At 34.7% G+C, this 144,179-nt stretch overlaps 6 protein-coding genes and 1 long non-coding RNA gene across 11 annotated transcripts; 6 read left to right on the top strand and 1 right to left on the bottom strand.

Annotated features, from left to right (window-relative positions):
* Positions 1-65,058: 65,058 nt before the first annotated feature.
* On the top strand, positions 65,059-87,776 carry LOC125053132 (polycomb group protein Pc). The gene is made up of 3 exons (XM_047654357.1): positions 65,059-65,202; positions 65,842-66,231; positions 85,527-87,776. Exons 2-3 carry the CDS (start codon positions 66,163-66,165, stop codon positions 86,295-86,297), a joined length of 840 nt encoding a protein of 279 aa, XP_047510313.1. The 5' UTR covers positions 65,059-65,202; positions 65,842-66,162; the 3' UTR covers positions 86,298-87,776.
* Positions 72,175-83,951, top strand: LOC125053134. The gene is made up of 3 exons (XR_007117534.1): positions 72,175-72,468; positions 72,717-72,718; positions 83,940-83,951. It is a non-coding gene; the product is annotated as an uncharacterized LOC125053134 (long non-coding RNA).
* A 574-nt stretch (positions 87,777-88,350) lies between the features above and the next one.
* On the top strand, positions 88,351-91,135 carry LOC125053133. The gene is made up of 2 exons (XM_047654358.1): positions 88,351-88,809; positions 88,972-91,135. The coding sequence occupies exons 1-2, from the start codon at positions 88,483-88,485 to the stop codon at positions 89,452-89,454; spliced, it is 810 nt and encodes a 269-aa protein (XP_047510314.1). The 5' UTR covers positions 88,351-88,482; the 3' UTR covers positions 89,455-91,135.
* A 258-nt stretch (positions 91,136-91,393) lies between these two features.
* Positions 91,394-94,910, top strand: LOC125053271 (tissue alpha-L-fucosidase). Of its 3 annotated transcripts, XM_047654561.1 has the most exons (8): positions 91,417-91,525; positions 91,773-91,900; positions 91,976-92,229; positions 92,355-92,493; positions 92,580-93,046; positions 93,135-93,275; positions 93,732-94,090; positions 94,793-94,910. In XM_047654561.1, coding segments are annotated over exons 2-8 (1,455 nt in total). In that variant the 5' UTR covers positions 91,417-91,525; positions 91,773-91,898; the 3' UTR covers positions 94,886-94,910. The 3 variants fall into 3 exon arrangements, with proteins under 3 accessions (XP_047510518.1, XP_047510517.1, XP_047510516.1); XM_047654562.1 differs by lacking the exon at positions 91,773-91,900 and having other exon boundaries at positions 91,394-91,525; XM_047654560.1 differs by lacking the exons at positions 91,417-91,525; positions 91,773-91,900 and having other exon boundaries at positions 91,907-92,229.
* A 2,548-nt stretch (positions 94,911-97,458) lies between these two features.
* Positions 97,459-116,450, bottom strand: LOC125052990 (TBC1 domain family member 9). 2 transcript variants are annotated; one of them, XM_047654127.1, is made up of 19 exons: positions 116,180-116,450; positions 115,930-116,096; positions 113,619-113,786; positions 112,523-112,619; positions 111,147-111,410; positions 110,660-110,924; positions 109,737-109,939; positions 108,328-108,463; positions 107,428-107,707; positions 106,180-106,373; positions 105,461-105,655; positions 104,766-104,915; positions 103,319-103,507; positions 102,126-102,305; positions 101,254-101,459; positions 100,587-100,681; positions 100,234-100,419; positions 99,787-99,896; positions 97,459-98,113 (listed from the first exon to the last, which is right to left on the bottom strand). In XM_047654127.1, the coding sequence occupies exons 1-19, from the start codon at positions 116,221-116,223 to the stop codon at positions 97,898-97,900; spliced, it is 3,345 nt and encodes a 1,114-aa protein (XP_047510083.1). In that variant the 5' UTR covers positions 116,224-116,450; the 3' UTR covers positions 97,459-97,897. The 2 variants fall into 2 exon arrangements, with proteins under 2 accessions (XP_047510083.1, XP_047510084.1); XM_047654128.1 differs by having other exon boundaries at positions 108,328-108,451.
* A 2,339-nt stretch (positions 116,451-118,789) lies between these two features.
* On the top strand, positions 118,790-125,227 carry LOC125053320 (protein rogdi). The gene is made up of 7 exons (XM_047654641.1): positions 118,790-119,099; positions 119,165-119,236; positions 119,480-119,611; positions 120,200-120,357; positions 120,631-120,751; positions 123,540-123,749; positions 124,563-125,227. The coding sequence occupies exons 1-7, from the start codon at positions 119,064-119,066 to the stop codon at positions 124,629-124,631; spliced, it is 798 nt and encodes a 265-aa protein (XP_047510597.1). The 5' UTR covers positions 118,790-119,063; the 3' UTR covers positions 124,632-125,227.
* A 1,964-nt stretch (positions 125,228-127,191) lies between these two features.
* Positions 127,192-143,836, top strand: LOC125053238 (sorting nexin-13-like). Of its 2 annotated transcripts, XM_047654488.1 has the most exons (23): positions 127,192-127,448; positions 127,531-127,642; positions 127,728-127,942; positions 128,084-128,307; positions 128,428-128,580; positions 129,184-129,356; positions 130,380-130,496; positions 130,694-130,808; positions 131,375-131,500; positions 132,088-132,305; positions 133,061-133,128; positions 133,768-133,808; positions 134,690-134,788; positions 135,775-135,888; positions 136,711-136,844; positions 138,211-138,423; positions 139,401-139,497; positions 139,941-140,020; positions 141,044-141,162; positions 141,866-141,934; positions 142,117-142,223; positions 142,509-142,622; positions 143,086-143,836. In XM_047654488.1, exons 1-23 carry the CDS (start codon positions 127,336-127,338, stop codon positions 143,199-143,201), a joined length of 2,937 nt encoding a protein of 978 aa, XP_047510444.1. In that variant the 5' UTR covers positions 127,192-127,335; the 3' UTR covers positions 143,202-143,836. The 2 variants fall into 2 exon arrangements, with proteins under 2 accessions (XP_047510444.1, XP_047510445.1); XM_047654489.1 differs by lacking the exon at positions 134,690-134,788.
* The last annotated feature ends 343 nt before the right edge of the window (positions 143,837-144,179 follow it).

The following is a 144,179-nucleotide window of genomic DNA, read 5'->3' as shown; positions in this document are numbered from 1 at the left end:
GTAAAGGTTAACAGGATCAAAATACATAATATATCTATTTATGATAATTTTATGATTATATTTATTTTTCGGGAGATCTGTGTTCGAGTGGGGAGTTTAATAATTTTGCACAGTACGCATATTTATTATTATTATAATTAAGCTGCAAGTATAATAAGCATGCTGTCCCTAATGCAACGCCGTAAAAACATTTTCTAATACAAGAAATCTTGTCGATTAAAACGTATATTAAGTGTTTATTGCCTCTGAAGTGTATATAATTGAATAATTGATATTCAATTCTAATAAATAATCGTAAATAAAGTACAGTAGGTAAGTAAACAGAAACCAGTTCATTAGCACAGAATGACGTCGGCACTATCAGTGATAGCGGCTCATTAGATAACGTGACTAATTGACGAGCGATTAATATTCAGCCTTGGAATTTCTACTTTAAATACGTTAGTCGTAATATTGTTGGTCGTTCCAGCTTTGCACAGATAACGATGTATTTTGTAACCGCCGTCTCTCTTTGCGGGTACAGTCGGGGACTGAACAGAAGAAAAGATCTTCGATGCCATTTTTTTAAGCCTACTAGGAACAACTGGGCGGATCTAGGAGGAGGTCATGATGTATCTGAATTTAAAAAAAAAGTGCGTGCGTACAAAGTACACATGTCAGATGTGAAACTTCTTTGGCAAACTAATTATTAAGTCTTGTTCATATTTATACAAATCCAAAACTTTCGATTTCCGAGACTTAGGTAGAGGGAGGGAAAAAGGAAGATATGTTAGGAATTTAATCGGAATTTAGTCGAAAATTAATACAAATTTGTTTGATAAAAAAAGCACGTGACATTTCAATTTAGGGCTGTTTCACACGTACCAAAACCACACCACGTCGCAACGACAAAATGCTGTGAAACTGTGGTTACGTGTGAATAGTGTCGCTGCAGCTTTTTGTAGTTGCGTTGTGGTACCGACAAAATGTCGATGTGGTTGCATTGTCGCCAGTAGTTGCGATGCGGTTACGTCGTGTGCAGACACAGTTGCGGAACGTGTTTCCGCTATGAAAGCCGGAGTTGACTGACCAAACTCATGGGATTCGAAGAGGAAACTTTGTCACCTCAGTCGATGGCAGAATGAATGAACCGGGGGAGGGCAAAAACGGCGGGCGCACGCTATCGTTGCGTCTACGCAACGTTTTGTTTGCGATATGGTCGGCGGTCGGCCACTAGTTCGCAGTGCCGCTGGTGGTCGCGTTGTGCTTGCGATGTGGTCGGTATCACAGATACGGTCGATAACGACTGCAAAATATGGTACGTGTGAATGAATAGTCCTATTCATTTTCAATACAAAATATACGCCCGGCCACGTGGTGTGGTTGAGGTGTGGTTGTGGTACGTGTGAAAAGGCTCTTAGAATTCGTCATGTGAGATTTCAATCTATTATTTTTCATAAAATATAAAATAATAAATAAATAAATTCTCTTTACGAAATTTTAATTTTAAAAAGAGAATTTCTTTAAGGTTATTGGCCCTTCTCACTCTGTCTCATGCGCCTACAGAAGTTTCACTTCAAAACGAATTGTCTCGACCACCTGGTAATGGTAGGTCAGAGTAATGGCAGCAGAAGTCGGGGACCGTCTACCTGTTGGTCTGGTCAAATTAAGACAATTATGGTTCTCAATACCCCTAATGCACTGAGACAAGCTGACGGTAGAGTGGTGTGGAGGCAGCAAGTCGACGTATCGGTTAGGGCTTTTCAAGATAAGCACAACCTTCAGTAATGAAGGCCTTAGGCCACGCAGAAGAAGGATTATTTACACAATGAATATTCTGTCAAACACTATCGAAATTCGTAAATTTACTTCGTTTATAAACGAACTTTGACTTTGTGACCTCGAACTCCAGATTCGCCCTGTAAAACATGATAACCACACAAATCATCATCATTTATATTTAAAATTGATAACAGTTTTACAACAAACTACTTATATTGATTCTTGAAGTGACGAATAATAAGGTTTGTTTTTTATAGAACAGGGAGCAAACGGGCAGGAGGCTCACCTGATGATATGTGATACCGTCGCCCATGAATACTCCATACTAGAGCGCTCGCAAGTGCGTTGCCGGCCTTTTAAAAATGTTACGCTCTTTATCCTAAAAAAAGGCTCAGTTGTGGAACGACGGACGTTGAGGTGATACGGGTGGGATTTTCTTATTCTGCCTCGATGTCCAATGATGAAACTGAGCTGTAGGTATTAATCCGAAAAAAATCTCTGAACACTCTCCGCGGTAAATGCGGTAGAAGATGCAGAGAGACCCCAAATCTACGCAACGCCAAGGGATCAAGCCGCTCGGAAAGGGATTGGTCGTCGACGCTCTTTTTTTCGGTTGGAACCGCTCTTCTCTATATGGTCAAGTGGAAGGAGCTGGTACTGGAGAGCTCCCGCCCAGAGGTAAGAACAGTCTCTCAAGTATATACTTTTAACAGATCTAAGGCACATAATGAGAAATAAATACCTAATTATAACTTATTTAAAACCGATTGATTTGTGTTATAGTATGTATTCAGCTCCCCAATCACGCAAAATCTGACCAAATAGCGAGACAATTTTTTCTTATTTACTAAAACATTTTCATACAATTACAGTGTTATTAATGCTGAATCTATACTTTAATCAGTATATCTGGACAATATTTCCTTGAAGCCTTGTTGTATGTACAAAAAAATATAAACGATTTCAAAACAAAAATGGTGACTTTCAAAAAAATTTAAAAGATTTCAGAACAAATCTAAGCGTACGACCAACCAGGCTTCAGAAGATAAACCACTCCTTATATGGAAATTGTATTCGTTTTTAAAACAAACTCCCAAGCGAAATTAGAGAAAATTATCACTAAATTAATTCAAAGCCCTCGTTAAACGTTAATTAACAATAAAGCTTTTTATAAATTTGACGATTATTCAAATGATCCTAATCCTTGGGATTGATTTGCTTCAAACAATTTGTTGGACTCAAAACTTAGCGATTAAAAAGAGTGGCGGAGAGTTTCGTGCCAGTTCTTCTTGCACGCTCTACGTCCTTAACTCGCGAACTGGTAGTAAATGTAAATTTGGAATCAATTTAACATCTTTTCTGTTTACGTTCATAAGTGTACTTGGTTACCTATATGAATAAAGTTATTTTGAGTTTAAGTTAATCCAATCTGAATAAATTCTGTAGAACTACTAGTTCAAATTGACCAAAATTATATTTGAACTAGTGGACCCCACAGACGTTGTCCTGCATGATATTTCAACCGATTAAGATATTAAACAAAGTATGAAAGTACCGACTGCAGCGCCATCTGTCGGGCTGATTTGTGAATCTAAACCATTCCCAGATCCCCTTGAAGACACACAAAAAATTTCATCAAAATTGGTCCAGTCGTTTAGGAGGAGTTCAGTCACATACACACGCACACAAGAAATATATATATTAAGATATGTCGAGAAATACGCGTAACCACACTTCGCAATATACTCGTAAATACATTTGTTTGTTAACTACTTTTTTTAACTTAGAACAATAAAATATATTCTGTATTTTCTTAAATTGTTTCAATCTAAATACAGGATAAATTGTTGCTTAAACTACATAATATAAGTTAAAAAATCGATAATATTACCGAGTGATACATTTAGGTAAATAGCGCGCTATCAAGTTTATAAATAAACGAATGGAAGTGAGTGTGATATGTATCGGCCGTGAGCCGTCAATGCCAGCCACACATACAGATAACCTCTCACATTTGATAGACGTCTCTCTTGGTTCATTGTTTTATTCATGTCCCTCACTTCGTCTGGGTTCAATGAGGATAAATTTGTATCTTCATATACTTTGACATATTTTTATGCTAAGCAATTTTATATTTATTTCCAAATACAAATATACAACATTTTTAACCTGCTTGCTTAGTAAGAATAATAAATAAAAATGGATAAATACATAAATTAGGTCTGTAAAAAAGTGCTGAGTGGGCAGTATTATCCAAAAGAAGAAAGAAGATATTTAAACTTTTGATATAATCGAGAGAAAGTATTCTTCAAAAGCTTCTTTAATGGTAGGGGAGCCCAAGAGGGGATTTCGGGATTTACTAAAGCGCGGCAGATTAATATATAGGGGGATACCTTGTACCCGGTTAAGTACCTCCACAAAATATGAGGCCCATATATAAGGCCGCCCGTGAAGGAGACAGGATCAGATTAGTAAAAAAAAATTGACCATCAGAAATTCCCGAGCGCGTCAGATTAAGGTAGGGTGAGTTAATTACATCCTAAAAAGTGTATATTCCACTAATCTGACAATTTGAGAGTGACGGAAAAAAAGTGGAGGGCAACAAAGTTGTAACAAAAAAACGTCATCTCGACATTCTCGAGCGTAGCTAATTTTTTTTTATTTTGAAGGAAATAATTCAAGAATAATGAAAAATATATAATCTGACGATTTCCGCAAGCCGAAATAACAAAAATTCGTCGATAAAGCTAAATGCGTGCAGCTGCGTGATGCCTACATTTCCTTAAACCGATCGGATCCTACTAAACGGCGTTCTAAATATTTCCCTCAAAATTACATTTCCTGTGAATTTGAACCGATTCGGACCGATAGATTTTGAGAAATTTCGAAAAATCTTAAAAAAATAAGAAATATTTTTATTTAAGTTGTTTCTTTATCGATCAACTTCAAAAACTAATCCACCTTTGAGCTTGAAAAACCACGTCGATCACCACCAAGCTGGTCAAAAGCGGTTGATTAGTTCGAGAGATATCGTGAACGAAAGAACCCGAAAAAGTGTTTTTTCGAGATTACTCCGAAATTTGTGGTTCGATCAATTCAAATTGCAAAATGACTTATGAGGATGATACAACTGCGTCGAATGCCGCCAACCGCATGAAAATTGCTTGATCCATTCAAAAGTTTTTGCGGTTTGAAAATTCCAAAAATAGTGTTCTATGAAACTTCTATCAGACTTTCGAGCTGGGAGAGCTCAAATGCATAGAAATATTATTTCTTTGAACTCAGCGAGCTCAAAATATCAATTTTAAGCGCCCAGGAATGGAATTAGCGGGAAGTTGCAGGGATGGCCCTTTAGGTGAACCGTTTTTCTAAATTTTTTTTGTCAGATCAGGCGAATCCCTCTAGATAATCGTCAGATTATGAGACAGTACGTTTAGAACATAAAGATGTACCACATATATCTTAATCTGACGCGCTTGAGTATTTCAAAATTGCGATTTTTTTTGCAAATTATGAAAATGGCCGTGGGTTTGCGTCCCATCGAAATCGTCAGATAAGTGAATGAGAGCTTTTTTTTGGTGCACTTAACACTCCCTTAGAAAATCTGACACGCTCGATAATTTTTATTTTTTTTTCATTTTCAACCCTTAAATACAACCACCCGCAAACGATCAGATTAACATACGTACATTATTAAAAATACGTAGGGCATTGGTGCTATCAATATCTGACGCGCTCGAGGATGTCCATGCAACAGTTTTTTTTTACATATTTAACAATCTATAGCCGCTTCCCCCACCGATGAAAAGGTATATATCATATAACATTTTTTTCTTCTTATTATCTAAGCTTTGCATCCCAATAGGTCTCTACGACGCTCGAGTAAATCCCCATTTAGCATCGTGGGCTCCCCTACCATAACAATCGGTGCCCCTAAGAGGTACAGCGATTTTTATTTTTATTTTTGGGGGCCAAATTTTCTTTCTTTGATAATTAATTTTGACTTTTGGAGGTTAAATTCTCAAATAAGACTAGTCTTATTCTTTTGTGGAGTACTCTTTGGTCTCTTTCTGTCAAATTGTTTCACGCTATGAGAAAAAGGGACAGACAAGTACTTTTGTTAAAAAAGTGCGCTGTACCGTACACTGATTTAGGTTTTATAAAAAAAAACAGTGGCGCTACAACCTCCTTAGGTCTGGGCCTCAGATTTCTGAATCTGTCTCATGATATTTTTTTTCAATTTTAAGCCTATCAGCAAGTAGGTGAGCCTGTGCCTGACACACGCCGTAGACTTTTTGAGTCTAAGACATGTCGGTTTCTTCACGATGTTTTCCTTCACCGCTTGAGCGAATGTTAAATGCGCACATAGAAAGAAAGTCCATTGGTTCACAGCCGGCGATCGAACCTCGGGGATGAGAGTCGCACGGTAAAGCCACTAGGCCAACACTGCTCTTAGCTTTTATTTATTTACAAATAAACTTTATGAATATGAGGGTAAGATTATCTGACAATATTATATGGCTATTTCGTCCAGAATTTTGTGTTTAAAATGAGTGACGGAGAGTTTCTTGCCAGTTCTTTTCATCTGTGAACTGGCAGTGAGTTTTACTGTTCATAAGTGTACCACGCCTACATAAGTATATTTTGACTTTGAATGAAGGTATAATGGATTTGACTCATTCCAGGATCTCTGTCAGTTCGAGAACTAGGTGCTCGTCGGCGGCATGCCCTGGCCATCCGCTGTATTTTCTCAAACTCTGTTCCAAATGGGAGGTAAAAGGTGGGCGGAGCTTTCGCCTAAATTAAGAAGACCTTACAGAAGCTTTTAAAGCGCGAAAGAGATATTTTTGAAAACAATTTTGGGGTTATCACATTAAAAAATATTTATTAATTCATAAAAGTACATACTCTATCATTACAGTACTAAATTAATGTCGAAAAGAAATAAAATATAAATATTATATAATTAAGATACACAGTATCGCTACTGTGAACTCTGCGAACATATAAAGATGTCATAATATATATATGGCACGATTCGGACAAAGAGTTAAAGAATATAGGGTAGGTGCCGAGTTACCGCTATGTTACGTTATCAGATATGTATTCAGCTATTCATTATCACAGCATATTACATTTTAAAAGATAAAATATATACGATTGCGCAATTTCCAGAAAAATATCTCCATTGTTTCTAAGATAAACAACAAAATAAGCAATAACAAAACAAATACATATCTTTGTCCTGTTCACACATTTTTGTATTTTTCTATCTTACTTTCATAATTATTATTATTTTACTAGATAATTATTGCGGCCAATTATTCAATGATCGAAGAATTTTGACACGCGACAGACTTCCCACGTGCCCTTCAACATCTCATTTCAGGCGTGTTCTGGTTATGTAGGCATGTTGGTATTCAGCATCCTGTGTCTAAAAAACCTGTGTCGACATCGATCAGTTTAAGATGGATCTACAGTCGACGTCATGGTAGAAGATGTACGGTTAATTGCTGAAAAATTACCATTTAAAAATGTGTAAGATAGATTGTTGTTTTTTAAGTGAAACTTCTTTATCGGGGTTGGAAAAAAATTTAATGTAACATTTTTTCGTTACGCGTCACATTATTCCGTTACGCGACATCTTTTGAAGTGAAACTTCTTTATCGACGTATGGGAGAAATGTTGTAGCAAATCATCACGTTTTTCGGTTACGCGCCATGTTGCTTTTTGAAGTCAAACTTCTTTATCGACGTATGGGAGAAATTTTGTAGCAAATCGTCACATTTTTCGGTTACGCGCCATCTTTTTCTTGTCCCTACCACGGTTGATCCGAAGAGATTCGAAGCCATTAATAACATAAATATATAATAACGATAACAATGATAGTAATAACTCTATTACAATTAATAAGTTTCTGTAATAATATTAGTAGTAATAAGGTAAAATGAAATAATTGTATTTGTATTCATGTCTATTATGATAATAAAAGCCTTTTGTTAAACTTTATCTAATCTAACTTTATTTTAACCAAGTTGCATATAGTAGGTAGATCATTTTTCGAAAAAAAAGGTCATAAAGAAGTTTCACTTCTTACGTGTGTACACCTAGTACACGCATACATTTTTTTTATAGAACAGGGGGCAATCGGGCAGGAGGCACCTAATGTTAAGTGATACCGTTGCACTCAATGTCCTCGCGAGCGCTTGCCTGCCTTTTAAGAATTGGTAGGTACGCTGTTTTCAAAGTTTAGTCCCAGAATACGAAGGGCAGCCTGTGCGTCCATCTCCGAATGCTAAATGTTCCGATCACCCAGAGGGGAATTCTGAACGGCGGAAGCGAGTTCCGAATAACATTTTTGAAATCTGTTATTAGGGTTTATCTCATAGTACAAGTAGGCAGTTAAAAACTTACACAGAGTTAACCAAAAAATTTCGACATATTTAAAACGGGTAATTACCACACGAATAATAATATTTCTTATCGGAATTTGCATAATCTGGCAAAAAGTAATGTTTATTTGCGATCTTATCGTCTGTTTTTACGCGTATTTAATTGCTGTTACAAGGACGTCTAATTTCGTATTGGAATATTTATAATTCTTTACACATATCTAGGCTGCAATTACAAATAAATTCCTGCGCCATTTTAAATATCAAATACAACGTTACACTCCGGGTTGGAATTCTGCTCCAGTACGCTGTAACTCTTAATAAAAATCCTGCTATATAATGATGAGTTTTCGCCCCGGATTACATGAGATTTGCGCTACAGCTAGAGTGAGACAAAATCGTCACGTATCTCGAAGTGGCAGAGTAGCGGTAGGTACGCTTGATTAACTTAGCCTAATAGAGCTGTGTTGGCCTAGTAAATTCAAATTATTCATATAGGTAACACAATGTACACTTATGAACGTACATTAATACAATACATTACAACGAAGTACGAATACATTTTAAATGCGTCTAATTTTACATCTTCTGCCAGTTCTCAAATAAAGGGCGTAGAATGGATGAGAAGAACTGGCAATAAACTCTCCGCCACTTGTAAGGAGCTGCAACCATTACACTATGTTCCACATGACATATTTAAGTAATTAATAATTAAAAAAACAAAGATGTCCTCTATCAGCAGGAGGCATGGTGAAATAGGAGCACGCACTGAACAACACGCAAGTATCTCGTGCATGCGGCTCCTGGGGTTCGAACCCCGCTCTTATAGGAAGACATCGTAAGGAAACTGAAACGCCATAGACTCAAACTCAGCTGATAGTGTGTGTTCGCAGAAGGCTCCACCCACATGCTTGTTAGCAAAAAAGTGATCCCGAAACACAGTAAAATGAGGCCAGAAACAAGAGTTGTATCATCACTGATTTTCATATTATAACTTATAAACCTCTAATAGCTATCAAATAAACAGTCAGTTAATGTCTTGCAAATAACGAACGAATACAAAATACCACCCGTATGCCGCGCAGCACTCCTATGTGGAACCAGCTGCCCACTGAAGTATTTCCAAACCGATTCCTTCCAAAAGCGTACCAATTCTTAAAAGGCCCTCGCGATGCCTCTGCCATTGACAGTGTCCATGGACGGCTGTATCACTTACGATGAGCCACCTGCCCGTTTATCTCCTGTTCTATAAAGAAATTACCACCACCTACAACAGTTTAATTAGACAGAAAGTTTCAAACATATGTCAAAAACCACAATTAAACTTTAATTTTAACTAATAATTTTCAGAACTATAGTTTTTCTGAGCCAGCCTCATAATAAACGATTTTTACGAGCCATTGTGAAGATTTTACGACCCTGACCACGATTGACTTCTGACCATAAAATGTATTCTCTATGTTGCTATTTATGCTTCGTCTAAATTATCGTTAACTCAGGTATATGCGATAATGTCCACGTTTTATTACTTTCGTACACCGTCTCATATAACTCGCTTAGAATATTACAAAGGAATTACTGGACAGTTCATTTATTGAGAAAGGCTACAGAGCAGTTTTAGCCTAGTGGCTTCTGCGTGCGACTCTCATCCTCTAAGGTTCGATACCTGGCTGTGCACCAATGGAATTTCTTTCTATAATGATGCATTTAACATTCGTTAGAGCGGTGAAGGAAAACAACGTGAGGAAGCCCACAGACAAAAAAGGCGTCGGCGTGTGTTAGGCACAGGAGGCTGATCACCTACTGGACTATTAGATTGACAAATGATCATCAAACATATACAGAAATCTGTAAGTTAGGCTTACTATAATATTTTTATTAAAGGAAAAAGCATGTACTTATAGGGCGAGGCAGTATTTCACTTCGGGCTACCGCTTGCATAAAGCGCAAATTTGGGCCCACATCTACCAGATTGAGTACACAGGGTTGACGTTTCCCAGTACCAGTTCCTTCTATTTGATAGCATCCAACGCAGGGCCGCTCAAATCGTCGACAACCCAATATTTTCCGAGCGCGAGCGGTTTGATCTTTTGGCGTTGCCTAGAATTTGCGCATATCTCTTGGGGTAAGATTAAGATAGAATCTTGACTCCTAAACCTTCGTCAAAAATGTATTGGATTGGACATAGAAAGACACAGTTTCTGAATCTTTTTTTGTTGCTTCTTGGTCTCTTTCTAAAACTTAAAATAATTAATTAAACGTTCACTAGCGCCGGTTTTGCAAGGGATACCGTGACTCGTAAACCTTGTAATAATATACCTAAACATAACTAATGAATCATTCTAGATATTGGTGAAAATCGCAATAAATTACGAACCATAGTTTTTGAGTTAATCGCGAACAAAAAAAAAACACGAACAGACGCGGCGGAGGACTTGTTTTTACTTTTAGACCAGATCCACAAATGTTTTATTTTATTATTTTCTATTTTTACAGTAGCTTCATATTAATACAAAAAAAACCTAAACCTTTTTTTTCATTCAGCCAGTGAAATATATCCGTCTCAGATGCAATAATGCGCTCGCGGCACTGCAAGCAATTGCGACCGCTTACCAATATATTTGACAATTAACAAATTTTATCTAAAACTGAATCTCTCTCATCGTTAAGGCAACATTCGTAAGAAACGTTTTTTCTCCGACTGACTTTGCAAATACGACTACCACTTAAAAGTGTTAAAATTTTTGGTTTAATACGTAGCATTAACAAATTACGTGGTTTTCTATTGGTACAATAAATTTGAAAATTGATTCAGTAGAGGCTACAAGCTTATAAAATATATAATATTAGTAATGTGATATCTAATTAACATCTTTGACATCCTAAGGAAGTCTTCTTCCGCTCACCACTATTCAGAACCATCCATGTTTTTCCGAATCTTTATCACTTAGGCGGAGACAAGTCTAAGTTAAAAAAGTCACTTTTACAAACGGATATGATTCGCTATTTAAATTGTCCAGACTTTAAAATCACGAGAATCTGATTTTCTTTATTTTCTGTCTATATCTATACAAAGACACACACACACTAGGGGTGTATGATAAAAAGTGATGAGTATGACGCAATTATATTTTATTAAACGTTATTTTATTATTGACGTCAATAATGGCTCCAAGATTATGGTATTCGATCATCAGCCCGTTGTCCCCCAGAAATAACAGCTCATGATCTTACCAGCGGAATCGTCTTAAATTTCTTCCGAGTTGGAGATGACGACTCTTTCAAGTTATGAACTGTTTTTTTATTGGTGAAGTCGTGTTCATAGCTATGAATCAAGCCAAAAATTCGTCAAGATTTTCTTCTAACAAACCCAAATGGTTTTGTGAAATTCTCGTTTGTTAATGCGCGTCAGAAAGCATTTTTATAGAAGAAGCAATGAAGAAGAAGTAATACGACGATTCGCCAATACAATTTTTTCCAGTTGTTAATCATTTGTCAGTCTATAGAGCGACCCGTGCGATAAAGGAAGTTCCTCTTGTACTCAGCTCTTTTCAAGGAAAGATATTACCGCGCAAACATAAATTTTACCCATTTTTAAGAACACGTTCCGACACGAAGCAAACAAATGAATGAAAAAACAAAAGAGAATTGATTCCTTTTTTAATATAATCTAATATCTGGGCTATGCCTGCCAGTATGTTTTTTCTTTCCAAGGAGATTGAATATCCCTCGGAACTAGCAAACAAACCAGGTTTGGAGCGAGCTTTAATTATACCATTACCTACGTCTCATCTTTAAACCTAGAATAACTTCAATGATTTGATAAACAATGTTTACGACTCAGCGGGAGACTTTATTTCATAAGTGTCGTCTTAACTCTTAATACGAACTTGTTATTAATTTTATTATGTCGGCGTTGTTGGATACGGTATTGGAATAATATTAAACTAAAATATCAGTAATTTATATAGAAATTATGAAGAAAACTGAAATGTGTTGGTGAAATATTTATTTTAAGAATAACATTTAGTTTGTTATTTTACTTGAAAACTATAATTTTTATTCTATTTCTATCTATTTAAAATTTAAATGATAAGCCAAAACCAGCGTCTTTTCACAGACTAACAATCTAAACCAAATCAAATTAAATGAATCATCAGTTAACACATACCTAATAGATAATCAATAATCTAAAGAATAATCTAATCTAAGAGCTATAATTATTTCTTTACGTAGATAAGTAATATTTATGCAAACTGCAAAGATTACCTACCCAATATGACTTAAATATACTAAAATTCATTAAATTAAATAATTTCTCTCCAAATATGGAATATGTTTTCTGTTTAATTCATTAAAGGTGTTATAGAATTATCCAAACTTAGCATGCATAATGACCATCACAAATAGACAAAAACAAATAGAAGGTCTAGTCTCCAAGGCCACATTTATGCAAATAGGAACTGATTGATTTTAAACGCAATCTTGCTCGTAAATTAGAGGATTTCGACTCGAGATCAAACAAGGCCAAAAAACGGTATTATAAAAAATCTGCCAACTGACATCGATTCTAACGTGCTTCGTAGAAAACGAACAATGCGTTGAGAATACGCGTCCCGCTACCCTCTGAATAAGACTTACTACGACAAGGTTCCATATCAATTGATTCTTCTATTTTCAAACTTAGTTGCATGTAATACAGTTAAATTCAGTTTTAGCAAATGTTTTGGAACTTTTCCAAAGTAATAAAAATAAAATGAAGTCAGCTAGGAATCCGCCGCGCGACGTTGCCGCACTTACGCGGCCCGAGCGTTGCTTTTCTATGTATATGTGTGTACTTCGGGCACAACTGGCGCCGAATATTTATTGTATACTAACACAATACTGGCGGACGCTTAGGGCGAGACGGTCCTAACTCAAGGGACACATTTGTTATGCACTCTAAGCCCTTGATATAGAGTTTTGTTTTTGAATAACTCGTGATTTATATCGTTGTAATAGTGAGATATTTGTCTATGTGACCGTCCAGGTGGCTATGTATAGGTCGCCCGTTCAATATTACTGAAGAGCGGCGGCGTTAAATTGGATCTTTAATAATGAATTATTTGTAATCATGCTATTTAAAGAGATCCAACTATCTTTTGCATAACGCATGGAGTTGAACGTGTGAGGTTCTTTAGCCAATATTAAGACTGTTGTAAAAATAGCGAGGCATTGGGCAGACAGACGAGTGTATAAGTTTAAACTAAACAATTTTTATTTCACCGGATATCGAACCCACCTAGCAGATTGTTTAAAGCTTCCTCTAAAAAATACTTTTCATTAAAATGTTTCGTACATTTTAATAAAACTACATTATCTTTCACATAACACCCACTTTAGTGTTTGTCAAAAGTTGGAGAACAGTTATCAATTAAATAAAACACTCTTATTTAATAATTACTAAATATAAAATTTGCTAGGCAAATCATTTGTTTATGAAGAGTCAAGAGATTTGATGTGTAAAGTCTTTTCTTATTAATTTTCCTCAACCACGCGCCGTTATAAAGATCTAGAATTCTATAATGTCCAACTGTCCAACTGTAATCTACACCACAAATCTTGTCTATGCGCCTTGTGTTACAAATAGACTATCTCTAGACCTAACCTCACGTAGAAATAAAACAGTCGCAAATGTATTTACCATTACAAGGTTTCAAAAAAGGCATTTACCAATTGGCATTGACAAGATAACCAATCTATGCAAAAGCCTTTGACATATCATTTTCTATGTTTTGAGAGAAAAACTGCAGATAGCTGTATGATGATCTGTTCTCTGAAAATTGGAGCTGTATTAAGGTGGAGCCGTAATTCCACAAATTTACCGTACCTATATCGCCGTAAAGAGTTGTAATTTTTAGCTTTCCTCACGATGTAAGTATATAGAAAGCAAGCAATTCACAGCAGCATATTATCTACTACCATTAAAATATTAATTTATATAAATTGACATTTTTAATAATGAAATATATATCGATATATTTTATTCGAAAGCCGAGTTAATGTTATTTCAGATTCAGTCATTTGTTTTTAGATACTTAGGGTCTGTTTCACAATGTACGGATAAGTTCTACATAAGTTCCATATTAGCTATTTATTACTTATTGGTAGGATAAACACTATTGTTGCGTATCACGACTGTCAGATAGCGCTATTCGTCACATAAAGTCCATCATAAGCTATGAGTCCGATGAATGTCAAATAGCACAATTTATCTTCTAAATAATTTGTGTTGAATAGCTATTTGGTACTTTATCCATACATTGTGAAACAGACCCTTAGTATTTTGTTTTTGTTAAATTGTGGTAGTTGGCGTCATGGATTAACAGAAAATTGAAAGTAAAATTAGTAAAATTTTCAAATATGAGTGCCGACGTGGAAATACCGCTGTGCAAACAAACGAAACATTAACGTGTACATTCGGCAAGTGTCCGTGTCCGTCGTTATGGGTTCAATCGTTTTCATCTGGATATTTTGAGTTGAAAAACCACCCTTGAAGGCGATAGTGGAAGCACTCAGTCTACGGCTGAGCTGGTTGTTTTGTGTCAAAACAACATTGAAGCACTTGCGTCAAATCGGAAAGATAAAACAACTAGATAAGTGGGTATCACACGAACCGACCCTCAGCTCGAAGCATGGATAGCACTTCTGAATCGGCTTAGATACGAGGAAATTCTAAATCATATTGTTACCTGAGATGAAAACTGGATTCGGTACGACAACTGTAGGCGTTTGTCTCAGTGGGTGGACCCCCCGGGAACAGCACCTAATCAATGCACTAAAGAGATTAATCAGGAAGATGGTGGTGACTGTCTAGTCGACCAGTGCCGGACTTGTACATTATAGCCACTTACCGATTAGCACAACAGTGCGGCATGTCTATTGGCAAGAATTATAATCAATTATGGTGAAGCTCGCAATTCAACAACCAAGACTGGTAAATCGCTCCTTTGCATTGCTTCTATACGACAAGGCGGCAGCTGACCATTGCAAAGTATTTATTGGACCTGGAAAGTTCAACACCCGAGAGGCAGTACAAACCCTTTCGCTGCCTTCATCGCCTCTCGTCCAGCAGACTTCTACAGTAATGGGATTAACATAATATAATTTGGGCAGGTAGGTAGGTACTTTGATTAGCTGAAATAAAAACACACTAAAAAAATTAATTAATTTATATTTTAAAATTAAGTAAGATTTCTCAATTTTTCAATCACATTAGATGACGGCAATATCGAATGTTCAAAATAAAATAAGTCGCTACATTCTTCTAGGCTTTGCTTGCCACAAATCGAAGCATACCTAAGAAGCGTAATTAAGCGTATCTACTCGGTTAGTAACTCGAGGAGAACTTTTAAAACTAAGGTATATATGGAATGGACCAAGGGGAAGAAGGAGAAGAGGGCGCCCCAAGAAGGATAGAAGAAAGCAGAAGCAGGAAGCGAATAGTGAAAGAAAGCCTTGGTAAGAGATGGTTGGGAAAAGCTGGAGGAGGCTTTTACCCGTGAAGGGGTTCTGATCAAGGTACTAAAGGGAGCTAGGATATTATTATAACAAGAAGAAAATGTAAAACAAATCTAAGCTGTATTCCACTTTTGCAATGATTGGAAAGTAACGGGGGTTTTTATACTGATTATTAAAACATTGTAAAATATGTATTAAATAAATTTTCCACTTTATTTCTTATTATAATGCAAATATGTCATTGTTGTCACACGCTCATGATCCCAGAACCACTTTGTCTCCACTGAAACGCACCCAAAATACCATGTTAATGTTTGTTTGTATTGTACCATTCCGAGAAGTATTTGCAATCTACGTATATTTTTATATAAATGCCCAAAATACCAATGTTAGTAATCTAAGAGGAAAAAGCTATCATATTTCAATTAAATTGCAAATGATTACTGGGTATTTCTGCGTTTATCTAGTGGCGATATCTTCCTCGAAAACAATCGTGTTTGACTATTTGAATAGTATTTATTTCAATTTACAAAAGACGTTTTTTAGAGACAGAGACGGTCGAATCCAACAGATTTTCCGTAATGGACATTGGTTAAAATTTAGGACAAGAGACGGACTGGTTGAAGGAAGAGTTCTTCACACGTATGTACCGGCCTCACATCTGGGGAACTGCTTGAACAAAAGTTATCTAACTATTCAAATTGTTTAGCTTAACTTTAGTTATGAAGAAGAATTTATGGTAAAAAAAACCTTTAGCGGTTCTGCCCATCGCTGTTGCGTATCATGCCTATGTTTTAATAATCTTTTAACTTACCTATTTAAGATGCACTCCATATTTTTAGTCATTTGCTTTGGAATGGGAAGTGCCGCACGCGTTTTTAAAAGCGCGTTTTACAAGAAAAATATTGTATATTATCTTACGGTGTCTGTTTAATTTAATTGTACTTATACTTCGTTATATTTCTGTGTTACACATTTTATATGTGACAAATAAACTTTGAAATCTAAACAGACGGAGAAATAATATATGTCGATAAATGAAAGTTTTGATACAAATAATGCTTTAATGATTGAACGAGTCCCAGTATCCACCTACTTACCGAAACTTGAGGAAGGATGACATCGCTACGAGAGTCACGAAACCCAGAACAACGTTGGCACGTCTCAGGCAAGTTTCACAATCACGCGAAGCTCAAAATCTTCCGAAGACCGTGTTGTTACATGGTTGCGAAACGTGGAAAGTTACAGAGCATCACGCAACAACTTCAAGCCTAGTGAACCGCTGCCCTCGTCAAATCCTCAGCATATTCTGGCCCGAGAGAATCTCCAATTATCATCTATGGGATGTTTGCAATAAGGTGTCAATTGATAGGAATAAATCACCGTAAGTGGAAATGTGTGGCTAACGCTCCGGGGGGATCCAAGTCACATTGTCCAGCACCTCTCAAGAACAAGCTCAAGAAAATACCTCTCAACGAAGCATCATTGCAGAGCTTTGTTAAGGAAGCTGGAAGATGTATATTACATGGAGTGAAGTTATAAGAGCTGCTCAAGACAGACCAGGCTGATGTTCTACGTTGGAAGCTCTCTGCCCCACCTAGGGGATACAGGACCATAAGTCAAGTAAGTTATTACTCCATTTAAGTATGTATTTAATACATATCTGTGTTCAAACCAAGATCTGACCATCCACAGACTACTTAGTTGATTCATTAGTCTGGTTTTAGACGAGAGAAAATGTAAATGTTAACGATTGTTCAATAACAAAGCATTTTACAATTTACAAGAGTTTATTACGTATTTAATTTTATAATACGTAAAGGATGACTGAAAAACCATTGGAGATAAATGTATTTTCCTAACAGACGCGAAGTGCGGCAACGTCGCACTGTACAGGTTAAGGCCGCCGCCGCTAGAAAGCGCATTTCTAATCTGAACCAAGTATGAGCCGCAGTCATTGACTCCTAACTGGTCGCCGTTGGGGTTTCATTACTTTCAATAGTCGCCGTTTTAAACATTTTTAAATATTTATTCATTATATGCGTTATTATATAAATCTTACATATTAAAAAATAACTATTATTACCACAAAATACTTAGATATTATCAAATAATCTACGGCTTTAGAGTTATTATTATAACTAATACCTATGAAAGAATTACGTTTTATGAAGTCTTTAAAATTATTTAATTTGCTATTTATTTGGTAACTTATTCTTAAATCGTTTATAAGAAATAAATACCTTATAGAAGTGTCTAGTAGTATCTTTAATGGCCAATTATATAAATTTACAAATATTTATAATCGTTTGTAATCGTTAATAACGGCGTTCACAGCACGTTTCAGACCACGCCCTGCCCTGAGCAGTCAAGCTTAAAACGCTTAATATTATAGCGTTTAACTTCGATATTTCATTGTTTAAAACCAAATACCACCACCAAAACGTTACAAAAACCTCATTAACAATCGATTAAGAAGAACAATAGTAATACAATATTCTCCTGAATAGAAACCAGAAGATAATATCGTCTTTGCTGTACGCGAATACTACACAATTAAATAATAGATAATATAAACGCGAATGAACTACACTTTTTACATAATCAGCCTGTCTTACCCTCACCACGGTGAAAAGCACTCAAACATCGAGTTATGTAAATCAAGTCGTTGATCCCTTGGAGTATGGGACGGCTATGGGATGCTACTTGTGTGGACACGTTTGCCCCGTCTCACCTCCCTCAGACAAACAAAAAAGCTGGCGCGGCCGAAAAGCCAGTGGAAAATAATAAACGTCTTTCCTCCAACTTCGATTTTGTTCCCTTTGGAGTAGACTCTTGGGCCGTGTTCAAGTGCACAGGCCTTAATTAAAGATTTAATTTGCCGCCTGGTGGTTAGTTCCGGTGACCCCAGAGCTGGTGGACTTCGCTCAACGAATAAGTATCGCAATACAGGAGCCAAGCGGATAGGGATGGGAAGTGAACTCCATAGCCTCACTGCTCAAGGATTCGTCAAGATAGAAATTATGTGACAGAAGTTCAAAGAACCTATCAATCAGTTATAACTTATAAATCAAGAAACACCAGTATTCATAATTGATTTTAATTAACATTTACCTTTTATAGATAGAATATCTTCAACACGCAATCATTAATTACAATGTGGCTAATATTTCATTGTTTTCAGGTTTCTATTACAAGTATTATTGCTCTTTCGTTTTAATTTTATTTTTGCTCTCAAACATCAGACATGTTACAAGGATGACAATCACTTATGAACATATGTTATAGAAAGAATGTACACGTGTGAAAATGACATGAGAAACTAAGAAGGCGCTAACCAGATCCATGCAACTTCCTCACAATCGAAGTATCCCGCGATATCGTAGCACTCCTCACGAGGTGACTCTTTGTATTGAAGAAGTCGGGTCCACCAAGCATCGATAAAATACAATGTAAATACATAATTATGTGAGAATAAATAACAATATCAAATAATTAACAGCAAGAGTGTCTAAAACGACTCGGCGAAAGGTCCATGAAGTTGCTGAAAATGTGCACTGAATAATTTTTCATCACAGTTTTATTGTAAATCCGACACAATCTGTTCTGTAAAAGGGATAGGTATTTGTTTCTAGTCAACTGTGTACTGCTTCACCGAGTTAAGGCACGAACGTTTCATCCAGAAGTATTGTTTCAGGGATCGAACTTATTATAGCGTCAAAAAAGCGTCCTTCTTCAGTTAATTATAATGGGAAACATTATTTGTATTAATATGTCTTTAAGAAAAGAGGCCGGCAACACACTTGCGAGCCCTCTCTGGTATTGAGAGTGTCTATGGCGGCAGTATCACTTAACTTCTATAAAAAATCAGACGTCTTCGAAATAGTTTCGGTCATAAGAATATTCTAACCCAATTTTTCATTTAAGATCTGGCATTGAGAAACATATAACCCATCTACAATTTTATCTACAATTATTACAGTAATATCCGCAACACGCTGGCCAGGTCAGCCAGTAGGTATTTTTTAAATGTCGTAAAATCTTATTAAGAATCTCGTGGATACAACATTCTTCGCACTAATTAGATTTGATGTAGGTATATTTATTATATATCCTAACTAGCCGTTTCGCGCCCGCTTTGCTGGACGAATTAAAATAAATTTTATGTTTCATTATTTTTTTTTTTCATATTTTTATTATTCTTCTTTTTAACTTCCCGCTAAGAAAATTGAAATATTTCGAAAATCGAGTTTTTAACAGATGTTGACGTTTTGCGGTTCTAGGAAGCCTCTTTTGTTTTTATTAGCGGGAAAAAATTTCATAAAAGTAAAACAGAAATAAAAAAATGAAGGAACGTTGGAATTAAATTAAATTAAATTAAAAAAAATTAAATAGCCATAAACCATCTAGGAAAAATTTCGCATCGAATGGTGGTAGTTTCATGTCGATACGATCAGTGGTTTAAGCGTGAAAGAGCCTCAAACGAACACCATTTTCTTTTTATATATATAGATGTATACATTATTATCGCTTGCATGTCCATACAAATCAATAGAGAGTTTTAATTATTTTCTATTACAGTAACTTTTATATTGAAACACTGGTAACACTGAAAATGTTTAGAACTGGCCAGTTAGAATCATTGCCAATAAAAACTTTTTTTTAATTTCAATTTTAACTCTTTGGTAACCTAATGAAGTACCTAGGTATTTTGCATTCATTTGTCATTTGTTTTTGTAAATTGGCGGCAAAACTAAAACAAACAAACTCGTGAAAATGAACCTAAAGCGAGAAAATTTTCGGTCAATGATTTATTATGACTATCGTTGTGGGCTTACTCAACAACAAAGTTATGATAGGCTGCGATTAGCATTTCTTAATGAAGCCCCATCTCGTGCCACTATTTACAATTGGTTAAACGAGTTTAAGCATGGACGTAGCAATCTCATTGATGATCCGCGTGAGGGACATCCTTTAACAGCGACTACTGAAGATAACATAACAGCAGATACGGGCAAGCCTAGGCATTGGTATGAGTCAAGTTCAAAAAATATTATACGAAGATTTAGGCGTCAGGAAGCTTTGTAACAGATGGATTCCCCATACTTTAACCAACGACCAGAAACACCTTCGCAAGAAATGGTGTCGCCAAATGTTAGATAAGTTCAACGGTCATTCCGCGACAGTTGTGCTAGAAAATGGAAGGACAGTTACTGCAGCCTGGTATGTCAATCGCTGTTTGCCTGTTGTCTTGGAAAAAAATCGACAGCAGCGCCCTCGAAGCAGGATCCTCCTTCACCACGACAATGCTGCAGCGCACCTTGCGCCTGAAAATGCCATAGAAGAGAATCCTAAGGAAGAATGGGGCCCACTGCTTTTCTCAGTGGTTCCATCGAATGCGATGATGTGTAGAGAGGAACGGAGATTACTTCGAAAAACAATAAAAGTTCTTGGCAACTTTCTACATTACGCCGTTTTTCATTTTCTAAACATTTTCAGTGTTACGTAGGTATTAATTGATTTTTGAAAACAATTTTTTAATTCAAAATTCACGTATAGGTTACTACGTATATATCTTAAAAAACAGATTTAAGCAAAAACTATTATTTTTAAGGTTTTTTGCAGATTTACGTCAAATACATTATACACGTGATTCTTGAATTTAATGAGAAAAATATGTATATGTATTTTAACCTTCAGTATGAAGTTTTGATGGTTTTGTACGATATAAATATATAATATTATGTAATACGTTAAATATAAATTGTATCGTTATGTTAATGCACTTTTAATTACTAAAAAAAATAGTGGCTGAAGCCACTATTTTTCACTGAGGTCGTACGTTTCATCTCCGGCTGTGCACCAATGGACTTTCTTCCTTTGTGCGCATTTAAAATTCGCTCGAATGGTGAAGGAAAACATCGTAAGGAAACCGGCTTGCCTTAGACACACGCCGTTGATAAGTCAACGGCGTGTGTGTGCACAGGAGGCTGATCAACTACTTGCCTATTAGATAGACAGATGATTATGAAACAGATACAGAAATCTGAGACCTAAAGGTTGTAGCGCTGTTTTTCTATAATTAAGGTTACGTATAGAAGTTTTTGAAAAGTAACTCCGTGATACAAATTGTAATATAAACTTAGTTCCAAACAATTTAACGTGAGAACTACTAATTACATAAGTGTGAAACGTTATATATGATAATCGTACAGTAATTGCAAATAAACCTTGACTACAAGGCAACGCACGCGCAGTTAGTTTAATTACGTCAAGCGCATTTGTTTTTGTTATTGTATTTTTTGTCGCTGACTGCTTTAATTGAATATTTTTGACAAGCTATTTGTCAAGTTCACTCATTTGGAATTAATTATTATTACGAATAGTAGTTTTTGTCTAAAAGTACGGTTCCTGGGTCATCAGGTGATTTAAATAATAGAGGATTTTAATTTTACTTCATATTCACCACTCGCGCACAACAATAGAATATAAGCGAAATAATGAAATGTTAATTGCTACCTATGTAACGAATGAAGGCAACAGTTGAAGAGAGTGCCTGCGTCTGGCTACACTCTCGGGGCGTAATTCCGACGATTTAGGAAATCGCCACGCTTATAACACTAAGATAGCCTGAGTCAGCAAAATGTACAGCCTTGGCTCGTATACTACTATATCTTCTTCTTTTGGTGCCACTATATTTCTAAAGATCGGCTGTTAACAACTTGAGTTGCCGGGTATCTTGCGCTAGTCTAAAAAGTTCATCAGCGGATGTGATGCCGGTCCACTCTTGTACGTTCCGCAATCACGACTTCTTCCTTCTACCAGCCTCTAAAAGCTTCTAAAAGCTAGATATATTGCTACGAACCCGAAACCAAAATATAATCAGCTCAGTGGGTGTTTCCTTTCAAGGATCGGCCAACTAAGGTAATGAAAGGAAGAAGTCAATGAAAAAAGATGATTGCCTCATTCTTTGGTCGGAAAGGTCATTTCGCGACAGTTGTGCTAGAAGATGGATAGATGATAGATGGATAGATGATGGATAGATAAGATGGGTCATCAGGTGCTTTTGATAATAGAGGATTTTATATTTACTTCATATTAAACACTCGTGTACAACAATAGAATATAAGCGAAATAATGAAATGTTAATTGCTATGTAACGAATGAATGTAACCGTTGAGAAGAATGCCTACGTCTGGCTATACTCTCGAGGCGTAACTCCGGCGATTTAGGAAATCGCCACGCTTATGACACTAAGATTGCCTTGAATTTTGCAAAAATATATATTTTGCTATACATTAATCTTTTCTAAGTACATTTTTAAATCAAAGTATGTACGCTTCAGAATTTTTTTCTCAACTCTTAGCTGACTATAAGGCGAGAGTAATTGGGGAATAGGAGCTGGTTGATGGTAGAGTGTACGAGTAGAATAGGTACACGGCAAAAAGGTTTTGTTTCCGGTACCGGTGATAATTGTCCGGTACCTAATATCATAATCTCTCTCAGCAAGTATGCGCTTTCCGCATGAAGGGTTGATTCCTGCTGCTTCGTTTCATCACCGCAAAAGCCAAAACTCCAGACTTCATCCACCTTGAAGTCTTCCATTGTCCGCTTCACTATGCGAGCTATCGAACACTCTATTCCAAGAAGCTAGCTGATGTCACGGCTCCCGGTGGAGATCTTCCCTGGAAGATACGACCTCGAACTACTTTAAAAGGTTACTCCTGCTTCAAAGGCTGGGAACGCACCCACTAAAATAGGTGTTCATGGGCTGCGATGACTGCCTTCGTCGTTTATCGTCTTCGTCGTCTCTTAATCCCCTATCTTATTATAAATATTACGCTCACTCAAAAAAAATATAAATTCTTAATTTAGTGGGTTTAAGAGCGTGATTTAGAAGTGGGAATTAGTGCCTATTAATCCTCTCAAAATCTTGGTCACTTTTGAGGTACGGGAGTCAAGCTTAGCGCTAATAATAAATGAGGAGTTCCGAACGAAAGGGAAAATTGGTTATATTAAAATTCGGTGACTATAAATAAACGATTTTTATTCAAAGACCCAACAACAAATCATAGTCCCATCAGACTAACATAATACCATATAATTTAAGACACGTTAAATATGAAAGAAATAATATAATAAATTAATAATAACAGTCTAATTATTAAAATCTATTAATAGAAAGGCACTTTTTATTTAGGTATAATAAAAGACTTTTATTTGAGATACTTGGTACATTATTTTACATTACCGGCTTTAGAATACATGCTTTAGAAATTAGAAGTATATATGCAGTCACCACTGACAACGCGACATACCTAAATAATAATAAAATAAATAATTAATAATAATCAATAAATAGTATGTTTCGATTGATTACTTACAAAAACAAACTATACAATCAGCCACGTAAAAATAGTATAATAATAATAAGAACAGATAATTTATCTATAATTGTTATCAAAACTTATGGTCTAACTACTCTCCCAAACTATGGAAGTACCTTGGTTTTTAAAAAAAATAACTTAATTTAATGGTTGCGAATCTATTGACAAGGTTGTTGGCTAAACTTATTAGTTCAAATAATCAACATATTATGATTATTATAAATACTAAATTGGTATTCCAAGATGTGATATGAAAAGTATCTCTGTAGTATTGACATCGAACTATAGTAATCCAATTTTGTAATCCAAAATGACGCTTTTCCCAATTTGAAAATTTACCAAAAAATATAAAAATACACGTCGCTACACAGTACGCGTCGCTCAAGATGTAAGAACTAAGTAGAATTATTAATAATGTACTTACCTATTGCATAAATATTTAGTATATTTTTTATTTTATTTTTGCTCTCATGTTTGTTTGTCACACATGTTACAAGGAGGACTATCAGAACTTATGAAAATATGTTACAGAAAGGATATCCATGAAAATGACATGAGAACTGTAGACAGCGCTAGCCAGACCTATACATCTTCTTCACAATCGACTGGCCCGCAATAACACACACACTCTTTGTATTGATGAAGTCGCATGGGTCCACAAAGCATCCGCGAATATACAATGTAAATATAAGTATGTAGGAATAAAGAAAATAATAATAACAGCTAATAAATGACCACAGCTAGATTTCTATAACGACTCATAGAATGCTCCGTGGAGTTGCTGAAAATCCACCGAGTCATTTTTCATTTTTATTGTAAATACGACTTAATAATATTATGGCTCTATAAATAATATTTAAATGTTGTGGAATTAAATTCACTTCCAAAATGCGTACTTAGCGATATAAATATTATATTTAATAGTAAATCTATATAAAATAAATATCTAATTTTTGTTTTGCCGCATGTGAAATATTTACCAGAATTTATCTCCCGAATTGTGTGGGATTCTGCAAATTTCCCGCCATAAATCGTGTCGGCAGCTGCGCGCGCCGGAAGCTGATAAGATACGTTATCTGAGCTGATAGCTCTGACACGCGTCACCTGGATATGTACCAGATTATGTACGACCGTGAACCCTTAATATATGTATCAATTTAAGTAAACTATTTATTTTAAAAAAACTAGTGGCGCTACAATCCTGTTAGGTCTGGACCTCATATCTCTGTATTTGTTTCATGATCATTTGTCAATCTAATAGGCAGTACATGATCAGCCTCCTGTGTCCACGCCTTCAAATTTTTGGGTGTAAGGCAAGCCGGTTTCCTCGCGATGTTTTCCTTCACCGTTCGAGCGAATGTTAAATGCGCACATAGGAAGAAAGTCCATTGATGCACAGCTGGTATCGAACCTACGACCTCAGGTATGAGTGTAATCTTTTAAATACCATTACTGTATGTACAGGGGTTTACGCTTCCCCTATACGGTATAGGTAAAGGTAGACGAACAAAGAGGGTTAAAAAACGTTAAAAAGCGTATTTAAACTGATTTGTTCTACGAATCAGCAATCAAAAGCAAGACGGTTTTGCGTTTTGTTTATTGTAAATGTATAAACACGTAACAAATCACTAGTATAGTGATTAATAATTATTAATGTAATACATATATCATTAAGAACAACTAAGGAAGCAGATGATACAATAAAACTTAAGTGGAAATGGGTGGGGCACATGGCAAGAAGAAAATAAAAGTGGAGCAAGAAAGTACTAAACTGGTGCTCAAGGCACAATAAACGAAAAGGCAATTTAGAAAGTGGTAAAATTCAAAAATTTCAAAATTCAAAATCATTTATTCATATAGTAACACAATGTACACTTATGAACGTCAAAAAAGAAATAAATATTAAATGCTAAATGCTTCTAATTCTACATTTACTGCCAGTTCTCAAATTAAGGGCGTAGAACGGAAAAGAAGAACTGGCAATAAACTCTCCGCCACTCTTTTTAATCGTCAATTTTCTGTTATACACAACGTCTGTAAGGAGTTGCAACCAATACACCATGTTCTACATGACATCTGAAGTAATTAATAATAATTAAATAAATTAAAAACAAAGATTTAACAACAGAAAGTGGCACAGAATGGCGGGATTTGGAGGATGCCTTTGCCAATAAAGAGCACACAGATAAATCAAAAGAATGTGTTTAAGTGTAAAAGTATCTGAAATAAAATGCGAATTGTAATACATAAAGCTTAATATGAATAAAACATTTACAAGTCAAGGAGTTTTGACTTTTCAATTTAATATTATTTAAAGGTACTAATATATATGTATTATTGCATTAGCGAAATATGATTGATTAAAACGTCAGATTGCATTCATCACATTCTGACGCTGTCTCGTGATTGGTAGATATTTTTTTATTCAAATCAGTTTCGTTCATAAACCTCATAAAAGATAGCTATAAAACTTTATTGAAGGCGCCTGTTTATTGTTCCTCGCTCCCTCTGTTGTACCCCAAGAGCCAACGACAGTTTAACTACGGAATATAAAAAAAAGTTAATTTATGACTGTTATCATTATGTCATGTAATTCGTATATTTCTGTTTCTCTTTAAGCTATCACAGTTTATTAATATACCTAATTATTACTTCAACAATTAATTGCTCAACGAATAATTATTGCAATACAACGAGGAAATGCTGCCAGCGTTAAAGGTGCAATGCCACAGGGATCAAACTTTTTAATTTTTATTATTACTATGTAGGTTAAGAATATGGTAAATATGTACTGTATATTTGTGTGTTGGAAGTAAATATTGTTTACCTTGATAAACATACTATATTTTTACATATCGTCGCCTCGAATATAACCTCGTATGTCCAGAGAACCAAACATTACAGGAAACGAAAAAAGTTTCATTTCGTCAATATTCGTTAAAATATTATAATGGTTTTTGTCCATAGTTTTGGATGGTAAAAAGGACTTATTTATCAATGACATCAGAGTCTAAGAATAAAAAACAAATGGTTTTTTGACATACAAGGTTATCATTCTATAGTGACGATATATATCTTTTAATCAAAACTTACTACTATTAAACATTAATCAATTCTGATATATAGCTAGAACCTGAGCATCAAGATTTATAGATTTTTTTACAACACAACGTAAATATGACCAATTGATAAATACATTTATTTTTGTACTATACATTTTAATATCATAATAAAATCTATGAAATGTGATTTAAATCAAACTCTATGTGGTCTATACATTAATTTTATATATCTATACGTTATAATATAACCAGTCGTATTGTATTACGAGCCTAGCGACCAAACTGTCTGTGAAGCAATAAAGTCAACAGCTCTCCAACTTGCGCAGTCATTGTGTAACGCCACGGCAGCTACCGGTCGCCATTGTTTGAAAATTCTTTTGTCTTTTTGTTTACATTTTTTGTCTTTTGTTTTTATCCGTATCTATATTTGATGGCTGCGTTTTTATCCATTGTGAAAATTTTGGCTATTCGAATAGTTAAATTTTGGGATTTTAAAGCGAAAGTTTTTTAAGAATACGCGTTTTATACTTCTTTATGTCGATGCCCTGTAGTATTACATACTTAAACCTTCCTCATGATTAATTCTAAATACTAGGGAAAACCGTAATAAATTCCGTGTATTAGGTTATGAGTTAATCGCGAACAGACAGGCATATACATTATACACAGCGGAGAACTTGTTGAATAATAAAAAAGTTGGCCATATGCTGACTTTTTGTAGGCATCGTAGCTCTGCAAGTTTTTTCTATAACCGATCTCGCATTAAGGCTCTGACTTACTTTGGAAATCTAACTACCATGAAAAAGTCTTTTAATTTTTCGGCTTAATGTATGGGCAATTACAAATAACGAGGCATTGGTAAATAATCAACAAATAATTTGGAATAATAATTTGAAATAAATATAAGGATTGGTATAAGGATTGGGATGTGTTGTCCGTAAGACAAACTTTCATCCTGTACACTATTCTTACGAAGCATTCTGAGATAGAATACGATCAAAAACTAGTTGATGGAAGGCGTAGAAAGGATTCCGTATGCCGTCCTCAACTTTTCAAAACAGCTCTTTCCCATAGTTCGTATTGCTTTCTAGGTACCCATTTATACAATAAACTTAACAAAGACCTTCAAATTTATCATCTCTCAAAATATAATTGTAAAAAAGTAGTAACTAAATATCTCAAATCGCTTGATTACCAAAACACAGAAAATCTTTTACGACCTCTAATTTAATTTAATTTAATAAATGGAACGTTTTTCTCGCGCACACTGGTCTCAATTTAGTACACTCACACACGCACACGCACTCACACTGACGCGTACACTCACACACACACACACACGCATACGCACTCACACTGACCCGTACACTCACACACACACACTCACAAATGCTTTTGCTTTTTACTACTTCTTTATTTTTATTTATTTTTTATATATATTTTTATAAATTATTTATTTTCGTTCGTTTTTAAAGACTTGTTAGCAATTAGCAATACTTTTTGAAACACTATGTTCAAGAGGGACTGGTGACTTGTAATAACAGGTTTTCCCAACCTTTTTCAAGCACCAGTCTCTCAGTATAATACATAGCTTTAAGCTTATTGTCAAGTTTATTATTATTAATTAAATTAAATTAAGTAAGTAAGTAAAATTAAGTAAGTAAGTAATAAAATAATATTGTGGGTATAAATTGAGAAGTAAGCTATCCTACCTTTTAAGTAAGATCAAACTGCACACGGTGTGCATATTTTATTGAAATCGGTTAAGTAGTTCAGGAGTCCATAGCGTAATTTATATATATTAAGATATATACAACCCCACAATCTTTATTTCTGTATAATATAAGTGTAGACTACTATAGTAAAAATACCTTGAACGCCTCTATAATAAAACCAAACTTACAATCATGTCATTAAAAATGCTCTTTTTTACATAGGTAACACTCAGTTTTTTAAAAGGCTAGACACTTAGTATAAACAATTTGTTGTGAATTTCCTCTTTACGTAAATGGTAAAAGGCCTATTATAACAAAAGTGGTGATTCATTGGCCAATTGGTAGCGGGTCAAGTCGGGTCAGCTCCTGTTAACTCCGCGTCATGCTGCACGCCTAATGTTAGTTTAATGCTCGAACGCCGTGACGGTATTTGTTGATTGGTTCAATTTTAACGGACCACCTAGGGTTTTTGTTTTTCAATTCTTTCAAAGAAGCTAAAGGAAATGTACATAATATTCTTATATAATTAATACAAAAATGTGACTTCAAATTTTTTTTTAAATAAAAGCCTTAATTAATAGACATAGACATAAATTCAAAAAATTCAAATTCAAAAATCATTTAATCATATGGGTAACACATTGTACACTTAAGACTTGTCAGTAAAGAAATACATATTAATGCTTCTTATTTTACATTTAGTGCCAGTTCAAATCAAGGGCGTAGAACGGAAGAGAAGAACTGGCAATAAACTCTCCGCCACTCTTTTTAATCGCCATGTTTTTTTTTTACACAACGTTTGTAAGGAGCTGCAACCATTAAACCATGTTCCACATGACATCTAAAGTAATTAATAATAATAACATAAATTAAAAACAAACAGTTGTCCTCTATCAGCATAACATTTATTACTAACAAAACACTCAAAACACGCAACTAAACAATAATCAAAAAAATTTATAAGAAATAATGTAAGCTAACAATTTTTTTCTTTTAAATAACAAAGTACGTTTTAAGTGTTTAATGCGTGTGTGCTGTGGCTGTATTTGGCCCTGGCTCAGCATTATGCTGAGGAGCAGGCTGTTCCACAGCGCTGATCATTCTGCCAGAGACCACAGCGGCTAGTTATTAGACATATACATACCTATTTCATTCATTACCACTACCTAAGAAAGCTCTAAGCAGCTTTTATCTGATTAAATTCTATAATAATCTAAATTTTAGCTGTACAAAATCTGTTGTTTTTTCAATCATTGATATTCCAAACATGTAATTTTTATATTTTTTTTATAGAACGATCTTAAGTGATACCGCCCATGGACATTCTTAATACCAGAGGGCTCCCGAGTGCGTTGCCGGTCTTTAATTAAGACACAATAGTCACCTAAGCCGTAGCTTAACAGGTAATCCTAGTTTGGTGGTCATTTACGCAATATCAACTCGTTACTAGAGATTAAGGCATCAAATAGTGGATTAGTTAACGCCGGCATGTCTGTGGGTTTAAGTTTTGGCGCTAATTGTGTATTCAGAACATTCTCTATTGTTCATTGAGAATCAGTTTACGACGTGACTTTCGAGTCAACTTTTTTGACCAAGGATTTTATATTGATAACCGATAACGGGGGTTTTCTGCCACAAAATGTTTATGTTCAATAGCCAAGGATGGAAGATGGAAAGGACACCAGGGTACCCAAAGTACACCAAAGATAGAGAGTCGCCCACTTGCACGGTTCGCTGACGAAGATTGGTAGAAAATGCTTAAGATAGAAAGGAGTCAGTTGGAGGTGGTCTATAAGAGGTTCTTAGAAAAGAATATTTATATATAAAATTGGACGTGCGTTATTGGTTAAAAGGCCGGCAACGCACTCGCGAGCCCTCTGGAATTGAAATGGGCGGTGGTATCACTTAACATCAGGTGAGCCTCCTGCCCGTTTGCCCCCTGGTATATAAAAAACTTGAGTCTTTTTTGTATTTTTCTTTGAGTATTTTTTATGTATAATCTTTATAAAAAAAATAATAACCTCACAATAAATAAAACTATGAATAATGAAGCTTAAACATAGAACGCTATAGCAATAACTGATGAATGTCAAATCGTTTGTTGAAACATTTGTTTGCTTTGATTACATGACTCACTCCGGAAGCCATTGCGCAAACAGTAGGCTGGGCAATGGTTGTATTTCATAAACTTAAATTTTTTATTGTACGCCAATTATCTTTACGGCTAACTCATATTAAGTGGTCTGTAAAGTTCGTAGGCTAACATAGAAAAAATCTTTTCTTAGATAAATTTTGATTTGCCTCACCTTTGCCAGGAGACTCGCAAGTGCATTGCTGGTCTTTTAAGAATTGGTACGCTGTATTCTTGAGTATAAGTCGAATTGGTTCGGAAATACTTCAGTAGGCACTTGGTTCCACATAGTGGTGGTGCGCGGCGAAATCTGAGAAGAATTTTTTGAATTACCCATATTAAAAAGAAATACTCCATTTTTAAAATCATATTTTCTTCTTCGTCTTGGCGTTGAGGAAAGTTCCAATACTACATTTTCAAATAAGAAGTCCAGAAGATGCTGGTATAGAAGCTATTACTATTAACATATATATTATATCTATATTATTATTAACATTGAAGTAATAACGGTATTTTGTGATGTGTAGGAAATTCCTTCACATTTCACACGGCTGGACATTTTTTAATATATTTTGGTAATGAATGCAGCCGTAGTACCTACTCAGGGATAACATAGCTTTATAATACCTACAGAAAGAATTTTCGAAATCAGTTCAGTAGTCTTTCGTGACAAATATAAAAAAAACTTTTTATAATATATGTGTAGATTCGTATATATTTTCTAGTTTAATACCAACTATATCTATTCTTATCCATCGTTTGTTAATTATAGTCAAAGAAATCATCCTATCCCTAACACAAAACAATTATTTGTTTGTCGGGAATCGAACACAAAGACTCTGGACAGTAGACCGTGTAAACATTAGGTTATTAAGTCAGAAAATATAATTACTGCCTTTATTAACTCGGTCAATATAGCCTTATTGAAAAATGTTCACAATTAATTTATACAAAACATTACACATAAGTTATAATTAACGATCGAATAAAATGCGAAGTATCCTATCAAAATAGCTGTACCATTATTTACGATTGGTTTTTGTATATAAATAGTGGTACAAATTGTCTTATGATGTACTTAATAGGAAAAGAATTTTATAACAGCTGCTTGGAAAATATGTTATGGTTATGTATGGCAATGGTTGCCACATACAGCCCATTTGCAGGTACTTCTAAGCTATGAAACTCAGTATAAACTCGCAGCAGACATTCTTGGAGACAATCTTTAACATACAAACTTATCATTTAGAAATGTATCTGTCCAATGGGTCCTTATCGTGTTTATAAATCTTTTTTGTCCAAAGAGAAAGAGAAAAAGAAACTTCAGCATATATGTATATAATATAGTTTTTATGATTAAACAGTTGAACTATTGTAATGTATTCTTTAAATTATTAAGTTTGTATAAAACAATGATTGTTTCGGGTGGGCACAGAGCCTATAAAAACAATGGATTGGCTAACATATTCGTTAGCTGAATGATTGCAATTTCTCTATGAACTATTGAATATCCCTCCGTATACGAGTAGTAATACTTTAGCCGAAAAAACATCGCAAGCGCAGCTCGTTTAACCAGTTCCCTGTTCGTAGAATGGGCTCGACAGAAAAAGAGCAAACTGCTCTCGACCCGAGAATGTCGTCAAGGCTTTCGAGTTTTATACGGGCACTGAAACTTTGTAATTAAATTATTGTAAAAACACCAATAGTACATTTATGTAAATAAAATAAATAAATCAGTGGCGTTCAACCTTTTTAGGTCTGGGCCTCAGATTTCTAAATCTGTTTCATGAATTGTCAATCTAATAGGCAAGTAGGTGTTCTGTGCCAGTCACACGCAATCGACTTTTTGTTATGTTTTCCTTCACCATTCGAGCGAATATTAAATACATAGAAAGAAAGTTCATTGGTGCACAGCCGGAATCGAACCTACGATCTCAGGGATAAGAGTCGCACTCTGAAGACACTAGGCCATCAACAGCTCGAAATTTATGTAATTAGTATCCTAATATGCTATGTATGTATTGGGATTATGCCTAATCTCCATATACAAAGGATGTCACCAAAGTTACTATGAATGATTTTCTATGTTCAAATTTCCTTTTCTCAAAGGAATCTATTTCGTTAATATTAAAAAGTCAGCATAGGTATAACATTATTTTTAATCTAGGTAAGTATTTGTAAATAGATCCAAAGGATTTATTTTATTCTATTTTTGATATCAGATACTTATGAATATACTTATATTATAGACAAGATATACACGTGTGAATAATAAAGAAGATATAAGATGAGGGCTTAAACTTCTTTACATAAATATATAATTCAATTACTGAATCTTTAGGTACATATAAGATAAATACAAGCCTCTCTTCTTGGTTAATTCAAATATTACATTTTGAAGTTTAAATAACGTACTTTATCTTAAACTTGAAAGATGAGAGGATAAAAGTTGTTAAGGAAATTGCGAAATTAAGTGGTTCGCAGTAATAAACACAGCATAATTATATGCGCGGTATTTTTTCCAGCAACCGATTCCGCAAACACAGAACTTTAATTAACATGAATTACCTAGTTCGTGAAAGAACTACGCAACTTGTGAATTGAAAATAAACCTTTTTAACCTGCGTTCTAGTTATTTGATAACAAAAACATCTAATAAATCGTCCGATTTTCTTATATGAAAAAACTTGTCATCAAAGGTTGTTACCATGCGATACGAAAGGAACTTGCTTTCCAAGAGATTTTTTATATAATGAGTAATATTTATCAGATCTACCTATATGTTTCGCTGTCCATATCTCTCTCTTATAAAATCTAAAGGAGTACGACATACAGTTCCGTAATGCAGCCGCGAATCAACACTGATGGGAGCATAGATTCACCTTAAATCGTATAAACAATTGTAATTTACGTAATTAATCTCACAAAACATTATTCGGAGAATTTGAAATCTCTTCATAAAAGCTTTAAAACAGGCTCTTGCGCATTTAAGATAAATGCGTACGTTTATTTTTACGACGGACGCCATGTTTGGTCTGTGACATACTGGCAATAATTACACGTGAATTTATGATCGGACCATACTTGAAAGAATCGTTTCTTTTAAAAACGTCAATTAATGCAAAGCTAACGCAGAGGTCGCACTGTGGGTGTAACGCCGCGCTTTTAAGTCGCATGTGATCGAAGAAACCAAACTACTACTGATAGATAATGATGTATTTCAAAAAAGGGATTCTTTTGACTATGTATGTCCATTATATCATCATTAAATCTTTATATATATAATTCTTCTGTGAGTGTGTATGTCACTGAACTTTTCTCAAACGACTGGACCGATTTTGATGAAATTTTTTGTGTGTGTTCAAGGGGACCTGGGAATGGTTTAGATTCACAAATCAGCCCGGCAGGTGGCGCTGCAGTCGATACTTTCATACTTTAATATCCTAATAGCTTGAAATATCATACAGGACAACATCTGTGGGGTCCACTAGTTATATCTAAATATTAAATGCCTAATTAAGTGTAGGTACACAGACAAGGTGGTGTGTGTTGTAATAAAAATAATAATAGTGGCTACAACCTTTTTATGTCTGGGCCTCAGATTTCAGAATCTGTTTCATGATATCAATAGGATAGTATCTAGTAGACAAGATACTATCCTTTTGGGTCTAAGGCAAGCCGGTTTCGTCACGATGTATTCCTTCACCGTTCGAGAGAATGTTAAATGCGCACATAGCACAAGTCAATTGGGGTACAGCCGCGGATCGAACCTACGACCTCAGGAAAGAGAGTTGCACATTAAAAGTAGGCTAACACTACTCTACTAATTAGTTTTTAATTTAATAATACGCGTTAACTGTTCGCGGGTAGACGCCACAGTGCGGCTGTACTCTTAGATAAGGGGCATATCGTAAAATATTCAGTTATGAGAGCGTGGTAATGGATTGCGGTACTTAGGTTACTTTATAATGTAGTTCAAACAGAAAAAATGTTTCAAGATAATTACGCGATTTTGACCTTGCTGATTTAAATCAGATATTTTTTTTAAGTGACCCCAAATATTTATTGTTATAATAAAAATAAATGAGTCTACTTGCACCGTTTTAAGTAAAGTAGGTACTCAATTGTCTCTTTTCCTAACAACGTCTTCACAATTTGACTGAAAGGGACGAAAGAGAAAGAAGAAATAAAATATCCTATCATATTAGGTTATTCAATCATTGTTGAATTTTTGTGTCCTTCGTATTTTAAAACGAAAAAGATCCTATGACCAAAATAGTTTTTATTTAAAGTTTTACTTACCTATGTTGTATATGTGTTATGTTCAATAATTATGGGTGTGATACATTACCTATGGAAATAAAATATAAATACTGTCAGGCATAGCCCAGACATTGAATATAATAAAAATAAAACTAGAGGTCATGTTTGCGTCGTGACGCGTTCGTAAAAATAAAATTTAAGTTCGCGCGCTACAAATCTGTGCTGAAAAGTTTTTGCTGGGTAGCTGGTAAAAAAGAATCAAGAAAGAAACGTTAGGGGTTCATGCTTCACCATATTCTAAGATTACGCGTTAATATGCTGAGTTTAAGCAAAGAAGAACTACCATTGGGAAGTGGATGAAAAATGTTGATTTCTATAGGAAGTAAGTACACACGCTTTTGAAAACTATTCAATTTCTCTTCCTAAACAGCTTGATAAATACTGATTTTCTTATATTCACCGAAAGATGACATGCAAATCCAATTTGTAATATATTTTTTATCAAACCACTAATTATAGTTAAGATTTGTTAAAACATTTAAATGAACTTAAAATCATTATAATTATTTGAACGTAAAAGTAAATTTTCTTACTTTTTATGACAATGCATTTAATGAATAATAAAATCATTAAACGTATCACCTTATCATCTAATTTCGTTTGTATAATCTCAAGGCTAATTCCTTTGTACGAAAACATGTTTATTGTTTATTCAGCATTAAACCTAACGTAACGAACATTACAGGAATTCACGCAACTGATTATATAAGTTATTGCTTCGTTTACGGTCAGTAACTAGTTAATAGCGTGAATTGAAACACCATTCAATTAATTCGCCTGCCGCATACTAATCGCCCGATTAAAATAACTTTATAGCGCGTAAACCTTCCACAAACAAACTTGCATATGTATAACGTGAGCATAATCACATTCTTCCTTTATTGGTTAACTGCCCTTGTTTATCGTATTCAGTCTCAAAGATAATCTGTTACTTCTTTATAGAACGAGGAGGCTCATCTGATGTTGAGTTACCGCCCATGGACATTCCTGGCCAGAGCTCGCGTTGCCGGCCTTTTACGAATCGCTACTCTCTTTTCTTATTTATCAAGTTAACTACATCATACAAAGTATTAAATCTACGGCATAATAAACAAAATCTTCAATCTAAAATGTAGGACAATTAAAGTACTTAATCATAAGTGTTAAAAAAGGGTGCGTGTACTTATGTACGCGCGTAAGAAGTTATACTTCTTTGGCATTATTAAAAATATTTTTTGATTTCATGCAAATAATTAATTACAATTAAATAATCAAAGACTGAAAAGGAGTCATTATAGTCAATAAAGTTCAGTTTACATTTGAAAAATTAAATAAATATTTATTATTATTCTCTTATATTAAGTGTAACATAAATTCTATTTTTATTCGAATGTTGTTTTTAAATTATTTCCAATGCCGTAGCATCTTCCGTGGGCAACTTCATTCTGTTAATTTTTTTGTCACGCATCGTAAAATTTCAATCTCATCGATTTTTCATAACGCGCCTAAAGAAGTATAACTTAAAAAAATATTAAAAATACCATTGAAATATATACAATTATTATTATATTATTATATATTTTCTTGAAGGACCCTAAGTCGAATTGGTTCGGAAATACTTTAGTGGGTAAAATATAGATATTTTTCGCAGTCAAAGACGTCTAAAGGAGGGATACCTACTGAGCATGAATATGCTGTTTTATGACCAACCTCTAACGAATCTACGTATATATATTGGGACTTTTAAGAGTTCTATTTAAGTTTGATCCAGCACTAATTGGTGTTCCCTTATTATTGAAATTAATAGAGAGGATATGTTTAATAGGCCTACAATCGCGGAGTTAATATTTATCAGTCACGATATAGAAACTTTTTCTTTCGTTGCGGAGATCTGAAAAATAATTGTCCTAGAATTGAAATCACAAACCGCCCAACCCTAACTAATTGAGCAACAGAATTAATTTCAGATTACAAATGACGCAAGTTATATATAAATTATAAATCAAGTTATACAAATCACTTAATTGATACAATTTATATTCAACATTTAAATAATCTAGAATAAAAACATAATTTAAGTCAAACAAATTTTCCAAATTAATTCTGATTTATAATTAATACGTATACAAAACCGTTTACTTTTTGCCGCCATTTGGGGATATCGTAAGTTTTAATTAAGTGACGATAAATTTTTTGTGTCAACCTCATAATCATTCATCATACTAATTACATACATTAATCATAAATAATCTACGATTATTTGACGCAACGTATATATTTACATTTAGTATTAATCGCTTGATAACACATACATATATAAATAAACTAGCTGTTCCCTGCACGCTTCGCTGTGGCACATTGTGATTGAATGGTTTGAGAAATGAGAAACAAAACAAAGAAAACATTTCATATATGTTTAATTTTGCAATACTTGTGGAAAAAAATTAAAAAAATCAAAAAAATAGATAAAAACAATCCTTGATGCGGATTATATATCATGCTAAAATTTCAGCTCGATCGGTGCAGAACTTATTGAGTTTTTGAAGCGTATTCAAACCAACATACATTTATATATATAGATTGTATCTGCACAAAGTCATCATTTATCATTACGATCTAACCTAACTTTAGAGTAATAAGTAACTTAAAACTAGCCTAATTTATTAAAAAGGATATTTAACATAAGAAAGTGTCAAATAACACTACTTACAGTCACTAGGATGACACTGTTCTTGCGTTCTATTTTTCCACTTACCACTTAAGACTAACGTGCACTAACACTAATTCACTAAAACATATAGTTTTGCCCTTTTCAATCTTCTCACTAGGCCGGTGGTGTCAAGAATAGCCTCGACATTCAGGTGTTGGTGGAACCTTTGTTCGTGGGTTTCAGCAATATTTTTCATTTTCGCAGTGACGTCATTGCGAATGCATCTAGGAGAAATAGTTATATTTATATTTTCACATAACGATAATTATAACTCTTATGGAGACCTGTTAAATAAGACATCGTTTTTATAATGTATCGAGTATTTTTATATTATATATATGAAAATGATACCAGCATAATAATATAATAGAAAATGTTTGCATCTTAAAATTAATAAAACCTATTGCAAAGTGTTAAAATAAATGCAAAAAAGTTTATTTTTTATTTTCGAGTATTTCAAGTTTGAAAAAGACGATACAGCGAATATCAAAGTATGTTACCCCACGTTCTCTATTAAGGGTGAGAGCACACTGTGGTGCGTTTCGTTTATTTTTGATTAGTCAAAGGCATTTAGAGTCCTACCTTCCGGGTCTTTCAAAAATCTGATCAATTTTACTCGTCAACTTAATGAACATCTCTTTGTAGGCGCAACTGATAGTCCCTCCTGCAGAGGCTGTTTCAGCGCAGAAGAATCAGTCACCCATGTAGCCCTGGAATGCGTGCCTGTGGCATCCCAACGACCAGAAATCCTCGGAGCAGTGAGGTCGCTCCGCTGCGAAGGGCCCAGGAAACTTCTGGGCTTCTGGAAGGAGATATAGAGAGATATCTGCTTAGTTAGCCAGGACTTTACGCATAACGGACCAAATGAGTGTCTAAGTAAATTGAGTTCACAGATATACACGTCAACTTCTTCTTTTATTTGATATTACCCATTCTATTCCACTATAGAATCTTGGTCACCCATGAGGGTAGTACGTGACCTGGATACTTTATTTAATCACTGATAAATAAGATAAACAACCCATATTGTTGTTGATGGTGGTGTAATCGATAATAACAACAGATTTGTACAGGTTTCCTTAAAACCCAATGCAATCAGATCACCTTGATAGATAGAGCCATTAAAGATCTGACCTTTCGAAACTATGAATTAATGAACGCGTTTATAATCAATGCGAGATTAGAGTCGTGTCAACATGATGTGGTTACAAAATTAATGAACCAATTCAACATCATTCTAGATTTGATATAGCGATCTTTTTAACGAGAACTTTGGAAGTCCACAAGTTATACCGTCTTCGGTTAGTCAATGGTGCCATTAGGTCTCGGGTTCCGGTTCCGACGAAACAGCACTTGATTTTGATTGGTTGATACGGATCGTAAATCATTAGATCGTTAATTATTATTTGACTTTGTGTTGTAAAAATCTTTTTAATTTAATTTGGCTGCACTCTGATCATATATTTAAATTTACCTAGGTACCTACTACTTTTATAAGTATTTCCATAGGTCAAAAAATCACCCTTTGTCGCTACTTCTCTTTTGAAAGACATTTCTATTAAAGCCACAGCCAGTATCGGAATAGCTACTTCGCGTTGGCATATCGGACGACGTTTAGTTTCGCAGTTATTTGGAGGGACAGGCTAAATTAGCCTCCAAGAAGCTTGGTGGGCTCAGCAAGGCAAGACGGCACTTCACTCCGGGCCATCGCTTGCAAGTGTAGGTACCTATGCAGAGCAGGCCTAGCATGGAGTTCGGTTCTCGCCTCGGGGCGGGAGCTCCCCAGTACCGGCTCCTTCCACTTGACTATTCAACAAAGAACGATCTTGATCAGTGACTTGATTCCTTGGCGTTGCGTAGACATGTGGGGTCTCTCTACTTCTTCTTCCGCAATTACCACGGAGAGTGTTCAGAGAAGTTAATACGTGCAGAGTTTTATTATGGCACGCGGAGACAGAATACGATATTCCAATTTCCACCCGAATCACCTCGACGTTCGTCGTTCCAAAACTGAGCGGTTTTTTAAGTTGCGTTAAGAGGCAGTTCTAACCGCGTACCACTATGTGGAACCAAGTGCCAACTGAAGTAGTAGTTTTATTGGAACTAATTCGACCACGGGTTCTTCAAGAAAAGAGCGTATCAATTCTATCGGCGGCTTATAGCCGGCATCGCACTTACGAGGCCTCTGGTATTTTAAATCTCCATGGGCATTATTACTTAACATCAGATGAGCCTCCTGCCTCCTTTTCAATAAAAAAGGTCATAATTTTTTTAAATTATAACGTATCTAATATTTTCAACTTTCTAGTAGTTGGTAAAATGTTTTCACATTTCTTTATTTATTTATTTCGTAATGCGAAATCCCGAGAGTACCTACATACCTAAATTATATACAACAAAAAAATATATACTTAACATATAGCAATGTAGGGATCTTCCCTCAGAGATACGACCTCCAAATGTTTAAAAAGCGAGTGTACTCCTCCCTCAAAGGCCGGCAACGCACCCACTAATAATGGGTTAAGGGCTGCGAAGACTGCCCTTTTTGGTCGTCCCGCAAGCTCGTTTGCCCCCCTATTATATAAAAAAAAATAAAGCAAAGATAGTGATACATAATATGTACAAAAAGGTTCAAAAATTTACGTTTAAATTAATAAAAAATAGTAAATATTTCAGCTGTGATGGTGAACTTTGAACAACATATTCTTGCCAATGCAAAAACTAAAACTTCATACTATTATTAGCTCAATTTTTATATGTATATGTAAATTACACGGTGCTGACTGTTCATGCAATCACCGAAGTCACGACGTAAGTGTTCACTGATCATAATCGAACCCAAACATTCGTGACGAGAAATAAGTAACACTTTCCAGAAGAAAGTAAGATATTATTAAGTTCTACTGTCTTGGTGTGCAAGGTGGAAGACGCAGAGAGGCAGGTCAATGGTTCGCTGACTCGGCACAAAAAGCTATCAATATGATTTTCCTCTTTTGGAAGTTTTTACAATTCATATACCAAGTGACCTAGTCCCATGCTAAGCTGGTGAAGCTTGTGTTGCAAAACAAACGTTTGCCGGGTCAGCTAGTAATATAATATACGAGAAATGAAATAAAATGTCACCTCTATTTTTTAATATATTTGGGAGCAAAATGTCAACAAGCTTACTTGATGTTAAGTGCGGCTCGCAAATGCGTTGACTGCCTTTACAGAACGCTCTTTTGCAACTCAGCAAATTAAAGAGAAAATACATATTATACTTAAGCACTAGTGACAAGTTTTAACAGACTAAGTTCATTAATTTGTTAACTATTAGTTAAATACTATATATGGTTATACGAATACAGAATAAATTTAAGTTAATACGATAGTTAACTTCTTAAAGCCAAAAATGACAAAACTAACCACACAACCACTTGCGTGGTTCTATTTTATTGTATACTATTGTTTAATTAATAATACTATGTACTATCAATAAAATAGTATTTTCTTTCATTAGTATTGCCTGAAGCAGATCGCTTAGTAGCACTAAGCCCACCCGGTGTTTTTTCAACCTTACCTACCTTTTTTTTTAATTCTTGTGCACAGTAATGTAAATAAATAAATAACAAAACTACACAGTAGTGTGTAGGAAACACTTATATCAAAATCGGTCCGAAACAGAACAGTGCAATTAGCTAAAAGCTAAATGATTTTCCAATTCCATTTCCTCAACGCGTGGAAATGAACAAAGGCAACCCTCGCACCCCCGTATTCGCCACCCCTTTGCCCCTAAACCCCCGGGGGTTACTAATTGCACGACTAACTAGGGTACCTACTCCATTTTATAATAAGCAGGACTCGGCCATTTATTTTACTTAGGATTTATACGGTTTTTTGGCTTTTATCATCCCCAATTATTATTAATGATGTGATTAAATTTTGTTAGTAAATAACGTAGATTTATATTGTGTTTTGTAATTATTTTTTGTGCCAGATATTTATTAAACTCAAACCTAGCTTCATTCGTGTTCGAATTCGACGCAGCGTTGCTTGATAGACTATGAAACCCAAAAGAAATCTAGACCGAGCCAGAAGTTTCCGAGTTAGCGCCTTCAACCAATTGTATATTTTAATTTAATTTGCAAGACGAAAAATAACCTGGTTCCTGGATAATATTACAATTCGCAGCGTATCAAACAAAAAAGAAATTCAAAGCGAACTAGAAGTTGCCGAATTAGCACCTTTTCAATTTTTAATTAACTAAACAAAGTGCTAGCTAGCTTAGCTTTATAATTGAAATTAGATATATTTTAGTATATAATGACGAAAAATATCCCGTATTAGGTTCCTGGATATTACAATTGCATGTATCTGTTTCAATCTATAACGTAAATAATCGCCGTCCTAAATTTGTTGAGTCACGACTTGGCCTACGGCAGTTTGAGGTACGGAAATCGTACACAATTTATTTCCAAACGACAAACAAGTTAATATAAGCAATATCGGTGCGGAGCTGTCACGCACAGGCTGCACAAAATATGCCGACTCACGAACTAATGCCACGGTACGGAAAACCGACATAAAATCGTATTGAAGCGCCGTAAATAAAACATGCTGCGCCGGTCGCCCTTCAGAGCGTTCGCATTATTGAGTTACGCGATCCCCGAAGCATTTTGCCGCCAAAACAACGCTGTGCCTCCCGGCGCGTAAAACGTACCCGAGAATGAACGAGAGCGAGGCGAACGAAAAGGGACGGCTGATTAATCTTTTATCAGTCTCAGCGGAACGCAAACGATATTAGCATACAACACGATCAGGCTAAGGTCGAGAATTGACCGAACGGTTTCGCGATTGCGTGTGTGCCCTTACGTCGGTGAAAGGAAATAACAACCACACCCACGTATAATGTTGCCGCAATAAAAAAAGTGTGAGAAATAATGAGCGGTTACTCGCGAGTCGTGGCTCGCTTTTTTCTCACTAATTGATTAGAGATGGTAACATTCCCGTAATGAATGATGGATGAAGGGATTTACAATTTAAATGATTCAGATCAGATCTTGTTGAAATGCAATGTATGTACCGATAGACGTCACACTTGAGATTGCGAGAAATCCTTTGTTAAAGTGTCATTGAACGTGTTGCGATCTGCAATTACTATGTAATACACGCAACGCATTAGTTTCTCTTTGTTTCGTGCACGGCTCAATTAATAAATCAACAAAAATTAAATCAAATACTGAAATTCATACTCCTCGCGATGTATTTAGTTTTATATTTCTATGCCAGCTTATTCATTCAAATCCCATTGATCCACATTTAAAAACGTTAAAAATGGGGTTTTTAAAAGTTTAATGAAATACGCTTAATTGAGGCTTACTTTTAGTATTTGATATTATATTAGTATATAAATGAAATTTAGTATTTCTATACTGATTCATTTAAAAATGCTTTTATAATTAGTAGTTGATGTCTTGAATATTCGTCGTTCAGATTAGCACGTAGCTTGTTTCTACAGTAAAATAATAGATTTGGAATAACCTCCCGTCAAATCAATCACACACAACTTTAATCGTATTTAACTAAACTGGTAATCGAACTCTGGACCTCCAACATGTCATCAACTAAGCTATGGATAGGACTTCAAAGTGTATTGACACCAACTAATTAGATCCTCGTATCACTTTAAACCCAGCACAAAGTTTCCTTATCGAATATGTAAATTGGTTGTACCGGACCACTAAACGAATAGGCAAATATTGGAACACGAACTTACGTAGGAGGGTTAAAAGTTTGAGCTGCATGTGAGAGAATGTAATGCAATTGAGTAGTTAAATTTTAAATTATAATATTTTTAATATAATATATACCAGTGGCGCTACAACCTTTTTAGATATTGGCTTCAGATTTTTGTATATGGTATGATCATTGGTCAATCTAATAAGCATGTAATGATTAGCCTCCTGTGCCTGACACACGCCGTCCACTTTTTAGGTCAAAGACAAGCTGGTTTGCTCACGATGTCTTCCTTCACCGTACGAGTTTGAGTCAAATACGCACATAGACAGTCCATCGGTGCACAGCCGGGTTTCTAACCTCAGTGCTGAGAGTCGCACGCTGAAGCTACTAGGCCAACACTGCTTTCAATATCAATATTAATACATAGCTAATTTTCTTTGATTCTCCGGCTATAATATTAACGTACGTCAAAGAAAACTCCGTAATTTTCTCACAATAATAAAAATACTATGAATTGTGTAAGTTAAAAGTTAAAACTGCGGTATTCCGTAAGTAATTAGTTATTGACGTTTACCTCGCGGTCAGTAACCCTAGATTCGAAATTTATATTGGCTCCGGCTGGGGAATATCATAATTATCTACTTACTAAGAAAATTATCTAAGTTTATGTATTTTTGTTTGATTGTGTGTACACTATTCATCTTCATCTCTAGACTACTTTGTTGATTGAACTGTCATAGAACTTGGTTGAGAAATGGTGCTTTGTACCTACTCAAAGGATACTTTTCAGATGAAGTTCCATAAATTGAATATTGCATGGCAGCGTCGTTGTTATCCGCAAATACTAGGCGTTCAATCAAAATTGACAATGAGAATGACGCAATTATCTTTTATTAAATATTATTTTATCTAAAGCTAGAATACTCCTGAATCCTTAAAAACGCGGCAAATACTGCGCCATCATCTTCAAATTTATAGTGCTTGAGAAGTTCCTTCAACCGCGGAAATACGCATTAAATACTAGGAGCTAGGTCTGGTGAATATGGAGGACGTTCCATCAATTTGAAGCCAGCTTCTTTCACAAAACAATTTTAGCGAGTTTACCACGCTGTTTGTGTATTTCCTCACGCAACTTTGTTATTTGTCCTGCGTATAAAATCCTTGTAATGGTGTCTTCATGATTAAAGCGGATGGAATAGCTTTAAATTTCTTCGAAGTTGTTCTAAGTTATGGACTGTTTTCTGTGTTTTCGAGTCGTAACGGTGAAGCCATGTTTTGTCCATCATTATGAATTGAACCAAAAAACAGTCAAGATCTTGTAGAAAGAATTCTGGACACCCAGCGCACTGACACTTGTTTCATATCCAAATGGTTGTGTATTATGTATCACGTCTATAGAAATCTTCATTGCTTCTCCTATAAAACAAATAGTAACCCGACAATCCGGTAAGGAAATGTTTTCAAATGATATCATTTGTTTAGTCATGTTTGGCTTCCCGTGCGGGGCACGTCGTTGATAGAAGTTCCTTTTTTGCACTCAGCACACCAACGCGCAACCTTAGAATATGGAGAAGCATGAACCCCTAATGGTGCTCTAAAGTTTTCGATTTACCAGCTCCGTAGTAAAATTTTCCAAGCAGACATATTTTATTACCGCTCGTACTTCAATTTGATCCATTTTTAAGACGTTTTGACACTACGTAAACAAATAACTTCTATTTTTATTATTATATCTAATGTCTGGGTTATGGCTGACATATTTTTGTTTACTTTCCAAAGATAATGAAGAACGAGCAAGTTTGAGAGCGCTGCCGAGAAACCCCGATTAGCCAGCAGATCGCGCGAATGGAAATGGATAGTACACTCCGTAGGGATCCCCATCATATTCCCAAGCAGGCGCTTGGAACCTGCAAGGAAAGCGGAAGTGTGGCCGTCCCAGCTAATAAAACCTAGCGTCTTTCTAGATGAGGCAAAGAGAGCCGAAAAGACTTGGAGCGAGGTGAAATATGAGGCTCAAGACTGAACGCGATGGAGACTCTCTGTAGACGCCCTCTGTCCCATCTAGAGGTTATAGGACATTAAGTCAAACATCGCATTATCACTATTTATTAAACACCCATCGTATGTTAGATCCTTTGATAGAAATACTGATCTCACCGCAGTGTGGCAGTCATTCGCTTATAAATCAGCGATTTATTAAAATTAGAGATATCTAAGTAAAATATTGTAAGATGATTTATAAATTCAAGTTTATATTTATATGCCGCGAACGAATCACCAAATATGGGGATATATGGTGATAAGAAAAAAAAGCAATATTGTCTCTGTCTATATCGATTTAAATGATTTATCTAAGTACATTATACATTATACAATTTCTATGTATATAAAGTATACTTTTAGCAAATTTAAGTAACGTTTGAAGCCATAATTTGTGTCTAATTCAGCACCAAACTACTTTCGGCTTAACAAAACGTAGGTCACTGTTTAATACCAAGGCTTTAGCTTAATTTTTAGGCTTTAGCTAAAACTAGCAACACACTCGCAACCCCTCTGGCATTGACCATCCATGGTCTATCACTTATCATCAGATAAGCCTGCTGCCCGTTTGCTCCTTCTCCATAAAAAAAATATTTCACTGTATAATTAATTAATTAAATTAAATAAAATTTAATAAAATTTAAACCTTCTCATCGTAAAATAAATATTAGTAATAACTTTTAATTCATTTTATATTTGCTGTTAATATAACAGTTATATGTTAAATATGCACAAAAGAAGGTTGTTCTTTTAGTGCCTCTCCATTGCTGGAGGTTGGTCGTCAGTATCTTGAAGGGTGTCTTGTCCTGTGCCAGATGCAGCAACTCTTCCGCAGTTGCAATACCCGTCCACTCCCTAACATTGCGAAATCATGATTTCTTCCTTCCACCAACATGTTTACCCTGGATTTAACCCATTATAATTAATTAAAGGAGGTACGCAACTTTCCGTTGTTCTGCATAATTTTTTTGACATTCATACTCGTTTATGAACCTTCTTGTTACGACGATAGCACCACATCTCAAATGCTTCTAAGCGCCGGTGGGTTTCTTCTTTCATTGTCCAAGCTTCACAGCCAGCTTTACATCAACAAACAAAAGTTTAAGGCTGGATAAAATTTGATTTACAATTAAAGGTTTATATTTATATGTTATGTACGTTTTTCGCAACCTTCCGCCACGTTACATGATAAATTTTTTTGAATTAACTTTTTTCTGTGTACAAATTTTTCGGCTTTGTATCAAATTTGGTCTTAACTAATTTATTTTTATTGTAAACGGGCAGGAGGTTGAACTGATGTTTAGTGATACCGCCGCCCATGGACACTTACATTGACAGAATGCTCGCAAGTTCGTTGTCGGCCTTACAAGAATTGGTACGCTCTTTTCTTGAAGGACCCTAAGTCGAATAGTCCGAACAACTCCTCTGAACACTCTCCACGGTAAATACGGTAGAAGATGCAGAGCAAGAAAGATCAAGCCGCACGGAAAGCTAGCGATTATTCTTATATTAAAATTACATTTATATTTCTCCTAATGTTAGCTTAGCTTCCTTTTATCTGGATGGTCCACGTCTAGACTCATTAGCAAATAAGCATAGTAGTATAGAGTTTACTAAGAGACAGTGAGTCGAAATATTAAACATAGCATAAATCTACCTCTGTACGTAGTAGTGAGGACTTTCCGTACGTCCATTTAGTACGTTGTGCGTTAATTCCTAGCTAATTAGGCCAGCCTAGCTCCTTCTAGAAGCTTAGAAGTTTCACTTCGCAGGCTTTACGGAGCGACCTCACAGCTCCGAGGATTTCTGTTCGTTTCGAAACCACAGCCATTCCAGGACTACGTGGGTGACTGATTCAGTGTGGTTAAATTTCCTCGTATTTCCTACAGTTATACGGGTCTCTAAATAGATAGATTTAAAACAGAAGTCAATACTATAGTAAAAAAAAATTAAATATTTAGAATTAAAAATAATAAAACCTTCAATGCCTATATTAAAATGTCTATTGCAAGAGCATTACAAATCTCGCATAATTGGACATATGCCCATCTAAAGCGAATCACGCCCGATCATAATCAGTCCGTAAGTCACCAAATACGGTCAAGTGATCGCCTCAAGCAATAACACAAACGAACTAACGAAATACATCACATCTAAAAATACACTTGTTGCTCCAGGGTAAGGCCGCCGCGACCCGATTTGAAACCCGAAGCCGTACGAAACACGATAGCGGCTGTGCGCGTGTGTACGAACGGGGTTAGTGCGAACGTGTGCGTGAACCCGTGAGAGGGTTTTAATAATTTTATTCGGATCGTCCCGGTTTCTCGCTCTGAAAGGGTCAAGTGCGTGAATGGCTTTATAAGTTGTCGCCAGGTGACGTGGGAACGATTTATGATCGCTATTATTTGTTATCCCTTCGATTTACTGCCACCAGAGATTGACAGGATACACTAGGTGTAAGTCTTTGCTTGATATATCATTATTCTTGGTAAATTTTTGGAATCACGGCTCTTAAAACATCTCCAATTTTTTTTCTACATATTTTCATCACTCGGCAATGGTGTACCATGCAATAATGTGATAGCGCAACCTCATAGGAATTAATTAAAACACCATGATTTATGAAATTAACGAAAGAAGATAAAAAAAATTTCTAACACTAAAAATAAAAAAAACCTAACCTAATGTAATTCATTGGGACCGACAAAATCATTTACATAATTCATGTAATATTATCAGTTTTCTAAGGGGCCCAAAGCCATGCGCATCCTTTCTATTACTTGGGGTACTTCATACAACGTGTAAAGAACAATAGAAAAAATTTGGAGCTGCTTAAGGTGGAGCCGTAATTCGATAAATTTAGCTTATTGTTTACAACTTATAAACTAAATTACTCGATGTTTAGGACTTAAATTTATATTACATTTATTCACATTTAATTAATGATGTGAAAGTAACACATACATAATAGCACTTCAATACTTAATAGTTATTATACCTACTTACATTTACATTATTTCTTGTCTTATCAAGATATGATACTGCGGCAAATTCTTGCTAAACTGGAAAACCTATTCTATTTGCTACCTAGTTTTACGAAGTAGTACTTCTAAATATAACTGTCTTAATTGATATGTCTAAGCGAAATTAATACGTTATTTACATAAACGTTTCGAGGGCTTTTCGGCATTTTTTATTTTATTTGCAGTAGGTACTTAGGTACTAGCGTGAATCACAGACTAGATTGTTACATTATTCGTGGTAAATTTTTACCGCCAATTCGGATCACTTGACAAGACTCGATTCATTGACAATAGCACTGGCTACTTTGTTTTAAACGACTTTCCAGACCCAAAATGTAAATTGTTTATGGTAGAATACAGCGCTTTCCTTCATGAATGTGTCAAATAATTAAATTGCAAATAGTTACCTACCTACTATACCTATAAAAAAATTGAAAATGGCGGGATAGTTTCAGGTATTTCCCGCGTCGAAATCATTATTCTAGAAACACGTGATTTATTAACCAATAACTATACATGAAGCGGGTTTAGATTTAACATTAGCTAACTATTTATTATCTAGAGTTAATATAGTTGACGACAATTATATTACGAATAAATAGAAATTCATGCAGATTTTATTGACCTAACGTTTTTATTAAATATCAATTTGTTTTTCTTTTATTTATCACCATATAAATACATATTATCCTATATAGGTATAGACAATAACAATTCCTTGAATATGACGATCATAATTCTGGTTAATGATATATAACAAAGGACAAGATGTTCATTTAACAATAGCTATATCACATTCTAGTTATTTATTTCCCTGGTCTATTCATTATATCTTTAAAAAGATGAAGTTAAGAAATATATAAATTTATGGTTCCAGAGACATAAAGATAAGACATACTGATGTTGATGGACATTCGCAATTAGGACGTGGACAAAGCTAGTGGGCCTTATGGAATATGGCTTTCGTACTTGAGACTTGCGCGCCTGAATTTTCTCCCATATGTACTGAGACCCTTGTAGGCGATCATTAAAATCTGTATATCTGAAAAGTATTTCGAAGACCTGTTGATCGATATAGATTTCGCCGTAACCAATATATAGATGGCATTCTAATTCACGCATCTCACCTAATAACCTTGGAATGCCATGGTGAAGCACTTGCTGTATCCGTTGACATTTCTGTTGCCTTTGATAAAGTTTGTCACGCAAGCCTTTTAGGCAAGCTCTCATCATTTGGGTTACCCGATGCAATGGCTGCCCTCCAAACGTCTGTCCAGTTCTGTAAAAAAAAGGAAGATATTTTGACCAGTATTAAGTGCTGTAAATCATCAATCGTTAATGTATCAGTAGTTAATGTTCATATCAACTCAAAGGGTAAAGTAACATATACATATACTTTATTTACGTTTTACTACGTCAAGTAAATTTGAGTAAATACCCAAGTAGTTTGAAACTGATATATGAAACCTAAAAATACCTAATCCTTCGTAATCTCAATTGCAGAGTATTCGTTATCAGATAATATCCGTTGAGTTCAATTGTTGTTGCCCGTTGATGATTGCGATTGTTACTTCATTAGTGTGATATTTTGTTTCAATATGTCAAGTGACTGGGACCACCCGGGAATAGAATAACAGGTTAAAAAGAAGGGGGGCTGATGATTTGGTAGAAATAGCAGGAAAAGACTGGCAGACTATTGACAAAGATGGAGATATCTGGAAAGCGTTGAGGGGTCAATAGGCTATCGGAGAGTTTCTAGCGAAACTAAGATTGTTGATAAGGGAGCGTTCAAGTATTACGTCACGCAATTTTTGGAGATTAGTGCAGCCCTGCGATTCTGTAACTCACTTAATCATCTCAACTCATAAACAATAAACAATTACATTAAATACAACCTCCCACCTTTTCAGAATGCCAAACCATAAAATGACTGCTTCACGACTGATTTGAGAGCGACCGCCGATGCGAAAACCGCTGTGTGAGTTCGAAAAGTGAGTTACAGAATCGCAGGGCAGAAATGTTCTAAGCTGTAAGCTGTAAAAAGTTTCCACCACTTCCGAATGGTAAAAAGCGTCAGGTAACGCAAATGTTATAAATGTTACTTCTTACTTTATTTAGAAGTACCCTCAATGCAACTTTATTCATTCATATCACTCACTCACTCCATATCACTGTATCTGTCCTTTAGCCCCAAATCATGTATCACTAACATTATGGGTGTCCTGCCTGTTTGCCCCCTGTTCTATAAAAAAATGACTCTTATACATTATAACTCATACATTATAACCGTGCTTAAATACTAAGCCGCTGACTTTATAGCTTTCCGGCAAAATCAATATTTTTTGAGTTTCGAGGGTAGCTGAAATAATGCTGAATAAATGTGACCAGGGAAGTATATATCATGAAATGTCGAATTCCCAAGGCATATTACACACTTACCCAATCATGTTTAATAAAAAATTGATTTCTACAACTATACTGATCTATCCACTAGTAGGTACAAAGTATTAAAAACGCTTCGATTATCGAAATTCTACGAAATGCTACCAGCGTGTGCGCAACTCGTTAACGCCGGAATCCTGTCTCAACCGGTCTGGTCGCTCTATGTAGACTTATTTAGGTATCCGTATGTGTACCAATTTAGAAATACTTGTCATGGCACTATGATTGTCGGACCTTGACTCTAGTAAATTGTATAAAATAAAAAGTATACAGAAATATCATAAGCCGTTTAAAAGTACGTCTATTATAATAATTTGTAATCGTTATTATACTTATTAGGTACCTATTACTCATAGAGCCACATAAAATATCTCTAATCGCAACAAATCAAATCAAAATCATTTATTCATTTAGGTAACACAATGTACACTTATGAACGTCAAAAAGAAATACATAGGTATTAAATACTATGCCAATGCTTCTACGACTCTTTCTTTCTTTAAATGATAAATCTCCACTGTACAAACTTTACCTGTCCACATCGCATCTCTAACTTTCCTACTAACTGATGTGAAAATGATCTAAAATTATCGAGTCCTTTTCACTGTTTACATATGTTTTAATTGCTTTGCTTTGTCCCATTAACTATATGTCTCATATGTAGTCTCACGTCTTGCCTTATCTATTTTTTTTTATTTCAAAATTGATAAGGCCCTCCTTTTAATTTAATAATTTAAATTGTACTGTATTTCTGTAATTGCAACGAAGTGTTAATAAATAAATAAAGTGAACAAAAGTATGATATATATGTTCGTATGTTAATTATAGAAATCGTATAGTAATTATATGTAATGCAGTTCTTAGAAATAATATAAAAACAGTGACGAATAGTGTCAAATAGGTCAATTAGGTCTTTACGTAAATTGGAGATTTGTGTGTAGATTTCAAATATAAAAGTTTTGCTAATTATTTTAATTCAGCGAATCAAAGTGCTGGCCCAAATTATCTATAGGTATGCTAATTTCATAGAAGTTTGTTTATCCTGTAGAAGTCTGCTGGACGAGAGGAGATAATGTGAACGAATGGGTGTGTACTGCCGCTCGGGTGTTGATCTTTTCCCACATATTTTTTTTCTAAATTAAAAAAAAAGTAGAAATCTGTTTGGGCAAGGACCAGTGAATACTTTGCAATGGTCAGCTCGCTAGTCGTCGTAAAGAAGCAGTGGGGAAGAGCGATTGACCAGTCTTGGTTGTTGAATTGCGAGCTTCTCCATCATTGTTTGCAATTCTTGGCAATAGACATGCCGCACTGTTGTGCTATTCGGTAAGTAGCTGTAATGTACAAGTCCGGCACTGGTCCACCAGACAGTCACCACCATCTTCCTGAGTAATCTCTTTAGTGCATTGATTAGGTGCTGCACCCGGGTCCACCCACTGAAACGAACGCCTTCAGGTGTCGTACAGAATCCACTCTTCATTGCCGGTAACAATGTGATTTAGAATTTCATCGTATCTAAGCCGATTCAGTAGTGCTATTCATGCTTCGACGCGTAAGTCTCGCTGATGGGTGGTTTGTGTGGTACCCACTCATCTACCTTTTTTATCTTTCCGATTTGACGCAATTGCTTCAATGTTGTTTTGACACTAACTCCAAGACCAGCAGCAAGCTCAGCCGTAGATTGAGTTGAATCTGCTTCCACTATCGCCTTCAATTCGTCGTTGTCCAAACAAACAAACAACCAAAAAGTCATTTAATCATTTAGGTACAATTTGTACACTTATGCATGTCAACTCACGCCATCTCACCATCTTATAGCGGCATTAGTGCCCAAACATTGTCATCGTCTATGAATTCCCAAAATGCAAAGCTTAGGTATGTATCAGAAGATTGGTTACACGGCCCGGAATCTTGTTAAATATCTGTATACATTTCCCCATAAATGAGTGAGCAGTTTTATGAAGTCTGAAAGCTGGAAAATCAAGTCTTGTGTCTACGTCTTGTGTTTAAATTGTGAGCCACTGTGCTTTATAAATTTATTAATGTTTTTATAAACGTACATAACATTTTCATACACATATTGGGAGGCAACTGTTAAAATACTGCCTTGCGATTCTGTAACTCACTTTTCGAACTCACACAGCGGTTTTCGCATCGGCGGTCGCTCTCAAATCAGTCGTAAAGCAGTCATTTTATGATTTGGCATTCTGATAAGGTGGGAGCTTGTAGTTTATTGTTTATATATAATAGCAGACAAAGTCAAAACCAAATGTAAATTTTTCGTAGACTAAGGCAAATTTAATAATGAAAATTAGTGATCCCGCCGCTACCTTTGTGATATTCACTTATTTAAAAATAATACATATACTATATGATAGTGTCCGAAAATAAGAGTGGTTACCTGGAAGAGATCGCTCGAAAGCAATAAGACCGCCAGTTGCCCTCCTTTTTATTTAATTATGTCAATTGTATTATACTTATTTGTGTTAATATATAAGACCAGGCTAAAATCTTTAAAAAAATACTACAAATTTAAATAAAAACCCACCATTACCAACAAAAGAACTGAATGTAAATAATTGTTTCGCATTTATATCCGTTACACTGTGAATATAGGTTATTAAGTATTGTCATTTGTCTGTATTTTAGCGGCGAGTACTTTCGCATCATACCACAGACCACTTTCCTAAACCACAGACTATAAATTTCGGGCAGCGATGCATAGACAATTACTATTGTATTAAATCTAATTGTTTGTCGGACACGGGCCACATGGCTGGCATATGGCTAATCACCGTTTATGGCGAATAATGGCGCATTGTAATTCTTAAGTTGGTTTAGATTTCAAGGAGATTACGCGATTTCTTTGTTTATGCAATTGTACTTAGCTGACGTCATCAAAGGTGTTTTGGCGTTGGTACATCTAAACTGCCTGATGGGTTTGATAGATTTATTCTAATTATTAATAATAATAATAATCGCCTTTCTTGCTGTAAAATACTTAGTTAAAAAATGGGCACTACCTACTAAAAAAAACACTTATAATTATTTGGCAAGCCGGTTAATTTTTACAGGTTGTCCTTGGACATAGGCCGCCTCTAAGAGCTTCCACTCTTCTCGGTGTCTAGCTTTACGTAGCCACATAGGGCCACCTATGCTCTTCTCATATCATCTTCCCATCTTTTTATTTGTCATTCTCGTTTTCTTATGTCATAGCGAAGAAGCCCTAATTATCCTCCCCTTAATTATTAGTAGTAGATATATATTAAAAGTAAGTGTATATTTTTAATCGATGGCTGAAAAGAACGCCAAGAAACAAAAACAGACCTTGACTTGAGCAAGAATCGGACAATTTAACAAAATAGAGAAATGTATGGTTATGTCACCGTAAAATTGTAAACACCGTTAGATTGTAATCTATCTCGCGAGATTATAAACTGTCGAAAGATTGTGAACCTCAACGAACTGCTTACAATTTAACGTATTATTATTCGGTAGTTATATGAAATTGTTGGAAAGTAAAATTAATCTGTAATTGACCAAAGAAGTTTGAATGATAACTAAGTTAGTGTAGTACAATCTACCGAATAATAATACGTTAAATTGTAAGCAGTAAGCTGAGGTTCACAATCTTTCGACAGTTTATAATCTCGCGAGATAGATTACAATCTAACGGTGTTTACAATTTTACGTTAACAGTTACACACAGCGCTGTGTTGGCCTAGTGGCTTCAGCGTGCGACTCTTATACCTGAGGTAGTAGGTTCGCTACCCGGCTGTGCACCAATGGACTTTCTGTCTATGTGCGTATTTCACATTCGCTCGGTGAAGGAAGACATCGTGAGGAAACCGGCTTGCTTAGATCCAAAACGTCGACGGCGTGTCAGGCACAGGAGGCTGATCCCCTACTTGCCTATTAAATTTACAAATAATCATGAAACAGATTCAAAAATCTGAGGCCCAGAAGGTTGTAGCGCCAGTGATTTAGGTATTTTATGGTTACACAGTAATCAGGAATGCCTTTTGACATTACACAGAGTAAAAAATACTATCGCATCCAAACAAAGGACAACTTTACCTAGCTACTAGTATGTAGGTTCTTATTATATATATTTTTTAATTGTGAACTAATCGACAAATCTTCTGCCCACAGCTTTGAACACAGCTGCCCGCGTGTAATTTGGTAAGATGTCCATTTCAACAATAATTATATTTCAGTAAAAATACATAAAACTATATTATGCACCGGCCATAAAACATACGTAGGTATATTAAAAGGCCGGCAATGCACTTGGGAGCCCTTTGGCAATGTGTCTATGGGCGGCGGTATCACTTAACATCAGGTGAGCCTACTACCCGTTTGCCACCTGTTATATAAAAAAACCGTTTACTGTACCTTCGTTAGCTTTAGATAAGATGTACTCAAACGAAACGGATATGCTGAAATCAAGTTGTGATTTGTTAATTTTCTTTTAATTTATTTTGTAAATACATAATGTAATAAACAAAATTTCATGTTGACAATACTGGTACGTCAGTTCATTGATCTATATGATATATTTAATATGAAAAATTAAAATATATGTATTTGTGAATAAATAAAATAATGCGTAGCCATTAAGAATCAGATCAGTTCGCATAACTACTCGCACAGACTACAATGGCAAATCAATCGCTGTAATATAGTATATGTCATATAGGCTGTAATATAGTCTTACTGGAAAAGGGTAGTCAATTTGTCACTGACTGACATCTGACAAATGACGTTAAAAAAAATTAAAATTTTTGAAATTATGTAAAATTATTTCGCGCTTTATAATTTATAATAATATTTAGTAGTTTAATAAATATACTTCAAAAAATGTATGAAGTTCTATCCACCCACAGACACATTTCTGGATGTATTAAGCATGAGATCAGCTTCTAACCAAGCCACCGAGTGTCAGACCCAGCACTCTAGCGGCAATTCAATGGTGGCAGAGTTAATTATTTAATATAGTCTAACACGTTAACAATATTGAAAACGAGAAAATGCTGGGAGCCCTTAAGAGTGCCCCACGGATAACGGAGGGGTAGGCTTTTCAATTTCCGGTCCCTTTACTCCCTCGCCACCCCTTCACTGTTGAGTAATTTCATTAAAGTCGAGTGAATATCTTTTGGAGCATTCGTTTTAAAAAATACCCTTTAAATTTATTATTGTCTTTTTAATTCGAGTTATTGGCAAAATAGTATACCTAAATATTTTTCGTACAGAACAGGAAATGTCTATTCTGCTATTCTGAGAGAAGCTGCGGTCTAGCTCCTCTCAGTATAATAATGCTTGCCTATACTATAAGTATATATTAAGAAAATCTAAAAATTTTATCCTAATAAACTCAGAAAAGAGAGGAAATTATCAGAAATTTAATTGAAAACCCAAGATTTGAAGTTTTATAATTAAAATAATTTTCATATAATTTTCTTATATTATATTATAATTAGTAGTTCTCCTTTCAAACACGATCTACCTTTTCTAATTCTGAAGCAGCACAAATGTTACGATCGTTAAATAGGATTAACACAGCTATATTTTTATATTTTTCATAGAGAAACGTTTGGCCACAATCCCACCTTATGATAAGTTAGGTGTGGCCTATTGGAGGGCAAGCCTGTCCAGGAGATGCATATTTAATCGCCGCTTAAATGAACCCATATTAAACTGTTTAGGGCAAGGAGTTCGTTCATTTTTTTTAAATTTATTTATGTCCTAAAATATGACTTCACAAATACATATATTATATTATAATACAAAATAACTACAACTAAGTAGAAACTTAATCCTAATTAAGAAGGTGATAAGGATCTCATGGTTAACTTAGTCAAACGCCTTCTGAATGAGATGACAATTTGCATTCTATTATGCAAATCCTCTTAAATATATAGTATATTCAAAAAGGTGATATAGACACATAAATACCTTCTTTTAAATGTTGCTTTATTGTCTATATTCTCTGTTCAGTGACAGTTACAATGACATATGTCAAGCGTGAGTAGCAAGTGTATATCAGATAATTTACGGTTAAAAATTCTACATGATTCGTTATCGGTATGCTTTAAGAAGAACTTTAAAACCACAAGCTTATGGTAAGCAATTCCCAATTCGTAATTTTTGTGTATTTTACTCTTCGAATCTAAAAGTATAACACAAGCAATCTTTTAATTTCGTGCCCCGGTATGTGGTTAAGTACAAATAACTTATTAAACATTAAAACTTGTTCGTATAGTTTTAAAATTGTTATCGTTATTACTATGACATATTTTATAGACATATATAAACACTATTTTACTTTATCTCATCTACATCTTTAATCAAAAATAATCTCAATTCAACTTTAAGATGCTTTCCCCAGCAAAAGTGTCCACTAGTTTTGATAGACTTCATACATGTAGGTATAGAAGAACCCTTTTTGTGTTGTTAAACATATTATAATTGTAATACAAATATTAAGTTTTACTCACCTAAAATACTCGTTTTATCAGTAAATTAATATGAAAAAAGATTAGAACATGTTGTCGCAGTTTTAAAATGCATTTTTAACCAAAAAATTGAGCTAGTACGTTTTTTTTTAAAACAAATGGGCAGGAGGATCTCCTGATGTTATGTGTAACCCCGTACATGGTCACTCAATGCCTGAGCACTCGCAAGTGCGTTGCCGTCCATTTAAGAATTGGTACGCTCTTTTCTTGAAGGACCCTAAGTCGTATTGGTTCGGAAATACTTCAGTGGGCAGCTGGTTCCACATAGTGGTGGTGCACGGAAAAAACTGCCTTAAAAAACCGCTGAGTTGTGGAACGACGGACTTTTTGACGGCTCATTTGCGGAATTTCGTATTCTGCCTCATCGTCCCTTGATGAAACTCAGCAACAGGTATTAATCCGAACAACTTCTCTGAAGACTCTAGATTGGTATGGTTTTACGTATAAAAACTTTTTTGAAAATAAACTAAGCTATTTAATTTACTTCTTAATAAGAGCTTGTCAATATATCTCTTAGTAGGTAGGTACCTACAATAATTTAGTTACTAAAGCCATTATTTATTACCTTCAGTTAAAAGTAATAAGCCCGAACCATTAAATTTAATATGTGTCAAGAACCAAGAACAAAACAATTTAAGAATGGGTAATAATCTGCCAACAAATCATCACAGAACCGCCTTCGAATAAAAAAGACAATTATTTATGATACACCGAAAAAGTTTCTATGTGCACGCAAAAAATCGTATCAAATTTAAATACCTACCTAATGCCCGGTTTGAATGTCAAAGGAAGGGAAACTTTTGTTAACAATACAGCTGAAAAGCACCCTGTCAATTTAACGACCCGTCGTGCGAGTTTCAAGCGCGTAAAGCTTTCGTATTTTATTAGGGAAAACGGTGAAGCGCTTACATCGCTGTTTTGTGCAAACATCAGCCCGATCCCGAAGCAAATGACTGACGGCTTCGAAATATTAAATCTCAAGCAATGCCAAGGAAAAAGTGCTCTTTTTAGTGGGAAGTAGCGATCAATATCCCTTGCAAGACACAACCCTTTGTTGCTAGAAGCTTTAATGGGGGAAGCGAGTATGGACAAAATTGCGCGTCGTTATTATTCTGACAATAGGTGTTCTGAGAAAGGAGCCGGTTTTTGCAATGCCTGTGCAAATTTCTCGTCGGGAACCACCATGTGGTTTCTGCCTTACAAAGGATCGAGACAACTCTTAGCGATTACCATGGAATGTTTGGATGGCGAAGTATTTACTGTTGCTGATGGCAGGCATTCATTTAATCATTTTTTTACATTTACACTGTAATGAATCATCATAAATCGTGAAAATTTGCCATTACTTTACATATGACTTAGGGAGCGTTCAAGTATTACGTCACGCAATTGTTGTGTTGGAGATTATTGGACCCCCCCCCATGTAACGCGCCGTAACGTTTTTCTGTACCCAAGTATAGTAAAACGTTTCGTGACCACCTAGTGACTTTTTATACCTAAAAGATACCATTACGTGGTGTAAAGTACCTACTGGAAAGTCGAAAATAATATTAATAATAACGGCTTAATTCAATCCCCGCCCCGCATCGTAATGTTTAACCCCCCCAAAATCTTAATCCCCGTATTTCACCGCGCTCCAAGTCTTTCCATCTCTTTTTGCTCATCTGCCACGCTTCCGCTTTCCTTACGGGTTCCTATCAAGCGTCTATTCATTTCCAAGTGTTTCTCGATAGTGTACCCAAAGCTTGTTACAGATTATCTCGGGCCAGTCGATTCCCAGAATACGGCAAAGACAGCGGTTGACAAAAAAGACTTGGAATTCGACTTTACATAAGATGTGCTAATAATTTCATATTATATAAACTAATTTGGTCCCAGCAGCACCCATTTTTTTTTTGTTACCTACTAGATAGAAACAAAAATCAGTAGGCCTAAATAGTAAATACCGTGTAACCAAATATTAAAACTGGTCGAATTTCACCCAAAAAATACACGCATTTTCCTCTATACAATACACTATTTGTAGGTAGGTATAACAACATTTTTAATGACAGGAATAGAAAGAAGAAATAAGGGAAGAAAGCTTGGCATCAGGGCTAGACGGCACGTCACTGCAGGCCACCGCAGCAAATCTATAATGCGCAAATTCGGCTACACACAGGGCAGCGTCAACAAAAAACGTGTGTGTACTTATGTACACGCGTTAGAAGTTATACTTCTTTGACGTAACAAGATAAAAATCTTTTCTTAATTTATATGTTTCGCCTTATCCCTAACCTACGCGCTAAAAAAATTATAAGTTCAAAAACTATTGGAATCGTCGACAACCAGTCTCTTTTAGAGCGGGGAATCAAACTCTTGGCGTTCAGTAGAGTTGTGTGGTCTCAGTATCTTCTATATTTACCATGTAGAGAGTTCGGAGGAGTTGTTGCGATAAACACCCGCTGCCTGCGGTCGTCGAGACAGAATACGAAATTCTACCCGTAAAGTCGCCACATTTAGATTTACCCTAAAAGTAACCATGAAACTCCCTGAGAAAGACAAAATAGGGTTTGGAACTTAATTCCTTCGTCTTGAAAATTAGATAGGTCTTCGGACCGCGCTGCCTCGGAGTTCATAACTTTCGTTACGGCTGCTTTATTTACAGTTTATAAAACAGTTTGATACTGTTTAATAACTAAATGTATACCATAACAGTATCTCTCTCTTCAGTCGGTAGCTCATGACTGAGCGTCGTGGTCAGCAAGGAAACATCTGGAGCGGACTGTTTCCACCGGCTTCTGTCCAGCGCCTCTCTTCTACCTAATTGTATAGTTTTGAGGACGAAGAGTCTTTCTCTTGGTCTTGATCTTTTGCCTTCTGTATACCAACCACGATCAGTTTCAAAATTTCAAATTACCAAATCTCTTCTCCTGAAGTATCTCGTGCCGTAGATCAGTAATTGATGAGCTTGAGATGTAAAGACAGTACCTAGGTACGAGAAAAGGCCGCGCGCTGTGCTTCGTCGACCTGTGTCTAACTGCGGCACCGCGCACGCAGCCCATCTAGAATATTAATTAATTATGCATTTAATGTTGACTAGATTTTTATTTATAGAGCAAATGACACGGAATTATCAAGTTTAATATCAATACTAAAAACGTTGTCTAAATCATCATAGTACACATCAAAAAATTCGGAAGAAAAAAGTCAGTAGGTATGACATTGACTTGTACGTGTAACGTACGTTACGTACGTTAATTGTTCGTTAAAGCATACGTAACTAAAACAATGTGGCTTATCTTTTATATGAATTTAATTGTTATACTACTAAACAGGTTTAAAATAGCTCAATGTGACGTCAAATTTTATAACCCATATCGAAAATACTATGTATATATAGTTCGGCCGAAATAAGATATAATTCGTTCTTTAAATAACAGTATAATACATACCATTAAACGGGTAAAGAATAATAAATAGTTTTAATCTCCTTTATTTAACTGTAGAATTCATAAATTGAATTTTTTTGTTGCAATTTTTAAACATTAAATTTAGTTTGCGTATTCTGTCATCATGACAAGTCGTTAAGGATTTTCTGGGCCGTTAATTTCGCTCTCGGAGCGAGATAAGAATCTGTGAAATGGTACGGTGGTTTCGGAAACTTAAGACAAAAAACTTACTGATGTGGTATTCGCTTGCTAGTATGTATCTATTTTTAATCGCGCCCATGTGTATGTCCGAAGGCGTAATATTGAGTAAAAGATATTTATAATTTCTACTATATTCAAAACTAAAGGGTCTGATATAATTTAAATATCCTTGACTATATATATTGAATTTTTGTTCTTTTGGATTTTTTGGATTCGTTTTCAAAGTATCGCGCGTAACGCATTACCAGCATTTCATATGCGTTATTATAATGAAAGGCAACTATTCAATCATTTCCATATCAGCAAATTTGACAAGATTATGTGGTATTCGTGTATATAGCCAGTCTCAAAAGCGACTTATGCGCATACAAATCCTGCAAAAAATAAGTGAAATAATATATGAATTGCTTACCTCCGCGAGCTTACACCAAATTCTTGGCATAGATTATATTTTATTGTAATTTCATTTAGTATTATTGAGAAAAACTGTGACCTTTAGGTCTGGGTCTCCTAATGTATCTTTTTCGTGTTTAAGAGGCAAGTAGGTGATCGGTCTATACTTGAAGCGTGCCGATTCCCTCACGATGTTTTCCTTCATCGTACGAGTGTTAAATGAGCAGATAGACAGCAAGTCCATACGACTTCAGAGATGAGAGTCGCACGCTGAAGCCCAACACTGCTTAGATATTTAATATAAAATTCAAAAATCATTTATTCATACAGGTAGCAAAATATACACTTATGAACGTCAAAAAAGAAATATATATAAAATGCTTCCAATTTTACATTTACTGCCAGTTCTCAAATCAAGGGCGTAGAACGGAAGATAAGAACTGGCAATAAACTCTCCGCCATTCTTTTTAATCGCCAAGTTTTTTGTTTTACTCAATGTTTGTAGAGGCTGTAACCATTACACCATGTTCCACGTGACATCTAAAGTAATTAATAATAATAAAATAAATTAAAAACAAAGATTTGTCGTTGTTTGTAGGCATGGTGAAATAGGAGCACGCACTTACATTCTCGTGGGAACAACACGCAAATACTCTTTCCTAAGATTATCATTTGCGGGGATGAATTGGACCTATGACCCTATAATAAAACAAATATTAAAATAAAGAATAATTTATAAGACACCGAAGAAAGCAGAAATCCTGCGTTCGCGCATTGAGTTTGCTATCGGTTTTGCATCTTTCTCGTCGTTTTCAAATTATTTCTGCTATACCTATTTAATTATATAGAGAAACAACTATATAATATAAAGAAACCCTTCATCATTGACGATGATTAAGTCATCGTATTTCAGATGAATTATATACCTATTCCTGATAAGCTGATGCTTGTCACCGTATTTTATATCGTTACATCTCTTTCATTATACATTTTTATATCTACCTACCGTGCCTGAGTCATAGCCTTTCACGTTTTATCCTTCACCATAAAACTTCTTGGAGACTTAATTAGACTTCAAAAGGCTTGATGTGCTGCAAGGCGAAAAGGTACTCTACTTTATGAAGCGAAACTTCGGCTCCAAATGGAGTACTGTTCTCACCTCTGGGCGGGACCTCACCAGCACCAGCTCCTTCCATTTGACCGTTATACAGCAGTGTTCAGAAGAGATGTTCGAATTACTACCTGCAGCTGAGTTTCATCATCGGACGTTGAGGAGGAATACGAAATTCCACCCGTATCACAATTCAGCTTTTTTAAGGCACTATTTGCCGCGCACCACCTCTATTTGGAACCAGCTGCCCATTGAAGTATTTCCGAACCTCGACTTAGGGTTTTTCGACTTTCAGTTCTTAAAAGGACGGCAACTCACTCGCGACGCCTCTAGCATTGAGAGTGTCTATTAGCGGCGCTATCACTTAATATCAGGAGAGCTTCTTTCCCGTTTACCTCCTGTTCTACATTAAAAAAAGCAAATGTACTAGGGTGATGTCGCCTAATAGTCTATTAATCCGCTGGAGTAAAAGATTTTATTATCAGCAATTATCGGCCTGTAAATAAAAACACACCAGTTCTTTCCACTTGATCACATTTAACTAGACTTCGTTGACCACTTTCTGAGCGGCTTCGGCACGAAACCGGCAATTTAGTGCGGGCATTCTATCAGCGCGGTAAGATCACGCGTTATCCGAACTAATATAGTTTCTATATGTTACGCGTCGTTTTACCACTAGGAAGTAGAAATGATGACATTTCCCGCGTTTTTGATGATAGATAGCCTAACTTGAAATGGCCCAGGAGGAAGAAAAAAGAGAAAACGCCCATCTGGGAAGAAAGCGGATTGGAAACAAACAATGTCTAGTGGAGAATTCAACATTTTAGTACATTTTATTGTTTGATCTAAAAGACGCCATTTTTATTCCCTATCTTGACGCTTTGTATGCCAGATTACTCAATAAATAATAATCAGTCATCCTGTATGAATCATCTTGAGACGTGCGACAACACTTATAACTGAAATGCCCTGTTCTAACTCCCTTTAAACAGTCAAGGAGGAAGCAAAAATGATAACCGAAGAAGAACTCAGAAGACTGAAGAGACCGTTGTGTATGGAAGGACCGGAACATTTCTTTAATAACAACGAAGAAATTGTTTGAGCCAGGTTTTTCCTTTATATCGCTGGACAATACGGACATCTGAAAGGAGAACAATCGATGCTACGGAAATGTGGCCCTAAAGGCGGATGCTACTGCGCTGGACAGCTAAGGAAACAAATGTGTCCATACTAAGACGGTTAGAAGTAGAAAATCGTCCTTCGACACTTTGTTACCAACGCATCCTGAGTTTGGACGTGTAACACGTAGAGATCGAAAAGGCTAGAAAAACTCATCGTGACTGGCAGAGTGGCGGGCGCCAGACCTCAAGGCCAACTCCTACTCGCTGGACGGATCAAGTAAAGGCCCTTACGGGTCTTAACATTACCCAGACGCAGAGGTTTACCGAAGAAAGGGAAGAAGGGAGTAAGTTGTGCGGCGCCACTACCACCTTTAGAAATGAAGAGTGTGACTGAAGAAGATTCTATCTCTGACAAGTTCCTTGGGTTGGTTGGATTCGTATATAGCTCGAGAATTTAGTCATCATCTGACAACAATATCGACTTATTTCGTTTATATTTTGCAAGAAAAGTCTCATATTTTTGTAAAGATGGCACGCCCTTTAACGAAGACTTTAATTTTAACACGTCTATAAATGTCAGGTTAAAAATACACAAGATAAACCTTAATTACGATAGCGGTTCTATTCACTTACAACATTCATAAATTAACTGCGTCGTATCAAAGATACGCCGCGTCGCTATCGGCTCTCGAGTCGGCTAGCGAGCTGAGTATATTTATCTTGCTATATCTCCCTACAACATTTGACAAACAGAATAAATAAACGTGTTTGCCGCGCCCGGATCCAAAGACCCTCGCATGGCTAATCCAAAATGTCGGTTCATTTTTCTATGTGAGCCCGCGATACAAAAAACAACGCTGAGATCGAACGAGCCGCTCATTTGGAAAGGGACGGAAGAACGCGGCAACCGGTCTGCAACAGGCGGAGCGCGAATACAACGGCGCCTATTGGCCAGCGGCAATCATCGTCCGCCGCCTGCGTCAGACAAGCCTCCTCATTGGCTGCACACATACCCCTCCCGCACATCCCGCACCCCGAAACGCCGACCTTTCACGACTGCTGCTCCGATTCGATACGACCGAAAATGCCTTAGTTACTTCAAGCGAGCAGTGTGGTGTAGACGTTTTCTCGGTCGATTTCAGCAAATGTTCTAAAACCGGTTTCTCGTTGCCACGGACCTAAAATATGTTATCTCTAGTGACATTTGTGGGTGAACTCTGAAATTTACTGGATTTCCTTTATTAACTCAGGTAATTTAATTATAATGCACACACTATTGTATTATGATAGGCAGTAATCGAATTATAATGTTGTCGTAGTTAGTTCTGCGATAAAACGACTTCAAACGCAACTAGCGAGTGTAATTTATTGCCGGATGATCGAACGTAAAAGCGGTGTCCTCGTAATCAACGTAGGCCGATCGGTGCGGCAACGTCGCGCGTAAATAATAGGGTAGGCGCTCGTCTTTCTCTCGCAGCTGGCGCGGGACGGCAACGTCGCGCTATCAGACAACCGACCGTGCCTCCACCGCGCGCCGCCACTCTGGGACATCGCACCGGGGCCGGGGACTGGGGAATCGCCCGCCAACTCAGCCGAGACGCATTTAACGCTTTGAAATACCTAACTACTGCTCTATTTTTTATGGGAATGGCCTGACTATAGTTAATTACTTCGCGTGATTACTCGCATGATAAAAAGTTATTAATATAAATTTACATAAGCTCATTATTTACCGGACTTATATACAATAGGTATGAATGTTCTTAATAATTTATTAACAAGTTGTTAGAGTAAGCAGCGAAAACGTATACAGCGTTCAAAGATGTAACGCTATTTTGCTGAAAATTCAAAAAGCCTATACTAATGTTGAAAATAAAACTTGTTTACAGATAATATCGAACGGGTGTTTGTGAATGCGTAGCGCACTCTGTTGGGGACCGGCGGAGTGAGGAAGCGAGACGTGCGGGGAGAGCGGCTTCTTCCCCCTTCCCTTCAGTTTGCCCGAGGATCTTACGGCGAGAGGACGTTTGAAGTTTTGTCGCGCGGAAGGATCGTTCGCGCGGCAACTTTGAACAGTGTCAGTGGAGAAACATTGCGTTGTGATAACAAATGTGTGCGGGATTGCAGTGAAACGCTAATTGGATGCAGTGACAGGATCACTTGTTGGATTGCAGTGTTTTATTGGATATTACAAATCAAACAAACTGGGGATGCACAAGATGGAACTGGGCGACAGCGTGTACGCCGCTGAGCGTATAATGAAGAAGAGAATTAGAAAGGTGAGCTTATTTTTGCGAAAGCGAACGCAGCATATACCGCTTACAACACAGATCACATATCACACGCCCGGTATTTTGTGTATTGTGTTTCGCAATGTCTTGCATTGCCTGAACAACGTAGTTGCATGTTTTTAATACGGCATAATCCGTGCATTGTGATCCCGTAGCAGCTGTTGAGTAATTATCGCAAGGGTTTTGGTATTCAGGCGTGTTCCCCTTACACTTTGTAACTGAGGGCTAAGATGAATACTATGGTTCCCTTCTTGAGATCGTATTTAGTTTGACAGTAAACAAGTTTTGGGCTATTCAAGTTAACCTTGCGAAGATTTCTTTATTATTTCATATGGATCAATTTGATGTGTATTTCTTTTGCTTGTTACTAACTTCATGCTGAATGCTTTATTCCTGCTTATTGTTATACTAAGAAATAAAGAATATGCAGTTTTGCAAGAATAAAACGCGTTCTTAACTATTTAAGTTTAACGTTTTTATTCAATAAACGGTTAATTCTTTTTGATGTATCTTAGTCCTGTAAATTTAGATTTGGGCTTGTTTGACCGTTGTTTAACGCCTTAAGGGATTATGGAGATAAGGTATAATTAAGTAGAATAAAGGCGGCTGCAGAAAGGTAAGTGTAGATAAGAGCTTATTATTTCTTGTTATTTAATTGATATGAATTACAGTTTTCTTGGACCTGTTTGTGACTATAAAATAATTTAATGTATAGGTAAAAGTTTTAGGTTTATCTCTTGTTAAGAGTTTGAATTTTTTATGTATGGTTACATTACATTATTAAATATAGTTATTGAGATGAATAATATATTAACAAAACATTGGACATAATATGTCTAGGAGATGTTTTAATTTAGCTATTTGGTTTCATACTATTTACAAGACTATAATTGAAAGTCTACCATATTAACTGAAAATATTGATTAACTTCTTTTACATTCATTAACCTCTAGTACTTTTTGGATGTGCAATAGGTATTTCGTGCTCCTTCTAGAATGTCTCTTTTCTATTTCGGTGAATAATATGTACTTATAACTGCCGCAAAGCATTCTCTACCTCTCACTACCTTCCTATAGAAATTGCAGACCTCATCATGTGCCTTCCAGATGGATCCTATGGCTTCCTTTTTTATCTACCTGTATTCCATGAAGCTCCCCAATTAAAAAACATATCATTTAGAGGTATGACAGACCTTCTTCGGACCTTCCAAAGGGAAGACTTTGATGATATTAATTTTGTTTCGAAATCATTTAGTGACTGATTGACACAAATAATGATATATTACACCCTTATCTATTTATTAGACTTATAATAGATTGGTAAGATGAATTTTATTGGTTAAAAAGTCTGTATTGACTTTAATTATCTTTAATTTAAACAAACGGGCAGGAGGATCACCTGATGTTAAGTGATAACGCCCATAGACACATTGACAGAGGACTCGCAAGTGCGTGGCCGGATGTAACATTTGTAACATCTTATAGTTAACGAAATACTAATTATAAATTGTTATATGGAAAACGCAGCTCTCCGGGCGTATAGCTATTGTGTATAACGTTGTTTATAGTATTTTCCAAGGCTGTACATTTTGCTCACTCAGGCTATCTAAGTGGCGATTTCCTAAATCGTCGGAGTTACGCCCCGAGAGTATAGCCAGACGCAGGCACTCTCTTCAAGTTACAGTACATTATTTCGCTTATATTCTGTTGTTGTACGCGAGTGATGATATAGAGTGAAAAAAAATCTTCTAATTAAAGCACCCCGATGACCCAGGAACCGTACATTTTGGTCCTTCGAGCCGGATAGCTCGTGTAAACTATACTATAGAAAAGTCGTTGTATGTTGCAATCATATCAAGTACGAACGAGTAGGTACAATTATTTTATGAAGTATCAGATTGTTTCTAAAGGATTTCTATTGGGGTAGCAACCAGTAGTAATTACGATATTTCTTTATATCGAGAGTGGTTTATTGTTTTTGGGCAATTATGAGCAGATTCTAAGCCATGGGTTATATATGATAACGTTATTTAACGGGTAAGCATCTATGCTTCTATCAGTTCTGTCTGAATTCATGATTAAGAACTTGGACTTTCTTGTTTCACTAAATAGACGCATGGTCCTGTAACGTCCTGTTTCTATATCCAACATTACGAGTCGTTAGCACCTAGTTAGGATATTGAAACAAAGTCTAAGAGTGCCGCTTGAATAGCTTATAGCTAGATTGGCTATCTATAGTAAACGTATAAAGTAGCTAATCCAATTTATAGTTAAAGTAAAATAACTTGTATCACTGTCCTAGTCACATTCAAGATTTCACGTAAATTATGTGTCAACCTACCTAAGGATTTGACAGAAGTTAATTAGATATAGCTACTTAAAATAAGTTCGACACTCGTAATAGAAAATAAATAAACAGAAACTTGTTTATTACCCCTAATCATCTAAATATCTCGTGGATTATTACCTAAGCTTAGATATATTATAGACTAACTAACTTACAGAAATTAAGCACTACTGAATTGGAACAGCTTTAAATATAATTCAATTAGCACAACTATTCCTATAGATTATTACTAGCTGCCTAAAAGTTTCCGAGACCTCTGCTCTGCTAGCGCCCGTGTCTAATTTGGGAAACTACTTAATAGCATAACATTATACTTTAACACTAAAATAAACTTTACACTAATGAAAATAAGAGCTACACTCGAATGAACACGATTCACCTTGTTATCTGCAGCTGAACGACTGAACATAATTGCTTCATAGAATTTTGGACCTTATGCATTTAAGTTAAAGCTCAAATTATATTAAAAGTTGTCTATAGTAGAGCAACTCCTACAGAGCGCTGTGGCCCTAGTATCTTGTACCAAACGCGCCAGTATTTGGTTGTGGCCAAAGCGAACGACGAAGGCGCATGCTCCCCGCCATTACCGCCAGCCAATCAGCGCTCAGCAATTCTAGTGTCCACGCGCTTAGTAAAAAATAATGCTATACTTAGATTCCTAACTTTTAAAAATGATTAGATAACGTTGTCACTATAATTAATAGATTTAACTAATAATACTTTTAATTGTTCTATCAATCATGCATTAACATCGCGTTTGTATTCCTCTTTCGCTAAATAATTCTTGCAATTTCGAACAGATGGCGCTATTATAAATTTTCATTTGTCAGAATAATTTCGGAAAAACATCATAGTGATAAATAATTTTTGTTGTCTATTGAGCGACTCGCTAACGAAATGGCCTGTCTTGAATCAATCTTATAACGAATTTACGTAAAATTAATATTAATAATGAAAACTAAGTGTTAATAATTCGATATCTTTCGAAAGGTGCAATTTCAAACGGTTATTATAAAAAAATAACCAGAGTTGACACGCGACGTGAATTTGAAACGAAGTTGAAACGACACAAAGGAACCGAATTTTCTAAAAATAATCGTCTGACAATGCCTCTTCGTAATTTTATCCATCCCGGTTTTAGAAATAAAAAAGTGCAACCGGAACAGGGGACCTTGCGACGCCTATGGAGTCGATTTCGTTCTATTTTTATTATTAGTTTAATTTAAATTCGTAATTAATCTTAATACAAAAAGCGTACTTACGTAGATATTTACCGTTAAGTATTTATTTCTTAATTCAGATTTCTTTTTATTTTTGTCTCTGAAACATCACTCATGTTACAAGGAAGAAATATAAGGAAAATATATTGTGGAAAGGATATACACGTGTGGAAATGACATGAGAACTAGTAGGCGAAGCGCTCCATTAAACTTCCTCACAATCGAAGTAGCCCGCAATATCGCAGCACAACTCATGAGGACTCTTTGTATTGAAGAAATCGCATGAGTCCGCGAATATACACTGTAAATACATAATTATGTGGGAATAAAGAAAATAATAGCAAGTAATAAACATCAAGGTTCCTAACACGACTCGTAGAGTGCTCCGTGGAGTTGCTGAAAATGTTCACCGATAATTTTTCATCACAGTTTTATTGTAAATCCGATATTTCAACTGGTTTTAAAGATTTGAAAGACACGTTAAGGGTACGGAAAGGTGTTGTATATATCAAAGCAGGGCCTTTATATCTCTATACTGATAATACATGATAATGATAACGCGTCACGCATAATCAATAATAGGTATTAATCTACTTGGACAACACATTAATATACTGATATATAGTGAAACAGCACTTTTGTCTGTCTATCTGGTACCTAATATGCAATGTTAAGTAAAAAGTTACTAGTAAAATGTAACTAAAATATGTTTTAGTGTGAGTAATAAAAAAAATCATCGAAAGATACTCCACGGTTCGCGCTGTTCCCTCTGTAACGGGGTCTTATATACCCTTACGTAGGTACTCGGGTGGAATATAAAAACTTATATCAATGGGTCCCCTATATTTAGAAAAGCATTAATTGTGTAGGGAATATCAACGTGACGTCATTGCGACCCCCTCTTTAAACATTCCGTTGCAAATGCCATTCCGTAAAATTAAAATGCGGTCATCTACGCGTGATCATTTTGAAAAATTAATACGAAATTCTAAATTGCAAAATGAATCGTTCCCAAATGCATGCGCAGACGCAAGTTTTATTCCACTCATGGGATGAGTGATCATGATCAGGAGACGTGTTCGGAGACCATAAAATGTCAGTCGCGTCATCAGGACTTTAAGTTGAAACAGAATATCTTCAGGTAGGAACCGCATTTCCCCTAAAACCCCTCGTGGGGAAAAAAGGCGATCGTGCGGTCGTTATGCCATTATGTAAATATATAAAAATGGTCGGCGTTTTTGTTTGCCCCTATCTGATGCAGATAGGAATTGTAATTAGTAAGATATGACACGACAGGTGATGTTTCCCACGTTATTTTAATGCTTCGAACCGATTCGACTTAGGGTAGGTAAGGACCCAATTCTTAAAATGCCGGCAACGCACTCGCGAGCCCTCTGTCCATGGGTATCATCTTTAACATAACATTACTATAAAAATAAAATTGGAGCTGGAACGATTTCTTCCTTTGAAATTACTCACGTGTGTCAATAATAGACGATACTATTACTCACGTGATCCAAGTAGAGTCTCTGAAATGAGAAGGGTGGGTAGGAGGTCCAGAGATACCTAGGCCGACCTACTGGTCTCCGTACGGCCGGCTTCATTTACTGCCAGTTCTCAAATCAAAGGCGTAGAACGAAAAGAACTGGCAATAAAATTTCCGCACTCAAGGTGCCGTAGCGCACCATTATAGTAGACCGAGGCGAATCGGATCACTTTTTCTTTGAGGTTGAGTAAATCATACTAAAGTGCTATATAATGTTATTTTTATTGATAAAATCGTAAGAAGTAACAATTACCTATGAAATAAATATTTGAAAACTTAAATCATACATATATTCTCTTAATTAGCTATTAAAAACTAAAAAAAGGAAAATATCCGATTCGCCCCAACTCTCGGGGTGAATCGGATCGTGCACAAAATATAACAAAATTTTAAGGTATAGTGTTAAATAACTTTGGAATCAGTAAAAATATATAATAATAAGATCAATTTTAATTATTGGCACATAATTCACATATATATTATGGTCCTTTTTTTCTGTTAGCTCGTGAACGGTACTGAAAAACTCTTAGCAGCTTTACGCAAGGTCAACTCTTTGTTCTGGACTTAATTTACAGCCTCTTTCATTTTTTCTTGACACCATTCTCCGGTGGTCATGAAATAAATATGAATCAATAACCTCAAACATTTAATAAATCAGTTTAAAAGTATCATCCAATTCGCCCCTAAGGATATGATCCTATTAGCCCCATAATTAAGACTTTTGAAATAAATATGTTAGACGTTAACCTCTAAGATTATACTTAAAAGCGAATTGGTTCTTCAATATTAACACCTTGCTTAGGAATATAAACCTAAGTAGTTAAATTTTAAGACAAATCCGTCATATGACACAAAGAAAACGTAAGTACGTAACCTTAGATGAGCGCCAAATTGCGACACACACAAAAAACCGAGTGGCTGACGAGCGGCATTACCACTGATCCACAAGCCCAATCGAAATACTGCTTATGTCGGGAGGTGCTCAGTAAATGGAGAGACATAAAACGCCGGTTGAGTGCGTTCTATGTGAATGTGATATTTGAATTATCAACACATTTCTAATTTTGATCCGATTCGCCCTGTGATCCGATTCGCCTCGGTCTACCCTACTATGTGGAACCAGCTGCCCACTGAAGTAGGTATTTCCGATCCAATTCGACTTGGTCCTTCCATCATTAGGGGTTTCGCATCCCAGTGATATTTAGTGAAGAGTTCATCTTTAGGCCCATCTTCGCTGCCTCCTGACTTAGGATTATGGTAGCCATATCCTCAAAGCTTTCAGCAAATAAGTCATCAGCATATGTCAAGTTTGTCAGTCATTTATCACGTCAAATAGCAATTTAAAGACGTTTTCAGGAAAGCAGTGTTTCGGGGAGATTCTATCTCCCTGTCTTACGCCAGCCGAAACTTCGTTTTATCGTGTAACACATAAATCAGTGGCGCTACAACCTTTTAAGGTCTGGGCTTCAGATAGATTCATTTGTCGGGTAATCAGCCTCCTGTGCACACGCCGCCGACTTTTTGGGTCTAAGGCAAGCGATTTTCCTCGCGATGTTTGCTTTCACCGTTGGAATAGAAAGAAACTCCACTGCACAGCCAGAAATGAACTTAGTATCAAAATACCATAGGATATAATAAGCTCTTCTTTTTACCACATTCATCTCTTGCAATTGTCGGAAATATTGCCGTTACCAAATGCAGCAGCAGGGAGTGACCTAGTTACATTCTTAGCATTCCACTTCCTGGTCTGACAGGCTGATGTGGCATTTGCTAGCACTAAAATAGTTTTCGTTACTTTCTTTTGGTATAGACAATGAAGAACTAAGTTACGAAACAAACTTCGGAACAAGTGTTTGCGTTGCGACTTAGTGAGGGTCGCCCTTTGTGTTTGGAGACCCTTTTACCTTCAAATCCTGTGAACAATTTAATTATACGTAAGATCTGATGGTAGATAAAAACCCAAGGTCTCTGATGCTGCTTCTATATCGTTCTTATAGGTAGGTGTAGCTGATTTAGTAGATTTTTTGGTTTTAGACTTATGTTGTTACTCATACTATTTGAATTTATACTTCTTTTGGTGCGTTAGGGAAAAATGATGAGAGTAAATATCTGTTAAAACGTCGGTAAAACAGTCTAGGCCGCTAGTTGGCGCTTACTCTGTTTTATCGACTAGTTGCATTGTCTGTCATGGCGTAATGTTATTCAGAGTCGTGTTTATTTGAACCAAAATAATGATTTCTATACGAGAACTCGTTCCAATGTAATACAAATCGTATATTAGTATATTATATCGTTTCGATTGGAAGTGACCATTAAAATGGACAAGAAAAATGCAATTCGAAGAGTGAAACGTCTCTGTAAAGTGCTCGAAGAAAATTATTACGCCAAAGAAGTATAACTTCTAACGGGTATATATAAGTATACACATTTTTTTTGTGCTAGCTCTCACGTTGTCTATTGGTAGCCCTTCAGGCGATTGAAACCCGCAATCCACGCGCTAGTCGGGATATCTATTGTCTATGCGTAATTTCGTTCGGAAGTATTTTTAGCGAAATGTCTATGGATTATCTGATTAATAACAAAGGAATGCAATCAGTGTTATGAGGGGACCCGAGATGAGGGTCCAGTCATCCCTCGCGTCAGAACCACCCGCTTTTGCTATTGTTTTGGGGTTTATACCCTTAATTGAGTTATTAGCTCTTTTTGAAGTTATACTTCTTTAGGCGCGTTATGAAAATTTGATGAGAGTGAAATTTTACGATGCGCGCGCACCTATGACACAAAATTCGGAGTGTGATTATAGCGTGCGCAATCTACAAAAGAAATAGAATATAAGCTAACTTCACGCATATTCTATTTCTTAGCTTAGCAGCTTAACAAGAATTTTGAATATCCATGACAATTGACATCTGACATTGACATTTACCTTTTAAACAAATATAGGAGTTTGAATTATTGTTTAAAATAAAAGATTATCTATGTATCTAGTTATTTTCATTATACAAGTGCGAATTTTATATGTGCGTCTGAATTATAATCAGAAGTGATTTAAATTTAATATGTAAATCAAAACTAATTAATATGATAAAATATTTGTGAAAAAACTGTGCCAACCTTCCTGAGTGCTTCAATACAATTGAGGTTAACTATCCGTAGGTATTATCGAGTATTATTGTTGATTAAAACTGAAACATGAACCATTATTCATTGCTTATGTTTATTGCGTTTGTTACAGCAACGTTTTAGAAATATTCTATATATCAATAATTGAGAACAAAGATTTAAGCATGAATACTAATAAGGAGAAAATGAAGGCTTGGAGCGATATAACAGAGAAGTAAACATTTTAATAAGTACCTGCATCTCAAAAAAATGACCACATTATTTAATCAAAACATGTAATTTTTCAGATTTAATCTAGCAAATATAAGGACAAGAGACAAAAAACAATTGATGAATCAGTGGAAGTGCACTAAATTGAATACAAAAAAAGAGTTGTCATCTTATCGCCGTGAAACATCTAAAACTGGAGGTGGAACAAAGCCACCATCACCTTCTCGAGACACAATGGATATGGCAGAGATGATACCGCAACGGTTTGAAGTAGATTTCAATGAATTTGATTGTGATGGTGTCGAGGTAGGAATGTTAATTATAAATATGATGTATGGTGATGTTCAAGGTTCAACCTTTCAAGCATAGGCATATGCTCACAACAGTACTTTATTCCCCTACAGGTAGTTAGAGATATTGTAATACCTCAAAACATCCATGTTGCACTTGTAGTACCGAAACTCTGTCCAGCCAGAAGTGAGCCCATTCCCACTTATAATGGACAGTGGGTATAATACACCTTAATACCTGAGTGCGAACCACTCACCATGATACTTAAATTAATAGATGTTATTTATATATTTCAGGATATTACAAATAAAATCATTTTGGAAACAATTGATATCCCAAAAGCCAACAATGACAAGGTAATAAATCAGTTTTGACATAACTTGAATACTAAAAAAGCCAAACAAAGGTGTGCACAACAGTGACAACATAACTTAACAATTTCATTATTTTGTAGGATTAAAGAAAGGTTAAAGAAAATCATGTCGAACTGAACAACAAGAATCCCCAAACAACTCCAAAGAAACCTACAAGGAAGACACCGGTATTATATTTAAATTATCTCTATCTCTAAATAGAATAAAAGAAAGTTGCTATCCAGGTCTGTAGCATGTGCTACAAATTATATTATTAACACATTTATATAATTATATTAATATAAATGTGTTAAAAAATTTATAATATGAATTATAAAAAAAATTAAGTTTTGCATGGACAGAGCTTAAATTAATATTCTCTTATTTGTTGCAGAAAGCAAGTAGTAGTTTTAGTTTTGGAGAAGCCTCGTAGATGCACAACCAAGTAATGATTAATTTAAAATTACAAACCGAAATTCTGATGAAGACAGTCACTTAAAAATAAATAGTATAATGAAATAAAAATGTTTTAAAGATAAATAGTGTTTTATTTGTTTAATGTAAGAGAATAATAATAAATATTTATTTAATTAATTTTTCAAATGTAAACTGAACTTTATTGACTTTAATGACTCCTTTTCCAGTCTTTGATTATTTAATTGTAATTAATTATTTGCATGCAATCAAAAACTATTTTTAATAATGCCAAAGAAGTATAACTTCTTACGCGCGTACATAAGTACACGCACCCTTTTTTTTATCACATTTTACACTCATAATACATTAGTTAAACGTTTTTTGCTGCCTTTTTTCTGGGGAAACTTCCATCGCCTACTGCCCAGTGCACCTTTACGTCATTGGCCTTTAGCTGCAGCAAGCCCTCCTCCTCTTTGTCTACTAGTACCAGGTTCAGGTTAACTTCCCGATTGTGACCCATCCGCTCAAGGGAGTCGTGGTATTCGCCTATGTTGGGCTACCAATTCTTCTCTCTCTAGTCGAGGATTTTCTATAGGAATATCCTAGATCGAAAAGTATATAGGAAATATTCACATAATTAATTCTCGTTGAAAAGTATTAGGTATTTAAAATCAATTAGTGCCTGAAAGTAAATAATAGAATATGTAACCTATATGAATTGTATGAAAGTATAACTGAAGTTATCGTATTGACATAGGTATACGAAATACTCTATCAATTGACTTTGACATTAGCATTTGTCAAAAGTCAATTATCATTTATCCGATAAAGATAGTAAAAACCTACATTTGTTTCTATTAATAAATTTACTTGAAGAAATAGTTTTTGTTCGTAAATTCCAATTAAGTTTCTACTGAAGATCTTATTTACACTATTCCTTAGTACTAATTGATGTAAATCATTTGGAAATTCTCATAGCTGACAGTGACACGTCCAAAAGTAGAAGTCTAAACGATAAATTTATTCGTCGCCAAGTACTTTGAAATCTTTTTACCCTATCACTCATGTACCCACCCACATAAAGCTATCTCTATCTAACGTTCCTACCCACCTCTTCCTGCGGTATATCTCGAACCTTGTCTAACACGTACGTACGCCTATCCTTCCCCCTCTCACGAAATTTATCTCGTCCCACAAGTAGTGCCGTCCTTGTCTGTCATATAAATAAGTTATATGCTATCTACCTACTCTACAGTACTTCTATGCTCCTGGTAGTTTTGTTACGAAAGAAACACTGATTTTGCAACTCAATTGGGGATGGATGTTTTCTTTTTTTTTATTTGGATGGATTTTACGATAGTTTTGTCCCACAAAACTTGTTTTTATAATCTTTTTACTACTTTAATATGTGCAAACAAACAATAGAAGTTTAAAATGAATAGTCTCAGCACGCACAACTTCTTGGAGGTCTTTGCGTGCTTCGAATATTTGATGTATTTTGCTTAGAACCACTTTAAAACTGTTCTGCATGTCTGCCGTGCATCAATTAAATAGTTGATAGTCAAGTTTCAATTATGCGACAAAATATTGTAGGTATAAAAAAGATTGGAATATTAATAAAGCATCAAGTTATTACTTCGCCCGCGGCTCTCCACCCACCCTTTTAACCCTCCTTGCCTTGCGGCGACTGATAAAGTAGAAATTGAATTTTATTTAAATAAATTTACGCCAACTGATGAAATAAATGAATGAAAAATGATTCGGGAAACCTTTTTTCATTTATTAAGTCCTTGTATATTTTTCAATATTATTAACAATGTACGAAATGCTCTAGTGTGATTATAATAATTATTATAGTCCGCCACCGCAAATCCAATTAGTGTGCGGAGCACGCTTCGTGAAAGCAAATTAGTGGCTACCTCGTTCCCTCTGCTCTATAGAAATATGTTTTAATAACCAAACTTTGTTAACAGTGTCTACTTGTTAGTTATGTTGGCCTAGTTGTCGGGCGCGACTTCGCTTACGTAAAGCGATGATAATGTTCATTCAATATATAAAATAAATAAAATATATATTATTATAATACCTAGTTAAAAACTATACGAATCTTAAAAGTATAATATATACAAATATATATATATATATATATCTTTTGAAGAATTAAAATACAATAAATAAAGCCATAAAAAGTATACTTTCGTACCTATTCAGTCTCAGTGCAGGTAAAGAACAATGACTGAGCGAGTTTTAATCTTATATAATCCGCTTACGTTTATTGTGAACCCATTGAACTCGACGTAAGCCATAAACAGACTTATAAAGTTTCTTCTATATAAAGCCATTTTTGAATGCGTTTGATATATTTTTTGTAATTTTAATAGAAGAAGATTAAATTTCGTAATGGAGCACCTACTGTAGAACGTAACAAAAAGTCTACTGAAATAGTAGTCTAATTCTCTTTCTGGCTTTATATGTATGTACTTGTCTTCTTTCTCCTGTTTATTAGCTAAAAAAAGCTATTTCAATGGTCAAACGTAATCTCTAAAGATGTTAAATCTCAGATAATATTCCATTGAAGAAATAATTGTAAATTATGTTGAATGAATTAATATTTATAAGACAAAAACGCATTAAGATATTGTACTCAATACAGCGTACGGTAAAGCCATAAAAGGTGTGTTAATTGATAGTCGTGTCGTCAGTCGTCACGCTTTCCCCACAGTCACGCGTGAGTGTGCCACGACCTGACTTCACACCATTCAATGACAGATTTCATGTTCATAGAATATTTACTTATCTCGGGAGTTATTCTCATTCATTAATAATAGTATAAAGAGCAGTGTTGGCCTAGTGGCTTCAGCGTGCGACACTCATTCCTGAGGTCGTACGTTCGATCCTCGGATGTGCACCAATGAACAAACGGTGAAGGAAAACATCGCCAGGAAATCGGCTTTAGCTTAGACTTAAAAAGTCAACGGCGTCTGTCAGGCACAGGAGGCTGATCACCTCACATGAAACAGATACAGAAATCTGAGGCTCAGACCTAAAACGGCTATAGCGCCACTGGTTTATTTATTTTAATTATAGTATTATTTTTAGTTCATTAAGAGAATATTTTCCTATGCCGCTACTCCATAGCTATCTATATAGGGCATATCTAGATAGGGTAATTGCTGCCAAATCTGATTAAACAATAGACAACACAAATTATATGCTGGAATTCGAGCAATGACGTTCCCAATACTCCGTACTATTTCTCATGAACGAAACTAAATTACATCACAAACGCCGTAACGAATGACGTCTCCGTATATTGCTAGGAGCAATTTGAGAAGCGCTTAAACGTCTGATCGCTCCCCACGGGCAATCCCGAGCCATTAATCCACCCCCCTGTCCACCCTGGATTCACCCCTGGTCTTCTAGGGTTGGCAGTGGTTGAAGTTTAACCAAAATTACTTTACATTTTATATTTTATGCATTTACGAACTTGTGGAAAGTTAAAATAACTTCTAAGCTTAGGTACGTTAACTAATCCCGTAATTGACGTTTTTATTTGATTACTAAGGTTAAATAAAAAACTTTTTTTCAATCCGGTCAAAAAAGTTTTTTATTTAAATGTGTAAAAGTTATGTCAATCAAAGACAATACTACTAATACTCCAGTCAAATTACGAAATAAATAAACATGAGCGAACACAGTTTGGGGATTTTGAGGATCGATAGGGGGGTGTATTCTGAGCATAAATTCCAATTTGAGGGGTTGTACTGAGGTCAGCTCAAGGTCATTTCGATGGAAACGCGTTTAGTTCGATATCTCGAGAATGGTTAGTGTTAGGTGAAAAATTGTAGAGACCTTTTCTTTTCCTAACTAAATTTACTAACTTTTTTATTTGAAACTTTTTTTTATAACATTAATATTTTTAAACTTATTACTCCCGCAAAGCAAAAATTTTACTTTTTTTTCCATTTTTCGTCGTTTTCTCCCCAACCATTCAATTTTATTAAATTTTACCGATCATCGAAGTGTAGATCTTTTAATTATGAACAATTGTGTTCTTAAACTTTTTTCCGTAATGCCAATACCTTCGGAGTTATAGATTACTTTACCGAGCGAAATCCGCGCCACTGTCGCAATATAAAAAGGTCAATCGATTAAACTATTTAAAAATTTGGTATTTAATATTCATGGGTTAATTTGGGTAAGAAGTAAATTAAAAATTAAAACTGTTTCACACATTTATTGATAGAAAAATAGGTTATAAAATTCGGAATATTAAGCACCCGAGGTCGATGGAAGTGATTCGTGAATATTCGTGGTCCTGACGGTATTGGGGCATACGTCGTCCTCGTCCATTGCGTCAAGATCATCATCGTCGATAACGTTAGCGACATTCTAACAATAGTTCTCTTTGCAATTGATGCAAATCACTGAGCAAAAGAGGCCAGCCTTTCTGCATCCGCACGCTTTGCCGCACGTAAATTATCCGGTGCTGGTTTCAATGACATCGATATCGGCTAATAATTACTGATGATTAATATATGATTATCATTATTAATCATATATTATGATTAATAATTTACTGAGATCGATTGCGTGCAAATGCAAAACCAAATGCGGCAAAGCGTGCGGATGCAGAAAGGCCGGCCTCTTTTGCTCAGTGATTTGCACCAATTGCAAAGAGAACTATTGTTCGAATGTCGCTAACGTTATCGACGATGATGATCTTGACGCAATGGACGAGGACGACGTATGCCCCAATACCGTCAGGACCACGAATATTCACGAATCACTTCCATCGACCTCGGGTGCTTAATATTCCGAATTTTATAACCTATTTTTCTATCAATAAATGTGTGAAACAGTTTTAATTTTTAATTTACTTCTTACCCAAATTAACCCATGTATATTAAATACCAAATATTTAAATAGTTTAATCGATTGACCTTTTTATATTGCGACAGTGGCGCGGATTTCGCTCGGTAAAGTAATCTATAACTACGAAGGTATTGGCATTACGGAAAAAAGTTTAGGAACACAATTGTTCATAATTAAAAGATCTACACTTCGATGATCGGTAAAATTTAATAAAATTGAATGGTTGGGGAGAAAACGACGAAAAATTGAAAAAAAAGTAAAATTTCTGCCTTGCGGGAGTAATAACTTGAAAAATATTAATGTTATAAAAAAAAGTTTCAAATAAAAAAGTTAGTAAATTTAGTTAGGAAAAGAAAAGGTCTCTACAATTTTTCGCCTAACACTAACCATTCTCGAGATATCGAATTAAACGCGTTTCCATCTAAATGACCTTGAGCTGACCTCAGTACAACCCCTCAAATTGGAATTTATGCTCAGAATACACCCCCCTATCGATACTCAAAATCCCCAAACTGTGTTCGCTCATGTTTATTTAACCCGTTTTTAGCCATAATTTGACTGGACTATAAGGTTAAATTATTACATGGCATATCAAAGCAGACGTCAAGACATCGATGTTTGCGAATATGTACTTTAAAAAAATAATGCACCAAGGGTTTTATGTGTACCTAGTAATTTTTCGTCAGTTGGTTTTTATAATCTTTAAAAGGAAAACTGAAAGCCCTACGCCGAAGCTTTGTGAACCCATTTTTCCTCAATGCTATGACCTCTTTTTTCTGAAACCTTTTCTGTGTGATAAATGAAGTGAGAAATTACAACGATTTCCAAAAAGCATAGTGTTATCTAACATTCATTCCTAACGTCACTAAAGTACCTAAATATAAGATTATCTGATAATCCCTGTTTTAATTAACCATTTAGATAGCCGCAGTGAAAAACATTTTTTAAGAAAAGCAATGACTGTCATTTTTTAAGCTCACATAGGTATCGTTTACAATCGTTATAATCATCACAATAAATATATGTACAAATGTCCTTATAATTAATCCATCGAACATAATTTATTGCGTAACGTATAAAGGGAAACGCCCTACAAAATCTCAGTTCGTGCTAATAACAAATACACCTATGTTATATTGCTTATTCCCTGGTAATAAATCTATCGCGCCGCGTCATCCCTATTTGCCCGCGAGGGATCCCCCTCTGGACGCAAATTGCCGTTCGACGCGAGGCACAGTGACAAATAGCTTTAAATTGAACCATAAAACTGGTGAATGTCACAAATTCTCCTTGTAAGACGAGTTCTTTACGAAACTAAGCATATTCGTACTGTCTTAAGAGTAAATGCAATCCAAAGCATTAATAACCATATAAATAGAATACGTATAACCTCTATATATCTTTTATTCTTCTCTTATTCACCAATTATATTTATTGTCCCAATTTATCCTTGTTCCATTCCACGTGCCAACATTCGCTCGCTGACACGGCATTAATTATCACTCACTGACGCGGCCTGGCATCGCTCCAGCCTTTGATTAGCGTCGGTTGCAGTCGGCTAGTGTTTGATGATTAGCAAACTGACATGATAAAGTTATTAAGAAAGATAATGTAAATAAGGTTCAAACGGCAATCGGTAACGAGTTTAACTTGTTTGTAATTAATCAGTGGAAGAAATAAATAACGTAATACGGTAGAGAATATAAAATTAATGACCTCATGATAATAAATTAATTGATGTCAACCGGTGGTTTAAACATGCTAATAAATTTCAAACATTATCAAAATGTCTTAATATACAAAACTGCGAAATCTATTTTAGTTTGAGAATAGCCTGACCTGAAAAACAGAAGAATAGCTTGATGATAGATATGATATTGCAGTGTTGGCCTAGTGGCTTCAGCGTGCGTCTCTCATCCCTGAAGTCGTAGGTTCAATCCCCGGCTGTGCACCAATGGACTTTCTTTCTATGTGCGCATTTAATTTCGCTTGAACGGTGAAAAAAACATCGTAACGAAACCGGCTTGCCTTAAACTCAATACGACGGCGGGTGTCAGGCACAGGAGGCTAATCACCTACTTGCCAGTTAGATTGACAAACGATCATGAAACAGATACAGAATCTGAGCCCTAAAAAAGGGTTGCAGCACCACTGATGACGTAGACCGTAGCATCTAATAAATAAATCGTACAACTAGTTGGTTTGATTATTTAAATTGTTAAACATGCGGGTACCTATTAGCATTGGATTTGTGATTTACGTCTACCTTCAGTCAATTACGTATTGTTCCTTAATTTATTCAGAAATATGTTTCGGAGCGTTTTCTACTGAATGATGGGTGTGCCAGAATGAAAGTAGAATAATGCCCTAGAAATGAAAGCGTTGAGGAGTATGTACCTATATGTGCGGGATTGGATAAGTAATAGATAGAGAAGTGTGGGTTTAAAAAGGGCGAAATATGCGAGGCAACCGTTAATGGTGAAGTCGGGTTAGGTAGGCCTTGTCGTACATATCTGGACCAAATCCAGGAACGACTAGAGAAGGTACAAGTTAAAAGTACCCATAATGGTGACTGTAATGAAGTAGAGATCCGTGGTCTCTGTCAGCAGGCGTTATGCATGTGCAAAACGCCTGGCATTTTTTTCAGTTTTCCCAAACATGTATTGTTGATATTAATTTGCAGGCGTTAAAGGAAACTACTAAAATTTACGTATATTTTGAGTCTGGAATGCTCTAAAGTAGTTTAGACTTAATATCTTGTCCCAAAGAAGTAAAAAATCGCAATAATTGTTCAGCATCGATACTTACAATAGCGGAAGCGATTTTGACTTCAATATTAATGCCTGTGTGCAATAGATAGGTACATCAAGATACATTCTCCATATGTGCACTGTCAAATATGGGCCAAAGTTTATGTACCGCGATCCTAAAACGTAACATCACCGCTACAATGTTGAGAAATAAGTTAAGAGTACCAGCGTAATTGTTGAAAAAGATAGGTCCCCAATAAAAACCTCACAATCTTGATAAATAATGTTTGCTGCTTTAAGATTTATTAACTGCATACCAAATGCGTCCATATTGTCAATCTAATCAGTGATAATTCTTGTAGCGTAATAGGAGACAAATATAAGCAATATTTCTTAAATGTCATAAAAATCTCACAATTACCACAGAAACATATTAATTAATTATAGCTCGGAATTAATTATGCAAGTTCCAATCGGCTCTAATTGGCGTCTACGTCGAAAGACGCGTTCCGCCCATGCCGATTATTACCATGACTCCGGCACCGCCCATTTAAAGCAAATTGAGTCTTATCAGTATGTGATAGGGACTATAATATGCGCACAAGTATCGTGGTGTAGTGGGCAAGCCCCGCCCATCGGCCAATGAGAGTGCGCCGCGCAATGCACACTTTGTTAACACGTCCCAAATGCTTTTTTTGAAGTTTTTTGTTAAGTTATGATGTCTTGGTGTTTTTATATGGTTTTATTATTTTATTCACAGATTTGATGTTGTGTGCTTTGTTTGTGTTTAAGTTCTATGATTTACGGTGATATCTATGATGATAGATCTATGATCAAATAAATACCTTTATAGGATAATTGGTAACTCAGTCAACACAAAGAGGGCAGGTCTGGGTTCCATTCTCAGTTCAACCGTGTAGGCAAATTACTAGAAAATTGATCACTCACGTCATACACCATAAACAAAAGACAATCGTTGGAGACACTTCCTTTGTCTAGTTTTCTCTATGTTTAATGGTTACAGATAACTAGTAATTAATACTTCAAATTTTTCTTATAATTATGTTTATCTCTAACTTTTAACCAATTATTACAAAACTGTATACCTATAAGGTAAAGAAAATATTTCAGATTTGCCTGAAGTGTTATCTGAGGTTCCCTTCTTCTCTCAACTAAACTTCTATTCCTACGTGATAATTCCTGTTAACATTGAGAAAAAGGCGATTTGCTATAGAGAAATACAAATACAAAATGTTTTATGTTAAAAGTAGTGTGCGTGGTGATACTGTTTACATATCTTCATATCTATCAGCTAAAAAATAATAGAATCTTAATTAGACGTCACTGCAAAGTAACGCGAACCTCTCTCGAAGCTGACTCACCCTTCGCCAGTAAAACCAATAAGGCGCGAGGGTTTCAAAGTTTAGCCGAGTTCAGCAACGCCCTATCTCACTAGGCCTTTAAAGAATTGTGAACTTTATCTCATTGGTATAAGGTACGAAATAACAAAGCACATATGAGCGGGTGAAGTGAAAGGTCGTTTATAAATATGCAGGAGATTGGGTCTCTGCGGTTTAATGAAATCACAGGTGTACGCCGTGACCGGATGAGACCGTATAACTTCCTTTGGAATATTTCTTTCACAGGATAATATTAGATAATTTTAATTAAATACATCCTTCTATTGTTTGATGAATTTATGCATGGTGAGATTGTTGCATGTGTATAACGGCATGTTTTTGACAGCAAGGGTATGTTAGCCGATTCCGAGGGAGATATCGCGACAGCTGTGTTGAGCAGGTGCGCCGAAATAAACTCGCAAACGGCCCGCCATGCCTGCTCGACTTTTTATTCGTTTATTTATCCAATATTATTAATAATCTTAAATTGCTAATTGACTAACGTTACAACGTAATTGACGCGTAACTCTTTGTGTTACCTATATTTTATAATAAGGTGTGCTAATCCCTCCGCGTTCTTGCCAATTAACGTGCGAAACCCGTTCAGGTCATACGAATCGCAAATTAATCTGCAAGCTCGCGTTCCACCCTCACCGTTCCCCCGCACTCAGTCACGCCACGCCGGCCCTCCGCACCACACGCCACGTAACCGAAATGATACAAATAATAACCGACACTTTCGCTCTTTTCAGAACAAAGTCGAATACTACGTGAAATGGAAAGGCTGGAAACCGAAGCACAACACTTGGGAGCCGGAAGAGAACATTCTCGACCCCAGGCTCATACAGAGCTTCGAGAGAGGAGAGGAGCTGAGGAGACAGGGCCGCAAACGAGAACGAGAACACTCCCCGGTCGAACGCGCCCGCAGCGGCTCGGAAGAACGCCAACCGCCCCCCGGAAAGCGCAAGGCCGAAGTCCTATCGAAGGAGTCCGGTAAAATCGGCGTCACGATCACCATGAGCCCACCGGCCAAAAAGCACGACTCGACGAAACTGAACGGCGGAAGAACGCACAGCCAGCCGCCGCCGCTCGCCGCGCCCCCCGGAGGTGCCGCTGCGCCCGCGTCTCCCGCGGCAGAGGCGGCCGCGCCCCGCACGGGGCCGAGAAGGGCGCCCCATTCCCCCGAAGAAGCGGACGCTCACACTCCCCCCGAGAGAGAGCGACGCACCGACACGCAGCCCACGGCGACGGCTCCGGCCGAGCCGAAGGGAGCCCGACCTCCGCCTCCTACGCCGCAGCAGGAAGACGAGGACTCCTGGGGAGAGCCCCCCGTCACCCCGGCTCCTCCTCCCCCTCCGCCCCCGAAACGCGGGGCGGCCTTCTGGTCCGCTCGCTCCCCCGTCGCCGACCAGATCTTCATAACCGACGTGACCGTCAACCTACAAACGGTGACCATAAGGGAGTGCAGGACGCAGGACGGCTTCTTCAGAGCACGCGAGGGTCGGCCGCTCGACGTGACGTAAGCGCCTCATCAGCCGAATCGCGAATCGCGGCCGAATTGTGTCTAAGACGTTGTTTTCGTGTACATACCTAGGTAGCTAGTATTTATTTCTCAGCGTCGACTCGATCGAACCGCGAACTTGTGATGTGAAAGTTTTGAAAGTCGGTGAGGTGAACTGACATTTGTGCGGTTCGGGGTGATGATTGTTGATGTGATCCTCATTAAATAGTGATGATGGCGAGTCGACTTTGAATACGATTGGTTGTTTTTTATCGGCCCCAGAGCCCCAATGTACCTCACTTTTGACCACCTTTTTGTACATAATATAGAAGAGCTATTGTCAATTGTTAAAAATTGTCTATTATTTGTTGAATTATTATAAACAATGACTGGTTTCAGTGCGTACCTGTCGATGTTAGCGATTAATATATTATAGTAAATGGTGTGTTTATAATTTTATACTACATACAATAGCTAGTTAAGTAATACTATGTAAGAACTCTCAGATAAACCCATATTGCAATAGCTAAAACAACCACCATAGTGTAATGAAAGTCATACATATAGCTTCAAAATAAAGTTGGAATCTCTATTAATATTATTAATTCGTGTGACGCGTTGCAACAAGTGGGTTCTATGAATTAGCGTGAGAAAGTCGATATTTTTCTCCTTATTAAATTATACGGGCTATCTCAGGGTTGTAATCCATCGAATAGGGGTTAACATTAAAGACTTCTTATAAAGTTCTGTTAACCTGGTACCTGTGATAGGGGACTTTTCAGTTTAAATGCAATCCGTGAGATAAGCCTTAACTTATTAATTAATTCGTTTTAATTTGTTATTGTTATTTATGTTATTAATTTTGCATTTGATTACAATGTTAGTTTGCACGATGTCATCGAATCGAAGACCTCAATAAACTGTATCTTATTGATAGTTAAAACGCTAACTTTTGTGTTCCTTATTGTTACGTAACCTATTTTTTTGTTCCTTAATATTCATAAGTAATTTTTATCTGTAGAGGCAGGTAATTTTATTTTAATAATGTATGAGTAAATTCCATATGTCAGCGATATTTTGTTTTCGCTCACGTGTGAATGTTACTCTGCTTCAGAGTTATTTAATTGTCGGGTTTAAATAATTTAACGATAAAAACACAAATTAAATTTATTGAAATTTGATCTGTAAACCTGACAATAACTCCGAAGTAATATTATTCGTTTTAAGTACTCCCTTGATTTTAATTGTTCGTATATAATATTCGAAAAAAAAACTCAATCTAGATTGAAAGATTATTTATTAAATAAATCGTATACACAGTGCAATGACAATCCACTAGTGATTTTTCTTAAATTACCTACCTGTATAATATTTTTGCATTTTAACTGTGACGATAATTGTAAATAATGTAAATATTTTAATTTTATTTTAAAGAGCACTTGTTCTATATTGTGATAGTTCTCACATACTGTAGTTTGTAAATAAATGAGAATGAATAAGATATCTTTGTTTTAATTTGCCAACATTCTAAGTGAAAGAAAATGTTTGAAAAATCAAACCAAATATTCAGTTAAACTGGGGACGGCCGTTACTGATTTTTACTGGCGTAACATAACTAAATACTACGAATTAATTACCTTCGTTCATTTTAATTTGTTTGCCTGTGTTGAATGAAAAATAACTCGCTAACGCTCCTTTTGTCGTTAAAATTAAAAACCAGACTTTTCATGATTTATTCATAGATTTAATCATTATTTAACAACAAAATGGAAAAATATTATAAAGATTAAAATAGTTTATTGAAATAAAATAGTTAAATGAAAAAATAACAGAATACCTTTTTGAAATGAGAGCCATCTAGTTCTATTTACCAAAAACGTATTACTCTGGCTTTGACATAAATAATAATTATTAAAAAGCATCATTTCTATTATTAACTTAATAAAATACTATAATATTAATTAAATATAAAGTGAAAATTATCCAATATAAACATTACGTTGCGGTAAGCCTGAAGTTCGTTTTCAGAGTAGGCAAACTTCACAACAAGTCTTGCAACTAATCAATAAACTGGATCCGAAATCGCAGGACCCAGAATCAAGTTGTCAAACTGTGTTGTGCAGTATGAACTAAAATTATTTAATACCAACTACAAATTGCTTGATCGATCGCAGGTTGAATCTAGTGTATTATTTTACTCTTTCGAAATGGAATGGTCTCGAGAGAAAACCTTGAAATTAGTCGGATTACTTCAAGTAAATGCAGCGCTTTGGAATCCTAGTAATTGTGAAACTAGGCGCGAGAAGCAAAAACGCAAACAGGAGCTTCGTTCTATTGCAAATGTATTTAGAATATCGGTTTTCGACATAACAAAGAAAATACAGCATTTGAGGACTCAATATAACAGAGAATTAGCTCGAGAGACTCTAGCCCGTTCTCAAGATCCAAACGATAGATACGTTACAAATTGGTATGCCTATGATTACCTACATTTTTTAAAGGACTCAAATAAGCCATTCAGACTTGTTCATTCGGTAAGTTGTATTTCTATGAAAAATACATTCAAAACAAATTAGATACTGTGATAACAATTTTACAATTGGCCTAAATCGTTATTAAGTCTAGATAATTAGTAATAGCTAGTATTTTAATAGTTTACTTATATATAGACAACTTTACCTCCATTACATTTTCAGGATATTTATACATTTAACAATACATCAACTGATAATGCAATATCACCCGATGAGAATAAAAATGATGCCTTATCACCGCCATCTAAAATGACTAGAACTGAAAATATATTGGACCCCAACTTAGTTTACTCATCGACAGCAAAGAGAGATGAATTTTCAGTATTTGGTGAGTACATTGCAAATGAACTGCGTTCACTAAAATGTGAAAGAAGCCTATTACTTGCAAAGAAGAGAATGCAAGATGTAATATTTGATGTCAAAATGAATATGCTAACTGAATATAGTCTGAAACCTACCAATGTCTTCACAACAGCCATTTCTCAAGCTGAGCCAGTGCGGAATGAAAAATTATTGTATACTGTACCTGTTATTAACAATAATGAAGCATTACCGACATCTCAAGCACCTCCAACATCGGCAATTAATGAGATTATTATTAATGGATCCTGCCACTATTCAACATTCAAAGTGGATGAACAATAGCAATGCCAACCACTTCCCAATGCAGAAGTGGATAAACCTGAAGAATATGATATGAGACATTGAGTTATTATCTCTTTATGGAAATATAATCAGAAGTGATTTATGAACTTGTCCTAAATTTCTAAGGTACACAAATAACTTGTATTTTAGAAGAAACATGTTATTAATGACTTCATAAATTGTGTAGATTAGTTGTAAATGTAAATAAATATTTGTATATAAGATTCAGTATTATAGACACAGTATTATAAACTTACGCCCATATTCAATACAATCAGTGTAATTGCACTATCTTAACTAAAGTATTCTTTTCTCTGTCTTTGTGTTAATGTTGTGATATTATGAGCGCTTTAGTTTAAACTGTACAATGACACATCTAGTCGTTTATAATAAAAGTGATGTGAATATAATTGTATTATATAAAAAAATTACATAGGACTATGTATTTATGTTCAATTATTTTAAGAAATAAAAGTGTATTTATCACAATTTTTTATAATTAGTTTGCCTTTAAATTACCTAGTAAGTAATAGTTTATAATGCAATGCCAAATTGAATTTTTTCACATTATACAGAAGATAAGATGTTACTCAAACAACTAATGATATTATGTACTAAGAATACTTAAGTTTTTTTGTTCTTCTTCCCTGCTTTTGTGTCCAGGGACTTTTTTTCATCTCTTATATTGTTACTAAAAAGATACATAAAATAAAATCATACTTCGTGTCATCGGTAATATTATTATTTACAATATTTATGGCCGAGACCCGTTCTTTCATTTTTGTTTGCCTCAATAATTTTCTCGCTGAACCATTCCAGGTACTGTCTGTGCTTTGTTAACATGTCCTATAGACCGTTACGGTCTACTGGCATCATGTTGCTCAAGGTTATTCCTGGACGGTGCGAATATAGGGCAATGTATAAACGTGTTCTACAGTTCGAAATTATTGCAGCTATGCAGGTAATGTGCAAAGACCTGTGCCCTGTAATAATTCGTGCCATCTGGATCTAGTGTGAAACGCTTCTCTATATAACATCTCCAATAAATGCAGCTCTAACATCTCTAATAAATATTTTTGTATTTGCAGCTGTTTCATCCCCAGGTAGCGCTCATTCCATACTTCTAACATCTTTTACCTTATCTGGCGTTTAATATATGACAGGGGTATGCGGCGTATTCAGGTTTTTTTCTTAGTTTTTCCGCCGCTTCTTTTGCTAACGTGTCCGCCCTCTCGTTCCCCGGTGTATCAACGTGCGCTTTTACCTAGAAAAGACTTATATGAATTCCGCTTTTACGGCACCCTTCTAGGCTCCGGCGGATCTCGGCTACCTGAGGATCGAGAGACCCGCCACTCACAATTGCATCTAATGCTGACCTACAGTCACTAGATTTTGCATCACGCTTTATTCCCTCTTTCCATTGCGGCCATGCGGCGCTTATACGTCTATACATTTTCGTAAAAATATGGCCCGTCTAGGAGCCCCTTTAGAGGTAGAATATTATATTTCGTGGAAATGTTGGAGAGACTGGGGCTGCGTGTGAAAAATAATCACACTCGGCGTGTTAAACGGTCGCAATTGCTTGCAGGGCCTCGAATCTCGAGTGCGTACAAATTTACGGGCGTCTAGCGCACCCTGAATATTATTACTTGTGAGACGGATCTATTTAGTTTCACACTGGCTGAATTCACAAGAATTGCATTATTTATAATTAGTTATAAATAGTGTAGGTTTTAAGTTTAGTTTAATTTTTAAATTAATAAGTTTCCTATTTAGTTATTACTTATTAGTATTCGGTTACTGTAAAATTAGAAAATAAGGAAATAAATAAATTTCTTCCGTGAATTTTACCCAATCAGCTTTTTAGTGTTGTATTTTTGCATTAATTTTGAATAATAACTATCTTCACTGAATGTTCTCATTGTGATCCGATGAGACCATTCAGTGGCGAACGTTCCTTATCACTAGTTATTTGTTAGTACATAGATATGATTTAAATAAACGACGGATATTATGTTGACCAGTGTCAAGTGAAGTCTCAACTACTAAACAAGCTATTGAATCTTAAACGGTATGTTATTTATTTTATAACGGTTTACAAAATTAATTTAGATTGTTTCATTAGTTTTCAAATTATTATTATTTTTAATCGTCATTAAAAGATCGTGGATGGCATAATGATGTAACAAATCATTTGAAGTAAGTAAGCCTGATAAAATATTTAAGGATATTTGTGTGTAAACGGTAAGTAAAATAAATAGATCCTGAAAATACTTTTTAATTAATAATAATATTTTTGTAATATAAATATTTTATAGTGCCATCTAGTGCAAGAAACAAAAGAACAAATTATCTTGAGACCGTTGAGTACATATTGACAATAAACTGGCAAGTTTCAAAATATCAGTTATCACTGGTTCAACGACATTTTCGAGTTGCAAAAAATGTAAACAAACAAATCGTTTTGAAGATAAGTTTTCTTGTGGTATTTGATGTTTTTAACACAAAACTTTAATTTCAGGATGTTAAAAATGTTATATTTATTGTTATGGTGTATAAATATAGTAATAGCTTCAATAAATGGTTATACTGATAAGCAAAATGTAATTGAAGCTTTTGAATTAAACACGAAACGTTATTCCTCTGATTGGAAAGATCTCGATACACGTCCATTACCGGAGTGGTATGATAGAGCTAAAATTGGAATATTTCTACATTGGGGAGTGTTCTCTGTCCCAAGTTTTGGGTCGGAGTGGTTTTGGAGTAACTGGGTCGGTAAGTATTATTTTTTATTCTTGTCGCAATTATATTAAATATGATTCTACTGTATAAGTGTATGTTACAGTACACCAGACTTAATAGTGCATTAGAATAGATGGACAATTTATATTTATTTATAGGAGGAAACCAAAAGTACATAGATTTCATGAATAAAAATTATCCACCTGGGTTTACATATCAAGAATTTGCACCTATGTTTAAAGCTGAATTTTTTGATCCTGACGAATGGGCTACACTATTTAAGAGAGCTGGAGCTAAGTGAGTAGAGAAGTTATTTGAGATAGTAAGGCTATGAAAAAGTGTAGTAATTCCTTACAATTGAACTATATTGTTTGTGCTTTTAGATACATTGTTTTAACCAGTAAACACCATGAAGGTTTTACATTATTTCCTTCAAAACGGTCATTCAGTTGGAATTCTGTTGAAGTTGGTCCTAAACGAGATCTAGTAGGTGATATTGCTCAATCGGTTAGGAAACAAGGAATGAAATTTGGTGTATACCACTCATTATATGAATGGTATAATCCCATTTACTTGGAGGACAAGCGGTCATTGTTTTTAAATAAAAGTTATCCATCAACAAAACTGTGGCCTGATATAAAACAACTGGTCAATGATTACCAGCCGTCTGTGTTGTGGTCTGATGGCGATTGGGAGGCATTTGATGCTTATTGGAATTCAACTGACCTTTTGGCGTGGTTGTATAATGATAGTCCTGTGAAAGATGAGATTGTAGTCAATGATCGTTGGGGGATTGGGATCCCGTGTCATCATGGAGATTTTTATAACTGCGCTGACAGGTATAATCCAGGTAAGATGAAACTCTATATACTCTGTAAAGCTCTATATTTGATTGTTTGAAATTGGGTTTGAAATGGAAGGTTCAAATGTTTATACAGGAACTCTTCAGCCTCATAAGTGGGAGAATGCATTCACGGTGGACTCAAAATCGTGGGGCTACAGGCGAAACATGAACTTGTCTGAAATACTCAGTGACAAACAGTTACTCAAAGAAATTGTGTCTACTGTCAGCTGTGGAGGTAACTATAATAATAATTTATAAAATTTGAATTCTGTTCATTATTTAAAACAAAAGTACTAGTAGCATTAGTCTTATTGTGTCCTTGTATTTTGATTCTTCTCATTTGCTGTTTCTTTGTTACTTTACAAACCTTACAACAAAACTTACTTTAAAAAACGTTAAGTTTTTTTAATTAATTATATTATGTTAGCAATTTTATAAAAGAACTATTAGGCTAGTTTCTTAAAAAGATTCAATATATTACTTCTAGTAAGCTATACTTGTGTATTTTCGCGTCGCGAAATCGCGTTAATTTGCAACATTTTTTATTTTTGCAACAGATATTTAAGTATGTAAAGCATTCGAAATATTGTTCAATAAAAAAAATTAAATGTTATGTAATAGATTAAATTGTTTTATCAATATGTAGTTAAGCTGTTGATATGTCTCTTACTAAATTTAAATGCAATTCTAGGAAACGCTCTTATCAACGTTGGTCCAACAAAGGAAGGCACCATTGCGCCAATATTCCAAGAGCGTCTCTTGGCTCTTGGTGATTGGCTTCAAATAAACGGTGAAGCAATTTACGATACTTCGCCATGGACACATCAGAACGATAGCCTTAACAATGATGTCTGGTACACGTGCACAAAGCAACAGTATGACGGGTTTAACCCCACATCTAAACCAAAAGCAACAGATGTAACGGCGATTTTCGCGACCTTTTTCGAGTGGCCTAAAGATGATGTACTCAGTATAAGGGATATCGTCATTTATCTACATCGACATAACACTTTGCGCGTTACCTTGTTGGGAAGTGATAGGACATTGAAGGTGAGTACTAGTACTTAGATTATGTGACCTAGGAATCAATCTTTGATAAATGACGTATTTTAGTTCTTTGTGTAGCAAGTAAAGATTATTGTTTAGCTTTGCCAGCTTTTAGTTAGCAAAGCTAGAACCACACATTAGTTTTTTGGTATTTTGCATGCCGGTGTTTATACTGTAAGGCTAAGTAAGTCTTGAACATTTTAAACAATTAATGATGCATGAAAAAATCAAGAAATATACATATAGTCGACGACTACGATACGGCATATTAGTGATTCTTTCAGTCTTAACAGTTTCAATTTGTTACTAATAACTATCACGTGATAACTTAATCACAAAAGGACTTATGTAAACAAAAACAAAGGCCACTGTAACAATGGTGACGCAATGTATGGTAAAGCAGATAGTAGAAATCAAATTGATTTCAAATAAAAACATAATGTCCTTTGTGAGTCATTTAAAAAGTAACTCCTTTATTTATAAAAAATCGATGTGTAACTGCACATTTTACAAGTAGGTACACTGTCTTTTTTAGAAACCAAAGACTAAGAAGAAGAAAGAAGAGCACGATTAGACTTTTTTTGTAATATAAAAAAAATGCCTAAAAATTTCTGTGTAACTATACCGTGCGGGGTTTTCAGTTTTTAGCTTTTATGTAATAATAACAGCAAGTGTAAATACTTTTCATACGTATTTCTGTTTCAGTGGAAGATAGCATCCGGCGTGGCCTACATCGAGTTACCCAAGGAGTCTGTCAAGTCCAACGTTGGATGGTCGCTTAAATTTTGTAATATTTAATCTTTAAATATATATTTCGAGTAAACTATGGTGTATTATTTCCTTTTAGTTTAGTAACAATAGTGCGTTCGTGATAGATTTTGTTTCAAAAAATCATAAGTGTGTGTCATGATATGTTAGGCCCTGTTAACTAAGTGTACCTAGACCCTAGTAGAAACTACTTACTTTTAATGGCGCTACATTTTAGATCTGGTATTCTGTTTCGGTATCATTTATTTTTCTAAAAAGCAATCGCCTGATCACCTTTTTTTATATCTGAAGTGGAAATGCCTCGGCGCCCGGAAGTTCCCACACCAAAATCTCTGCTATTATAAGCCTCCGTTTTAGTACACACACTGGGTACTGGATGACCCACCGACACTTTAACTTCATTAACAATAATAGATGCGGTAGGGGGAGGGCCCTAGTCCTGCGACAAATTATTGAGAACTTCATAAACTTTTTTATCTACTGGGCATTGCACAAAAACTACCTGGCTTCCACCTTGACCTCTTAAAAGAGACCCAGCTTTAATCACATTCACCTATGGCAGCTATTGCTGCAATGACTTCTCGGACAAACACGGAGTCGTCCAGTCTCGAAAATCGAGTTTAAACCGTCTTAAGTGTGTGAACTAAACGATTATGATTTGTTTGACCTTCATAACCATGTTCCTGCCTACCACACTGTTAATCGTGCTTTGTTTTACGTTCCTCACATCAATACTATGCAAAAAACTCAATACTTACTGGTTTAAGCGGTTGCGGAATATGGTCGAACATTAAAATGAGTATTAAGAATTTCCATAGCGTTTGCCTGCATCATGAAGTTACTTTCACACTAACACACAACTGCCAAATTAGGTATTACTACTTAGTTAAATGTATTTATAATTCTTATCGACTTTTGCATTCGGAAATGTTTGAACCTTTTTGTGTATATTATGTGTATCATCTATGTCTATATTTTTAATATATTATTTATGTTAGTTGAATTACGAGGGAAGTAGAAAATCAAACAGAATAATTGAGAACATCTATGGCACCTCATACGAGTGCTAAGTGCTACTGGTCGTATATCCTTCTATAGAAACCGTATTCGAAAAACTTAGAAATATATATCATTCTAGACGGGAAAATATTAAATTTTTCAAACAGAATAAAAAACAACAATAATTGTACATAACGTTTATTTTTCAGGCTTACATTCAGTGCTTATAACTATGTTATATAACTCCCTGGTATATACAGTAACGTAACTTATGAAATAAAGCGAAATTATGTTTAAGTATTGCACCTCAAAATAACTCTTATTTACTTTAAAACAGTTTGTTTCATGCAGAAATTTTATAACAAAATCTCGCTTCTACATTATGAATACAATTTTGCACCTATACAAATAACTTGTGCCACAAAATACTAGCAAAAATAATTTGAAATTTTAGCGTGTTTTTATCGAAGCACCTTTATATCGAAGCCCTAGAATATATTATTGTTCAGTATAAGGAATTCTTATAAGCTCGGTACTTGTCAGGTACCACAATTTTATTTACATACGTGACGCGTGTAAATAAATGTAAAATCGAATTTGTGGGACAAACATGACAAAATCTATATTCGAAAATCGAATGAAGAAATTGACAATTTTTTCGTGTTAACTTCGGAATGCCTCAGTGCGACCTAAACGTTTTGTTATTAGTAATAACATAATTATACAGTAGTCAAACTTGATAATGCCAGATTTTGCATGAAAGTTTGGGGAAACTATGACTATTTACCTCATTTGATAACTAGACATCCAAGTAAAGGAGATGAATATGAAAACGGAAAAAGCAGACATTGTGTAAAACTACCCTAGGCTTTAGAATGTGTGTTTCCCAATAATATTATTCCCCCTTGTAATTGACCCCTAACACAGTCAAAGGTCAGAGACGTAAACTGTCGTATTGTCACTTGCAAGAGGTGACGTGTCTATGATCCTAAAACTTCTGCCGCCCTAGTCATTATTTTTCTGTTTATTAATTAAGCTTTGACGGACAGATCAACAAATTTAGTTAAATCACTGATTTAGTTTATGAGTAAGGAAATCCCTTTCAAGTCTTTGAAGTCTTTATTAAAAGTACATACTCCAATATCTGTTAAATTAACACTTAACACTATGCTCTGAAACTTTTAGCACAAGTATTTCTTAATAAACAGTAACAGAAATAAGTGTTCATATATTTTGTACTATGCATATAATAATAAACATATACGTATCTAATATGGCGTACATTTTATATAATGTTATTTCTATCACAAAATTAATCTTATCTAGATATCGGAATGTTAGTAAATATAGTAACTTTTATAACTATAAGGCATTTACTGTATGAACTAGTGTGGTACTTTTTGCGAAGAATTATTTATCTGATTGACTCGTCAAAATCAAAGTTGAGAGGCGGCTAATCACTTTATTAAGTGTTTATCAGATAATCAATAAAGTAAACAAAACCGCAAAACTGCAAAAACTTGACTAATTATTTTCTTCACAAATGTTATATATTTAGCGTTCGACTTTGTATATTTCGATAATCTTTGATCAATCAACAAGTGGTTGTATCAGAATGACATCAGAATGAGAATATATACGTTATATTAAAATAATGAATATAAAAAACATTGCTTTAAATACATTTATTTTAAGTTTTTTCATTATCTTCTTCTATCAAAAGAACTATTGAAATCAAAAAAGCATTTAAATGATGGTGGTCCTTAATATTAACTAGCACGTATAAACAGGGCTACTCCATATTCCGCGACCCTTGCCAATTTTATTATTTCTGAACAATTAAGACGCATTGTTTAAATGATCTCATTATAAGTCAACATATTTAAACATTTGTTCAAATATCGCTTTCCCCCGGGAAAACATAACTAATGAGAACCTGTTAAAGTCGTTTATTAAATTAAAACGAAAAACATCTTTTGAGATCAGATAATGTCGCGGAATTGTGAATAACCCTGCCGGCCTCAGAAATAGCATTCAACTCGGCTATGAGACGTATTGCAGCCTGTCTCTCTGCCTCAAAGCTTCGAGTTGCGGTAAGATCGAGACCTGCTTACTGAAGAACTCCTCCAAGTCCGCCTCGGCTAACATTGTGGCTAAGAATTGTTCCAACGTGATAGACCAATCCTCAGTCGGGTCTTTTTCTTCTTTAGTGGGAGACGGCTGCGCGCACGCTTCCTCTAGGTTGCCGTTTCGATCGGGCTGAAATTTACGTAAATTTTAAACAATGTAAGTAATAAAATACGAAAATTTTAGCCCATCGAGACTAAAATTTTTTTTAGGTCACTCAGGTATATATGTCACCGTAAAATTGTAAACACCGTTAGATTGTAATCTATCTCACGAGATTATAAACTGTCGAAAGATTGTGAACCTCAGCTTACTGCTTACAATTTAACGTATTATTATTCGGTAGTTATATGAAATTGTTGGGAAGTAAAATTCATCTGTAATTGACCAAACAAGTTTGAATGATAACTAAGTTAGTGTAGTACAATCTACCGAATAATAATACGTTAAATTGTAAGCAGTAAGCTGAGGTTCACAATCTTTCGACAGTTTATAATCTCGCGAGATAGATTACAATCTAACGGTGTTTACAATTTTACGTTAACATATATAACTTATCTTAAAATAGTAATAAAGAGGCATCTAATTATAACTTAAAGAAGATTCATAGAGAAGTAGGGAAGGGGATGACGGGTCTGCATACGATTTTTTGCATTTTCTGAGAAGATTTACTATGGTAATATATATATTTTTTTTTACCATAGGAAAGTAGAGATTTCAACGAACTGAAAGCACACCAACTTTTTGAAAAAAGCTGATATTTTGACGGGTGAATTTTGGATTGAAAATTAGAGTATTCTTTCGATATTAATTCAAAATAAGGTGAAAAATTAATAAATACAGAGTATTTGGGACATAGAAAGGTAAGTTTTTACCAAATTTCGTTAAAAAAATATTTTTTTTGTAAAAGATAAAAATAAAAAACCAAAAACTTGGTTTTTTGAATTTTTCACATAAATTTTGAGGTTATGTGAAAAAAGTGTAAATACAAAAGATCTTTTTCTTAGATCTTTTTATTACCTACAACTTTGCCATTTCACTTTCTTCGATAGGACTTTTAGTTTTGCCGGAAATCGAGATAAACCGTTTTTCACCCTTAAAACTTGTGTAAAAACATTAAATGTATTTACAGTCGACTCTGTATAATTTGAGACTTGTACTATAGTATCTCTCGATACTTTCTTCCGGTTCCTTGAAAAATACTCGATAAATTGAATAGAACCAATGTCAATGTCCCGACGGTAATTTGAAGTTTAAGGAAATAGTATTGTTCGCCATCATGCGATAATTTGACCAAATTATAGAGTTTCCCTATAATTTGAATTTCCTCTATAGTTTGAAGTGTTTATCACGAATCTGTCGTTTGTTTTCGTAAAATTCTTTGGATCGGAAGTCGCTCACTCAAAAATATTACGGACTTCTTTTTGAAACAAAAAGTTTGTGAATAATTGTACGATAATAATAATACAGAAATAATTACGAATATTGATCAAACTCTTATTTATTTGAGTCCCTCTCGTAAGAAGAAGCCTTCAATTATTACGTAACAATTTTTTTTCCTTTGTAAAACGTAACGATGCGGGGCGGGGATTGAATTACGCGTTATTGTTAATATTATTTTCGAATTTCCAGTACTTTACACCACAATGGTAACTGGTGAAGTGTCGGTAATATAAATTTTTGGTAATTTGAAAATTATCTCTGTTCCCTTGAGTTTCATCGAGATTTGATTGAATATGGCATTTGTTATGCACTTCTAGCATGAATCATGAAGTATTCGTTTTAATCAAAATTTAAATTCATACCTCGAGTGCCGAAGGCTGAGCGGCAGCCGCCAAGTACAAGCTGTCCTGCGACATCTCCCGGTCCAGATTTGGTCGGTGCCTTAATTCGCCCAATTGGAGAAGTAGAGTCTCTGGAATTTCGCGTGATTTATAAGAGAAACCATTGATTTTGATGTATTTTGTTATAAATCTTTGTAAAAAATAAATGGGACTAATATATATATTTTTTTTATATGGCTCTGGCACGGTTTGTGCATTAGCCAGCGTCAAGTATAGGATTTTTTATAATTCGTGCTTGTCTTTAGAAATTCGACCGTGTCTTCCATGTACCGCACAACCGTCCCAAAAGCCGAGAACAAATTTAAATTAACTTGCCCTCGAACCGGGAATCGAACCCGGTACCCCTCACCTAGCTGCCACTTAATAAGGGACTAATATTACATACAGTTTCAAAATACGTCTTAATACCTGCTCTAGCGACAGCCTCGTACAAGGGCGTGGAGTACTGCGTGAGGTCGTGAAGGGCGGCCAGCAGACGTAGGAAGTGCGGGCGAGGCAGGGCGGGCGGCGGAGACGGCGGCGGGGGAGTGCCCGGCGAAGCCCCGGGCGGAAGCCCTAAAGCGCACACGCGAATAGCCTCCACCGCTAGGGCTTCTGCAACGAGGGCAAAGATTGTATTACCAGGATGACAGACGTTGTGAGAGATCATGCCTTCTAGTCTCATAATTGTTACTATTTTTCCTATTCCCAATTGTAAATAAATTAATTAATTTTGATAACATAATGAAACGATTTAAACTATAAATTAAATATACACTCACCGTCCGGGGTGTAAGTGCTGTCCGTTGATTTGTCCATTTGTCCGTCACCCACGTCACTAACAGATCTCTGGATAGATTCGGATGGCCGATCTATACTGAAAAAGTGAAAGATAAATTATTATAAACTAATAGGACACTCACATTGCCAGAAGGCTCGCAAGTGCGTTGTCGGCCTTTTAAGAATTGATACGTTCTGAAGTACTTCAGTGGGCAGCTGGTATCACATAGTGGTGGTGTGCGTCCAAAAATGCCTTAGAAAACGCTCAGTTGTGGAACGACAACGACGATAGTGAAACTCAGCTGCAGGTATTAGACCGAGCAACTCTTCTGAACACTCTTCATGGTAAATGCGATAGAAGATGCAGAGTGACTCCACATCTCTACGCAACGCCAAGGTATCAGTCGCTTGGTAAGTGACTGGTTGTCGACAATTCAAATCGCTTTTCGTTGAATATGGTCAAGCGGAAAGAGCTGGTATTGGGGATCTCCTGTCCAGAGGTGAAAACAGTACACCATATGGGGCTGAATTTGTGCTTTATACATTTGCAAGCGGTGGCCTGGAATGAAATACCGTTTTATCGCCTTAGAAGCTAATATTTTGACCTTTCCCTTCCAAATGACCGCAAAACTGAATCTTTTTTCGTATGATTATTAGATAAAGAAATACCTGTCAAAAAAAGATATGGCGTCGTCCGCCAATTCCTCAACCTCCGTTAACTGCGCAGACCTCAGCTCCAAATTAGACAACAGTGGAGGCGCATGCGCACAATACAACGCACGCAGCCGTTTCTGAGCCTCCGCTCTCGTGCTCAGCCCGATGGCGAGCGACAAGCCGCGAGCGCTCACCAGACCGTCGTCATCGTGGTCCATGAGCTGGAAGGATTCTTGTTTATAGGGACCTGGAGGTCTACCGTGAGCTTTCTTAAAACGATAACAAAAAACTCATGTGTGCAATTCACACGTGGTACAAGTGAAACCATCAAAAACAAAGTTTTTATAATGAATAATATGTAAATTATACCTACCCTTTTTTCACTAACTAAATGTAGGACTATGTAAAATTTTCATTTATAAGTTTAATATCAATATCAATCTTTAATTTGATAAAAAACTAAAATAATGTAAGTTTGAAATTCGATGATTATTACTTATTTAATTTTTTACACATCTATGTTTTTTTAATTCAGAAAATGATCAAATACACGCCAATTTAAAGTTTATACACTGCACAATTCTTCCCATCTCATTCTCTCCCACGCTAAATCCTACGAATTTATGCGTCTGTCTCTTTTTACTGTCGCTTTTTCCGTTGCATCCGGTTTGAAATCACAACGATTCTAAAGAAGTTTCACTTCAAAATATCTACGGTTTTTTAAAGAAATTAAACAGCGGTGGAGAACAACATTATCTAATATATAAAATTCCCGTGTCAAACGGCACGGCCGATTCTTATGAAATTTATGCATATTCAGTAAGTCTAACAATCGGCTACTATCTATCTTTCAAACTCCTAAATGTTAAGGGTAGTTAGCAAATTACCTTAAAAATTCTAGCCGTAATGGCCTCGGCGTAATCGCCCTTAGCCCATGGGGACAGGGCCATGTAGATCGTCTTGAACTGCGCGTAGTCCACTCTGTACGCTTCGTACGGGGCCTCCAGTCTCTCAGCCGGGACCCGCTTGGCCCAGAAGAGCTCTTCGCGGATTACACTTAATAATTCCTGAAATATAAATTAAAATAATTCCTAGAAGCATGGGGCAGTAGCGATGAATTTTTAAAATCTTAATAAAATACTTAAACAATTATTTTCCCAAGAATCGAACTCAAAATGTTTCTATAGTGTAATGGTATAAAAAACACTTAAATTCTTTTCTCCTATAAAGAATCGTCTCGTACCAATTATGGGTATAAATTTTTGTGTATTTATATTTAAAATAACCAGAGGCGCTACAACCTTTTCTTAGGTCTGGGCCTCAGATTTCTTTATCTATTTCATGAACATTTATCAATCTGATAGGCAAGTAGGTGATCAGCCTCATGTGCCTGACACACGCCGTCGACGTTTGGTTCTAAGGCAAGCCGGTTTCCTCACGATGTTTTCCTTCACCGTTCGAAAGAATGTTAAATGCGCACTTTGGAAGTCATTTGGTGCCCAGCTGGGGATTGAACCTACGACCTCAGGAATGAAAGTCATACGCTAAAGCCACTAGACCAACACTAAACCGACTATTAAAATTTACACAACACAAAAAAAAGGGTGCGTGTTCTTTGGCATTATTAAAAATAGTTTTTGATTGCATGCAAATAATTAGTTACAATTAAATAATCAAAGACTAGAAAAGGAGTCATTATAGTCAATAAAGTTCAGATTACATTTGAAAATTAAATAAATAAATATTTATTATTATTCTCTTACATTAAATGTAACATAAATTCTATTATTATTCGAATGTTGTTTTTAAATTATATCCAATGACGTAGCATCTTCCGTGGGCAACTTCATTCTGTTAATTTTGTGTCACGGTGCGCGCGCATCGTAAAATTTCACTCTCATCAATTTTTCATAACGCGCCTAAAGAAGTATAACTTCAAAAACAACAATTAACAATAAATAGAAATAATTTAACAAATAACAAACAAATCTATAATGTATTGTCAATTACAAGTAGAAACGTAAATCCAGCGATAAAAATCTCAATTCGACTAAAGGAAATTAATAAAATAGCAACCGACCTGCAACTCATTAGCATCCAGCAACTTGTCCTGCTGCAGAGCCCTCAAGGTGTTCTTCTCGAGGCTGTCCTCCAGGTGCCGGACCACTCTCAAGCGGTGCTTGAGCCTCAAGTGCTCGATGCACTCGCTGCTGACGTTGGCCCCGTACATCCGGTACGACTGGTACACCAGCTCTTGGATTTTTATGGTCTGGAAGTTTTAACACATTTGTATGCATACTATATAAAAATATACAAACAGAATTTTTATAATATCCAACATTTCAATATCTGTACGGATTCTGGCAAATATTTTCGTTTGAATATCGACGAAGTCAGAAAGATTTATTATTTTTGCACGCTATTCTTAATGGCGGATAGATAGCCCAAATTTTCTGTCGTTAATTTCTCTAAGAATCCCTTCCCCGTATGCGACAAGATATTCACGATAGTTCCATGTGCTTTGTATGAACATGAATTATCTGCGTAATTCGCCAATGCATCGGGTTTTCGCTTACTACAATACAATTTTTTTTGACGACTCATTGGTCTAGTGGTTAGTACCCCTGACTGCGAATCCATGGGTCCCGGGTTCGATCCCCGGCTGAGACTAACATCGATGTGATGAGCATTTGGTGTTGTGCTTGGGTCTTGGGTGTTTAAATATGTATTTATATGTCTATCTATCTATAATATGTATGTATATCCGTTGCCTAGTACCCATAACACAAGTTTCACCAGCTTAGCATGGGACTAGGTCAATTGGTGTGATTTGTCTTTAAAAAAAAAAATTATGAAGATGCAGACATTTTCCACCTTACCAAAGGAAAGGAAATATTTTAAGAAGAATTTTAGTAATGTACTTAATTGACTTATGTTTTCAGTTTCTTATATTTTATATATGTAAAGTGGCACCAGAAGAAGAAAATAATAATTTTTTGTAACTTTTATAATTACCATAACTGTCATATGTTTCTGTACATATGTATGTATGTTCATTACATTATAAATTAAATATAAGGAACTAAGTTAAAATAAAAAAGAGTGCGTGTACTTATGTACGCACGTAAGAAGTTATACTTCTTTGGCTTTATTTATTTTTTAAATATTAAATAATTAATAATAAATATTTAACGTTAATAATTTAATAATATTTAATATTTAGTATATTATTCAATTATTAATTAATATTAATAATAATTATTATTATTATATTATTCATTCAATTTAATAACTAGGTATATTCATAACCTTTTAACTAAGTAACAATAGGTCTTTGTGAAAAAGCATTGCTAAATTTCTTAAAAAAATAATTAAAACTCCTTTATTTGTTTAAAAGGTACTACAAAGGTCATTCTGATAATTTTATGTCACGGTGTGCGCGCATTGTAAAATTTCACTCTCATCAATTTTTCATAACGCGCCTAAAGAAGTATAACTTCAAAAATGAAGTAAAATCGAATAAATACCTTCTGAGCGGTCCTTGGCTCGGTGGAAAGTGCCATAGCTTCATCGTTGAAGATGCCTTCGAGATAATCAGTCAGAATTTGCACCGCTTGCCCATCTTCAGTGGATTTGAGGAGCTTTTCCTTGTTCACGTCCAGTATGGTTAAAGTCACCTGGAAACGAGATTGGGTCCTATTACAAATAATATAGCATCACTATTATACTTGTGTTCTTGTAAATTAGTGGCGCTACCACCTTTTTAGGTCTGGGCCTCAGATTTTTGTATCTGTTTCCATGATCATTTGTCAATCTAGGTAAGTAGGAGATCAGCCTCTTGTGTCTGACACACGCCGTCGACTCTTTGGATTTAAACACAGGCGGGGATCGAAATTACGACCTCAGGGATAAGAGTCACGCTGAAACCACTAGGCCAATACTAATATATTTGAAGTTACCTACATTGAAAAAAAAACTAAAATAACAAAAAAAAAATTTTCACAAATTGGTAGCGAACACAGTTTGAGTTTTTTTTTTACGTTTACGCTTTGGACCCAAAAAATGCTTATTTCACCGGAAGTCGAACCCAAGGGCCTTCAGGTTGAAAGTAATAAACTTGACCATTACCACACTGTCCTACCTTCCTATGTACCAGGGCACTATAAGCACTTAAGAGTATAATACTAGATTAACTTAGGAAACTTTCGTCATAACAATATACCTGAAAAATAACTTTAGCGCCATCATAGAAGAAGCAATCCATGACGTTTACGGCGCACTCGTACGGCATCACGCTGATAAATAAGGTCAAGAACCAAGACAAGGAGATCATCTTCATCATCCCCAGTTCGTCCAGCTTTGCGTGGAGATCGGGTAACTGTGATTTTGTCAGCTCTTCTAAAACACCTTGGTCCACCTGGAATTTAATTCCTTTAATGAACTGCTTGTGATGCATCCAATCCGGAAGTACATCTCAAATACACGTTAAAATATCTCCTCGAATGGAGACTAGTACTGACGACATCGTCAAGGAGGTTGGCTCCCAGTGGATACAGAGAGGCCGGTGAGGAAAATGGAGGAGGAAGAAATTCCGTAACGAAAATAAAAACCTTACACACGATGTAATATAGGTGAGGCCAATACGCATTAGAGTGGGTCAGAACGCATACTGCGTCTCACATCGGTCTGGCGTGATCGGTGACGTAGCGTAAGCGCAGCCGATGCAGGCGGTACGCGTTAGAGTGAGACAGACTATAAAGGCGTGTTAGTCTGAGTCTGGTAGAGTAGATTGAATTAATATCAAAGAAAACAATACTGCATAAATAAAAAATAAATAAATAATTATTATAATTGCAAAAGTTGATAAAAAATGCTATGCAATAGCTTTACAGCACTCCCCAAGTGCCAGTGAATTTCTTATTTAAATCGAAAATAACTTACCAAAGCACCAACCACCCTGGTATTGTAATAGTCCGGGAGAAGAGTCTCGCAAATGGTAGCAAGGAGCCAAAATGCCTGCTCTTCCGGGCAATATATTAGGAGAACGGAGGCCACGATGTTCATCGCTTGACAATAGCCGATGGTAGGGTTCTTTAGTGCGTACGCGCAGAGTACGCGGCGAAGAGCTGATATGCCTGAAAAGTTATAAATGTCCTTTAATTTCCACATACAAAATAAACAAATCTCTATTTTTAAAGGGATCCTGTTGGGTCTCTCTTCCCAAAGGGAGACCCAACAGGATCCCAATGAGTGTGATAGTGAGACGTGGAAACAATTGGGGGAGGCCTATGTCAACAGACAACCTGACCAAAGTGGTTGCTAATAAATTATTATTTTCGCTATGTAAATTAGATTTAAGATACTACTGTTAAATAAGAGTAGCATGTAAGTTAAAAAGGTCAGCGAAAAAAGGGCTTTTATTATTATGCTTTAATAATAATAATAATAAGTTTTTTATTTGCAAAGAAAGTGGTACAGTGGTTTGATTAATTATAAAAAAAGACCGCACAATCAGCCATATAAAATAGGCGTGCAAATGTAATATCAATTATCATGATGTCATAATTATAAGAACAGTTAAGTATAATTGTTGTCAAAACTTATGATCAAAACCTACCCACTATATAATTGGCACCTTGCCTTTAAAAATTTATTCACCCTCCCCTTGAAAGCACTACACGGCAGTGATTTATAACTTATAGAAAGGTGATTGAACAGTTTGATAGTCATGGCCTAACAATTTTTACAATACAATCAACTTGCAGGAACCTACAATCGTGTTGGATCACTCGGTAGACAAGTCATTTATGAGTAATTGATAAACTTATGTTCTAAATATTCGGTCACGCTATAAAAGCACCTTGACTTTAAAAACCTAATCATCTTCCCCTTGAAAACATTAAATCGCAGTGATCTATAATTTCTAGGAAGGTGATTAAATATTATGTAATCTGGAATCATGAAAAAATCTTTAATTGAATTTGAATGGGCAACTCCTCTTGTACAGGGTGTCTCAGCACCAAACTTGCAGTAAATTATAATGTATTAATGCGGATTTTATGTACGGAATTACACCGTCAGGATGTCTTCCATCACGGTGAATGCACTTTTCAAAGAGGACTAGCAAATTTGCAGACACGCCGGAGGACCTCAACTGATGTTGTGACTATAACATTTCCTATGACTCACCAACATCATTCTGAAACGCCGGATGCTCCGGAAGTGATCTGTGTAGATCTCTTTCTATCTCATCGTTGGCCTGGTTCTTCGAAGACAGGGCCTCATTCACCAGCTTCTCGTACAGGCCCTTGCTTTGGATCTTCTGAAGAATGGACCCCGAGAAGACGCTCCACAGTTCCCCGCGTAGAGATTCAGGTATACCCTTCACGACCAGTTCACTTCCTTCTGTCGTTCTGTACATACTTACGCCGCGCCCTACTTCTGCCATGTGATCCTCCCACTGTTTTTCCTGATACAAAAAACTTAGGATGATAAGTGTTTTTTTTAAGTCAGCAAAATATTAGGATAAATTTACTAAATTAAAATAGAACTCTGAAGTTCATTAAATACGATTCAGTGATTTAAAATTTAATCATTATCAACATTAGTAGATTGTTAATAAGGCAATTTTTGAAGTAAAACTTTAGGCGCATGAGGGTAAATTTTTTACAGATGAAACGCAATAATAATATTAGCGTCACGAAGATGTGCAGCGTTTTTGTCGAAGAAAAGGGAGAGAGCGATTGAGAGAGTGAGAAGGGCGAATTACCTTATAGATATTTTATTTTTAAATTAAAAATTTCGTAATGCTAATTTATGAAATAATATACCTATGTATATTTTATGCGCAATAATTTATTAAAATCTTAAATGACGACTATTAAATTCATTAAATTCCTAACATATCTTCCTTTTACCCTTCCTCTAAGTCTCGGAAATCTAAAGTTTTAAATTTCTATAAATATGAACAAGTCTTAAAAATTTGTTAGCCAAAGATGTTTCACTTCTGACGTGTGACTTTGTACGCACGCACTTTCTTTATAAATACCACATACATACTGAAATTAAAGTTCAGTTGATCCTACCTACCTTCTTCTGCTGTATTTGCTTGATGCTGGAAGTCTGGTGGGTCTTGAACAGAGTCATGAGTGGAGGCTGTGGCGTCCATTCCCCTTCAACGCGATGTCCCCCCACGGCTTTTCCGCTTTTCTCCCTGAATACATCACTGTTCAACATCTTAGAAACTAATTCAGACGACTAACATTGTTAGTAGAATGTTAGTTACCTTTGAACCCGAGTAGAATTATTAATAAAGCCATGCCATCCAACGGTAAGGGCGGATCTAACATTCACGTAAGGGGGATGTAACATTCGAAATTATTAATATAAACACACTATTTTGTAGAATAATTATGAAGTAAATTTTGTTATGAGCCCGTTCTGTTCTTGAATGCCAGATCTGCCCTCGATACAAGTTAAGAAAGATAACACATTGATTAAAATCCCATAGAGCAGGTTAGAGAGGTAAATCAAAGAAACTACAAATATTTTCCTTTAAATAAAAGCCAAATTTTAATACTGTATTTAAAAAAGGTGTGAATAGGACTGTATGCGATATTCTAATAGATGGAGAAAAAGTGGAACAAGTAATAAGTTAACTCCAGATGAAAAGTATGACGACGATATAAAAAGATGAGGTAATGCTGGGAATAGAGTAAATGGGGTGTTAGATTCTCTCTCTCTAACAAAGCTTTACTGGCCGTACATAGGGTTGAGCTTATCCTGACATGCGGTAAAGAATGTTCGGTGTGGCAGAGAAAGAAATAAAAAACAGAAAAAAGAAGAGAAGTATGTCAGGAACGTAGCAAGATCCGTGGTCTCTGCAACCCTTTCGGGAAAAGCCGTGACAATTTAAATAAAAATAAATATAATAAGGAAGCAATTGATTTGACCAAACATAAAACATAAGCAATGCGATTCAAATAAGAAATGAATTCTGTTTAAGGTCACTTGAAAATTACGATTTTCTAAGAAATTTAATTGTATATTAATAGCTGCTTACTTTACTGAGTTTTACTTAAATCAAATTTAATATAAACTTTGTTACTTTATCTTATATAAGTATTTTTATACTAAATTTATTTATGTATATCTAAATTTGGAGAAGTTTTTTATTTGAATCGCATTTCTGATTAATATTTTACATAGCGATAAAAGGCTACAAAAATGAGTAATTAATTACTTTTTAAACTGTTACTTAAATGATAAACGCATAAATTGGTTAGATATAGAATACATATTTTTATAATTGAAAAAGCGATAAAAATGTTTCATTAAATTTGTTACCATTCGATAAGGAAAGAATCAGTTTAACTAAATGTTAAAAAAAACAAAAAATTTCAACATTTTTCAAATTTCTGTATCTGTTTTTTTTTTATTCGAAAAATGTTTCATCGGGAGTCGAACCCAGGACCTCCACTGACACCCACGCAACTTACTTGGGCAATTTGGCCAATAGCTCCGATATCTTGTGTACTATGAAGTCCCTGTCAGATATATTTCCAAACAAAAAGCTTGTATGATACGACGTGGTGATGAGAATGCTCCCAGACTCGCCGGAACTGCCCGTTCCACCGGAATCAGCCTTTTCCACTTGGTACACATTCCGTAGCGGAATTATAAGCCTCACCAAATTCGCTACCTGAAAATTAAATTAAAATTATACAAAAAAAAATATTTGTTTTAAGTTTTCATCAAAGAAATCTGTAAAGAGATTTTCGGGTCGTTATTATTTATTTGTAGATTACCGGGCAGAAGGCTCATCTGATGTTCAGTGATACCGCCCATGGACACTTACATTGCCAGAAGGCTCGCAAGTGCTTTTCTTGAAGGACCCTAAGCCGAATTGGTGGGCAGCTGGTTACACATAGTGCAAAAACTGGATTAAGAAACACGCAAGCTATGAAAGAGATTAACGAGACTTTTTTTATATCTAAGTCTCTCTCTCTCTAAAAATTTCTTTTTATCTAAATTTTACCGTCAAATTATTTGGTTTTCCAGCGAATTGGTCTCATGGAAATATTTTTAATCAGGTTGATAATTTGAAAAATCTTAGGAGTCGCTTTATAAATGAGGTTTAAGATGGTTGATTATATCGATAAATAAAACGTTTTGAGACTTCCGCCATCGAAAATTTGCAGACACTTTAATACATTTAATTCTCTGATAATACAAGACTAATTAATACAAATAAGAAACACAGTTAATACTTAAGACGTTCATAGGGATTAAGACTCATAAGCAAATCAGATTGAAATTTGTCTAATACAAAAGAATCAGGAAAATTAGAACGAAGGAATCCTAGTAAAAACTGGGAAATAAATAATTATCAGTACATTTTTTAGAGCATTGTAGTACTAACCCGACTATCGAAGCAAATGAAATTCTGTGACAAATACATCCTTCCCCAATTATGACGTTTATCATATGGTGTCCACAGGGTGCACTCCTCGGTCCCATCTAATTTCTCAACCTGAGGTAAGCGAAATCGTAGAGTATATAAATTGGACTGTTTCTTCGCGTCCAGATCACGCTTTAGAAATGATGCCTTTTTAGGTACATTTTTGCTCAGTTTTGTGAGCAAATCCTTGTCTATATTGTAGTTTCCCGTTTTGTCGTCGATCAACCTTGAAAATTCAATGGCTTTGAAGTTAGTAAGAATAAGTATCGCAATACCTCGCACTGCCTCAGGGACTAAATTTTTTAAATTTGTTTATATTTTCTTTTTATTCACTTTTAATTATTATTACTATGTATGTTAAGAAAATTGTAAATACTGTATATTTGATAGCTATGATTACTAATAAATAACCCTTTGAAGATTAAAAAATAGTAGTACAGGAACTCACTGTTTCATAGCGATGTTAGCCAATTGTTGCATTAGAGCGAATGTTTCATCTTTCTTCAATAACATGGTAAAATAATGCTCTCCATCTCTTGTAACTACTGTTATAGAATCGGGGAAGAGCAGGCTGTTGGTCTTCACGAGTTCGGTGACGTCGGCCCAACGGATTTTAAGGGTTGTGTTCCGTCCAAAAATATACGAATAGAAACACATGTAATGCATTGAGAGGTAGAGCCAACCCTGACGTGGCAACTTCCCTTTCCAGTAGCTGAAAGTAAGAGATAGTAGGATGAAACCAAAAACAAATTGGACCAGCCGTTGAGTTATAAATGATGTAACTGATGATTCAAACTTTTAAATGATTATTGTTTAAGATGTCGCATAAAATATCGTCAAAATAAGAGGGCTACAGCGAGCTGAAGCTAGTGTATTAACAATTATTGATAAAGATCCTTGTGGATAAAATATATAACTATGGATTCAATAAACTGTGTAAACTGTTATATAACTACGTTCTAACTGCATTTTCTGTCTTCATATGGAAAGAAAATGTAACATTATATGGACAAGGCAAAACAACCTGAGGAGTAACAACTGATTTTTTTTTTAAGTGTATGAGTAGAAAGTAGAAGAGTCTAAAGCTCTCGTTTTATCAATCAAACATACAATCGTAAGAGGTTTCACATTATAATTAGATGTATAAATCTTTTAATATCCATACACATATGTGTTTACGATTTACTTTGCAAATAATAAAGGAATCTTTTATTTATTTTCATTGTCAACACTTAAACATAAATCAGTATAATGATGTGTTATATTCATGACTACCATTAGCTACAATATACTTGTTAACACGATGCTAACACGTTCTACAAATTAACATAATAGATATTGTTAACAAAGCAACAAATACCTATACAATATATCTAAATCATTTAGCTATGTCACAACTATACGTAGATAAAATACACCAGTCTTTGTAACATATTTTTATTATATTGTAAAAAAACATTGTAATATTATATAACCTAGATAACTTCTAATGATAATTATGTAATGCTTGCTAAAATAAAACAAATAATTCTTCATTAGTACACTTTTAATAAACATGCAGCAGTGTTAATAAGACATGTTGAAATAGTATTGTATAAACCAAGGTTGTACTTTTTCCTCACTTATGCTTTCTTAGTTACTAACGCCCCGGTGCTGGAACTTACTTCAGCTTTTACATTAAATTATATACTTCGTTTAATGTGACTGGGTATATAGAGTGAAAATAATATCCTCTATTATTCGATGCATCCCGTTGACCCAGGAACCGTACAGTATACAATATATTTTTATCTAATAGACATGACACACAATAACAACACATACCTGCAAGAGTAGTAACAGACAAGTTTTTCATCCTTTGGCATTCCAAATCTTTGGTGGAAATTATAATCAACATTTTTGTAATTTATGGTATCTTCATCTAAAAACATAAAAAATGCATACTATCTCCAAGAACATACTTATTTTTATACTATTGTTTTGGTTGTACTGGGTGTCCTTTCTTATATTTTCAATATAAATTAAAGAATTATTTTGTTATATTTTTATAACTTCTCACATTTAACAGAAATTTAATTGGTCCAATCTATATAAATTCCAGATAAATAAATTTAAAACTATGGTATGAATGATATATATATTATCAAAACTCTTGTTAAACATTTCTATAAAGCTTTTTATAAAGTTGATGTTTATTTAAATGATCCTAATGCTTGGGATTTAAAAGAGTGATGGAGAGTTTCTAGCCATTTCATCTGGCCCGCTGTACACCCTTGATTTGCGAACTGGTAGTAAATGTAAATTTTTAATCAATATAACATCTTTTCTGTTGACATTCATAAGTATACTTGGTTACCTATATGAATAAAGTTATTTTGGGCTTGAATATGCTTCCTGGTGCCTATGTTGACTTACGGCTGTCAAATTTGGACCTTAACAAAAGCACTAACCAAAAAACTTCAAACATGTCAGAATGCAATGAATAGAAGCATGATGCCACGAAGTGGGCTGGGCATATCATCAGAGGACAGTCAAAATGGAGCAAGTTATTAATGCATTGATACACAGGTCACATGAAGAGGAAGGTGTGTCGATATAATAAGAGCCGTGGCAGATGGCACACTGACCCAAAATGCCCAGGTCAGAAATTTATGGTGGCAATCTTGTGTTTGGTTTTTGTTGGCAATTGATTGTCGAGGGAATGTAAATATTCAACTATATTTAAGTTCAATATTTTCAACACTAAACATGTATATTCTAGATTAAGTAAAATAGTATCTTGTCTGAATAAAGGCTTATATTATTATTATGTTTCCCAGTTAAACAGTATGGTAGAGAAAAGCCATTATGCATCACTCTTACAAACATTTCTTACATAACTCTTTTAATTGACTAAACCATTAAATACCATATACCATACCTTCAGTAAAACTTTCCTGTTCTGTAGCAATAAGTGAATTAATTTTACAACACACAAACTCGGTTATTTCTTCCTCTGTATCAAATGAGTGTAAGGTTGGACTAACATTTTCAAACAGCCACTGCCAATCTTGTTTAATTTCTTGTTCCGTTAAAGCTGTTGCTATTACTAAAACAAAACTTTGTTATTGATATTTAAAAACAAGCAAGTTTAATAATATATTTTATCCTATTTTATATTGATAAAACAACAGGTAATTTATTATAGAAATTATGGAAAAAGTCACACATCAGGTTTAAGAATAACTTTATTTCTCATAAGAATTGCATACAAAATTCACTTACTGAGAAACACATATTTAAAACTAAGATTAAAAATTAGAAATTAGAGCGCACAGATGTAGGTACATATATAAAATAACAAAACAGAACAGCACCAAAAATGTGGGTAGACATAATAAACTTGATCAGTCAACCAAGCAAAACACGGATGTACGAATTTGAGTTTTTACTAGATGTGGCATTGATGGCATAGTCTGATATAACAAGTTTACATTGATTATTTTAATTTTTTTCATAACACTACTTTATTTTTAGTTTATTCCTATATTTATATATTTAGGGCATGTACAAGGTTTATAAAACATTTTTACAGACTAAAATCACTTTTAGGCAGATTTTGGTCAATATCAAATACAATTCTTTAACACCGTGAGGAGTGTTAGTTTAAAGTTCTTTAGACATTAAACATTTCAAGTGTTATCGCATTCTTGTCAATATATATATATACATATTATATTTTAATCACTTATTTGTATTTAATTAATGTGTAAGTTTTTAGAAGCTTTTTAAATCGGGCATAATTTTGTTCTGCTTTTATAACTGATGGTAACTTATTATAAATTGTACCACCCTCATACTCCAAACTTCTTTTGCCATAGTTAGTTCTAGGAGGGCGGGTCACCAAGTAACTAGCACGTCTTAAGTTAATATTTCGTGTTTGTTGTTTGGTTAAAAATTTTATATTAGAATTAATTTCCCTATTTAATATTTTGCGTACTAGAATACAAGTGTAGTATGTGTACGTTTGTTTAATATTCATTAATTTTGTTTCCTCGTATATCCTTTCAGTAGGCGTCCGAAGTTTATAGTTAAATAAGTTTTTAATCAATCTATTCAGAGTTCTCTGGATAGGATCCAAATTACTCTTTGCTGCAGTACCCCAGACCTCAATGAGGTAGTCGACATGAGGCTTAACCAGAGAATTATAGATCAGATACCGCACTTTTTGTGGGAGACAATTTGTTATGTTTCGCAGTGCCCCTGTGAGTGGAGTTAGTTTAAGTTTAATTTTTTCTAGATGTGGCTTCCAAGTTAGGTTACTATCCAAAATAAGTCCGAGATATTTTTCTTTAGGTTTTCGTTCAAGTATTTTTCCGTCTATTTTAAGTTCGAAATTATTATTTATTTTTTTATTTTTTGCTGCAAAAATAACATAATTTGTTTTTGTAATATTAATAGTTAAAAGATTTGACTGAAACCACTCATTTAACAGATTAAGATCATTTTGAGCGTCGGCTATTAGAGCTTCGATCGAGTTTCCAAAGTAAAAGAGACTTGTGTCGTCTGCATAAAGGGAGATGTCACCTTTGAGACCCAAATCACTGATACTGTTAATATAAATGAGGAACATGAGGGGGCCTAATATTGATCCCTGGGGAACGCCAAAATTCAGGATACAGGAATTGCTTTCATATTCACCTATTTTTACTATTTGTTTTCGGTTCTCCATATATGATTTAAAAATTTCAAGTGCTTTGCCTGTAACACCGGTAAGTTTTAGTTTTTGTAATAATTTTTCATGACTAATGGTGTCAAAGGCTTTTTTTAGATCGATAAATATACCTAAGGCAACTTGTTTTTGATCAATTTTATTTTTAATTTTGGTTACGAGGTCAATTGTGGCAGCGAGAGTATTTGATTGAGCTCTAAAGCCATATTGTTTTCGGTAAAAGAAACCTTTTGAATTAAGGAATGACTCTAATTGGTTATAAAGAATCTTCTCAAAGACCTTAGAAAGCACTGGGAGAACTGATATAGGGCGATAATTGCACGGGTCAAGCTTACTTCCGGCTTTATGAATTGGTACAACTTTTGCAACCTTTAACTCGTTGGGAAAAATACCTCGTGCCAAATGATAGTTAATGCGAGTTTAAAAAAAAGTTTAGATTATATATATAATTTGAAACTACATATTTACTATAGAAAATGATCAATAAATAAGGGAAATGCAAATGTATAAAATTCATTACCGTAATAAATTTCAGAATTAGGTGTTTGATGTAATATCCTATACGGCGCTGGTTTAGTATCTCTTACACTGTCTAAAGTTCCTACAAGAAGAGAAGACAGCCCCTTTGATTTGCCATGTCCTTTTCTTCGTTGAAGTACAAAATACAGCGTAGTTTCATCACAGTCCCTTTAAAAAACGTTGTTTGGGAGTTTACAACAAAATCATAACTATTCTGACATAGTCAGGAAAGTAATTAAAGAAAGACTTACCACAGTGCAGTTTTAAGAAATACTTCTTGCGGTTTAACCCACATTTTCACAAGCTGTTACGAACATACAATTAATTCTTTGCCACATTTATCTTTCTTTTCCCAAATTTAATCACAAATAAAGATGAATAATTAGCCAATAATATGATAGAGTTGAAATACAGCTCTCGCATTAAGTAATGAATGTGGACCAAAAATAAAAAAACAACGATTTATTAGGCAAATTCCAATAGAAAATTGTGAAAACAACAAAGTTAGTTTTTTGACAGTGACGTTAAAGTAGATACTGTTGACAGCTGATAGTGTACTATATAACATAATAAATAAAAATATTGTGATAGGTGAAAAAATTTATAATTAATTCTAGTCATATTCATAAGTTGTGTAATCAATCTATTATCAATAACAGTAGTGAAATACTTGTTTGATGGCGACTATCGTGTTGGATAATGGATTTCGGGTTGACACAACGTTCCACACATGGAAAGCACTCTAGTCGCGACTCGCGACTATCCGTCTGGGCAGTGGGCTGGATCATCTGCTGACGGCAAATGAACAACCCTCATATCTCAAGGCTCAACCTCAATCATAATAGAAAATCAAAAGATTAGTACAATATGCAAAACATTATCAGAACATAATGGAAAGTTCAAAAACTAACATTTTTTTAATAATATAGATATTTATTTTAAAGTAGTACAAAATAATAAAACTTAAGAGTCGTTCAAGAGTCTATCCCTTTTATAAAACTAACATTTCGTCTGTAAAATAACAAATAAAAGTTCTTTAAGTGAATATTTTAAGTTTATTTTGGAGTCCCCAAATAATTGACAGTATTTTAAATTTTATAACTTTAATGGTGTTGCTCCTTTTCAGCTATTTTCCTTTGCGATTCAGCCCAAGTTTTAACATTGGCTTCAGAATTAACTAAATTATGAATTTGTAAAATAAAGTAAAATGATATAACTATAGACGGAGGATAATACATCCATATTATATTATTTTTTAAATAAAAAAAGAAAGGAAATTGAGCGATTTTCGCCGATAAAGTGTAGGGATACTTCATATGCCTGCCCGACTTCCTGAAAGAAAATACGTAATTACGGTACTGTACTTACGGTAGAACAAATAAAACTACGGATATTTTTCTAACCCGGCTATAACGCCACTTCCACGTAAAACATTTTCTATTTGCGTATAAAACGCTCTTAGAATATGAGGATACATTTTAGATGCTTTGTAGTTGAAAGGTATAGGTACACAATAAATATTCAAATGTCTATACTTTTTTTGAATTATAAAAAGTTTAAATTCTTCAAAATGTAGACTTATAATGAAGTCTGTACTGTAGTCTGTATATACTATATAGCTTGTATAGTCCTTTTCACGAAAGAAGTCCCCCAGACGCGGCGCTGCAATCGCATGACGTAATGTTGCCATTTATGAGTAAAAAATTTACCTATTTTATTTACATTTAGCAGATGTAATTTATCAAGTAATACTATTTTCTGTATACTTCGATGAAACAATATTTCTGTTATGTAAAAACTATATATTTATTTACTTATATTAGCGGTGTTCTACCTACTTACAGGGAAAAGTTGAGAAAATAGGGTAAAGAAAAGCAATACAATTTTTTATTCAGAGTTTTATTGCATAATTGTTGGGTTACAATTTTTTTCGAAGTACACACCGCTGTTATACCTTCGTTTGTAATTCTTGTTACAGTTATTTCTGACACACCTGCAATTAAATTATGAACAATTAAAAATAATAATAACTTTAAGTTTATAATGCTTATGTAATATATGTTTTAATTTCAGTTACCTAGTTTCATCACGTTATGTATTTGTTGAATTTTGTCGCAAAAACGAATTTATATCATAAAACTCCCATCAATACAGCAAAAAAATATTAAATGGCAACTCTAAAAAGTACCTGTTATGGCGGCAATTCTCTTCCGAACATTGTTTAGTTGTATTAAAACACCTTGATTCTTATGTGCCGCTTCACAGAACTCTTTCACCTTTAATATCATTTCTCGAGCCGAACTTTTTACAACTTTTGGCATTGTAATCAATATTTAAAATGCACTAAGCTAGTTAAAAATTCACAAAAATCTACCACAACAAACGAACTTGATAACATCGACGAATGACAACATTGCCGACCTGTCAAATTTAGTTCCAAAAATATCCGCGGGACTTCTTTCATGAAAAGCACTATAGTTATAAGTATTTTTCCGATAAGATTTTTTTAAAAACCTCCTGTTAGTTGATAAGATATTATTAATAAGTTTGACTAACTCTAAAGAAAAGTCTTTAGTGTAAAAAAATATTTGCTGAAAATGTTTTTAAGTTCTTTTTATTACATCCGCTAGGTTGTAATTTTTATTAAAAGTATTGGTTTTCATATCGGTTTCATGCTTATTGTCAGAGTTTTTTCTATATATATTATATTATTATCTGTTAAGAACTTTCTTTTGGGGAACGTCAATTGTCAGTTAGAAGAATAATGAGCAATATCCATTGTCATTTGTCATATATACCTATTACTTATTAGGCTATTAAGTATTAAGTATTATGTATTATCTAGACCTAGTACTTATACATCCCTGAAATAGTTATAGGATAAAGGATTTTAGTTCTAAATTTTTTATGAATTTGTAATTGTCGATTTTCGTTGATCCCGAAGATTTTGTAATTTGTTGTCGTTTTGCTCTTGATTTATGTGCATTGGAATTTTGGGAAAAAAAATTGTATTTACATGATTAGTTAAAGGTTCGAACTTAGTTGTAATTTTTACAATCTAATTCATTTCTCTATTTAGCGTGAGTATTGAGTGACTTGGAGCAGTATTCTTTTAATATCTTATTCTACATAACAATGAACGACAACGAAAAAGAAGAAGCTGCTAATTTGGTATGTTCATTTAAATTAATTCATTATTTCGGAGTTTATAAAATTTACATTAACTTTCATTATAGAAAGAAGAATTCGAATGGGTTCTACGTGAAGAAGTACATGCTATACTACACCAGCTCCACACTGTCTTGGTTGTGAGTAATTATATTTTATATTTATATTTGCCATTTAAGTACTTTTTGCGGTACAGCCACGTAAAAAATCAAATAAGAAAATATGTAAGTACCTAAGTATTGCTGTTATTTAAAGTAAAACATTTAGTAGTTAGTAATTACCAATAAGTATGTATTGGACACTATAATATATATAAATGTATGCATAGTATTTTATTTAAGCACATTAATAAGTAGGAATTAACCATATGGAAAATCTTTCAGGAATGTGCTCATCGATTTCCAGTGCCATTATATGGAAATGAAGGACAAAAACAGGATAAGTTTATTTTGACCTCTCAACCAGAACAACTCAAATGCATATTGACACTTACTGGTGACAGCATCACACATGCAGTATGTATTATAAGAGTACTTCAGTACTCATTATTTTTATTTATTTATAACCTTATCTTCTATCTGTACACGCTTTTCATGTGTGTGGTATCAGTTTATTCTAATGATTAACTAGAAAAACAATTACCGAATGTTATGAAATATAGATGGAATCTTGCATGTACTCAATGTATATAACGGTATATCAATACCAGTACTGGAAAAGTACTGATTTGGATTAAAAAACTATTATATGTTAAATAATCCATATCGAAGAAGGCTATATAAAACTACTCTACAACCAAATTAATGTGGTGAAACTGTATTGGCTAGTTATTTGTTTGTATTATAGGAGTTATTATGTATTGATAAGGATCTTTTATGTTTAGTTGCAATAAAGATATCATTTTTGTATTACCTACACTACATCTATAATAATTTCATTATTTGCATTACAATGTTGTGTCATAAATCTCCAGTCTTACATAAATCTCCATACTCATAATAAACAATTATACCTTGAGACTCATATTGAGCCAAACAAAGTAGAATTTACTCATAACTATACAGTTATGTTTAAATTCTACTACTAAACCATGTTGTTTTTAGGATATAAGCTTCAAAGTATTAAGACAGATGCACTTAATGTGTCGAACATCAATTAACCAAGATGGTCCATGGAAGTTACAGCAGATACAAGATGCGGCAAACCATTTGCAACAAGCTATTGGTTACATTGACAATGTAGATAAACATTATGTGTTTAGGTAAATAGAATTTTGTTTTATTTTTGCTCTCAAACATCATGCATGTTGAAATGAGGACAATCAAACACTTTGTTAGTAAAGGATACATGTGTAAATTACATAGGAACTTAAGAAGGCACAGCGCTAACCAGATCCATGCAATTTTAAATTAGATAGTGAACATACATACTATAACATATTTGCTCCTAAGGCAAAACCAGATAACTTCATGGTAGATCCACAGGTATCAAGTATAACTTTTTTGTGTTATTCTAATTACTTAATTTGAAACAGGTCATCGGAGGAAGTGTTACATATAATTCAGTGTCTGATTGGATCCTTGCAAAGAGCGCGTACAGCTCTTGTGTTACCAAAGAAAAAAGCTATTGATGAGTTAATGAAAAGTCGAAATATGGTGAGTTATTATTAATGTAAATAATAGAAGTTTGTTCATTTTTCACTTCTCTCGGTGTAATAGCTTTTTATTTATTTAGCTATTACTTTGTGATAAAGCAAAATTTATAATGCTGAGTTCAAATGATCAGTCTTTGATGGTTTATGGTTTATGTTTATTTGCCCTAATAAAATATTCAATACAAAAATATCTACAAGACCCAAAAATAGTATCTATTTACTCGATTGAATTTTAACATTTAAATTGTTTTATTTTAATCCTTGTATTCTTCAAACAGTATACAAGTAATGAACCTTTATGTATGACTTATAAATATTTATGAAAACACCTTTGGGAGCGTTCAAGTATGACGTCACGCAATTTTTGGAGATAATTGAGCCGCCCCCCCGTGTAACGCGCCGTAACGTCTTTCTGTACCCAAATATTGTAAAACGTTTCGTGACCACCCAGTGACTCTTTATACCTAAAAGTTACCATTATGTGGTGTAATGTACTGGAAAGTCGAAAATAATATAAACAATAACGCGTAATTCAATCCCCGCCCCGCATCGTTACGTTTTACAAAAGGACCCCCCCCCAAAATTCGTTACGTAATACTTGAACGCTCCCTTTGGCAGTTATATAATCTTCTTTAAAAATCTATGTATCGGAGCAATTACGATTAGCATTTTTGGTAGAAACAAAAATCTTGTTAATTTTCATTTAGTTATTGTGTATTTTATACCAGGACTTCATAGAACACAATTCATGCTTAGTTGCATTTTTCATCTACTATACACTGATATATACATGTGTTTCGTGTATACATAAGGAAGACATTGAAAATGCTCAAAGAGAACAAGACATCTCGTCAGCTATTATTTCATCGAAGTTAAACCTGACCTACATGCTATAAATAGCTATTGAGAACATTTACACAGATTCAATGTCATTTCAAATTTCTTATCAATGTAGCACAAAGTTATAGTATGAAGAAGACGGACTTGGAGCAATTAGATAGTTTTTCTATGGTAGATACGTCGTCGTGACTGTGAAACTTGTATGTCAAATCCGATACGATTTTGACACACGGAAGTCATACTTAGTGATAAGTTTTGTCTATGTATGTTTCTGATTTTTTATTATTCCGCTAGCTGTTGTTAAACGCTTAAAGAGAAAATTTATTCGTGAATTTGGGTCGAACGACCTTAAATTAACGACTATAATATCTAATATATAAAATTCTCGTGTCACAATGTTCGTTCCAATACTCCACAGAAACGGCTCGACCGATTCTTATGAAATTTTCTATGCATATTCACTAAGTCTGAGAATCGGCTACTATCTACTCTTTCAAAACTCTAAGTGATAAGGGGTGTCCCAAAAAAGTATTTTTGATTTTGACAAATTTTTGTTTTATGATACAGTATATAAAAATACATAGGACCCTTAATTTTCATCTACCGATCAACCCCTATTTTTTATTTGTTAGTTAAGAACTTATAACTTGAACTCTGGGGTTTATATAGAGAAAAATCACAGAATAACCTAAAAAGTTTTCATTCCGGAAAACCGAACAGTCTCTTGGGTAGCATAACAAAATGTTTCATGTTGGTATGTACTAAAAAGCTAGGCTAGGCATTAAGGAGAAACGAAGTTCGCGGGGCAGCTAGTAATATATAAAATCCCATTTGGTTCCCACCCACTACACTATCTCACAATATACATTACTTGATAAAATAAGACACGTATGTTGTTCTAAATAACTTTATTACGATGATCGAGATCAATTGGGGCATTAAATTGAATGATAGCAGACAATATCATTTGATAATGAACCAAACATATTTCAAATATCTACAACAAATAAACAGACAAGCCAGTTCAAATTTATTTTTTAAAATATTATAGCTATATATCTATATTATAAAAGTAGACACTTAGGCAATATTTAAAGCTAGAACAGATTACATTGATAAACATTATATATGTATATGAAACAGAAAACATAAGTCAATTCAGTACGAGTAGGTAAAAGATATCTGAAATTAAACAACTTAATATTTTAAAGAGGAAATAAATTGCTACTAAAATCTGCTAATTACAGCCTTCTCGCTATCTAATCGCTAACGCCGTCTTTAGTAAGGAGGAAATATACATCTTTATAAATTGTAGCTCAGATAATTATTGTTACGCCGAAAATCGAACTCTATGGTATATTAAAAGACGGCGACGTACTTGAACGCCTCTCACGCCATAACCAGCGTCACTTCACCCCCCTATAAATAACTTTATGACTTTTTGAAGTGAAACTTCTTGAAACCGAATGAGGGTAATTTTTTTACGGATGAAACGCAATAATAATAATATTAGCCTCACGAAGATGTGCAGCGTTTTTGTCGAAGAAAAGGGAGAGAGCGATTGAGACCGATTGAGAAAGAGAGTGAGAAGGGCGAATTACCTTATAGAAATTCTATTTTTAAAATTAAAGTTTCGTAAAGACAATTTACAGTACATATTTTATATTTTATGCAAAATCTCAAATTACCAATTGTAAATTAAATTGTTACGTGTTTTTATTATCGAAGACTTAAAAAAATTAAATTAATTTTAATGATAATTAAATTCCTAACATATCTTCCCTTTTCCAATTAATTTTAATGACAATTAAATTCCTAACATATCTTCCCTTTTCCCTCCGTCTAAGTCTCGGAAGTCTAAAGTTTTATATTTGTATAAATATGAACAAGACTTAAAAACACTTCTGACATGTGTACTTTGTACGAACGCACTTTTTTATGTATTTCAGAAAGCGCTATCCCCAAATTTACCCGAGGATCTGGCGATATCTTTCTACATACAATCAAGCAAACTGATTTTCGTGGCTTATCAGCTCAGTTCAGTTCACGGGACAATGCGCATTGACTCTTGTCAAGCTGACTGCGCTGTACCTTGGCTTAGCGATGTACTCTTTATGCTAACTGCAGCTCTTCATATGTGTCAACAACTAAAGGATAAGGTATGATTTATCTAGAAGAATTTAAACACACATTTAAATATATATTATATATTTTGTTCTACATTATCGTATTGGCTTAGTACTGTAAAGAAATTCTATGTATTTTTTTATTTCAAAAAAATGATTTAGAATATATATTTGACCTTGGATTCCAGTGGAGGTCCCAAAAAGATGCGATCTCCGGCAACATAATAGGTGTTCATGGGATGCGGTAGCTGTCTTTTTTGGCTGTCCCCTTTTTTATAAAAAAAACATTTTAAATACTCCTTGCGTAAATGCACACGTGCACTCACTCGTAATAAGTAAACGGTAGAAGATTAAAATAAATCATCCCTTTACTTAAAGTGTACGAAAAGTCTTTCAGTAAAAAGTCTTCAACTTTCTACCCAAATCTGCTTTCCTGGTACTTTTTGCAAGGTTGGGTGAATTTTGACACATAAAAAATTATAACATCGAAACTATACAGAATTACTTACTTTATTTACATGATAATTAATAAATAGGCTTTATCGGCGTTTTTGAATTGGCACTTTACTAATCCATATTAAGATAAAATTGCACGATACATATATATGTAGTAGCATATATATGCTAATCTTATCTATATTGATAACTTAATGTCTAGGTCAGCATATGAGATAGTGAAATTTCCTGGAGATATGATAGTCGTCAAGCGAATCTGTTGATTCTCATTTTTACATTAAATAATTTTCCGAATTCCTTCAAAGTTTGTTGGCAACACTGAAATTACGTCCTCATTTCGCAGATAAATTGCGAAAACATGGAGAAATAAAACACGATTTTTAATTTCAGCTGTGCGTCTTCTCTCAGTACAAAGATTTCACAGTCGGATCAAGATCTGCGTCTACAGTATTTAATTAATTACATAACATACATTATATAAATATTTATTCAGTTAAATGCATTTATTAGTATTACGAAAATATAAAACATTTAATGAGAATTTTCAATTTGATTATACTGAATAAATAATGATATAATGTTTTAAAATCAATATTACCTATAGTGAACTAAAAAAATGTCGATAATACCAAATCCTCTAAGATTAGATTCCGAAAGAAAACCAAGCGCGACAATGACTCATCAATGTCTAAATCTGACGTATGTCATACTTTTCGCTAAATCTTGATTCTGGACTTTACCAAGTTGTGCTTTCCGAGAGCAAGCATGAAAGTATTTTAAATAATCTATCTTCAATCGGCCTTCTATCCATATAGTGGACCATCTGTTTCCACCGGTTTCTGTCCAGCGTCTCTCTTATGACAGTGTAGTCTTGAGGACGATGAGTCTTTCACTTGATCGGTCCATCTGGTTTAGTGAACGGCCACGTGATCTTTCGCCTTCTCTGTTACCAACCACGATCAGTTTCTCCAAGTTTTGTCCTCCAAGTGTATATGTCGCAGGCCGCAGCCAACTAGCTTAATCAGCCGTTCAATTAACAGCCTAGCCGTTTAACTAACGGCCTGAAAGATATTCAGCCGTAGCGTTTATACATGAGAAGTGTCACCCGTTTTGAGTTGAATTTAAAAAAAATGTTTGTATGAAATTTATAATCGTAAGGGTTTGGATCTCGACTTTTAAATATTTCATTGTGATGTTCAGTATAGTTAATATTGTTTATCATATATTTATTCAATTGATACTATTCGAGTCCATTGTTGATATTCTTGTTGACTTTGTTGTAATGTTTGTAATATAATATATTAAGTAGAATATACCACGTTAATCTTTCGAAGTAAAGAGAGAGCATTCCTAAATATACACCACTTGCGAATGATTTCTGATATCTGCTAGATTGGTAGCTATATGGGGGGTAATGGAATCCTATACTGAAAAGTCATTAGTCAAAGTCCAGAGTTATATGTAAATTATTTAGCGACCTTAACCTCATTCATAAAATCAGTCTTATTACGAAAGGGGCGAGTGACTAAAGCAGCCCAACGAACAGTACCTTCGAATAGTTGAACGTTATAGAATAGTAAAGTTTTATTCTATCACGTGAATAGTAAAAAATATTAAGTTGAGCTGCGCGCTGTGGGCGTTTTCTTTAATTGAACGGCAACATAACGTCATTTGAATCTGTTAAATATACAGAGGATGGTAAATCAATAATTTTGTTGATAGAAATGACTTTAAGGCTGATTTTATTTTATGAATAAGGGTAAGTTTTCAAAGCTTGTTCCTAAAGGTTAAGAATGTTTTCATTGCTTTAGTTAAAGCAGTATTGAACGGAAAATAAGCCCTTTGAGGCTTCGTACAAAATGCATAGTCATAGGTATCACAAAATCGTTATAGTTAATTTAGGTCGCTCATAGATCTGAGTTTTAGTTTAGATTTTTTATGAACTTATACCAGCGGTTAGAGCTTTTTAAATCACTATATTGTATATTATACTGTGTTTGGCAGAAAAAGCTATTTTTATTTGTCTAAGAATGTCGCTGGTATAACGCTTATAAATTAAGACCTATATATTAATTTCAATGTTGTTTATTTTCTAATTTTGAAATATGTTTTCCTCCATACATTAATAGATAGAATACTGGGTTTGAATGTAATATTACGTAATTTAACTTAATTATTTTAATTCGGTATTGAAGTATAATAACTATACCAAGAGGAAACTTACGTGCGCACCCGTGTACGCAAAGTGATTAGAGAGTCTTTTGGACGGAAAATTATTTAATTTTCGTAGTGCACAAATCCTATGGTTGTAATATTTTACACGCCCTATTAATTTCTGTGTGCTTGGTAATTTGGAATTGAAATTTCTAATTTATCGTATAAAATAAGTTAAGTTGTAACTTTCTCTTTCATTAATCATTCGAGCTTATCCGCATATTGTGATTAAAAGCTGAAACTACTTTATTAATTTAATAGATAGATGCATTAATATCGGTTCATTATATCCTATCGATGGTACGAAATACAAATCTTATTTTGTCGTCTGTCAAAGATTCTTTATGACGATATTTGACAGTGTTGAAGTAGTCAACAACTAGGTATGTCAGACTGCCGATTACGTTTAACTTATATATGTATTTTTAACTATTATTTAAAATCTTCTTGGACACTAGCCCATTACGGCGTTAGGTGTAGGTCATTATGTTTCATGTTTTGACAATAAATTAATAATTTAGTATTAATGTATGATGTAAGGACTTTGTATTTATAACAGTTCTTGTGATCGTGTTGTATTTATTAAATAAATAAAAACTTGTCAACGATGTTTTTTTATTATTACATTCCGAAACCTAGAGACTCCATTCGATTTATGATCTTTAACCCACGACAAATTGTGTTGTCGGTTGTCTCTTTAGAGTTTAGACTATTTTAGTATTTGACTCTGTAGACATTATTGACGTTTGACACTTGTCTGATATTATTTGTCTGACAGTTTGATATGTCGATTGTCGAGATCAAAAGATCAAATGCCAGTTCGGTATTATTTATTTTTGTGTTTTATTTTCATCAGTGCATAATGTTTTTATTTATTCATCACTTTGTTCCAACAATTTCTATTTAAAATTACGATATTGTGGTTGTTTTCGTACTTATAATATCTACGATGGCGTATCGAATACTAGCCTGGTTCAGTTTAATTTCTGTAATTACTATAGCCTTACTAGGGTTTGGGTTGTACTTAGCTCTGCTAACGTTTTTAATATCATTTATAGCTGGGTAAGTTTAATTGAGAATAAAAACGCCTCTAATTAATGCATTATCAAAGAGTGAATGTTGATAAATTGACTTTTTATTACAGAGTTCTTACAATCTTACATTTGAACTTTGATAGTAGGAAGATATTTTCTTCAGATATAGATTGTTTGGATGATCCTCTTCAGCTAACAAACTATTCTATTCAATCTCCAAAGGTAGGTGACATTAACAAAATTGGTAGTAACCAGAAGGTGTTTGATGTTAAATAACTTGTTAAATAGGAGTGTTAATTTATTTCAGATCCTGCAGTTATTTCAAAATAATAAACCATGGCCAAAATTTGATAACAGAATTACGGGAAGTGAGACTGTTGACTCATTTCTTAACGAAATAATCACAATAATAATTAATGACTATGTGACACCATGGTATGAAGTTCTAACTGATGATCAAGAGTTCACAGATCATGCAATTAAACAAACAGTAGTAATTACAAGTGCTAATGTTACAAATAGGTATAGTATATTTTTGAATATTTAAAGTGCCCTGCCTTCAAATTCTTATAATACATTCTATATATTTAAAAATTGTGCTATATATATAAAAATAAATATTCTCTGGAACTCACAACATATATATTACAATATTTTTTCTAGAATAAAACTTGTTGACTGGATATACTTATTATCAACAAAGTTTCCAGAAGAATTAACAACTCATTTAAAGTTATTTAAACAATCAAGGGTCAAATTGAAACATATACAATTACTTAGTGCCAAAGAAGTTGCCAATGGGTCTTCAAAATTGAGCCCAAAAAAACAAGACGAAAGAAAAGCTCACAGGAGAAATAAAAGTGATACAGATTTGTCCTGGGCCCCAGGTATATTTATTCATTGTTTGTTTTAAAATTTCTAATTAATTCCTTGCTATTAAAAAAATCTATATCTTTTATGCATGTCTTATAAAACAGAGACCTTGACTTGCTCTTAAAATGTTTCAGATTCACAAACATTTGGAAAATCAAAATTCTATGGGAGTTCAGAAAACATAGGTAGCACTAATTTGAAAGATATATTTTTTGACTTGGAGTGTGCAATGGAGAATAAGCTGCTTTGCAGGGACACCTTCTGCTTGGATCCTGAGAAAGAGTATTGTAATTCAAAATAATTATAATTAAATAAATGTAAATTGAAAGACAAAGCAGGTTTAAAAAGGAGAAATCAGCTGATATGCATTCAAACATTGAAAATTGTATAACTTGTGATTAAAGATTTTTTTACTTTAATGCAGTAGCAAGCCTTCTGTTTTAATGCAGCATAAGAAAAGGCTTTTATTGTTATATGCAACACTGAAAATCCAAATACTATTTTTGATAACAATTTGAATTAAAAATGGAGCAGTGTCGGTCTAGTGGTTTCAACATGAGATTTGCAACCTGGGGTTGTTGGTTCGATCCCTGGCTGTGCACCAATGGATTTTTTGTCTATGTGCGCATTTATTACTAGCTCTTACGGTAAAGGAAAACATTGTGAGGGAACCGGCACATCTTGTGTTGTTGTACCAAAAGTTGACAGTGTGCGACAGGTACAGAAGGTTGATCACCTACTTGTCTATTAGAAATGATCACGGAACAGATGTAGAAATTTCAAAAGGTTGTAGGTCCCATTGGTATTAATACATTATTGAATTACAATTTCAACTATATTTCTAAAATGCATTATCTTTATTCATGATTTACAGAAATTTAACTTTTCAGCATTTCTATGTGAAGTATCAGAAGCACTACTATATTTGGTTGCTCCAGAAGAAGTCTGGAAATGCCACGCCTTAAAACTGATTATAATAGAGCTGCTTTCATCAATTGTGCTGAAACCTATATTCAACATGTTGAGCGATCCTGACAATATCAACAGAGCGATTATAAGAACTGTAAGTTGTTAATTTCTACTCAAAAATGCAAGAGAAAACTATGATTACATCTGAATAATATATTTAGACATCTGTAATGTACTATATTAATAATTTAAATATATTCTAAAATACATATTTTAACATTTATATTATACTAGCAGACCGGCCAAGCATTGCTGTGGCTAAGGTTTTAGTTATATTACATAGTGGTAACCTATTCAAGGGAAACGGTAGGAGAACACCAGTCATGGGGACCACCATGCTTTTTTGGTGGTATTAAATTGTGGCTTATGTGAAACGTTGGTACTTTTAACGCAGCGCCATCTCTTAGAATTGTGAACATCAAATAATAAACAAATATTTTCAATAAAATAATATTGCGGGTATAAATTGAGATGTAAGCTATCCTATCTTTTTAGTTAAACACACGGTGTTCAAATTTGATTGAAATCGGTTCCAGGAGTCCATAGCGGACAAACAACGTGACGTGTAATTTATTTATATTAAGATTTTACATTTCTCTCTCTCATTTTCATAATTTAACTCATATAGATTAGTGCACATTGCATGTATGACTTTTGAGTAAAACTCAAAAGTACAAACACTAAAATATTTTTCATTTATAAGTTTTCCTAAGACTTGTTTTAAAAAATAGAGAAACTTGTAGCTCTAGTCTCTCATCACGATTGTACTGGAAACGTCGATATATTTCTGCAGTGCGTCAGGTTTCTTTGTGGAGACCCAAACTGACCATGCCATTAATGCCATTATTCTGGAAAGGGCATGCTTAAAGCATTCTGTCAGGCATACCATGGTTTTCTGCATGTGTTGATTACAAGGGATACCCATATCTTAAGTTTCTATGCTGTCCATGCCCCAGTATATGAGATTTAGATGTTTACTAACCAATACTAACATAGTTCCAAGGCCGGTTACTCTAACCTAAACTATCATATATAATCTGAAATATAGAAGTTATTATTTCATTAAATTTGCGTTTATAATTGTCAAATGAGTCAAATTTAAGTATCTCCATTTCAGTGTTGCCGCGACTCGCTGTTGCCGTCAGAGTTGTTTCTCTTAGTTGTAAGGACATGCGCGGACGCAGAAGAACTAGACGCGACGTTGGAATTGGTTCAGAAGGATATACAAAAATTGGTAAATGGTCTTTTTATTTAAAAGTATTTATTTACTGACCAAAATTAATATTAGTAAATGATTTTTTTAAATATATACCACCTTCTCAGTTTAGCTGTTAATGCACAACACTTAATCCTGAGGTTCAGAGTTCGATTTCCAGAGATTTTTTTTTTTCAGATTTTGTATTTTTTTATATAATTCGATTCCGATTACAGCATTCCAAAGACAGTGCCGGTGAATGGGAGCTCCAAGATCGTCAAAAGCTGTCTTCGCTGCAGTACTTGGCTCGGATCATTCAAGCCAGAAGAGCTACCATGGGACCACAAGAAGGTATTTACCATAACTTTTTAATGTATTTTTTTAATATTTCTATAATTCTAGTTAATAACTACATATTTATTATAAATATGTCAAATGTTATAAAAAACACTATGTTATTTGTTTTTTTAAGAATGGCAACACCACACAATATCATAGACATCTTACAGGTTTTAAAATGTCAATGCGTCAAAGTCAATTTGTCAGTAATGCGTAGAATCGATCATTGATGATTGAGTACTTGAGTAGAGTTGCTCTCTGATCGGCGCCTGCGCCGGACGTGCGCACTGACTGTTGAAATATTAAGTAATAATGTCGGACGACGGTAGTGACACCAATTAATAATCGCATTGAATCTCTGACATATATATAATTGTCAACTATTGTAAGTTCTCTATCAAAGTAATTCAAATCGATTCATTACGACTGTGACAATTTCGTATTAATCATACAAGTCCAGTATATGTATTTAAAATTGAGATGCAAATATGTTTGTAATCACCGTGACCATGCAATGCCCATGCAAATGGACCACAAAATAATATAATCCTGTAAAATGTGTTTAAATATGGATTAAGGTACAAACAACGCGAGCACAGAGAAGGTGTCCGAAGAAGTTCTGCGGTCTCTGAAGTTCTTACGGGCGACGGCCGCTTGGAGGTCCAACGCCCAATATCTTCTGGAGATCGAGATGAATGAAACCGGTAAGAGTTTCTGGATGTTTCAACTATTTGTAATAAATACATTCGAGCCTGATCAATTGTTCTCTTTATTAAACCATAGAGCATAATTTTACAATTTTTACGTTACGCTGGCAACATTCATAAGAATTTTGTTTTTGCCCGCAACTAACAAATGTCTAAACAGGTCAAAAATAAAAATGCTGAATTGTCAATTCGTTTAAGAGCTACGGTGCCACAGATTCAGAGCCAGTGGGATCGCGAGTGCGTCGCCGGACTTTTAAGAATTGATACACTCATTTCTTGACCCTAAGTCTATGATTTGTATACAATAAGCAGAAACCATGCTAATTTTACATAACAGGGGGAAAACAGGCAGGAAGCTCACTTGATGTGAAGTGATACCGCCCATGGACACTCTCAACGCCAGAGGGCTTGCGAGTGTGTTGTCGGCCTTTTAGGAATTGGTACGATGAATACTAAACGGCAATTAGATGAAAACATTTTGCTATACATTATTGTTCTCTATGGTTTTTAATCACAATATACAACTTATTAAAAATGTTTAGAAGTTGACGTGCAAATCTGAAATTACCAATTCCAACTTCCAGATGTTCCTCACACCTCAAAAGCTGTAATCGACAACCTGCGCTCGTCTGCCCTTGAGCTGTGTGACCTGTACTTGGCTCCGAACCGTCAAGTGATGGGTCTACCTGAGAATTGCCACTCGGAAATGGTTCGGAAGATCACCACCGAGGGTGAAGAGTTCACAAACAACCCCCTGACGTGCTTCGACGATGTTCAGAAGTGTGTTTGTAATGCATTAGAGGTATGTTTATCCTATCAATTAAACTAAAAGGCACACCACACACACACGTACACACCACACAACAGCCGAGTTACTACTTAGTTAAATGTATTTAATATTTTTTTCCTTTCGTAAATGTTTGAACCTTTTTGTATATATTATGTGTACCTACCATCTATGGCTTTATTTTTAGTATCATTGTTTTTGTTATATACAAGTTATGTTAGATATCGAAGTACGAAATAATTAAATAAGTGACAAATTATAATTAATTTTAGATTTTTCAAAATAAAACAATTATTCCTCACTAAATGGATCCATCTACCTACCAAAAAAATCTATCTTGACGACATGTTGACACATGTTGTCCTGTATACATGTCTGGAATTAAAAAAAAAAACATGTAATTGTAAAATATTATTAAAATCGGTCCTGAAGGAAGGAATATAAAGATTTAGGTTCAACTACTTAAATAAATATATTAAGCAAAACATCAGAACTCAGAGCTGTGTTGGCCTAGTGGCTTCAGCGTGCGACTCTCATCCCTGAGGTCATAGGTTCGATCCCCGGCTGTGCACTAATGAACTTTCTTTCTATGTGCGCATTTAACATTCGCTCAAACGGCGAAAGAAAACATTGTGAGACTTAGACCCAGAAAGTCGACGGCTATGCCGACTTCTTTATTATTATTTTTTAAATCGTAGCTACTATAAGCATTATAAAAACTTCATATAAATTGATATTAAGAATTTTATTTTGTCATCTCCTGTCCTAAGGATGACCCGATTTGGCAGGCGGATTTCATGTTAGATACAGAGCAAGATGGAGCAGACAGAAGTCATAGGTGAGTGGCTCATTATTTAGTGGTTCAATAGTCTTGGGACATTGCATCGTTTCCATTTATAATTTTCAAAGCATTTTAAGCCTACCAATACAAAACAAATTTGAATTCGATCGGAAATCATATCTCTCTGTATGTTCTGAGTTCCTGGTACTTGATTGGAAAAAACTGAAAACTAGCAGGACTATTTCTTTACTCTTTCTTGTCCTTTCTGTCAAATTGTTTTTATGCTCTGATGAAAAAAACAGAAATAGGTAAGTAATTTATTTCATTAGCAATTGAACTGATTTATTTTTTATTTTTTTTTATTTTTTATAGGTTAATTTTTTAGGTTTTAAATTGCCAATCGTGTGTAAACTATGGACGATAGTTTAACGTGAAAACGTCATAAGAAAACATTGATGAAATGATCGCATACTTTTATGAATAAAATGATATATTTTTTATTGTTTTATCACTATTTTGTATGGCTACAAAGAAGGAATAAATCTCTGCCGCATAGGCCAATGGAGAGGAAGAGAGATAGATGCGACACAAGCGTACAATGAGCGATTTATTAGACGTCGCCACGTCAAAACTTATCCCATAACAGAAACGTATACCGTTGTAAGAATTAATTTAAAAAAAGCTTTTTCTTTACAGTGACTTAAGAACGACAAAAGCCGAAGGCAAAAAATATGGAGGTATTTTAGTGTTTATTTAAATTTGCTTACTAACTTAACTAACTCGAACTACCAAATTTTTACTAATGTTTACTTAGTTGGTAAATTCCTACTTATAAATTTTGAAGTTTATTTCTGGAAGTTCTGAACTTTCAAACTTAGGGTATTAAGGGTATTTTTAATGACATTGCGCTTCTATGAGAAAAAGCTGGGAGTTGCATTGTTTTATGATGTTTTTGTTGAGCGAATGCCAATGGTATAATAATGCTTACAGAAAAATGCAAGCGACTTATGAAGACGTGTTTCAATCAATTGCCCAAATTATTCCAAAAATCCAAATATAAATACGAAAGTCCTAACAAATCCCTGACATTCCCACGATCCCTTACTCGAAGGATTCCCGCTTACAAGAACCACACTATCCCTAAATGTGCTAACGGTATTATGCTAAATATTTGCATGGTAATTAGTGCTTTTGGATAATTATTTATTAAATCATTGACATTTCAATTTAACAAAGAGTAAAATCGACCAGGATGCTAGAAGTTGAAACAAATGACGGTGATTGATCTAATTATAGACGCGTGACCAGATTCGTTACTCATTTTGACCAATCACAGATTCATCAACATTACCTACCAAAGACATTTTTGGTACATTAAAAAAAATTCCCGCATATAAACAAAAAGTCAAACGATGGCAATGATTTAATAATTTATTTTTAATGTTTAGGTTATTTGTAGAAGACTAATTTTTACATTATTTTATTTGTATTAATTAGACAAGTTTTCTTTTACATTTGCTTTAAAGTAGATATAGAGATTGGATTTTGTTATTATATGCCTTTTGTTGCTAGAAGTTGCTAGAAGTTTTATAAGCTAATTCATGAAGACCATTTCCAGGTGATGTGGTATTGCCCGTACCTGGCTCGAGGCATAACAGATCGCGGTCAGACATTGTAGGCAATTTCGCTCACAAAATGCTCGAGAGCGTAGCAGTAGGTCAGTAAATATAACATTATTGTGCTTATTTTAATGACGTTATAATAAGGCCCGCAACACATACGCTAATATCGGTGTTCATGTGCTGCGATGCTCTTTTTGGGCGCCCCGTAGGCTCGGTTGCCCCCTTATAAAAATATTTTTGACAACTCAAACAGTTATTTCATATACTGTTTGTATAGACAAAAGTTATACACGAATGAATATGTTTGGTTAGACGTATTTCGATTGGACGAATAATATTTACTAGGAGCGCAGAATTTCCATTAGTTATTTCTCAAATAATACCCTTTTGTGACTTTTATTCAAGAGAATAAGTTCACACAAAATATAACAAAAATATTATAAGCATTGAAATATAATTATATCCATTAATGTTATATATTAATAAAAGAAAAGAGATTATATCAAGAAAGATTTTTTATATTGAGTAAGACTAATAAAAATAACTAATAAATTACAGTTTAAGCATCAAAATTAGCGTCAATTTACATATTTTCCCAATAGTCGTCTTAACGTGAACTAACCCTCATGTGAACTAACTATTGTGGTAAGAGGGAGATGTCTGAATATATTATGCCATAACACATATTCCAAAATTAATTTAAAATGGAGGCTAAAAATTACAATCACCATTTCACCAATTCTTAAAAGGCCGCCCACGCACTTGCGAGCCCTCTGGCAACGCGGGTGTCTATGGGCGGCGATATCACTTAACATCAAGTAACCCTCCTGTCCGGTTGCCCGGTAATGAGACAAAAATGTTATCTTACATATTTTGTAGAGAAAACGACACCAATAATAGAAAGAACTAAAATGTTGACTATAGCTAACTTCAGGGTGTCGGTTTTATGTGACGGTGTGCGCGCGCACCGTAAAACAATTTTTCCCTAACGCGCCAAAAGACGTATAACTTCAAAAATGCTTCCTTATGAATATCGAAGTGATGGAATGAATAATAATATAAAATAAAAATGTATTTTTAGGAGCATCAAGTTTATCAGCTGGGCCCTCAAACAGCCTGTCAATGTCACAAACGGAAATAAGTGGGAGAGCCAAAAACTATTTATCGCCGCTCTCTGCGTACATTATAGAAACAGGTATATTGTGCGGTTAGGCAGATGTGTCTGTTTTTTTGTTGTTATTGACGCATGTCATTAAATTTATTTTATAAAATATAAGTCAAATGTTAAAATTAATTTATAACGAAATAAGGAAATAAAAGCAAATTTATTATATTTTTTTAAATTACTCGACGAATCGTTTCGAAAATAGGCGGCTAATTGACTGTATGAAGAATAACATGAATCATAAATTTATCAAAAAAATCTTAAAATTATAGATTTTGATATGTCAGTCACGTGACATAAAATGGTTACAGATAGGTCAAATCATTGATAACATAGTATGTCAAACATACTCTTCGAATTTAATCGAAATAAAATATTGGTAATTGTGTAATTACGTACATATGTACATAGTAAACGCCATCTTGTTTTGACACGTTCTAGAAGTTATGAATATTTTATTTGAGTCCAATACTGAATGGTATTAATAATATTTTGTATAGATTCTATAATCACTAATAAATTATCTGAAATGGTTTTTAAATACTAGTTATATTATGTAAATGTTATAAATTAGGCCTAGTGGCTTCAGCGTGCGACTCTCTTCGCTGAGGTCGTAAGTTCGATCCCCGGCTGTGCACCAATGAACTTTATATCTGCGCATTTAACATTCGCTCGAACAGTGAAGGAAAACATCGTGAGGAAACCGGCTTGCCTTAGACTCAAAGCGACGGCGTGTGTCACAGAAGTCTGATCTACTTGCCTATTAGATTGAGGCCCAGACCTAAAAAGGTTGAAGCCACTGATTTTTTTTATACATTAGTTTGTATCGGGTAATCAATTTTTTTACAACAGCGCTGGTCCAAGATAAGGGAAGAACATTCGGAATTTACGCTATAGCGGTGACAAGATCCTCAGATAATGAAGTGTGGCATATTTATAGGAGATACAGCGATTTTTATGAACTGCATTCTGCTGTTAAAGATAAGGTAAGACTTATAGTCTAAACTCTTTATAACGAATTTCAAGGGACCGAGCATGTTTTATCGTTATAAAGAAATGTCGTTATACGGAGAGAAGACAAAAAAATCCAATAATTTAACCAATTACAATACTTGATATATATAATAGATAGGTGACGATGGAGCGTTTAGTAAGTGAGAGCAAAATTTCCTAGAGGCAATGTAATCTAAGAATAATGGCACGTGTTAATGCAATTAACAATAACAAAGTCGAAACGGCTGTTTATGACCTCAGGTACCTTTATTAGAAATTTCGGCACCTCAAAAGTTTTGTAAGCTGATTACAAAAACAATAACACTTAAGTATGTTGTTGATGAAAATATTTCTTTGTAATAGAGAGTGTCTGTTGCGTTATAAAGAATGAATTAATACATGGTTTTGTATTCAACTAAACAAATTTAATTATTTTTTACGTTATAACGAGTTTAGATTGTATTTTTTTTTGGGATATTTCTTTGTTTTTTCATTTATTTCCTTGACTTTATAGATTCTAAATTATATTAAAAAAATATACTTATGAGTCGAACAATATCGTTAATCAAGAAGAAATCTGAATTCATCGAAACTTAACTTAAAAAAATGTGTTTATTTATTATAAGTAGATATGTTAACGTAAAATTGTAAATACCGTTAGATTGTAATCTATCTCGCGAGATTATAAACTGTCGAAAGATTGTGAACCTCAGCGTATTGCTTACAATTAAACGTATTATTATTCGGTAGATTGTACTCTATCGAAGTGAAACCGTCAAATTACTATCTAAAAACTGTCAACTGTCCGAAGGTTGTCCCCGATTGGGCGGCTTTATAGTAGACCGTTAATTAGTAATAAGTTAAATTGTAAGCAGTACGTTGAGTTCACAATCTTTCGACAGTTTACAATCTCGCGAGATACATTACAATCTAACGGTGTTTACAATTTTACGGTGACAGATACATTACAATGTGTAAGATTTGGTTCCTTTAAGGAAATAATACCTGATTATAGAACTGACTTCAGTGTTTTTCCCTGGAGAATGCGACCTCCAACTGTTTAGAAAGAGCATGCTCTGCCTCAAAGGCCGGCAACGCGCCCACTGAAATGGATGTCTATGGGCTGCGACGATTGCCCTTTAACGAATTATAAAATATTATTAAACTCTTAGTTTAAAATTTTAATAAAAGTCGTGGTTATATGTTTTTGTATTAACTTGTGTTTTTCCTTGTTTAAAAAGCAACTAACTTCTTTAGTTGCTTTTTAAACTCGGAACTCTTCTTCTTTTTAACATTGCCTATTTTTAAAAATTTCCAGTTTCCAATATTGTTTTTTAACATTAACGAACTTCCTTCCAGTGGCCGGAACTCGGTAATCTGCCGTTTCCAGCCAAAAAGACATTTCAAAATACATCACGTACAGTACTGGAAAATCGGAAACGGATGTTGAATAGTTATTTGCAGCACTTGACAAGTATCTCCAGGGATTCACGATACTTAGCGTTGCTGTCGCCGGCCTATCTTGGTGGATTTCTCAGTCCCGAAATACAGACCGAGAGACATGGCAACACTGTGAGTATTTGAAATAATGTTGACTGGGGTACACACTTATACATATTAAGTAAGAAAATATGAAATATTGTCACTCCATCGGTATGGATGTCGTCAATAGAGGGTTTAGGGTGTCATGAGGGTAAAGTGTGTGCACAAGACACGAATTATGGTACCATATTTAATTTAAATTGATTCCTTTTATCATTACAAATAACTCTTTAGCTTAAATTATAATGAGCAGCGGGTTGGACCGATCTCACTTGTAATCATAATCTACCAGACCCAACTCGGTCCAACTTCTCATCACCACAATGCTCCACTGGCTCCATCAGAATCTGTCCCATGTTCCCTGTACGCGCTATCAAAAGTCAAGATGGCGTCTCGACCCCACTCGAGGCATTTGCTCTGCTCTGATTGGTCGTATTCGTACTTTTATTCGTTACGTAATTCCAAATTATGAAACACTTAAATTATTATTCTTAAAAGTAATTAGTCAACGGTCAATTGACTCGCTACAACCTTTTTAGGTATCAGATTTCTGTATCTGTTACATGATCAATTGTCAATCTAATAGGCAAAAAGGTGATCAGTCTCCTGTGCCTGACACACGCTTTGCACTTTTTGGGTCTAAGGCAAGCCGGTATCCTCACGATGTTTTTCTTCACCGTTCGAGCGAATGTCTAATGCGCACATAGACAGAAAGAACGAATCTACTACCTTAGAAATGAGAGTCGCACGCTGAAACCAATACGCCAACACTGCTCTGCTATATATTCGCTTTTGGTATTAATGCAACAGGAAATAGTTACATAATTACTTTTTCGTTACACATTTACTTCTATAAAGAATAAAAATATGGATACCCGTCAATATTCTCGTCACGCCAAATGATACTTTACGTCGCTTATTGGTTATTACTCGTATAGAAATATTCATGGGGTATTTTTGAATCATATAGACAGATTTGTAAATATCAATTATTCTACTTTCACCAGATTGATGCTCTCCTAGTGAACTCAATCAAGGCGGGAATGCGGACACTCAAAAGCATGCCGGACCAGTTTGCGAATACCGTGGATGGAGTTATGGATGGTAACCAAACTTAACTATTAGTTAACCGCCTGTTACTTAGTGGTTAACCCATATAGCCAGAGGTCCCAGCTTCGACAAGGTCTATTGTAAAACACTCCAAGCGTAAAATAAAAAACTTGGCGATTAAAAAGAGTGGCGGAGAGTTTATTGCCAGTTCTTCTCTTCCGTTCTACGCCCTTGATTTAAGAACTGGCAGTAAATGTAAAATTCTTAAGTGTACATTATGTTACCTACATGAATAAATGATTTTTGACTATTGGAAAATCAATGTAACATTTTCGTCTTAATTTGTTTATACAATGGACTGTCTTTGCCAGAAGGCTCGCAAGTGCGTTGCCGGCATTTTAAGAATTCGTACGCCCTTTTCTTGAAGAACTTTCATTTTGCCAGTGGTATTTTTTATTTGACCTTTACGAATTATACTTAAATATTTGTTTTTGCAGGTATATCAAAAGTGTTTCAAGGCAAAAGCGTAGATAATGACTACGATTTCAAAAGAGACGTTGCATCGGAAGGTCAAGATGTAAGTTATAATTTTATATTACGCAATAATTACGTATAAATTTACATTAACTTTGAATTAAAAAAAAATGTAAATATTTAGCTCAAAATTATTAGTGGAATAAGGCGTCCAATAGATAGTCGACAATTGGCTTTCCGTATAGCGTTATCTCTTTCGCACATTAAATATTTTATTGAAGTGAAACTTCTTTAGAATCGTTGTGATTTCAAACAGGATGCAACGGAAAAAGCGACAGTAAAAAGAGACAGACACATAAATTAATAGGATTTGCCGTGAAGAGAGTGAGATAGGAGGCATTATACAGTGTATAAACTTTAAATTAGTGTGTATTTGAACATTTTCTGAAATAAAAAAACAGATTTGATGAAAATTAAATAAGTAAGTCAAGTAAGTAGTTTAATTATAAAATTAGATTATTTATCAATTTTATTTACAAATCATTAGTTATAGAAACTTTTTGAAGTGAAAACTTCGTACTACACTTAATTAAAAGTTTATACACTGTATAATGCTTCATTTTCTCCCACGTTGGATCTTGTGAATTTATTTCAAACTTTTATTATTTTAGTTTTTACCAAATTAAAGATTGATACTAAAAAATACATTTAGATAGAGAAAAAGTCTAATTTACATATTTTAATTATAAAAACTTTGTTTTTGAAGGTTTCACTTCTACTACGTGTGAATTGGACACATGATTTTTTTTTTAAATAGAAAATTGTTTTACAGGTCCGTCTTTAAATTATAATACAACGATATTATAAATATGGAAAACCTAAATCTAAATGTTAGGGTATCACCTACATGCTCATCTACTTCCCTGGTCAAAATAACAAAAAAATGCCGGCCTTACAAGATATGATGTCTTGTAAGGCCGGCAACGCACTCGCGAGCCTCCTGGCAATGTCCAATGGCAGCGGAATCACTTAACATCAGATAAGCTTACCTATGGGGGTATAATTAAAAAAATACTTTTTAATAATTTTTGCAAAGGTTGTTGTTTACGTAATAATATATTTATAGGACGGAGATGAGAGCGTACCATTGAAGTTATTGGAAGAAGTACTGGGGATACGCGGCCTTTGGCTCAGGAGGCGTCTTCTGGCTCCCGTTAGGACTCTCATAGCTGATCGAGTCAATAAGTAAGTGATTCTCTTTTCACCTCTTGTTATGTCTACAGATTAACTAGACTAAATGTCATACCACGATTTTATTAAAATCAGATATACAGTGTAAACTCTATATAACGACACTCAAGGGACTGTGCTTATTTTGACGTTACACAGAATTGTTGTTAAATGAAAAGAAATATCTGTGCTAGAAAAATAAATATTATTTCTGACTAGTGTTAGTAATTACTTAAAAACAATTCGTATTTGAACGCTTTTGCGTTGTCTGTTATTTTATTACTGTACCAGAAGTTAGGTTGTATTTTTTTACTTATTTCATTTATATCCTGCGATATTGATGCATCTTCGTGATAAAGCACATGCAAGCATGCGCAAGAAAACTCCGCAGTTTTAACTAATTTCGGCAACTTAAAAAGTACTTTTTAGTATTGATTGTTGTCGTTATTGAGAGTTGGTGTAATGCTATGTAGAGTGTATATTGTATGGAAAGCTAAACCAACCAAAGCCCAGTAATTTCGACGCTTTACGGGATTTTTTGTTAAATCGAAGGACGTTACATAGAGTTTATACTGTATATAGGAAACAGTCCAAGTTTGATAAACAGTTATTTGCTCGTTTTTTTGTTGTCGTAATAAAAAGACAAACCTTTATGGCAAGGAAAACCCTCAAAGTACACTTATATAAGTAGCTTTATTTGTACTTCTTTATATTTTAGGAAAGTTTTAGAACTGATTGCAGCGCTTACGTCGCCGCGTAATGTCGTGCAGTATTTGAAATCATTCAAGTGAGTAAACTCTTGTTATTCTATATTGTACTTTTTTCCCTCAACTCGTTTAGTTTTGTCCCAATTTCTTGGCAAATATAGTCATTATTATACAAAAATGGATAATTATACATTTCGTTACTTCTGGATTATTGACAATATTTAAGATAAGTCCTACAAATTGTTGAATTATTGTATTACAGACAATGGTTAACCAGCCGTGATAACTCCACTACTTCAAGTAGGGACTCTGCGACCAAAGCCAGGACGAGAGTCGCAGCTAAAGTGGCGCTTCTAGCAGCAGCACCAGGTTTAGTGTTTTTCTAGTATTTATAGGCCTGGTTAAGTTTTCAACTGCTCGCTTATTAGTAATAATATACCATGATTGCCTTTACAAAATGTGGACTAAATATTGTATCGTGTTGATTACAATAATTTTACCATTTATTTATTAAAACATGGTTGTCATGGCAACAGAACTGATAGTATCTTAAGTTAAATATAAATAAGTCTGTATAAATTTTAAAAGTACCAGGATAGTATAACCATTTAGCCATTAGCTCTTATAAATAAATGATTCACCTATTTATTACAGACGATCTTAAACACATAGTGGGAACGGACGCAGCGCGAAGGGGTCTCCTTACAGTTTTCGACTTGTTTCAAACGCAAGAAATTAATAAGCGGCTATTATTAGTATTGTTAGAAGGTAAGATTATTTGTGTTAATTGCTGACCAAATTTTAATGTTTTAGCGTTAGACATAATCTAATAGACAGAAAAAAATATGTCTTGAGAATTCAACTTTATTTTACCCCCCATATTTGTCCGTTTCATTATTATTTTGATGTGACAACTCTTATAAATGGATGAACGCCGGCTGCACGCACGAAAAAGCTTGACTCATTGTCCCGTTGCGCTTATTGTCCTGTTACGCTAATTGTACGCTCTCTTCCACTCGAAGACCTAAGTATGCCATCATTTTATTAATGTTTTGTTATGACGTTGTCACGTTAAACTATCGTGCGTAAACTGACTTTACAGACAGACAGTAGTAGGGTTTGAACGCAGGACCTCAAGAAAGACGCCCCTTAGTACTAGGTTTACATGACTTTCAAGTGTACACCACTTCCTTTAAGACATTGCATTAACTATGAAAATGTTTTTTTACAGTGGCCTTGTGTAATCTATTCCCTGATAACAACGTACCGGAGATATTTAAAAAATTATACTCAAATTCGACTCGCATTTCACTTCCTAAGAAATCTGTTAACACAAATACCCTATGACGTAATTATATTAAAAAATCTAAAGTGCGTATTTTTCGTACTTAAGTTCCGTATGGAATAAATTATTAAAGGAAGCATAGCAGAAGAAAATAGGAAATGGCAGCTGAAAACCCGTTAACTTAACGAACGACTCTGACCGTAGAAACATTGTATACTACAAACTACTAAACGTCATTGCTACGAGTCGTTTCTTAGAAGGACGTTTTTATTTTTATAGACAAATATAATTAATAGTTGCAATTTTTTAGATATAATAATTAGATTTTTTATAATTAGAAAATTATATTTATTTTATTAATATTATATTCAGTAACGTTTATTTATAATTTAGATTAAATTTATTTTCAATATTTCATATTGGGCATGTCTGAAAACGGAATTTTCACTTCATTTATAAACTTAGTACTCGAGTGATGTAAAAAATTGTGATAAAACATAATTTAACTAAATGCTGTTTATAGTGCGTTTATGGATATTCGCTATACACGTAAATAGTTTATGAAATTGTTGCATATGTGAGTAATATTAAATTTCATGAGCGGTTTTTATCTTTGTTCACGTACGTATGTACGTAAACATCGGGACGTATCCGGAATGTGTGACGCCCCTTTTTTGTATCTTTGTGAACATTATAAAATATTCTTTAAAATATTAATGCAAAAATACGTGAATAAAATGATGTTTAAAATAGTTGTTTAATTTTAAAAACTCTTGAATGTTTCTAAAGATTCTTAAAAACTAAAATCCACTGTAAGGTATTCATTTGTTTCTTTCTGACGAAGTGTGTTTACGATGTAATGAAAAGAGACGGGTGTGTAGTTTCTTATGGTTGTTAGTTGATATTAAAATTAAAAAAAAATATATTTTGCTGCCGTTTATAAGATAAAAAATTCGCTATAATTGTATCTTAATTTATATTTATAAATTAAGAAAAAAAAAATATTAAAATTGTATTTTTAGTTTAATATAGATAATTTT

Source organism: Pieris napi, chromosome 10, assembly GCF_905475465.1.
Source record: "Pieris napi chromosome 10, ilPieNapi1.2, whole genome shotgun sequence".
NCBI lineage: Eukaryota > Metazoa > Arthropoda > Insecta > Lepidoptera > Pieridae > Pieris > Pieris napi.
The sequence above is the reverse complement of the archived record's forward strand: the minus strand, read 5'-3'. Positions and strand labels throughout refer to the sequence as shown.

What these genes read in the sequence shown, in the direction of transcription:
- LOC125053132 (XM_047654357.1), top strand. Translation starts at nt 66,163, where the DNA reads ATGCACAAGATGGAACTGGGCGACAGCGTGTACGCCGCTGAGCGTATA. An exon ending in TGAAGAAGAGAATTAGAAAG is followed by an intron (nt 66,232 to 85,526) that starts GTGAGCTTATTT and finishes CGCTCTTTTCAG; the next exon opens with AACAAAGTCGAATACTACGT.
- LOC125053133 (XM_047654358.1), top strand. Translation starts at nt 88,483, where the DNA reads ATGGAATGGTCTCGAGAGAAAACCTTGAAATTAGTCGGATTACTTCAA. An exon ending in CATTCAGACTTGTTCATTCG is followed by an intron (nt 88,810 to 88,971) that starts GTAAGTTGTATT and finishes TTACATTTTCAG; the next exon opens with GATATTTATACATTTAACAA.
- LOC125053271 (XM_047654560.1), top strand. Translation starts at nt 91,947, where the DNA reads ATGTTTTTAACACAAAACTTTAATTTCAGGATGTTAAAAATGTTATAT. An exon ending in TTTAAGAGAGCTGGAGCTAA is followed by an intron (nt 92,494 to 92,579) that starts GTGAGTAGAGAA and finishes TTGTGCTTTTAG; the next exon opens with ATACATTGTTTTAACCAGTA. An exon ending in GTCTACTGTCAGCTGTGGAG is followed by an intron (nt 93,276 to 93,731) that starts GTAACTATAATA and finishes ATGCAATTCTAG; the next exon opens with GAAACGCTCTTATCAACGTT.
- LOC125052990 (XM_047654127.1), bottom strand. Translation starts at nt 116,223, where the DNA reads ATGTGGGTTAAACCGCAAGAAGTATTTCTTAAAACTGCACTGTG. An exon ending in CCAGGGTGGTTGGTGCTTTG is followed by an intron (nt 105,656 to 106,179) that starts GTAAGTTATTTT and finishes ATTAAATTCCAG; the next exon opens with GTGGACCAAGGTGTTTTAGA. An exon ending in TGGATGCTAATGAGTTGCAG is followed by an intron (nt 102,306 to 103,318) that starts GTCGGTTGCTAT and finishes TTTATATTTCAG; the next exon opens with GAATTATTAAGTGTAATCCG.
- LOC125053320 (XM_047654641.1), top strand. Translation starts at nt 119,064, where the DNA reads ATGAACGACAACGAAAAAGAAGAAGCTGCTAATTTG. An exon ending in AGCTCCACACTGTCTTGGTT is followed by an intron (nt 119,237 to 119,479) that starts GTGAGTAATTAT and finishes AAAATCTTTCAG; the next exon opens with GAATGTGCTCATCGATTTCC. An exon ending in GTGACAGCATCACACATGCA is followed by an intron (nt 119,612 to 120,199) that starts GTATGTATTATA and finishes TGTTGTTTTTAG; the next exon opens with GATATAAGCTTCAAAGTATT.
- LOC125053238 (XM_047654488.1), top strand. Translation starts at nt 127,336, where the DNA reads ATGGCGTATCGAATACTAGCCTGGTTCAGTTTAATTTCTGTAATTACT. An exon ending in ATTCTATTCAATCTCCAAAG is followed by an intron (nt 127,643 to 127,727) that starts GTAGGTGACATT and finishes AATTTATTTCAG; the next exon opens with ATCCTGCAGTTATTTCAAAA. An exon ending in AGTGCTAATGTTACAAATAG is followed by an intron (nt 127,943 to 128,083) that starts GTATAGTATATT and finishes TATTTTTTCTAG; the next exon opens with AATAAAACTTGTTGACTGGA.